General features: G+C 42.2%; 2 protein-coding genes across 10 annotated transcripts; both read right to left on the bottom strand.

Annotated features, from left to right (window-relative positions):
* Positions 1-5,008: 5,008 nt before the first annotated feature.
* Positions 5,009-19,182, bottom strand: NCF1 (neutrophil cytosolic factor 1). 2 transcript variants are annotated; one of them, XM_025274666.2, is made up of 12 exons: positions 19,026-19,170; positions 17,515-17,582; positions 14,440-14,520; positions 11,617-11,692; positions 11,300-11,465; positions 10,240-10,295; positions 9,063-9,185; positions 8,203-8,310; positions 7,225-7,342; positions 6,173-6,280; positions 5,491-5,633; positions 5,009-5,272 (listed from the first exon to the last, which is right to left on the bottom strand). In XM_025274666.2, the coding sequence occupies exons 3-12, from the start codon at positions 14,512-14,514 to the stop codon at positions 5,145-5,147; spliced, it is 1,101 nt and encodes a 366-aa protein (XP_025130451.2). In that variant the 5' UTR covers positions 14,515-14,520; positions 17,515-17,582; positions 19,026-19,170; the 3' UTR covers positions 5,009-5,144. The 2 variants fall into 2 exon arrangements, with proteins under 2 accessions (XP_025130451.2, XP_006057121.3); XM_006057059.3 differs by lacking the exon at positions 17,515-17,582 and having other exon boundaries at positions 19,026-19,182.
* An 8,556-nt stretch (positions 19,183-27,738) lies between these two features.
* On the bottom strand, positions 27,739-109,651 carry GTF2I (general transcription factor IIi). Of its 8 annotated transcripts, XM_025274665.2 has the most exons (36): positions 109,512-109,651; positions 105,170-105,241; positions 90,654-90,757; positions 87,384-87,522; positions 84,499-84,633; positions 82,381-82,564; positions 82,183-82,211; positions 79,138-79,192; positions 78,635-78,678; positions 76,096-76,173; positions 69,635-69,694; positions 67,426-67,482; positions 65,317-65,379; positions 57,572-57,682; positions 56,119-56,184; positions 54,672-54,855; positions 50,836-50,894; positions 49,997-50,068; positions 46,171-46,354; positions 45,110-45,168; positions 42,051-42,122; positions 40,744-40,927; positions 39,701-39,759; positions 39,294-39,368; positions 38,111-38,212; positions 37,287-37,352; positions 36,783-36,966; positions 35,731-35,789; positions 35,279-35,359; positions 34,772-34,855; positions 34,218-34,401; positions 32,715-32,743; positions 30,974-31,015; positions 30,160-30,201; positions 29,614-29,689; positions 27,739-28,891 (listed from the first exon to the last, which is right to left on the bottom strand). In XM_025274665.2, the coding sequence occupies exons 3-35, from the start codon at positions 90,750-90,752 to the stop codon at positions 29,631-29,633; spliced, it is 3,000 nt and encodes a 999-aa protein (XP_025130450.2). In that variant the 5' UTR covers positions 90,753-90,757; positions 105,170-105,241; positions 109,512-109,651; the 3' UTR covers positions 27,739-28,891; positions 29,614-29,630. The 8 variants fall into 8 exon arrangements, with proteins under 8 accessions (XP_025130450.2, XP_044791926.1, XP_044791927.1 ...); XM_044935991.1 differs by lacking the exon at positions 105,170-105,241 and having other exon boundaries at positions 109,512-109,643; XM_044935992.1 differs by lacking the exon at positions 105,170-105,241 and having other exon boundaries at positions 27,739-28,606; positions 109,512-109,643.
* Positions 109,652-109,930: the final 279 nt, after the last annotated feature.

Raw genomic sequence — 109,930 nt, 5'->3', positions numbered from 1 at the left:
ATTGAAGGCAGGAGGAGAAGGGAACGACAGAGGATGAGATGGTTGGATGGCATCACCAACTCAATGGATGTGAGTTTGAGTAAACTCCGGGAGTTGGTGATGGACAGGGAGGCCTGGCGTGCTGCAGTTCATGGGGTCGCCGAGTTGGACGCGACTGAACTGAACTGAACAGGTATAAAGGTATAAAGTTAGAGATATGTGTTCTTAGTATCTATTAGTTGCTGGAATTAGTGACCCGAAATGGTAAATACTTTCCAGATTTGGTGGAATTATCCTGATTAGGGTACAATAATGGAGGAAAAGGCTTTGATACAAATTAAAGGAAGCTGTTGAGAGGAGAGACCAGCCTCCAACTGGTCACCCTGTGTAGGGGACCCAGCCCCAGCTGGGGCCTGGATGGATGTCCTCAGACACAGGTATGACCCACGCTGAGCAGTTCCTGTCTTTATGAGGCTGACTGCAGGTCTGGCTGGGTCCAGCTGGGTCTGAGGCTCACTTCCTGGGAAATGAGTCCGGTCACTTTCGGACTAGTTCACGGCAGGAGTCTTGGGAGGCCGGCTGCTGGTGTACCAGAGCAGAAGTTGACTCAGTATAAGAGGCATGGTCCTGCAAACCCTGCCGGGAAACACCAGCCCCTAGGTTTTCAAACAGTCAGCTGGGGCTCAGAATGATTAAATGGCCTGCCTGAGGCCACATAGCCAGGAAAGGATTCAGTCCTGGGTCCGCATGACTCTGAAGTCCATGTTCTTCTTCCTTTTCTAAGCAGCCACCATGCTTCTGTGAAGACCTAGGAGGTGTCTGTCTTAGAGCCCCGCTCATCACTGTCACCTGTGGCTCCCTGGTAGTTAGCACATCAAGTATTAGGGAGGGGACCATAGAGTTCAGCCAGGGCTGCCTTCTGTTGGCTGGGCTATTCATGGGGCTGTTTTGCTTTGATTCAACTCCCAGGGTCCCCAGGTTCCTTCTTGACCTGTAGAGCGTCCTGGGACCAGGTGGCTTGACCAGCACAGTCACTTGTATGACTGAGCCAAGACTCGGAGAAACTGACTTCTCTCTTAAGCAACCAGCCTTGTCCAGCCTCACTCATATACTGCTTCCCACACAGGAACAGAGGCTCTCCATGCCTTCCACAGCCTTGGGGACAAGCTATGTCTTCTATCAGTCAGCTCAGTTCAGTTCAGTCGCTGATTTGTGTCTGACTCTTTGTGACCCCGTGGACTGCAGCACGCCAGGCTTCCCTGTCCATCACCAACTCCCAGAGCTTGCTCAAACTCCTGTCCATCGAGTCGGTGATGCCATCCAACCATCTCATCCTCTGTCGTCCCCTTCTCCTCCTGCCTTCAATCTTTCCCGGCATGAGGGTCTTTTCCAATGAGTCAGTTCTTTGCATCAGGTGGCCAAAGTATTGGAGCTTCAGCTTCAGCATCAGTCCTTCCAATGAATATTCAGGACTGATTTCCTTTAGGATGGACTGGTTGGATCTCCTTGCAGTCCAAGGGACTCTGAAGAGTCTTCTCCAACACCACAGTTCAAAAACATCAATTCTTCAGCAGTCAGGTTTCTTTATGGTCCAGCTCTGTTTTTTAATAAGATTTGCAATTCTGGTTTGCCCCATAGTGTCTTTGCATCTGGAGAAAGACCCATTAGCAAAGACATGAAGGCCCTGGGCCGACTGCAGTGTTGGAATTGCTTTCTGGTACAACTCCCTAACTAGGCAGGCTCTCTGAATAATCAGCGGCACCCTGTCTCTATAGCCAAATACAATTCTCTGTGTGTTTGATAAGCTATTATCCTTCACTGAATATTCACAACTCTTAAGTTAACCAAGACCCCCACTGTTTCTCAGGGAGGGAAAACTGGGTAAACTTTCAAATTTCTGTGCCCCTTCTGTGCCTTAGCAATGGCCCCAGGACGGCTATTGTCAGTTAAATCTGGAATGCAAGATCAATTATGTTCTTCTATTTATATTTTCCAGTTTAAAAAATGTTTATTCAATTTATTTAAACTAAAATAAATAACCAATTCACCCATTTCTTCCACCTTGCCACCTACCACCTCTTACAGCCATCAGCCTGTTTTCTATATGTTGTTTTTTGTCTTTTAGGTTCCACATATAAGAGAGATAATATAATATTTGTCTTTCTCTGCCTGACTTCACTTAGCATAGTAAATAGTAGTAAATGTCGCTCAGTTGTGTCCGACTCTTTGGGACCCCATGGACTGTAGCCTACCAGGTTCCTCCGTCCGTGGGATTTTCCAGGCAAGAATACTGGAGTGGGTTGCCATTTCCTTCTCCAGGAGATCTTCCCACCCAGGGATCGAACCCAGGTCTCCCGTTTTGTAAGCAGACACTTTTACCGTCTGAGCCACTGGGGAAGTCACTTAGCATAATGCCCTCAAATTCATTTTGTTGCAAGTGGTAAGATTTTATTATTTTTTATGGCTGAATAATATTCCATTTTATATTTATGCCACAATTTCTTTATCTGGTCATCCACTGATGGCCACATAGGTTGTTTCTATATCTTGGCTATTGTAAATGATGCTGCAGTGAACTTAGAGGTACAGTTATCTTTTTGAATTAGTGTTTTCATTTTCTTCATATAATACTCAGATTCTGATGGAATTCCTGGATCATATGGTAGTTCTATTTTTAATTTTTTTTTTTTTTTTGAGAAATGAACATGGTGAGAGCACACATCATTTCCTTGTTTCTGATCTTAGAGGAAAAGCTTTTAGCTTTTCACCATTGAATTTGATGTTAGCTATGTACTCCATATACGTGGCCTTTACTATGTTGAGGTATGTTCCCTCCATACCTGCTTTGTTGAGTATTTTTATCATAAATGGATGTTGAATCTTGTCAAATGCTTCTTATTCATCTATTAAGATGATCATATGATTTGTAGCCTTCATGTTTTTAACATGGTGTATCATTGACTGATTATTCAACCATCATTGCATCCCTGGAATAAATCCCACTTGATCACGCGGTGTGATCAAAGGTATTGTTGAATTCTGTTTGCTAATATTCTTTGAAGAATTTTGTATCTAGGGTAGTCAGAGATATTGGCCTGTAATTTTCTTGTTTTGTGGCATCCTTTGTCAGGGTAACAGTGGCCTTGTAAAATACGTTTGAAAGAGTTCCCCTCTCACTAATTTTTTGGAAGAGTTTGATAAAGATTGATCTTATAGTAACTGTTCTTTGAATGTTTGATAGAATTCACCAGTGAAGCCATCTGGTCCTAGACTTTTGTTTGTTGAGAGATTTTTTGTTTGTTTGTTTATTTTGCTGATTCAAACTCCTAATCTTCTTGCTAGCAATTGGTCTGTTTCATTTAAGATTTTCATTTCAGATTTTCTATTTCATCATGATTCAAGCTTTGTAGATTGTATGTTTCTAGCCATTTATCCATTTCTTCTTCCAGTTTATCCATTTCACCTAGTTTGGCATATAATTGTCCGTAGTAGCCCCTTCTGATCCTTTGTATTCTGTGGTATCAGCTGTAATATCTCCTCTTTTATTTCTGATTTGAGTCCTCTCTCTTTTTCTCTTGCTGAATCTAGCTAAAAGTTTGTCGATTGTGTTTATATTTTCTAAGAACCAGTTCTTAGTTTCATTGATCTTTTTTATTGTCTTTTCAGTTTTTATTTCATTTATTTGTGCTCTAATTTTTGTTTCTTCCTTCTTTCTACTAACTTTGGGCTTCATTTGTTCTTTTTATTTCTAGTTCCTTGGGGTGTACAGTTAGGTTGTTTGAGACTTTTCTTGTTTCTTGAGGTAAGCATTTATTGCTAAGAACTTCCCTCTCAGAACTGCTTTTACTGCATTTCATAAATTTTGGTATGTTTCACTTCCGTTTTCATTTATCGCAAGGTGTTTTTGTTTCTCTTTTGATTTTTTCTTTGACTCATTGGTCATTTGTAACTTGTTTAATCTCCACATTTGTGAGTCTTCCAGTTTTCTTCATGTAATTAATTTCTAGTTTCATACCACCATGACTGAAAAAGGTGTTTAATATGACTTCAGTCCTCTTATATTTGTTAAAATTTGTTTTACAATACATGATTTATCTTGGAAAACATTTACTGATTTTCTGGGCAGATGACCTGTCCATTAATGTAAACAGAGTACTAAAGTCCCTTCCTTTTATTGTATTGTTGTCTGTTTCTCCCTTTGAAAGTGAAAGTGAAAAATGAAGTCGCTCAGTCGTGTCCAACTCTTTGCGACCCCATGGCCTGTAGCCTACCAGGCTTCTTGGTCCATGGGATTTTCCAGGGAAGAATACTGGAGTGGGTTACCATTTCCTTCTCCAGGAGATCTTCCTGACCCAGGGATTGAACCTGGGTCTCCTGCATTGTAGGCAGACACTTTACCGTTTGAGCCGCCAGGGAACACCCTTTAGCTCTGTTAATATTTGCTTTGTATATGTTAGTGCTCCTATGTTGGGTGCATAAATATTTACAAATGTTCTAGCCTCTTATTGGATTGAGCCCTTTATTGTAATGGGATGCCTTTGTCTCTTAGTACAGTCTTTATCACAAAGTCTATTTTCTCTAAGTATAGCTACTCCAGCAGTCTTTTAAGTGTCTATTTGCATGAATGTCTTTCCATTTCTTCCCTTTCAGTTTATGGTGTATCTTTACATCTAATGTGTGTCTCCCTAAACCTAAATTACAATTTTGGGGGGGGCATTAAAAGTGTACACACAAGGTCAACTACAGCCCTGACCCCCACCCCCACCACCCCGCCCCTCCCCAGCTATGCACTGTGTCCATTCTTCTTCAGGACTCTTCTGCAGTGAGGCCAGAGTTCAAGCAGGCGGTCTGTCCAGGCTAGCGCTTCCTCTTGCACTTGGCCTTGTGCAAACTTGGTCTTGGCCAAGGCCAGAAAAGTATGCAGCTGGACTTCAGTTCTTGCAACTTCCCCAACAGAGCTCACAGCCTCCAGTCCTAAGTCTAGAAATATCAAGGGTGTTGCCCGCGGCGCAACTTTTCAAAGCATCAGTTCCCTCCAAGCAACGTTTATTACGGGTATCGAACAGCTGGGTGGGGCGGGGCCAGGGGGTGCTAACCTCAGGCTCTATACACGTATATACAGGTTTAGGGGCTGGGGGTGGGGAGAGCATCAAATGGGGGCGGCCTCAGACGGCGGAGGCCAGCTTCCGCTTGGTGCTCTCGCTGCAGCGGTGCAGGATGAGGTCTGCGCTGGGCCTGGGGGGCACGGCCGGCTGCGGCTTGGGGCGCTCGGTCTTGGGTTGCTGCTGCTCCTCTGCGGATGGACAGCACCAGGTGAGGCCCGCCCCGCCTGCTCGGCCCCGCCTCACTTCACTTTTCGGGCCCCACCTCATGGCCCCGCCTCCACCGCCCGGCCCCTCCCCAGACCCCGCCTCCACGACACAGCTCCGCCTCCATCGCCCGATCCCGCCCCAGGCCCCGCCTCCACCGCCCGGCCCGGCCCTCAGCCCCCTGCCCCCGGCCCGCACTCACTCAGGGCGCTCCTGGAGCTCTGTGGCCCCGGCCGCTGGTGGCGGCGCTGCTGCATAAAACGGACGCTGTTGCGCCGATAGGTGTCCTGGCTGAGGCGCTTCCGTGACCGCTGGTGGATGCTGTGAGCGTTGCGGATGGACGACCTGGATGCAGCAGGAGGGGGACTTTGGTTAGCGGCCCGCGTACGCACCCTTGCCGCAGCCCTACCCGAGGGGACTCTCATGGCCAACCCTGGGGTCCAACGACTAGGCCGAGGAAGAGCAGCCGGTGGAGGGAGTCCTGCCCAGCCCCGATAGGCATGAAGGCCACTGCCCTTCCCCGACACGGACCCCCTGCCCTGACTCAGCGCCCAGGCCCATTTCTCACCCGCCTTTCCCCGCCCGCCTTCAGCCTACTCCCTCCGCTGGAAGCCCTCCGGCCTGCCCCAATCCTCAGGAGCCATCCCAAGGACGGTGGGCATCGGTGCCCGCACTTCCATCTCACACCCCTGCTTCCCTGCTGCTCTTGTGCCGGCCCCACAGTGTGGGAGGGCACTCCAGCCTTCGCTCAGGGAGAGGGCTGGCGCCCCGTCTCCCCCGCCCTAGCACTGTCAACCTAGGGCCTGGACCCACAGAGGGAAGCCGCGGTACACCCTCCTCAGCCCCGCCCAGCCTACCCCCACTGCCCCGGGACCCTTGCTCACCTGCGGGGCGGCGCTCCCCGGCTCTTGATCTGGCTTTGGGCCTGGGCTACGTCCTGCCCTGCCTTCTGCAGGTACATGGATGGAAAGTAACCTGTGACGTCTTCTTTCCTGTAACAGAGGCAGCCCCTGAGGTCTGGGCAGTCGCGGCGGGGGGTGGAGCCTCAGACATGGGGTCAAGGGTCCCTTAGGGTCATCTGGGGTCAAGGCAGCTGGGCGGTTGCAAACACAGCAGCCAACACCAGTCCCTGCACCTGTGTGCCTCAGTTTCCTCATGGGTGTGACACAGGCCTTCCTAGTAGTGACGCTGAGAAGAGGAGCAAATTAGCAGAGCCAGCTCTCCCGGGACAGGTGTTTGCTAGGAAACCTCTGCAATCTTGTATTTGTCAGTTTTTTCTCTTAAGAGGACTTAAGAGGGAAAGGGATTACAGGGTCTGCTCCAGCAGCTGTCAAATATAATAATTCATTCAGGGACTTCTTCTGGTGATCTAGCGGTTAAGAATCTACTTGCCAATGCAAGGGACATGGGTTCTATCCCTGATCCGCCACTAAAGCACTACTAATGCCTGAGCACCTGGAACCCATGCTCTGCAATAAGAAGCCACCGCAAGGAGAAGCCCGCACACCGCAACCAAGAGTAGCCCTGGCTTACCGCAGCTAGAGAAAGCCTGCGTGCAGCAACAAAGACCCAGAGCAGCCAAAAGTAAATAATAAATAAATCTTTATAAAATGGTATTGTGTTTTTTTTTTAATGTTAATTAATACAATTAATTGTGTTGCTGGAGAATGAATAGATGGACTGGTCAGGGGACGTGACCCCAAGTCACAAAGGAAAGAAGTGCCCACTCAGACAAGGACGAACCCCACGATACAAGCAGGCTGGGGTGGAAGCAGTCTGCTTCCAAAATGGAAACAGCCCAGAGAGAGACAGTGGCGTGGCCTACCCAGAGTCACACAATCAGGTCAGCAATGAGCCCACACAGGTCCAGCCTTGGGCCAGGCTGACTCTCAGGACAGGTGCAGTGGGGGGGAGAGGGAGGGCACGACTCTCCTACCTGATGACCCACCAGCCATCCAGGAGCTTATGAATGACCTCAATGGCTTCACCCTCCTCCAAGGATATCTCGTCCTCCAGTACAGCAGTGTAGGCTTTGATGGTGACGTAGGGCTCACCTGGAGGGGGAGGGCCATAGTGAGAAGGTCCACCCAGCACATGGCTCCCCGCCCTTCCCCTCCTCTCTGGGCCTGGGGCTTCCTCCAGCTGGAGCTCAGGACACCATCTCCTCCAGTTCTCCCCACTCCTCCTGGGGGCACCTGGACTTCTGTCCTCTGCCTGCTGTATTCAGGGGAGCTCTCCCACTTCCACCCACCACCATCCACACCAGAGGCTAGGAGCTCCCATAACCCCAGAGACCTGGCCAGCCACCTGCATACAAGGAGTGGCCAGACAGGAAGTGGAGAGGAAGAATACCCGTCCAGTGGTACCTGAGCCATCACTCCAGCCCACTGTTCACATGTGGGGCTGCCAGCCCTGTATACACATCTTGCCCAGTTTTTAAAGAGAAGCCACAAATCCGCATAAAATTGTAAACTCTTTCTATTAATATTTGAAGATATGGGCAACCAGAACTTTTTAAATCAAACCCCACATGGGCCCCCTCCAACCCAGAGGCTGCCCATTTTCCCATTCTAGTCAGCCACGATACCCCCACCTCCAGGCAGCCCTCCTTCCTGAGACTCAGGTTAGCTCACAGTACCACTTCCCACTGGACCCGGCCCCAGGCCTGCAGCCACCACATGTCCCAGATTGACCTCATCACCCTCTCTCCTCTATTCTACCTCCTTGTTCCCCCGTCCTGACCAAAGGCACCACCTCCTACCCCAACCTAGACTCTGGGGTGTCAGCCCTGCCTCCATCTCTGCCCAAGCCCTCAGTCATGTCTGACCCCAAAGCAGTCACTTTGGCTCCTCAATATTCCTGAGCCCCTCCTGCCCCTCCTCTCACCCCTGCAGCTGGGGAGGGCAGCAGGTACCTTCATAGTTGGGTTCTGGGTCCTCGGCTTCATCAGGACTGTCCAGAGGCTCCAAATAGGACGCTGGGACCCAGCCACGCTTTGTCTTCATTTGGCAGAACCACCAGCCTGTGCCAGGGATATGGGGTTAGTAAGTCTGGGCGGGTCTGGGAGCCTCCCTCAGCCATCACCGGGTGGGGAGGGGTGAGGACAGTCAGACACAGACAGACATCCAACTCTCGCATTCAGACTGATTGTGTGTGTGTATGTGTTCAGTCGCTCAGTGGTGTCCGACTCTTTGCGACCCCCTGGACTGTAGCCTGCCAGGCTCCTCTGCCCATGGAATATTCCAGGCAAGGATACTGGAGCAGGTTGCCAATTCCTACTCCAGGGGATCTTCCCAACCCAGGGATTGAACCCACATCTCTTGCATCTCCTGCATTGGCAGGCAGATTCTTTACCACTGCGCCACCTGGGAAGCCTGTCACCTTCACCACATTCCATGCCAAAATTACACACACCGGTACACAGAGGACCACAGAACTACAGCTCAGAATCCACTTCATAGGTGTGATGAGAAGTTCGCCTGCCCACCCGGCTGTATCCCGCAGAGGTGCTCCGTCACGGCCCCGAATGTGTGCAGATCCCCAGAGCCGCACTCTCAGAGAGAGGGTGATGCCCCCCCTCCCCACCCCCTACCCCCGCTCCGCCCAGTGTGGGAAGGATAGTCAGGGCCCCTGAAGGAGCCGGAGCCCCACTGTGGGCCAGGCGGGGAGGAGGCCCAGGGCTGCTCTCCGCGGGGGGCAGAGCCTTGGTGGGGGCTTGTGGCCGGGGGCCTGGGCACCAGGGGAGGGAGGTCCAGGCAGGGTGAGGAGGCTGACCGCTCTCGTTCTTCTCCACGACGTCCACCACGTCGCCCGTGGCCAGCGCCATCTGGGAGCTCGAGCCCTTCTCGTAGTCAGCAATGGCGCGGTAGGTCTGCAGGATGATGGGGCCCGTGATGTCTGGGCAGAGGGAGGGCAGGGTGAGTGGACACGGTGGGCGCCTCCTCCCGGCTCTCCCCTGCGGGCCCTGCATGGATCACCAGGACAGGAACTAATGTCCTGTCCCCACCGGCTCCAGACAGGCCAGGGGTGGACACGCCCTGTGTACTGGCAAGCAGCAGAGACAAGCTAGGCTTCGCAGCCCTATTCAGCACCTTCTGTGTGCCGGACACCGGCCGCACGCTTTACACGCTCTCTCTCATTTGATGAGGTTTGCAAGCAGCCTTTCTCAACATTAATGTGCACAGGGGACTTCCCTCGTGGTCCAGTGGCTAAGACTCCATGCTCTCAACGCAGGGTCCCTGGGTTTGATCCCTGATCAGAGCACTAGATCCCATATGCTGCAGCTAAGGGTTTGCATGCCTCTACTGTGCTGCCAAATAAATACATATTTTTTAAAAACCTTTAACATGCAAACAAATCACCCAGGGATCTGGCTTAAACACAAGCATTGATTCCATAGGTCTCGGGTAGGACCTGAGGGTCTGTATTTCTAACCAGCCCCCAGGTGATGTTGCAGCTGCCTTTTAGGCACTGACTGGATCCACCCCTGCCACCAAATTCATATATTGAAGCACTAATCCCCAGTACCTTAGAATCTGAGTGTATTGGGGCCACTAAAGGCCACTTTTGCCCCCAAATCTGATCATTCATTCAGCCAGGACATTCCCTGGCTGTCAGAAGCCAGGGTCTGTGCTTGGCACTGCGGCCACAGAGGTGAGCTCCCAAAACTCCAACTTTTTTTTTTTTTAACTTTTTAGCTATGCCCCACAGCACGTGGCATCTTAGTGCCCCAACCAGGGTTCGAACCCACACTCCCTGCATTGGAAGTGCAGAGTCTTAGCCACCGGACGCCAGGGAAGTCCCAAGACCTCAACTCTTTAGTGCAACCACCAAGATCCTTCACAGCTGTTCTCTCCTCCTGCTCTTTTCCCTGCATACCCCAAGCTCAGGGTCCCTGACTGTGTCAACAGTCCCTGAGGGTGACCACGCTGGGCTGCCCCCAGCCTCTTACCCGCAGCGTTGTTCTTGCCATCTTTGGGCATCAGGTATGTCTCTGGCTTTTTCACCCTGCAGCAGAGAACAGTCTGGGTTAGACCACTGGGCTTCCCCCTGGGATGCGCAGGATAGACCTACAGAAGAACTTCCCAAGACAGTTCCCAAAAGGGACGTGGGAAATGGGGGCCACTGCAGAGAGAAGGTAGAGGCTGGACTGGGAGGAAGGGGCTTTGAAGAAAGAAGGAGCTGCTCAGAGCCTGAGGGGGTTGCCCAGCTTCCTGCAGACCCAAAGGAGAAGGCTTGTAGGCCAGCTCCCTTCTGCTGGAGCCTCGAGAGAGAAGCCAATGGGGGTGGGCGCCCTGTCCCACAGGGGCCGAGGGGAGCTGCCCTGCCTGGGACCAGGGTTGTGTTCAGGGGTCCATAAGCACTAGCTGGAGCGCTGCTGTCTGTCTATGGCAAACCCTGTCCTCCAGGCATCCCCTAGCACTCAGTACCAGTGAGGGACAGAGAGAGGGACATTCTGCAGCACATTCCCCTGAGATCTCACTCAGCTTCTCTGATGCCGTCCATGCAGGGCCCTGTGTCCAGGAGACCCCTAGGGCGAGGGCAGGCAGAGAATGAGGTGGCAAAGCAGAGGAGGGGCCTGAGACACACTCAGGAATGAACAGAGGCCACTGAGCCCCATATCCTCTCGGGGGCTCCTTACTTCCCAGTTTATAAGCACTCTCCCGGGCACCCACTACTGCATTTGGCCCTCACCACTGGGTCACAGTTGGAGAAGCTGCTTTCAGAAGGCTCCAGGTCCCATAGCCAGGCAGAGCCAGGACAAGGACTGAGGACCTAGGACCCCCAGCCTGGAGTGCCTCCTCCACCCCACCCCCAGAATCCTGAGGCTCAGAGGGGTGCAGGTAGAAACCTGGCAGGGATGCTGGGGACGTCCTCCTTCGCTTTCTCACTGTGTGACTTTGGGCAAGTTGCTTGCCCTCTCTGATCCTCAGGCTCTTCCTGTGTAACATGGGGAAAGCCCTGCCCTCTCCAGGTTGAGCCAACCACCCCTTCCCTCTCCCACCACTCACTGGCTGTCTGTGGGGAGCTTGAGGTCGTCGGGGCGCACCTTGAAGAAGTTGAGGAGGTGCGGGCAGCGGGAGATCTTGACAGGCAGGCTCATGAGCGCGCTGCAGTACTCGGTAAGAGTGCCCTGGCGGCTCTCGGCCACCCGCTGCCCATCAAACCACCGCGGGGCTGGCGGGAACAGGGAAGGACACCAGAGGACCAGTGAGCATACTTGCAAGGTCAAGTCCAGAGACGATGGGAGTGGAGGGGACAGTCAGAGGGCAGATGAGGGGATCCAGGGCAGGGGAGCCCACCCAGCTGACTCAGCCCCACTCCTCACCTGGCAGGTGCGGGATGATCCTATTCTCTGGGTTGATGTCCCCTGCCTCAATAGGAAACATCTCCTTTAAGATTTTCTAGACAGAAAAGCAGACATGGAGGAATCCATTTTATTAGAGCATTGTAAAGGCACAGAATTGGACATGACCTAAATACTTTCCAATCGCTGGGGCTAGAAGCTGCAGTCCAAAGAGTCGGACACAACTTAGCAAATGAACAAGAAAAAAGCTTCTGGTGGCATCCTGGGTTCTTCTTTCTCTCCTGACTCGCATCAACCCACCAGCCAATCCTTTTGGCTCTGCTTCCCAAATCTGTTCAGAATCTGATCCTTCTTACTATGCCCGCTTCCACCTGGTTTGATTATTACAACCTTCTTAGGTCACTGCCCCCTCTCTCCTGGTCTGTCTTCAATCCACCATCCAGAGGCATCCTCTTAAAACCCAGGTTGTATCCTGTCTCTCCTCTGCTCCCTCCCTCCCTCAGAGCCTCACTGCCTCTCAACTCACTCAGAATGGAAAGAAAGGCTGCATTATTCCCCGCGGTGCCCGTGACCTGCCTCTGCCTGCCTTGCTCAAACTTCTCCTGCCACCACTCTCCCCCGTTCCCTCTGCCCCAGCCACCCTTGGAAGCTCCAGGCCCACTCCTGCCCCGGGGCCTTTGCATGTGTTATCCCCATTCTTCCCGCCCCCCATGTGGATCAATAGCTCATTCTCTCACTCTCTCCCTCTTTCTCCTTCTTCAAGTCCTTGCTCAGCTTTCTCCCCCTCACAAGGCCTCCTTCCTGACAATCGCCCCTCCTCCCATCCTTCCCACCTCCCCTCCCTGCTCTGTTATGCTCCTTCTAAGGACCATCTAACACACTATAGAAATTACTTATTTTGTTTGTTTGTTTGTCTGTTATCCTGACTTCACTGGAACATAAGGTTTACAAGGATTTGCACCTGTTTCTTATAGCTTTCAGCAGCATTGCCTACTGATCAAGAAGAATGTGCCTGGCACTTAGTAGGTGCTCAATAAATAGTGGCTGGATGAATGAATGAGTCTGCCGGGTAATAAAAGGGGCTTATCCTGGGACTTCAATGGCAGTCCAGTGGCCAAGACTCCATGCTTCCACTACCGGAAACGTGGGTTGAATCCCCCAACAGGGAACTAAGATCCTGCATGCCACCTGCCGTGGCCAAAAAGTTTAAAAAAAAAAAGCAAGGGGGAGTTGCTAATCCTACAATAGAACAGTTTAAGTAGGTGAGATGAAGCCCCACGATATATCGTCATGGACTGGTCTCAAAATTGTAACCCAGTGACAGTGATAAGATGGAGAAACAGGCAAAAGGCACGCTGATGGCATTTACCCACACCTCAGAAAGTGCATGCTCCACGCTACTGTGTGTTGTTCCTGGGCTCTGTGTGTGTGTGTGTATGTGTGTCTCTGTGTGTGTGTTTGTGTGTGTGTGTGGCCACATAGGGTAGGAGCTAGTATGGGCTATGAGATGAAGGGAGACTTCCACTGCTTTTGTAATTTTAATTGAAGGATAATTCCTTTACAATATTGAGTAGGTTTCTGCTGCACAACAACACGAATCAGTCATAATTACATATGAACTGTGCTGTACTTAGTCGCTCAGTCAGGTCCGACTCTTTGCGACCCCATGAACTGCAGCCTTCCAGCCTCCTCTGTCCCTGGGGATTCTCCAGACAAGACTACAGGAGTGGGTTGCCATTTCCTTCACCAGGGGATCTTCCCAACCCAGGGATTGAACCCCAGTCTCCTGTATTGCAGGCAGATTCTTTACTGACTAAGCCACCAGGGAAGCCCAAGAATAGTGGAGTGAGTAGCCTATCCCTTCTCCGGGGGATCTTCCCAACCCAGGAATCGAACCGGGGTCTCCTGCATTGCAGGTGGATTCTTTACCAGCTGACCTGCCAGGAAAGCCCAGAATTGTGTGTATATATTTAAATATATATATATCTCCCCTCCCTCTCGAGCCGCCCCATCTCCTTTATCTAAAAGCCTTGTGCAAACAGCCCAGTGACATCAGCTGTGATTCCAGGTGCTGGTGTACAAGGCTGGATATAGTTTTTCTTCACATTTATCTGCATTTCACTTTAAATAATTCAAATAAGAGAAGTACTTTTGTGGCCCCTCCATTCATCTGACCTGTCTTAGACCAGGACCCAGCAGCCAAGCTCCACACACCGTGACCCCCCATAAGCTCCCCCCAGTTTTGTCCAAACAGCCTCTGGTGCTGGGAACCCTGGGGGATTCTCCCATGTAAACCCTGGTGATAACAGGCACCCACAAAGCAAGGAGACCAGGTTCCACGGGTGTCAGGATTATCCACCCTCCTTCCGGTCCACCAGGGTCTTCGTCAGGCCAGGGACCGTGGGTGAAAGAGCGAGCACCTGGGCTGCCCCCTGCGGGGACAGAGAGAGCAGGGGGCCCTTGAGACAGCCCCCTTGAGTTCGTGCGCAGTGGGTGCAGAGTCTTGGTTTGGGAAGATGAGGATGTTTAGAAATGGATGGTGGTGACGGTTGCGTGACAGCGAACACGCTTCAGGCCACTGGCTTGTACACTTAAAGTAGGTAAAATGGTAAGTGTATGTTACGTATATTTTCACAATAAAAACTACCTTAAATGTTTTCTTTAAATTAAAAAAATATAAGGCCAACAAAATTGTGAGTCAACTATACCTCAATTAAAAAAAAATGCCCCCTTAACTGTGGGCTGGGAGGGGAAGGGGTTTCCTAGTTTCCGTCCTCAAAGGCAGAGCTGGGGCTGGCGTGGTGTCTCCCCTTACCCCCCACCCCACACACACAGGGCACTCACGTGGAATTCATAGATCTCGGCGAAGCGCCGATAGACCACCTTCTCAGACAGGTCCTGCCATTTCACCAGGAACATGTAGACCTGGGGGGGGCGGCAAGAGCAGGGGACCTCGTTCAAGCATGCATCTGGGCAGTCCCCGCCCACAGTGGAAACCCACAGGACTGGGGGTGGGAGGGAGAGTGCTATTTGGGGTAACCTGGGCCATAGAAAGAGCATCAAGTTCACGGACCCCAGGGCAAATTAACTCTCAAATTAACTCAGACTCCTCTCCGTAAACTAGAGGCAGGCGAGTAGGACCTTGCCGCTAAGGCTGCTCTGAGAGTAACAGGAGGTAAGATACACAAAGGGCTGGGCTCAGATAGCAAAACTCAGCACAACACAGTAAGATGTTGTGTGGCTGGATTTATATGAAGTGTCCAGGGAGTTCCCTGGGGATCCAGAGGCTGGGACTCCACACTGTTACTGTTGACGGCCCGGGTTCAGTCCTAGGTCAGGGAACTGAGATCCCACAAGCCGAGGGTGCAGCCACAAAATAAAAAAGAAAAGGAAAGAAAGAGATGCCCAGAAGAGACAGATTTATTGAAACAGAAAGTAGATTTGTGGTTGCCAGTGGCTGGGCGGGGTTGGGGTAGAGGGGCTGAGGCTTGACTGGGAATAGGATTTCTATGGAGTGATGAAAAAAAAACAGATTGTAGTCATGATTGTGCAACTCTGTGAATGTGCTGAAAACCACTGAATTGTGCAATTCACATGAGTTTATCATATGGCATAAGAACTGTGGTGGTTTAGTCTCTAAGTCGTGTACAACTCTTGCGACCCCATGGATTGTAGCCCGCCAGGCTCCTGTGTCCATGGGATTTTTCAGGCAAGAATACTGGAGTGGGTTGCCATTTCGTTCTCCAATATCCAAAAAAGCCATTATATAAAACAAACAAACAAACAAAAACTCAATACAGAAAAATAAGCCTGTAAAAACAGTTTAGAGAACACCACTCAGCCACACAAAAGAGCAGATAACTGATATTTGCAACCACGTGGATGAATCTTAAAAGCACTGTGCTGAATGCAAGAAGTTGGGCATGAAAGGCTACATACCGTTCCATGTCTGTGAGATTCTAGAGTGACCTCAACTAATTCAAGGTGGAAAAAGACACCTCAAATAGTTGCTTCTAGGGGCTGGGAAGGAATGACTGGGACATGAGGTGGAGTGAAGGTCACGGTCAACATTTTGATGAGAGTTTGGGTTCTGTAGGGACTCCCAGGGTCAAAACTCAGTAAAGGTATCTCTAAGATTTGTGGGTTTCATTCTACACAAATTTTACACCAAAAGAGAAAAAACTATAAGCAAATGCTTAACTCTGGCTGTGATATGCATGCTGAAATATTCAGGGCAAAGTGCACTGATATTTGTGGTTTGCCTTAAAGTGCATCAAAAATAGGATAGATTGATGGGTAGATGGATGGTTTGTATCATAAAACAAGTGCTACAGGTAACGTTAATGGAAGAATCTAGAAAGTGAGCCTATGACTGGTTAGATTTTTTGGTTTTGTTCTGCTGTGAAATTTTTCCAATTTCTCTCCATATTTGAAGTTTCTCAGAATAAAATATTGGGGAATCAAAAGAATAGCTACCACTGGGGAAGATTAAAATACTCTAAAAAGTTAGATAGTTGTGAGAGTTGAACAACTTATAATATACCAAAAATCACAGTGCACTTTAAATAGGTGAACTTGCTAATATTTTACATATTTAGAAATAAAGTTAAACCAACAAGGATTTTTTTAACTTTAAAGTGGAAAACAAAACCAAATGAACTTAACAGTATATAAAATGGGTAATAATCTAAATTTTTTTTTAATGGAAAAGACTCCAAGTAGCTTTTAGTTACACCACTGGCCCTGTTCTCAGTCCAAAAGGACAAAAACAACTGCAGAGAAAACTTAACTTTGACCGATTAGGTTAGTAGGTTTATTGTTAATAGTGGTGTGGGTGTAGTGACTTAATACGTTAGTAGTAGGTTTATTGTTGACAGCCGTGTGGGTGTAGTTTCTCTGAAACAAATTTATGTTTATTTTAGAACTGAGCAGAGGAGTGATACACTAATCTCCTTGGAACCCACTGTTCCCACAGCGAGAGAAAGGAGCTACAGATATAAAACGCTGAGAGGCAAGCACGAGACGACATGGCCACTGAAAAGGCAGTCACGAGCCATGACACCTCAGTGGCAATGAGCACACCTAGCTTCCAGATTTTGTGTTCTAATATCACTCTCACTAAAGAACCAGGGTTCTTTACTGAAATAGTTGAGTCCAGGCCTAGGGCTGAAAGAGTCCAGGTTAAGCTGGACCACCTTGTGCCATAAGAATGAATTCTGGTGCCCTCTCCAAAAAAAAAAAAAAAAAAGGTGCTCAAAGAATGACATGATATATCCCAAAAGAGCACAGAAGCCAACCCAAAGGAGCTCCCAGTCACCAAGTCTGGAACATTCTGAGCATCAAAGTAAGTAATGATAGTAATGGACTCTGACCCACTGAATCCATGGATCCATTCGGACATAAACAAGGAAGAAGGGAAGACACTTACGGGAAAATGTTAACTAATGCATGCAGAAGGACCAGTAGAGTTTAAAAATCATTATTTGGCAATCATGATAGTCATTTGATGCAAGCAAGAGTCATCCAGTTTCTGTAAGGCACAGGATACTCACATAGCTTTCCATAACCTCCCCCACAGGTTCGTTATTAATTTTGTTACTTGTTGTAGTCACTAAGTCTTGTTCAACTCTCCTGCGACCCCAATAACTACAGCCCGCCGGGCTCCTCTGTCCATGGAATTCTCCAGGCAAGAATACTGGGGTGGGTTGCCATTTCCTTCTCCAGGGGATCTCTTCCAGATCCAGGGATGAAGCCCACATCTCCTGCATTGGCAGGTGGATTCTTTACCACTGAGCCACCAGGGAAGCCCAGTTATGAATTACAAAGGGGGAAACAGTAGCTTTACAGCAGAGAAACTTGGAAGACACACTTAGGATTTAGTGATCAAACATCACTAATATAGGAATAAATAAAAATCACCTGCCAGCTGATGGGATCAAAGAGAAGAACAGAGAGTCACTTCCGGGGTGTCCTTGAATTATTGGGATCTAAAGTGAAAAGTGAAAGTCACTCAGCCATGTCTGACTCTTCACAACCCCAGGGACTATACAGTCCATGGAATTCTCCAGGACAGAATCCTGGAGTAGGCAGCCTTTCCCTTCTCCAGGGGATCTTCCTAAGCCAGAGATCAAACCCAGGTCTCCTATATTGCTGGTGGATTCTTTACCAGCTGAGCCACACAGGAAACTCAAGAAGACTGGAGTGGGTAGCCTGTTCCTTCTCCAGCAGATCTTCCCAACCCAGGAATCGAACCAGGGTCTCTTGCATTGCAGGCGGATTCTTGACCATCTGAGCTATCAGGGAAGCCATTGGGATCTAAGGAAGTATCAAACCTGTGTCTCCTGCATTGCAGGAGGATTTTTTACTCGCTGAGCCATTCGAAAGTCCCTAAGAAGTATCAGAAACACGGAAATTGAGGGGCGTTCTACAAAATAACTGGTCCCATCTCTTCAAAAAGTCAAAATTGAAAAGGACAAAGACTGATTAAGACTGATCCGGGTTAGAGAACACCAAAGAGATGTGGCAACTCGGATACATAGGATAACCTGGATTGGATCCTGGGCCTGAAAAAAACGTCCCTGACGAGGGACAAGTAGGACGATTGCTGAAATCCTAATCCAGTCTGAGGGATGGATGACAGTGTTTTATCAAGGTTAATTTCCTCATTTCGACACCTTTGGTTATGTAAGAGAGACTTCTTGGTTTTAAGAAATACACACTTGTAATATTTAGGGGGTAAAGAAGCACAATGTCTCCAAATAACTGTCAAACAATTCAGAATATATGTATTCAGAGGGAAAGGGAGGGAGGGACAAAGGAACAGAGAGAGAGACACACAGAAAATGCGGATGAAGCAATATTGGAGTAATTGGCATTTTCCGGGGGCAACATTTCTGTAAATCTGAAATTATTTCAACATTAAAAGTTAAAAAAAGACGAAAGGTCTCTGCATATACTCTGAATGCAGCCCACGTGCCAGTTTATAAGGTGGATCCCTCTCTGGTCTTCTGCTGGGTTTGGAGACCGTATGATGGATGGGGTGGCCGGGTCTGAGCCAACACTTCCCCAGATCCCCGGGGGCAGGAAGGGGGATTCTTCCAGTCCCTGCAGTGGTGTTACCCTACAGGAGGGGCCCCAACTCTGATGTAACTGATCACCACCAGCGCGCCCTCCCGGGAACCCCTCCCGGAGGGGCCGGCAGAGACACGTGCCAGCGGGGAGAGCAGGGAGTGGGGCGGGGGCGGAAGGGCATCATCTGAAGGGCTCACAGGGACTGCGGCCCCGGATGCGCAGCCTGAGGCCCGGGGACCGGAGCCTCGGTCAGGACCCTGCACCCTCTCCCAGGGCTGTGTGGGGACCCGCACGTGCGCCCCCCCACCCACCCCCAGGCCTGTCTCCACGCAGGGCGCTCCCAGCCGGTAGGTACTCACGTAGTGCTGGCTGGGGACGAAGCGCTTCTCGAAGCCCAGGAGGGCAATGTGGCGGATGAAGTGGTCCCCCATGGCTTGGCTGCGCGCGGCACCCTCTCCTCCAGGGTACTCAGGGGTTGGGACTTAAATTGGCTGGAAAGAGGAAGTCGCCTCTGTCGCGGAGGGAGGGTGGTGGGGTGGAGGAGGTGGCAAGAGGGGGCAGGGAGCGTGCAGAGAGGGCTCCGCTTCTTCTTTCGTTTTTCTGGGATTCCTGGGGCTCCCGTGGTGGGACGTGGGCGGCCACACGCACACAGGTGTGCAGGAACACTCTGGCCCCTGTCCTCCCCGTGGCCTCTAGGGCCCCACAGGTGGGGAGCCCGACTCCTGGCTCTCTCTTCCTGGCTCCTCTGCGCCAGCCACGTTGGCTTATCTGCTCTGGGAACTCCCCCAGCACTCACACCTCAGGGCCTATGCACGCCGGTTCCACCTGGCCCATCTCCGCAGGCATGTAACTCCCACCCTCATTGTCTGCAGGTTTCTCCTCTGAGAAAGGGCACCTCCTCCGAGAGGCCTTCCTTGACAACCTCACATAAAATAGCAACACTTCATGGGCCCCTACTCCTCTTTCCTTTTTTTTTTTTTCCCCAGAGCACTGACCACTGTCTTATTTTATTTTTATAATGTCTTTCCCGAACAGATTGTGAGCCCGTGAGAGAAGGCTCTGGCCAGTTTTGACATGGGCTCTGGCCCCAGTGCCCCAGAGCTGGTGCCTGGCATGCAGTGGGCCTTCTGCAAGTATTCAAATAGTAACTGCATTGCTCATGGAGTGATGAGCACACTCCAGGGGAGTGTGTACAAGCCTCCCGTGCCCACCCTGGGTGAGTGTGATTGAGAACAGTGGTGGGCGGGCAGACTAAGACCCAAGTTCAAATCCTGGTCAAAGAACGGCCCCTCAGAGCCGGCTTGGTTTCCTCTTGAGTGAAAGAGACCCCATCTCTGCTGAGAATGGGGAGAAGGGGATACAGGATGCAGGGGTGAGGAAGGAGCAGCTTGCTGGGAGAGGATGGGCTGTTGCTGTTCAGTCGCTCAGTCGTGTCCGACTTTTTGGGACCCCATGGACGGCAGCACGCCAGGCTTCCTTGCCCTTCACTGCCTCTCAGGATTTGCTCAAACTCATGCCCATTGAGTCAATGATGCCAAAGCCTGCGGTGCTTGGCCAGGGAGACACGGGGTTCCGGGAGCTCAGAGGTTATAGGGCTGGTTCAAGGTCACAGAGCAAGTGGTCTTAGACCCAGGAAATTTGACTGCAGGTTCAGGTGGGCAGGTCACTTTGTGGCCCAGACTCTCAGATTCCAAGAGGGAGAGATGGTGGCCAAGGCCATCAGCACCAGGAGCACTCTGAGAGCCACGGGTCCCCTGGGACCACCAGGGGCAAGGCTTGACGTTTGGCAGGGGGTGTTATCTTGGAAGCTTGGGGTCCATTTCTTTCCTCTGCTCTGGAAGAGTTGCTTGGCAGGTCCCCTCTAGACACTGCTGCTCCCCAGTCACCCCGAGGTCACCAACCCTGGGTGTGACCAGCCTTGCCAGTCCTTGCTCTGGTCATTTCCATTTACACAGCTGGGATCTTCCTGCATAGAAGGGTGCACGGCTCAGCGATGGGAAAGAACTGTCCCACACAACACGGGTGAACCTTCCAGGCACAATGTGGGGATTGAGAAGCGGACAAAATGCCCCTCCTGCAGGATACCATTGACCCCAAGCTCCAAAACTGCCAAGGCCAGTCAGTGGGGTTGGAAGCCAGGGTGACCTCCAGGGGCAGGGGCGGGGGCCGGCAGTGAGCTGAGGGGAGCCAGAGGCGGCAAGTGATTCGCTCTGTTGATAAGGACGCCAGTTCCACAAGTGCGCTCACTTCCTAAAATTAGCCCGGCCCTAGGCATGTTGAGTTTCGTGCACAGCCCTTCTCTGTGGGTGCCTTTTACCGCAACAGAAAGTTGGAAGCAAGAATAGACTGAGTGGGGTCCCATGATGATGGCAGTCCTCCCTTAAACCCACAGCACATGGGACTTGGCTTACAGCTGAGTGATGGTCCTTTAATCATTCACTAAATGCCCCCTCCCTGAGGGATGCTCAGCTTGTCTCTGGTCTTCCCCATCTCATGTGGTGCTGCCTTGCGGTCCCCGCACTGAGGTCAGACTCTCAGTGCTGCTCACCTGGGAAGGGCAGAGGAAGTGGCAGGGGGGCTGGCTGCAAGCGGTACCCCCTCCCGGGCACCAGTCCAGGTCATGGCCTGCCACTGACTTCCTTTCTTCTCAGAAGTCTTTCCACTCTTGCATAACCGCCCGGCCAGACTGCCCTGTCCTGCAGACACCAGGCACGACCCAGCGGTCTGAGCCGTCAGCTGCCACCTCTCCACTTCCCTTCTGCGGTCTCCCCGAACCCCGAACCTCGCCTTGCGCCTCACCATACCCGGGGCAGAGAGGAGGGGACCAAAGTACGAAGTGCTAAGAACTCATGTTTACCTTGTAGGACTTCCCTAAGGAGGCTTTTTGTCAGGATAAGATAGGATTTATTTTAATGCATGGGTGAAACAAGTGACCAAATGATTAATTTTTTTTAAATGAGCAAAACTAGAAAGAAAAAAAAGATAAAACATACAAAATGAGCAAAATTAGACATCATTAATAAATAAAAGTTTGGTTTTTTGGGGGGGGATACAAACTTAAATATTTTAGAACTTTCAAATTGTGATATTATAGAACACTGCAGAAAAAAATGAAATTGAACTAAACAAGATTTTAGCTAGCATTATGCAGATTTATGGGGTTGCAGAGAGTCGGACACGACTGAGCAACTGAACTGAACTGATGCAGGATATCCCCCCAGGCATTAGAATACCAGAGCGCAAAGAATCCCCAGAAGGGATAGATAGTTAGGGAGTTTGGGATGGACACATACACATGGCTATATTTAGAATGGATAATCAAAAAGGACCTACTGGAGAGCACAGGAAACTCTCCTCAGCCTGGATGGGAGGGGAGTCTAGGGGAGAACAGATACTTGTGTATGTATGGCTGAATCCCTCTGCTGTCCACCTGAAACTATCACAACATTAATGTTAACCAGCTATACTCTGATATAAAAGTTTTTTTAAGTTAAAAAAATTAAGTGATTATTGATAGGTACGTAAAAAAAAATACCAGAGTCCCTAGAATCTCCCCCACCCACTTCCCATCAAGGGCGAACAAAGGACTTAGCCGGGGTTAGGAGTGCCTTACATTTATGATCTCCTCTCATCTCATCTGCACAGTGAGACTCTGGGGAAGACACTGTAATTCCCCCACTTGATAGATGGGAAGACAGGTGCAGAGAGGTTAAACAGGCTGTCACCTCTGCAGAGCAAAAGGCTGGGTCTTGAACCTAGGCAGTCTGGACCCACGCTCTTAACCATCGGCCCTGTGAATGAATGAATGATATTGGGTGGTTCACAAGGGAGGAGCCAGACTTCGACCTCCCTGAAGAGGGAGGTTCTCACGACAGGCCTGACGGGAGGGGAGGCAGGGCTTCCCGGTCTGGCCCAAAGACCTTGGCCTCGCTCCGGATGCTGCCTTTCCCGGATGGACGGGGCTGGGCAGTCCTCAACCAGGAAATCCCCAAGGCTGGGCCACGGGGACGGGTTTAGCCTGAGAGCCTGAGGCCCAGGCAGTGCCCTCTGGGGCCTCCTGTTGGGCTTCCCAAGATGCGGGCACAGCAGCCCTTACCACACGACAGTTTTCAGAGGCCAAGTTAAGCCTCCTGCCAGGCCTGTGACGAAGGCCTCCCGGGTCAGCCCACAGGCCCAGGTCTCACCTGGCGCCAGGAGGTGCAGGAGGGGTCCCGGAGCTGCTGGTTGAGGGCTTCCTTGGCCTTGAGGTTGGCTGCATGGGGTGGAGGCTTTGAAGGGCAAGCAGGTGCCTCAATGTGGATATGCACGCCAGTAACCACCCGTTCCCAAGGGACCTCGAGTCTTCTTTCTCAGCAGATCAGACCAGGGACGGGCTCTGGCTGGGTTGGGGTGGGCCTTGCGGCCTCATCAGAAGAGAACCAGGAGCCTGTACTCAGCAGTGGAGCTAGGACACAGCTGGTCCACACATCCTGCGAATTCCTTCTCCCCTGGGCCTGATGACACAGTCCTTGGCCTAGGGACACAGGAGTGAGCACCCTGGACACCACAAGAGTCAGCCTGAGCCTTTGGTCTGCAGGAGGCCATGCACACACCAACTGCTGGCTGTGGGCACAGTGGCCTGGAGCCCAACCCACACTGACCTATTCATACAGGGTTGGGTGCCCTTGGCAAGCTCCAAGCCTTTTTTTCATCTGTACCTACTCCAAGGACTGTAGAATATTTAGGGAGGTGCAAGGCAGTTTCTTGCTGTTTAAGCTGGGCCTGGAATGAGGGAAATGTCAGGTGAATGAGAGCCGGCACTGCAGGCTGCTGGGCAAACGGTGCAGGGCTCAGACCCAGGGCAGGTGGCCTGTGTTCTGCTGGAGCTGTGGCCGGTGAGCTGCGTGGCTGTGTGGGGCAGCCCCCGGTCTAGCCCTGGGAGAGCTCAGCCTTGGTTGTGCCCAGGGTCGTGGGGGCTTTCCCAGGTCAGGTAGGGGAGGATGGTAGACAGGAGCCTGAGTTCCAGGGGTGGGGCCGGGGCTCTCCCTTCTGTACTGTAGCGTCTGGTGGACGTCCTGATACCAAGTGGGTGCTTAGCCAAAATCAAAGGGACTCTACCATCTGGTCCCACTCCAAAGCCAGGTCTTCCCTGGTGGCTCGGATGGTAAAGAATCCCCCTGCAATGCAGGAGACGTGGGTTTAATCTCTGGGTTGGGAAGATCCCCCGGGGGAGGGAATGGGCCAGAATTCCAGGCTTGAGAATTCCATGGGCAGAGGAGCCTGGCGGGCTGCAGTCCACAGGGTCACAAGGAGTCAGACACGACGCAGCGACTTTCACTCGCTTCACTACCATTTGGTCCCACTCGAGCCGGGAGTCCTGGGGCCTGCCTGCGCCCTGCCTGCTCCCACCCCACTTCCTCACTGGGGCCAGATGCGTCATGTGGCCAGTCATTTGAAGCTCATCAACCATCAAGGCTAAATCCAGCTGCGTGCTACCGCCACAGGGGGTTTTGCGGTGAGCTCTTCTGAACTTGAAGCTAATTTCAGTAATGAGAAAAATCCCACCTCCTAAATCCAGTCATCAGGGCTGGGTTGCCATTGTCTCCCCCATTCCGCCCAGAGACTGTGCGAAGGCAGCTGGCAGCATGGCATCAGTCCAGGGCTTGGCCATGGACTCAGCACCTCTGCCCCGTCTGAGGGGCTACAGGGCAGTGCAGACACACAGGCCCGGGGTGAGGCGCTGGTCACCTGCAGACAGCGGGTCTGCTTACAAGGGTGTGTGGTGGCGGCCCGGCTTGCATCAAGCACCAGGGGCAGCGAAGCCACTCTCCTCGATCGAAAGCTCCTCTCTTGCAGGCCAGCGCTTGCTGTGGCTTTTTGACCTGCGCCACGGGGTGGGTGCCTGCTCTGACGTAGCCTTTATGCAAACCTGCACCTGCTCTTTCATTAAGGACTTTTCCTTGCGGTTCTAGACTGGTCGTTATAAAGGAGAAGACAGTTTGTCTAAATCACAGATGATGCAAATCTATAGATTCTTTTGGGATTTATTTGAAATCTTCCTAGAGCCTTGGAGGTAGCTGTCTCTCCTGCTGCCTCTGGTTGGGGTTGAGTGGGGACAGTTCTCACTCGGTCCCCCCAGGCACTGACCAGCACATGGTCTTCGGTAAGGATCACACTCGCTTTCCAGGTGAGGAACAATGGGCATCAGCAGGCAGCCTGAGATCTTGCGGGAAGTCAATGCTACAGAAGGCCCACCAGCCACCTACTCTGACTTGAGAAACCTGGCAGGAAACACTGTTACACATACGGGTGTTGTATCATAGCATGTTTTCAGTGCTACCTTTCCTGACAACTTCCTCAAAATAAAACCACAAGAGAAGCGGGGTTGAAGGGTGGGATGGGGCAGGAGGGAGCTGACACACAAAACCTTTGATCGGAGTTGGGAGCTGGGAAGACAAGCAGCTTTGCTGTTTTTCATTCAGTTCACAGGGATTTGAAGCCAGGGAGCTGCAGCAGCCAGGCTTACCCACTAATTTGTCAACTGGCCACCATAACCTGAGGGACTTGGGACTTCAACAACCTGCTTTCATTATCTGCCCTTTCAGCCAAAGCTGGCAGTCACGAGGTGAAGTTAACCACCCCTCAGTACACGTGGGAGTAAAACAGAACCCAAACTGCAGGGGCTGGAGAGCAACTCCATGGGGGTGTCTGGTTAGACCTGCACAGCCCCACCTGTGCTCATCCGACTGGACTCAGGGCTGGGCAGAACCGGGACCCGAGCAGAACGAGGGGCCAGAGGTCGCCTCAGTTCCCCATACTCTGTCCCCTTGTCTGTACCACAGGGAAACAGGCATCTGTGGAGAACACTTCTTTCAAAATACACACACTTGGCTTCTTCCACTTAGGAAGGAAGGTGTCCAGAGGTGCGCTGTGGTGTGTGGCAATTACGGTCCACTAATGGTTAAACCAACCAGCAGCTTGAGCTTATTCAGAATGGGGCTTGAGCTCTGGACACAGAAAGGTCTGGTCTCTCAATCTTCCTCTCCAATGGACCTTTTTGGTCCCTGGTGGGGAGGAAAAAAAAAAAAACAAAACGGTAGAAATGTTGCTGGAAGGACGCTCAGAGAGATGACCTACTTCCAAGTAGGACTGGCTGCCTGCTGTAGGAGACAGCTCTGTCCTGGGCACACTGGGCACTCTGCAGTCCACGCCGGGCACACCCGAGCCCAGTCCACACTGCAATCTCAAAGGTAAGATTGTGGCCATGGCTGGATTCTTGGTCTACCTCTTCTCTCAAGTCCCAAGGTGACCTGGGCACACGATACGAATGCACTTCAGGTATCACAGACAATTTAGACCAATGAAACGAGAAAACGTCTTAGGATGTGCTAACCGCTCAACAGGGAAAGCTTACGTGCACTGCACAGTCCGAGTGGTGGGTAAACGTGAAGATTTCTCTTGGAGGTGCCAGCGGCCCCACCTGCAGCAGCTCTGCTGCCCGCCCCAGGGCAGAAGCTGACCCAGAAACAGAGCTCGGCTCTCCCTGCACCCAAGGCCCAGAGCTGGGCAAGAGGCTGTAAGTAGTTGGCCCAATTTCACCATCAGGGTCTAACTGATAACGATCCTGCAATAGTACATGCTTCTTTGGTTTTACTGTTGGAAATTTACTCAAGATCACAGCTGTCCAGAAGCATGGCTTGGAGCTCGTCACAAAGCCTATGTCCCTGGTCATTCTGCTATATTTCCTGATAAAATAATGCTGAACCATCAGCCATCATAGGATCAGGATATTGTTTCAGAAACACAGGGTGCATTAGAATTACTGATGGGACCTATGTGAACTGTAGCTCGTGTTTCAGTCTGTTCTCCAGGAAAGACCTTGGTGGGAGAGTTTTACACCCCTCGCCCTCTGAAGAACCACGCTCTTTTGTCAACTGTCTCATTCATAAAGGCAAAATCTATTCGCTAACACACGCAGTGGAAAGCTTCCTCCTTAGACGGTTCCTGGGCTCCACATGAGCAAGGCAGGGTGACCCCAGACATTTTTAAACAAGCCTGTGGTGCTGAAACTAGGGCTCATCTGACCACTGCAGTTAAGAAGGCAATTTGCTAAGGCAGTCACCTTGCCAGGAGAGGCTGCTGAGACCCCTGACTGTGGGTAAGCAGAGTGAACAGAGGTGTGTGAAAACTTCTAGGAGACACAGTGAGTTAATCAAACGACTTCCTCCACCTCCATGCTCTTCTGCTCACAGACACAGCTTCAACTGAGATTCAACATTTCTTAAAGGAACCTGTAAGCTGTTCAGAGGCAGGATGGGACCAGACCGTATCTTTATACCTAAGTTAGCAGGAGGATGCCACACTGACTCTGAGCTGTGGTCTACAATGCAGACTCATGCGCTCATTTTTAGCTGTAAAAAACCTAAAAAATCCCCAAACATACGTGTATGCATAGATACAGAATTTTCATACTGGAGATATATATACTTATACTGAGTAGGAAAAAGTCCATCTCCTCCCAAGTCTGTGCTCCTGCAAAATTCCGGTTGAACGGTTATGTGTACAAGTGTAACTCCTTTTAAAAAGCAGCCTTTGTTTGACTATGAATTCCCAGTGACTGGGACGGGATGTGTGGGTGGTGGCAGCCAGACGGGGGTTCCTGAAAGGAACCCCGGGGGTCTACTGGAGCAGCTGACTCCCCTAGGTGGTCGGCTGCTAAGTTTGTCGACAAATCGGTGTGGCTTTCCCTGAGGTCACACGGGTAAGGGTCACGGAGAGGCAGAAGGTGATGTGGAGAGACAGAAAGGACCTGGAGCCAGAGTTTCATGTGGGAGGGGCTCACAAAAGGGCTCCATCCGGGGGGGATTGACCTCAAACATCGCATGCAGTTGGCAGGTCACGGACAAACAGGTGGGGGCTCCAGCCCCAGCTCAGACCAGAGGCACAGTGGTCTCCGACTCAGCCCCGCAGGGGTGTCCTGACGAGGCACGGAACCTCTGGACAGCGGTGACCTGACCTCACCTCACAATCCGCCTACCGCCGAGCCGCCCCAGGTTTCCCGACAATCATGAAAACACCTTAGAAAGAAATGAATTAGTGTGTGAAAGGCATGGATGGATTTTATTTATTACCCTATATCTACAATTTAATTTGAGGTAAAATATAAGCAACACATAAAAATGCCTATTTCTGCTACCATGTAATATAATTCTCCATTGTGAATATTGTGATAAAGCTAATGAAAACTCTATGCCATCACATACTCTAGCTCTTCGTATAGCTGGTATTTTACATCTCTTACTGTTGGTGAAATCTCAATACATGTAAGATTCTCCTACAGATGGCGCAGAATGTCAGAGGGTGCCTGGTCAGCTGACGGACCCCTCGCTGCCCACACTGGGCCTCAGGGTCACCGGTTCAACCGCAGAGTAAAGAAGGCAACGAAACCCCCCTCCCCAAGTTCTGAGCCGAGCTGGGGTGGTGTTCCACAGAATTCCACACCGCGACTGGGCTCACGGCAGTGAGGCTCTACGTCGCTCAGCTTGCCCCAACACTCAGACCTGACCTCAAACTTCTGGTTCGCCATGCATTTTATTTGGATGAAAAGTAAATGTGGATGGAAGAGGGTCTCTGTATTCCATCTATAAGCCACACGCTGAGATTACCGACCTCTTACTGGCTGTTAGCTGGTCCTGATGGTTGTGTTTTCATGATGATAAAAAACATATGAACCATGATAGAGAGCTTAGGAAAAGGTTTAGTCAAATATACAGATACTAACTGTTCACTCAGTCATTAAGGAGAGCCGTGAACAAAAGGGTCATTTAAATGATTTTCTCCAATAGAAAAACTAAAGAGCTGAACTATATCACAGGGGTTTTCTTCACTGCCGAAGCTGAGATGTTCCAGTAGGAGATATCTTCGCTTGATTGGAAAACAAACACCATCGCTGAAGGCTCTGCTGAACACGTAAAAAATCTGATGAGCTCCACCCCTGCCATTTCCCTGTCGTTTTCCAGCACTGCCGTAAAATCCTTATAATACATTCCCAAGGAAACCAGCCATTCCAAATCTACAGTCACTCTGCTCTTTAATTCAATTCACAGAACTGCTGAAAAAGTAGACATTTCTATCTAAAAGTAGAAAAAAAGGTTTGTATAGAAGGTATTTCTGTTATACAAGTATATTACACAGCCTGGGGCAGTAACAGGTCCGAAAAGCTCTTCTCACCCACTGATACTTTAAGCTAAAACAGGAGAGAAAACAGACAAGCGAGAAAACAGGTTAATCTGATTATAGGAATTTATGATTTTCACTAATATCACAACTTAATTACCACTTCAGTCTAGGGACTGGAGGTACATGGCCCATTCCATGACCAAAAAAGTCTCCGTATAAAAAAAACCAGAGGGTCAGCTACAGGTGAGAGATAACTGTACCCTCTAACTACCATGAAAACAGTCAATGCTGGGGCTGAGTGAGGTTCAGCCTGACATGAACACCAAGTCTCACTAACTCCTGGTCTAGGAACGCCCCTCCTGGAAAGGTTTAAGATGTTTGGAATGACTGGATCAGGCCAAATCATACCAAGATACACCATGGATTGTGTAGCTCGGCCAGACTGCAAATACTGTCACGGTGCTCAGGGGAGAGCCAGTCTGGCGACACTGACTCACAGCGCATCCAACGGCAAGGACAAGAGTTAACCTACAGACCAGAAACAAACACTTTCCACGGGAGGCAAAGTGCTTTAACATCTCTGCCTGACAGACATGCGTTGATCCAAGGAAACTCTCCGTGCTCGAGCCCGCTAGCTCAGACCACCCAGGATGCTTACACGTGGTCCTCACGTGCCCCGAAGGTGGGCCACCGTTTACGGCTGAAGCAGGGAAAGCACTTCAGCTTACGGATATGCAGGGAGGCTCTCCCAGACACTACATGGTGTCCTGGACACAGAAGCTGATTTACCCTGGGAGGGAAGAGTTCTACCACGTAGGGTCTGGTTCTTGCTTGATTTGGGAGTTTCCATCAGTCTCCTTTATTTCTATCAAGAAAAACAAAAGGGAACCGATTAACTATGCTACGAAGGCAGATCTGCTTGATTATACAGCTACTCATACCAAACTATTCATTACAACTCGATAGGATACTAAAAATGGTAGCAACTAGAGACTCTTCTCCAGCAGCCAACTTCTAAATTTTGTTACTTAGATTTTCAAAGTCACAAATGCCTTATTAATTATGCATGTAATGGCCCCACACCAGCTGGATCCAGGTTACACAGCCGTCATTCAACAATTTCAGAATTCATTAAGAGTCATTTGGGGAAGATGGAAGAAAAGAACCTGTAAGTCATCTCTAAATACAATGCTTCTGGGCATAAACGACAAACCCACTCGACCCAGAAACCAAGGAACAAAACCACCACGTGGTTCCAGGTAAAGAGCTTCTAAACCACAATTAATTCTTTGTCTTTGGCACTTCAATTTTTGACAACCAGGCTACCCTTTTTACCTTCGGTTGCAGGAACCTCCACTTGGGCTGGCTCAGCTGATTCTGAAGAGAAACACACGAAGATTTTATTAAAACACTGATCAAAAGTCGACTTCAGTTATGTAAAAAGCCTAGAGGGAGGAAGCTCTCTAGACATACACAAAGCCCCCATCTAGGATGAAACAATAGCTACAAATTTGGGGAATTAAAAACACGGTTACTCAACTGGACTGTCAAAAATCTGCTTTCCTGAAACCTGCTATCTTACACAATCAATAACAATCTTAACACAGGTCCAGCAGGAAAGCAGGAGGTTCTCTATGTCTTTTCCCCTCCCTTCTGCGGGATCCCTTTAATGACAGTCTTTCATTGCTTTCAGTGAATCACACAGCAGGCCTAAACAAACACTTGCTTCTAAGGAATCTTTAAAACTACAACACGTGCATTTTCAGCCAACAGTCTGGCTTACAGCAACCATTAGAAATGAATGGCATAAGGCACCAAGTTAAAAGACAACCTTCTCGTCACACAACCACACTCAACGCCACTGGTCTCAGTGCCTGAGCTTGGCTTGACATGGGAAGGCAGAGCCAACGGCATGCGGTCCAGTTCTCAGTGAGGACCTACGTGTGAGCCCACCTAGGCTTTCAGACAAAGGAGTAAAAGGAACCGAGTCTGCGTGTGCTCCAGTGTGTGCACACATGTGGACATGTGTGCTGTGGAATTAACTTTCCTTAGAGTTAGGTACACATTAGCACGTGAGGCCACACAATCGATGTGATCTGGTTTACTGCGTAAGCAGGAATATTTCCATGTTTCACCCTGCTTAATTTACCTTGGATCACTGGGCCTTCTGACTCATTCTGATCAACCAACTCTGAAAAGAAAGCAGATTCATTTAAGTAATAATGATACACTGCTGCATTTGAAAAGCATTTTTGCATACATTCTCTACTCTGATGCTCTGACTCTGCTATAGGAGACGCTGTTTTCCTTATGAGAAGGAGGGAACAAAGATGAAAAGTTGCGGTAGGTCCCATTCAAGTAACTAACTCATAGTAATTACCATAAAATTCTGTAAATTATTACCACACAAGGAAAAGAACAACACTGAACACTTTACACATACGGTAAAGGGGTAAGGAGCCATAAGATACAATGTCTTTTGAAATTAAAAGTTACATAGAAGAGAGATGAATTGCAATCAAAAAAGTTTTCCAAACAAGACAAAACAAAACCCCCACACCTTATCATGGGGTTGGTCATTTAAGGATCTCTGGTATTAATTAAAGCTGAATACCGAAGATGAATGAAAAATCTGCGAAGCAAGATTTCCTTTCATTCATTATTGACATCCCCAGATATTGACACACTTGGCCAAGATAGAGAGTATAATAAAACAGAATCTATTGAAAAAGAACTAGTGGCTTGGGGGAACAAGCAAATAAATACATTTTAGGATAAAATGAAACTCAAAACTGGGAGGCAGAAGAGACGAGACCAAATCCGTGACGCTACAGGCAAGGCAGCCAAAGAGCATCGATAGCGTGAAGCCCAGCGGGGCAGCGGGGACAGGCACAACAGCCGCGTGACTCAGCTCAGGCGGGGAGCCAACGACTCCCAGGGCTCAGCTGCGCAGCGGTCCCTGAAAACTCCCGGACACTTTCCCAACAAAGATAGAACAGAGCGCTCAACGTAGATGGATGTTAAAGAGCTGAGAGGATACCATCTGGAAAAATGACTGAAATGCTAATGGTGTATCAATTAAGGACAACTGTCACTTTGGAAAATTTTTAACAAGAAAGGTAATAGAAGAACATAAAACATATTAGCATAATTGTTTCACACAAAAAACCCCAACAACATCACACACACACACAAAACCTGTTTAAAATGACAGGAATATCAGGGAACTGGAAGAACACTTACACTTGTTTGTGCAAGATTATCTGAGAGCCCAGTGACTGCCAGACACAATGCCTCAATATTAACAGAAGCTGCTAAATCATGTTAGAAGACTTGCTTTTTCTAGCCCGGTAATCAGAAAATAATAGTAATAGTAATGGTAAAAACAGGAATAAATATAGATTGTGCTTACTGAACACATACTATAGATCAGGAGTCAACAAACCTCATCACAAAGAGGCGATGAGTAAATGTTTTAGGCTTTGCAGGTTGCTCTGTTGTAATTTCTGAAGTCTGACGTAAGCAAATGGGTCCAGCAGCGCTGTATTACAACTTTATATTCACACAGTGAGGAGCCTGCCAGTCAGTGCGTTAGAGGCTTGACACACAACGTGTCCTTTAAAATGCTCTAAAACTGCCCAAATGGATGCAAGTATCATTACTATTTGATTACACGAGTAAGTAAACAGATTTTCAAAAGCGAAGCAACTTGCCCAATACCACATCCTCAAGTGACCGGTGCTTTATACTGAGGGCTAAAACAACGCCTTTGAATGATTACTGCTGGATTACGTCTATAAGTGTACACGCAGACCTGCATAAACCCACCCATCCCCCTTTTCTCAAATCCTAGAAAAGGAAAAAAGAAAAAGACATCCAGAAATACTCACGGTTATTAATCACAAGTCCTGGAAATGGTCTAAAGAGAGAAACAGATGGTACAAGTGTTTTTTTTACTCTATGAGAATTTACATGTATATTTTTATTCAACTAACATTTAGCCCATGTTACTTATGTGCTAGAAACACAAAAGCTGTCCACTATCATTTAATCTTCTACTTTTAAACCTACAGACAGATAAGTAATGATTAGGGCACATTATTAGAAAATGCTACACCAAAGATAGTAGGGAAAAAATAGGAACAAAGTAAAGGGAAATAGAGTAATCTTAGTAAAATGCGAAAAGGCTTTGGGAGAGTAACATATGAGCTATTTCTGAGTGTCGGTCCTAAGCAGACAGTGGGAGTTGGACAATGAATGCGTATATTTAACCACAGCTAAGTTCTGGGGAGGTGGAAGAGTGAAGGGGAAGGAGAGGGAGGGACGAACAGGCAGAGTAGCATGGAGACATATACACGACCACGTGTGAGCTAGACAACCAGTGGGAATGTGCTGTATGACTCAGGGAACTCAGGGGCTCTGGGACAACCTAGAGCGGTGGGATGGGGGGCCCGTGGGAGGGGAAACAGGTGTACCTATGGCAGATTCATGTTGACGTATGGCAGAAACCAACACCATACTGTAAAGCAACTATCCTTCAATTAAAAACGAATACATTGAAAAAAAACCAACAACCACGACTGTTTTCCACACACACACACACACATAAATAATAGGAAATCAGAGTAATTTTAGTGAAATGAGAAGCAGCTTTGGGAGGATAAGACATTAACTATTTCTGAATGTTGGTCCTAAGCAGACAGTGGGACCTTGAAGTTTGGGGGAGGTGGAAGGGAAGCGTGAAGGGCCCTGGGAACTTCTACTTGGGTGACGGCAAAGGGGACGTGTGTAGCACTTACTGTGACAAGCACATATCAACGAACGGAATCCTCACAGTGCTGTGAGTGCGCAGGTGCGGCAACCATGCCTACTCTGTGGGTAAGCAGCTCACACTCTCAAAGGGAACAACTACCACCTCACTGCACAGACAAGGAGACAGAAGTGGCTTAGCACTGGATCCTTGTCTGACCTGAAGCCCGGGACGAGAGGCCGCAGGAGGGGCTGGCAACATTTTCCTGAACAGGGCCAGACATAAATATTTCCAGACCACGCTGTCTCTGTCCCAGCTACTTAATTTTATCACTGCAATATGAAGGCAGCCATAGACAATGTGTAAACAAGCAGGAGTGACTGGGTTTTAACAACACATAAAAATAAAAACGTGGCAGGCTGGAGCTGGTCCACAGGTCACGCTGTGCTAACAACACCTTGCCTTAAAAACCAGAGAATGAAGAGTCAGCATAGGACGGAAGAATCTCACAGTGACTAAAGGGCTGTATTAGTTTATCTCATCGCACAATAAACTTACTACAGAGGATCACATTTTGGAAGATGACTTGGCCTCAGTGATCTGCAGGTTCATTCTTATGACCAAGCAAGTCACTCTCACGTACCTAATGACTGTGAATTTAATGAACTCAGCAGAATCTAAGATCCTTCTCATGGAGCTGATTTCCAGATAGCTGGGGGCTTTGAATGACACTCCGGGGGGCATGCCATCAACCACCACACAGCCAGGGTTAATTGTGATTTTCCTGTAAGGAACCTTCACGGGGAAACCCATCCCAATGGCTTCACCTATAGTGAGACAAATGGCATAAAAGCAGAGAGTCCACCTTAGTGAGGGTTTACAGAAGCACAGATGACAACTACTTGAGCATAATTCAGTTTTAAGATCTAACTGAGTCAAAGTTTTCCTGGCTTATTGCAAGCTGTACTATGCGAATGCCTGCATCCATGCTCAGTCATGTCTGACTCTTTGCAACCCTATGGACTATAAGAGTCACCAGGCTCCTCTGTTCACGGAATTTCCCAGACAAGAATATTGAAGTGGGCGGCCATTTCCACCTCCAGGGGATTTTCCCAACCCAGAGATGGAGCCTGCGTTTCCTGATTGGCAGGCAGATGCTGAGACACCTGGAAAGCCATACACAAATGTAAAACTTACCAAATTTTCGACTGAAGAGGTCATTAACTTGCTCTCTTAGCTGTCGAGCTTTTTCAACTTTTGATAGTCTTTCATTATCATCGTCTAAAAAGGTTAAGAGAAAGCTGTAACTTAACAATGCTGTTTTAATACCAGATACATTTTTAGGTGCTTTATGTAATTTTATGTTTTGGGAATGTTTTTAAAAAAATCAATCAAGATTGAAATGATTTAACAAAACAATTTAATAATAGCACTAAACTGAAAATGCAACATCATTCCAGTTATAAAGAGTTTTGCTTGCCGTTTCATACAAATTTTTTAAACACACTAGGCATCTGGGTAGCGTACAGGTTTTAGCTCATGTTGAATCTAATAATTGCCAAGCACTGTTTATAGATATAAACAGACATGGTGATGTATTTGGTTAATAATTTCTGCAGGGGCTAGGGGAACAACAGACAATGTACAGTATATTCAATCTTCATGAAGCCCTAACAAGCTATAATTAAGGCAGAGAGATCATACCTGGAATTGTCACCTGAATGATGTTAAGGTCTTCAACACCTGATGCAGTAGTATTAACACTGGGTGATGAATTGATTTTTCCTGAAAACGGAAACCTCAGATTAAAACATATACAAAATGTAATTAAATCTTCCCTAATGCTTACAATACAGACTATAAAAGACCATATTTTAAGGCAACTTTGTTCCTCATGACGTGTTTTCTTGTTCTGTGACACTGGGCTTCCTGAAAGATGTTTTTCATTTTTTGTCTTCCTCATGCTGTTTTGTGGCGCATCAGACATGTAGAGATCCTTAAGTTATTAAAAAACTTAAAAATCGTAAACTAGACACAACCCCAACTTTGAATGCACTTTCCAGATTTTATTTCAATAGCTACTCTCGCAATAATTTTTAAAACTCCTCCTGCAAAGTAAGTGTCTGACAAAGTGTTTTCTGTAGCAAAATGCTTACTTGGAGGGCTCTTAGATGAGGAGGTGCTCTCCTTAATTGCAGTCTCAAACATTTCTGGCCTAAAAACAAGAGAAAAAGCATGTGTGTTAGTATTCCAATAGGAAAACGTTAAAAATTAAACAAGTAAGTTACTGAAAAAGCTAGTAACTTTCTATACATACACATTCTTAGCAGGAACAGAAATAACATGGATATCTAAAGAACACATACAAAAAGACGAACTATAATTGTGATTTTAACATCCACCAAGCCCTCTTTAAAACTAATGGTTTCAATATATCCTGGAAAGATGCAGTGCTAGGCTTGAGAAGGAAACACAAGAGTCCTGCATGCAGGTAGCATGGAAATATAAAGACAGGCTGTGAAAAGTCAAGCACCAAGACTCTGTCTCTCTTGGGTCTTCCCTGGAGATACTGGTTAAGACTTCAATAACAGGCTTCCAATAAAGGAACGTAGGTTTGACTCCTGGCTGAGGAACTAAGATCCCACATGCCTCATGGCAAGGCCAAAAAGTAAAAGTTAAACAGTCTGTCTCTCTGAGGAAGCAGAGGCAGGGTCTTAGCCTCGAGAGACCTGGCTCAAAGTACAGAGGGTGGCCATTAATAAATAAATAAACCCTAAAATTCCTTTCAACTAATTTTGAACAATTGCTGAACACTGACACATATTTTATTAACTCCAGTTACTTTCATGTGCTTCAGCTGTGCTGGCATAATTCACAGATCCCAAGCAAACAGAAGAGAGATTTAAACTATTCTGTAAACCGGAGAAATAAAAAGGCTTTAGAACACTGAACCTCCACTTAAGATTCCAGCCGTATCAACCAGTAAAAATATGACTATAAGGAGACTTTTGCAAAATCAAATTGTTATCCCTCTGGTAACTCACAGCCCTCCTTACCTCTTTTGACCACTTACAAAAATTTTTAAATATATATAGAAGTATAAAGAGCTTCTCTGACTCTAGGGCCCCAAAGCTGAATCCACATGCCATCTCCCAGAGTCAAACTGTACCAACTCAGGGGGCAAGCTCGTTTCATCTTATTTCCTTACTTTTTAATGATGAACTTAATTTTGGCTTTGTTTCTGAGTATCTTCTCCAGCCTTGGAATGCCAAAAGTAGACGGTCGTCGGAATGGCACGCCCTCGGGTAAGCCTTCCACATAAAAGTCTTCCGGGAAAGACTCAAATAACGCGAATGGCACTTTCACAGCTTGTTTAAGGCCAAGAGCTTCACCTAAAAAAGCAAAACACACTTATCGTTTCTCATATACATAATTTTTTGAAAAATTAAACCTTAAAAAAAAAGCATTCAAACTACATTTTGCAGCTATTCAAACTACTCTTTAATAAAATCACATGAATTTTAATTTTAGAAAAACATCCTCAATTTCTTGAAGAAATGTGGGAAAAACGATCAAATTCATGCCTGCAAAGCCCACACACATCTGATGATAATATTTAAATGTGGAACATTTTTACACTGATCACATTTTTCTGTTTTATAAAAAAGCTATCTCATATTTTAATAACAATAATACTTCAAAATAAACTTACCACATTTTTCATTGAAAAGATTTTCAACTTTCTGTTTTAGGTCTGTGATTTTGGCATTCCAGGCCTCTGCATGAAAAAAAAAAAAAATGCAGAAAAAAATGTTAGTAATAGTTACTAGTATACATCCAAGGTTAGGAATTTCTTCATCTTCTTTTATTGTGCATCTTTACTCAGTGCAAAATAAAAAATACATAGGTTTTCAACACAGTCATGTCTTGATAACTATTCTAATCCTAATGCATTATTTAACTGTTTTATTATATAACTGGGATTCCATGGTGACAATAAAGGAACTGGGGTTCCCTGGACAGACGATAAAGAGTCTGTCTGCAATGCTGGAGACCTGGGAAGGTCCATGGATGGAGGAGCCTGGTGGGCTACCGTCCATGGGGTTGCAAATAGTTGGACACAACTGAGCAACTAATTTAACTTATTATATTACTAATATGTCAGCTACAAATTAACAAAATAAACAAAGAACAAAATACACCCCCCCAAACAATTATAGTATCTACTCTATGCCAGATACAGCTCTACCCTATTTATCATCTTAAAAATCACCCTATGGAACCGGAAAAAATGTTATCCCCATCTACAGGCAAGTAAATGGAGGCACAGAGTGGGTAAGCAGCTTGCTCAAGGTCATGGAATCTTCAGTACTAGTGCCAGATTTGAACTCAATCTGGCTCTGTAGTCTTCGCCTTTAACTGTTAATATATACTAATTCACCAAATAAAAAGACAGTGCAACTAGTAAAATACAGTAGTTTACTAATTCCTTTTATTTGAAGTAATGAAATCAAGAAAAATGAAGTATATATTTACCAAAGGAAAACTCTCTCCCTCGAGGCTTGAAGGGAACATTAGAACCATTCGTCTGGGTAGGGGTTCGAACGGCTGAGGTTTGAGGATTGCTATTATTAGGGCCTAAAGAAGGATAAAAAACAAACAAACAAAAAATAGTCAGCACACACAATCAATCACCTGCTAGTGAATTCTGCACAACCTGCTCTTGAAGGCCAACCTGTGCTGGAAAAGTTGAGTCCAATGAGGACATAATCAGTCTGCAAAGGAAAAGGCCACTGCTGTGAGTTCTACAGACCTCTGTCTGTTTTTCTATGTCCGTGCCTACAACGAGGCATTTTCCCCCAGAACACATCTAGCTTTCTGGCTGATGTGAGGAACTTTCAGCTCACTTCATGATTCATTACACCATTTTGAAGCCACTGGTCACTTATGTTTGCCTTTAGGTTTTTCTTTCAGCCTCTGAACATAAACACAACTTTAGATACAAGTATATCCTCTACACTATGAAGCTCTCCTTTGGATTCTCTAGCTATTTTTGACATATCTTTTCTTTGAATTCTAAGAAATACACAGAAACAATGCTATGGGTTCTGAGTTGTTTTCCACTAAAAGCCTGACTATGGCCTCAGAATTCAATAAAATATGAAGACTCAACATTCTAATCTTTAATTACTTCAAGCTACTGAATAAAAACCAAAGCTTTCTTAAATGGCATAGTGATAAAAGCAAGGTATTTCTGAGAAGCTAGATCTCTCCACCCCATCACCCTGAAGGCAGGAGCCTTTCATTAACCCACCACTGCCCTTGTACATGAATACTTAGAGTGGCATTACTCATAAATAGCCAAAAAGTAGTACAACCCAGATGTCCATCAGGTGATGAATAAATAAACAAAATGCGGTCCACATCCACACAATGGAATATTACTCGGCAATAAAAAGGAATGGACACTCATTAGGATGGATATTATCTAAAAGCAGAAAGTAACAAGTAGTGGCGAGGCTGAGGAAAATTTCATCTACTTGAAACTGCTGATTAAAAACATTTAGAACTCTAGACTTACTACAGGTTAGCCTTCCACACTTAAAACAAGTTTTGTGAAGGCCCATTTTCCTAAACATGTCAACACTAGAGTGAAGAAGCAACAGCTGTAATCAGTGAACTGGAGAGTGGACAGAAACGGGCCACAGCGCAACCTCACCTTCCACAGTGACCTCAATTTCAGGAACTTTCGAATTACTCCCGGGGCTTCGTGGTCTTTTCGGGGACTGCAAAGCTGTAAAGTGAGCAGATACCATTTCTTTTGGATATTGTAAAAAATCCATAAGGAATACTCTATAAAAGCAGAGTACTGAAATTCAGTTTGGCTCTTGTCAAAGAAACCTGAAGAGTCAAACTGATGGTATAACACTCCACATGAGTCTCAACAAAGCTGTGGACACATGAGTGAAGGATGACTGCAATATGAAACTGCCAATGAAATGTTTACTTTTGGGGGAGGCAGGCATTAAATAAAAGATCTTAAAAAGCTCAAAAACAAATCAAAAGCCACCCCCTCCCCAATTTCTGCCACACCGAAGTATAATAAAGGTATACATACTCTCTTACCTTTAGTGTTAATTTTACTAGCCATTCCAGGAGGCAAGTAGGAAATAACTAGTTCAGGTCTAGAGAGAAAACCAAGAAACGTTACAGTGGCCAGTATAATACTGGTCTTCATAGCTAGTAAAATTTGTGATGACCAATTTTTTTTTTTTTTAATGAAGGTTACCACAAAATAACTCTGTAAGGCAAAAGTAATCTCTATCATTGTGGACAAAAAAAAAAAATCACTTTTCCATCCCACAACGAGCTGCTAAAAGATTTTAGGAAGAGTAAATGACTTCTTTCTTGATAGCTCAGTTGGTAAAGAATCCGCCTGCCATGCAGGAGACCCCAGTTTGATTCCTGGGTTGGGAAGATCCCCTGGAGAAGGGAAAGGTGACCCACTCCAGTATTCTTGGGCTTCCCTTGGGGAACAGCTGGTAAGGAATCCACCTGCAATGCAGGAGACCTGGGTTCAATCCCTGGGTTGGGAAGATCCCCTGGAGAAGGGAAAGGCTACCCACTCCAGTATTTCAGCCTGGAGAATTCCACAGACTGTACAGTCCATGGGGTGGCAAAGGGTCGGACACGACTGAGCAACTTTAACTTTCATGAAAATGAAAACTAACAGGAGTTTAGTTTCTTCAGCTCCTGAAATTCTGGAGACATATAAACGAGAAACTTAATTGTTGAAATTCAGTTGCCCATAAGTTTAACCAGGAATAAACAGAGCACATTAAAAATCAGCACTTTCTTTCTTTCTTCAAGTATGTATGGATAAGATACTTATAGCATCATAGCATCTCTCAGCAAATGTCAGCACCACCGCTGTGGGGCAAGTACAACTCTCCTTGTACTGATGAAGAAAATCAAGGGGAAAAAAAAAAATCAAATGCAGGTTAAAGAACAGCAGCAATGGAAAGGTGAGGTCCCAGGCTCATGCTACACTTTCTATCATGGACCTCAAAGGCTTAGCCATAACCCAAAGTTAGAGAAGATTTTCAACAGAAATACAACTTTATTGCCTAAATTCCAGAAAGGATTGCTTAATGGCAAAGAGAACTTACTTTTTAACAACAAACTTGATTTTATTACTTCCACGGACAATCCTTTCCAGTCTTGGAATTCCAAACCAGGTAGGGCTTCGAAAGGGAATTCCTTCTGGCAAGCCTTCTACATAGAGGAACTCGGGGTTTGATTCAAACACCGGGTACGGTACTTTTACTGCTTCTGTGAGTCCAAGAGCTTGAGCTGAAAGTGTAAGAGAAGAGAACTTACAAAAGGTGAAACTTTATAGACCATCTTTTACTTCTGTCTGACAGCAGTCTCTTTTTATGCTTTTATTATGTGTATTTTTAAACTGTGATACAATGAACATATAACAGTATGTTAGCTTCAAGTGTATGGCATAATGACTTGCTATTTGCATATATTCTCGAGTGATCAGCACAGGAAGTGTAGATGACATCTGTGCATGCTCAAATACATTGGGCCAAAGTTCCCAACAACCTAGCAATTTCCACTTAACACTGTAGGTATCTTACTTAGTACATTGGGGAAAACTGAAGAACAAGCCTAAAAAAAATAAAAGGAACATTTTAACACTTCAAAGGACAGGACAATTAACTATCTCCACAGGACAATCAAAATTGTCTCTGTGCTCTGGGAGGAAATGAACTACAGCCATATGGCAAGTACCTAGCCCTTGAACCCAGCATCTTGTTTAAAAGATAAGAGGGAATCCTTGGTGGTGCAGAGGCTGGGACTCTGCACTTTCACTGCTGAGGGCCTGGTTTGATCCCTGGTCAAGGAACTAGGATCCCACATGCCGAAGGTAAGAGGTGCGCAAGAAGATGCACCTGAGCAGACTGGTCAAGTGTACTCAAGGTTCCTGATCCAGGACACAAACGTTAATATCAGATATTAAAACAATGATGGCAATGTCCCGGGAATACTGGGATCACTCTACGCCTTCCTTCCTTCTCCATGAGACATACCCAATCAACTGAAACACTTGCTGAGCCTTGTCAGAATCCTCAAGACAGCATTCCAGGAAACCATTGTCAACAAATCTACGTTGAAACAGATGATCAAACCCATGTGTCACATGGTGTCAGCCAGGTTACAGGTACAGACAGTGGGACTGAGGTCCCTCCCGAGACCTCCCACACTCTCCCGCTCTGATACACAAGAAATCGGGAGTCCAGGGGACAGAAGTTAACTTGCTCAGTTTAAGCAGCCAATGTCAGAGCAGAAAGAAAGTCAAACCCAGTTTCTGAGATCGTCCCTCTTTAGGTCCTGAACTGCTTTAAAATGTTCATTCAGAACACTGCCTTTCCTTAACATTGTAAAACTAAGACTATGTTTTACTTACCAAATTTCAAATTAAAAATCTCTTCCACTTGCTTCCGTAGCTTGGTAATTCTGACATTCCAATCTTCTTTGACTAGAAAGCAAAAACCAATCTGATTAACCATGTCCCTTATGGGTGCGGACACAATCAGATTGGATGCTATTCTCTCCAGTGATGCCATTTTTTAAAACCTGAGATATAATCAGCATGTCACACTGTAACCGTGTCAGGTGTATATCCAGGGACACTCTTCATATAACTTTGCTTAAGAGCAAAAACTTCTGTTCCTAAGGAAAAGAGTGATTTCCTGCACTTGTCAAGAAGTTCAGGAAGATAGAATTCCAATTTAAGTGTACAATGTAGATAAAGAAGAACTTGTTCAGAAGCATTTAGAATGAATAGTTTTTAAACACTGCTCCTTGGAGGTACATCGAAGAACCCTCTCAGGAGTAGGAGGACCACCTGTGTAAGGACCCAGGCCTCCAGTACCAGGTTCAACTAGAGGAGCTTCAATTGTATTCGCTTTTCTAAACAGGCATTCCTTGTTTTATTGAACACATACATGCCTACAGATTTACACAAAGAAAAACTTCACTCATCACAGCAAGAAATGAATGATAGTGTGATTAGGGAGGTGTCACTGAGCACTATTCACATCTGTAATCTGGTTTATTTCCTTACCCTTTATTTGTAAGACAACCATATCCCTTTAAAAACAACATACAAATAAAGAAAAAATAAGCTATTAGAAAAGATAGGCAGGGTTATTATCACTTGGACAGATTATCGGAGCTTGTTTGGTGGAGGTGAGGATGCAGAGGACAGAGGTGATCTTGGGGACCGTGGAGGATGCTTGGAGGTGTTGGATGAGGAAGGAGGGTGAGAGAGAGTAATTTAGAGAAAAGGGCAGAGAGTGCATGAATCGTCCCACGAGCAAAAGTCAGCCACGTCTGTGGGTGAGGTGGCAGGAAACGTTCTGAGGCTCAAGGTTGGGACCCTCAGAAACTCCTTCTTTTCCTTTATTTTTAACAAGAAAGTACTTTAAAACCTTTTCTTTAAAAGAAAACCTAGCATCTCAAGGGTTTAATATGGTAACTCAGCCATTCAACTAGACAAAGTCAGTCTGATATAAAGCAAATCGGAATACTACTATCCCAATCGGCAGTCTCCCTTCTCCAAGGTCAAGGGCGTCTGTCAACTTGGCGCTCCCCTTCTGCCTCACCCTGCACTTTCTTCTCTGGTGTTTCTATGCCAATACAAACAGATCTCTGCACCATTCCACACAAGCACCAACTACCTTCTCTTTCTTCCCCTGCAAAGCTCAATTACCTGGCTAGTGCACAACTTTCGCACACGAGACCTCTCCGTTTCCCCAGACTGAGAACCAAGTGCCCTTACCTGTGTTTCAGCATACAGCTGTCACGTACGAGTCAGGCAGGCATCTCTGATGGCAACGACTAACACAACACTTTTGTCAGTTCCTCAAGGACCTGAATTAGCCTGGCAAGACTAACACCCAGGGCCCTGGCAGATCAAATACCGTTTTGTAGGCATGAAGGAGGACAAGCTTTGATTCTTTCCAAGGTCTACGAGTGGCCGAAGGCCAAGTTCTGTTAATGACTGAGAGAATGGAGTGTCTTCAGATACAAGGCCTGTAACTGTCTATGCCAGAAAACAGCAGATCAAGTACTGCTGAAACTATCACTTAATCCTCAGAGTAACTTCTACAGTGCCTCAGACTGTTCCACTGATACAAGCTTAACATCCTCGGTTCAGTCACCATGAGAAATGCTCCTAATAAAATCAGTCATCACAATAATCGCAAGCTTCAACTTGAGGTCTGTCTTGAGAAATGAAGTCTCACACATAGACTTCCTTCACATTCAGACTAATGCATACCACAGCTCTACCTTTGGGAATGTTTTTGTTTGAACTACGTTGCTTAGTAAAGTCTCTGTCACATCCAGTCTCCAATCTGCCACGAATATCTTGTTTCTTTGCCTAAGCCAAATGCATTCTGAAGAACTTGCTGGACTGATGAAGCTGCATTCAACCTGAGAAATTAAGCATTACCTCTTCTCCCCGGCAGAATTCTGGGCACAGGATGGTCTGCTTCCCTAGTCTAGTTTTTTTTTTCAAATACTTCTCATGCCGTGATGAACACAAAAAGATTATACCATCTGTTGAGCATACTGATGACTTTCACCAGTTGCACCCAGGAACCTAAAACTCAAGAATCAGTACTCTAGTACAGACAAATAACCACTTTGGACAGCAGTTCACCTTAGCATTAGGAGAATGATTAACTGCAAAGACAAAAGAAAGAAAAAAAAGGAATGGGAAAAGATTTAACAACAAAAATTCAGAAGAACCCATTATTGGTTCCTAGCAACAGAAGTTCCTAAGGTTGCAGAACCTACAGAACCTAATATGCAGACCTACACGTTATGGTCATTTTATCTGACATTATGGAATGGAAAATAAAAACATCAGAAAGAAAGAAAAGCACAGTTATATACCTCAGATAAAGAAAACAAAACCCTTCTGCTGACTGAGACCGAGACTTTTAAAGCTCTTTTCTGGGCAGGATGTCAGCACAGCTGCTGCGATCACAGTATCTGTCAGTTTAAAACCAAGGTCCTCGTGAAAAGACAAAGGTCTAAATCTCGTGGTGTGGCCCATCAGCCACGTGTGGGCAGCTGCGCACTTGAAATGTGGCCACCTGAACTGGGAGGTGCTGGAAGTATACAATATACACCGGAGATTCAAACAAAGGATGTAAATCCATGAAATGAAAAAGGTCAACTAACACACCATGTACAAACTTTACAGGACATACATGGCTTGCGTTTGTGACACGTATTTCTACTGAACACCATGGATCTAAATTCAAAGCTCAAGTTTGTTCCAAACTGGTATGTTCATCTTGATAAAACAAGGAGTGCCTGTGTTGATCTTCCAAGCAACATTTTTTTGAGTGGAAGGGAGAAAAGAGCAATTCTATGGCATTAAAAGTTTAATGAAAGCTTAGAAACTATCTGATTTACCAGCTTTTAAAAAGGATCTCACAACTTTCTTACCTGGTGTATTCGTTCTGGGCTGAGTAACTTCAGTAGTGCTGTGTGTCAGAAGCTCCGGTCTATAAAAATACAATTGGTATCAGGATGAGAGCATTTAAGACCGCCTTTACTTCCCATATGGTTCATTCTACCTTCAACTGCAGTGAATAAAAAATCATCTTGGTGACCAGATTATTCTGAAAATAGCAATTTACAAAGATTCAGGTGGGACCACCTATTCGTCCTCAAAGGCATTTTAGGCTAACTTGTGGCAGAACAGCTGTGTCTGGCCCCATCCCAGTTCAACCTCGAGTTTCTATCCTTCAGGTGAACTAGAGTACAATACAGGTAGATGTATCTGGCTTTGTCACCCTGAAGCTTGTCCCAACAAATAGATACACAAATGCACAAATAGATACACAAATTAGCAAGCAAATTCTACCTCAAGGACAATTCTTTTGTATTAAATGGGCCTTCTGCTCCCATACTCTGCCCTCAAATTATCCATTCTGCTATCTTCCAAACTCAAGCCAGATTGACCCTTTTAAGATCCAGTTCAAATTGTTTTAAGAGGAATCAGCTTTAAAACCTCTTCAACCCTTCACTGACTGTACAGGACATAAAGCTAGGCTTCCTCCCCAGGGCCATCTCAGTGTATCATGCCCTCAAGGGCATCACTCCCTTCCACACAGACTGTGTGGTTATCTGAATATTCAAGGCCATCTGACACCTCCCTGCCCTGACCTACTTATGCTATGTCCTTCATTTGAACCCCCTTTCTTGCATCCTCTGTGCACAAGTGAACCATCTGCATGCTACCCTGGCCCTCTTTCCCAAAGCTGGCGCTTTTCTGTATTGATCAATGCAATAAGCCTCCCAAGGACGGAGTTTCTGTTGGATCCAATTTTGTATATCTGGTACCTGGTACTACAGAGACATCTGCTTGAAAACCGAATCTAAATGTAATACCTCAGTTTTAAATATGGGGAGTAAAGTCCAATTGGGAGGGGGGAAAGCCCATTTTTATGAAATTAACTTTTCTTAAAGACAACATTAAATGTTTCTGCAAATTATAATCCTACCTTTTAATAACAAATTTAATTCGATTGCCCACTTGAATAATCTTTTCCAGCCTTGGGATCCCATACCACGAGGGACTTCTGAAAGGAATGTTTTCTGGCAGTCCTTCCACATAGAGGTCATTAGGGTGTGCTTCAAATTTCTGGTAAGGTACAGCCTTAGCTTCGGTGCTCCCTAAGGCTTCAGCTTTATGAAAGAAAAGCAATTCAGAAGACTGGAGACTAAATTTTCGTTGAAATTATATTAAAAAAAAAATCCATAATAACGGACATGTCAATTTTTAAATAAGCATCTTTAAAATGACCTTAACAATCACTGAATACAAAAACAGGAATATAGGAATGCATCTTACTATTCTGTTTCTGAATAGGCACAGCACTGAAACTTTAAAATGTAAAAATGTAATTACTAATTCAACTTTAAACCACATCCAAACAGAGGTGTAACAAGAAAGAATCAATTTACAAAATATCGGCATTTGTAGGTGTCCCTTGTATTCTGTGTGTTACATTTAAATATTTTATAATCTGACAGTTGAAAAAGAGAGTGCCTTCTTGAAGAATCTGTATTTCTTTGACTCTCACTTTGACTTTCCTCTCAAATTCAAGCGCCTTCTGCCTTAATTCCTTCCTTCGTTTCATCAGTACCAAATCTGAACGGTTCTACTATATTATAGGATCCCAACAACATAAGTAAGGAATGTGTATTTGAAAAACCAAATACAATGTAATTTAGATCAGAGCTGTTTAAATACCTCTGAAAACATGGTAAAGGCTTTCACACTCACACTGGGAGTAATATTTATTACAGTTACTCTGCTAAATATAACAATAAAGGACATAAACTTAATTCTAACAAAACTTCCTATAAAATAAAAAAGAACCAAATTGTTGGAGCTAAGAAACAGCACAAGTTACAGAAAGGGGGAAGGTCAAGTGCATTAGCATTCATCTCATCATGAACAAGGTCTCCTCTATATTAAGTAACCGTTCCTGTCTCCAGAGTCATTCTGCTTAACTTTGCTTAATTTTTTCCTGAACACTTAACACTTTCTAATATACTACATATTTACTTGTTGCGTCGCTACGCGTATCACCCTAATCTATAAACGAATCCTTGGGGAGGGGGGGAAGCATTCACTATCTTCTGTGGGGCTGAGTTCTCAGCACCAGATACACAGGGGTTCATAGGTGCTGATCCGCAGTATAACTTTCAAGACTTGGGTTTGATATGAATAATAATCTTAAGTTTTCCTCTTTCCTTGTCAGGAGGCTTGAAGAAAGCAACAATTCTGCTGGTCTCTCTCTCTCTGAAGTTTAAGTAAAGGCCAGGAGCAGAATTTTGTTGTTTGTAATGTAATAATGTATAAACTCTTATTTATTTTTTAAATTTTTAATTGGAGGATAACTGCTTTACAATGCTGCGTTGGTTTCTGCCCTACAGCAACTCAACTCAGCCTTAAGTATAAATATATCTACTCCCTCTGAAGCCTCCTTCATCCCCCGCCGTCTCACACAAACTCTTATCTATTTTCTTAGCTCTGCTACGATGCCAAAGTATTTCCTACTGGCCAATTTTTCTTTCTGTGACTATACTATCACAGCCACAGCTTTCTTCTTCCATGAGGGAAAAGTCAGCTTACTAGCAAGCACCAATGATCTACTAGGATTGGCTGTTTCTTACAGACCAGGTTCGATTTCTAGAACTAAACGTCCTAGAGGCTAAAGTTTAAGCCTGTTCATGTAGATGCCCGTTATCTATGCCAACTAGTTATGAATTAGGACAATACCATGGTGGCATCTCTAATGATAACGTTCGCAATCTTCTTTCACTAAATGACTTGGAAATATAGTGATTTTTAAAGCATAGATTCTTCATTGTTCCTTAGCTGATTTCTGACCAGATGCACACAGAGGTAAATTTTCATTAAGCTACCCAAGTAGCTTAAGGGCAATCAAGGATAATGAGGGGGGAAAACTTAAATCCTGACTTTTCCTCAAGGCATTAAGAGTCTCAGGGAGCTAAACCATGTAAGTAAAACTGAAGTACACGGATTCTGAAAACAGCAAACAATTAAACGGACTAAGTTTGTAGTTGCCACTTGAAGTGCACCTAAAAGCTGGTTTCCTGGGTCTGTAGAAGCCAGAGCCATACGCCACTCTTGGAAACCAGGGGAGGAGCAAGAATCTGCACCCAGGAGACTTCAACTTTTTGTGGTAAAACTCACATGGTTTCTTTCACAAAACTGAGAAAAGCCCTGTGTCCTCGTGATTCTCTGTGGCACTTCTGGGCTTCCTTTGATCTTTGCAGTGTTATAATTCAGTGAGGCCCCAAGTACACTGTATGACTGAAAGGTTCAGTAATTTCTCATTAGTTTTTAATGACATTGGTCCACTCAGTATTTGTTGATCATCTATCTGCTCAGGCACCAAGCACTGTTCTACAAACAGTCAAGACACACGAGATGTGGGCTGTTGTACAAATTGTATTACAGGGGAAGGAAAAAGGCAGCCATCAGTCCTTTAAGAAAAATTAAAGCGTGATGACATAGGGTGTGCTTCGTGGTTTACGTCAGATGAGCACCTGGTGAAGACCTCTCCAAAGACACTGAGATGAAGGGCAGGCACCACACATCTGCGGGAAGAGCACTCCAGAAACAAGAGCGCTGACAGGGCAGCGGCCCAAGGAGGGCGTGCCCTGACAAAGTAAAGGGCAGCAGGAGGCCCTTACAGCTACCACCCAAGTGAGCGAGCAGGAGGGCGGGCTGGCCGGGATCGGGCACTGCGGGACTCACTCACAGCAGAGGGAAGTCACAGAGCACAAGCAGCGACAAGCTCCACTGTAAGTGGAGCTCAGTGAGAGTGAAAGCCGGCTGCTTTGGGGCACGGCTTTGACTACAGGGAGACAGCAGTGAGGAAGAGAAAGACACCGATCTGCACTGTGTTGTCCGTGTCGAGTCAGCAGGGGGCCTGGTGGAAATGAAGAAATCACGCGTGACTGCAGGGGGTTGGCCTGGACGCCCGGGGGAGGCTGCTGGCGCTGGGAGGATGGGGAAAGGGACGGGCTGCAGGGGGCGTCAAGGACTCGACTTGGGATGCATGGAGTCGGAGGAGCTGCCAGCCAGCTGGGTGAATACACAGGTCCAGTGTTAAGAGTTTTCAGGGCTAGAAACTTGAATGTGAAAGTCACTATTCAATACAGACGATACACCATTTTTAAGGTAGACAGAGTGAGACTAACTGTGGAGAAAGCACAGCCAGAGGGCTCAGGACTGAGCTGTGGAGTAGCGTCCAAAATGTAAAGACTGAACTTAAGGCAAGAGCTGAGGAGGGAATGAAGAGGACAGCCAGTGAAGTAGAAAGAAATGCAGTGTCAGTAACATCTGAAACTCTCCACAAGAATAGTTGAAAATGCTTAAGAAAGAAAGAAACAAAAGCCGCCGCAACGATAAACCAAAGCTAAGGGCTGTAACTGTTTGGGGATACGAAGCACAGCAAGCACCGCAGACACTGCCTGCCTCCAGGACAGGGCGCCTCTGGCGGCCTCCACACTCCCCGGGCACACTGCTACAGGGGCGCCCTGTCTGCGAGCCGCTCCGTGCCGAAAAGCCTGTCCGTAGTATCAATAATTTAGTCCAGAGGACATGGGGGTTCAACACAATGTTCTCTCCCCTTCCACACAGGTTTAAAACTTTTCACAATGTATGTTCAAAAAGCAAACAATAAAAGAGAGCTGGAGATGAGCCATCCATGGTATCTACTTTCTTAAAAAGCAAAATTTGGAAAAATTATTCTGTTAATACTTTAGCTAGGGAGGAAATTAACTTACCAAATTTTTTACAGAAAAGCTGATCTACCATCTTTCGTAACTTAGTGATTCTGGCATACCACTCTTCCTTAACTGTAAGAGTAACATACACAAATTCTTTAGTTTGATGACATTAATAAAACTACTAAATATCATGAAATAAATTATTAAGTAGGCAGTATTGTTTTCCTGTTCTAAAATTATTTCCAAGATTTCATAATGTGTTTATTAAAACAGTGCTGACACTGAATGAAAAGTATAAAAACTCACAAAACAATGACAAAATGAAAATTTATAATTTAATAGTAATATTACATGGTACTATAACATGTCATCATTAAAGCTAAAAAGAGAATCCATTTTACTAAAGAACAGCTAGCAGGCAGTCTTGTTACATTTGGGGCTATGATAATGCTGGCAATCCTTTTATTATACCAACTGTAAGTGATAAAATTGTCATTTTATGTCCCTATCCAAAGTCCTCCACTACAGAGCAAAAGCAATAAGGGAGCAAATCATGACTATATTTCCTTCAAAACACATTTACCCAACAAGTGATGATGCTCATGGCTTTCTGTGCTAAGTCTTTACGTTGTGGGTATCAGGATCAATGATCATTCAACTGATTATCTAGACCAGCATAATAAACTGTTGAACACATTATGCCAGATAAATTTTTCATTTCAATGGAGAACAGACATTGTCCTTTTATAGTCTACCCAAAAATGTGATGTTTACATTTATTTATAATGAGTTATTGAGAAGAAAAGCAGATTATTATTCTCGAGAATCTAGAACAATATTCCTTGTATATCATGTTCTGATTTAACATACAATTTGACATAAGACTGAAGACCTACCTCCTGAAGCTGGTTTATCAAGCTGTAAGTCTTCACGTGTTGAATTCAAAAGTTCATGCCTGAAAGGTGAGAAAAATTACTAAATATTTACCCCATCAATATTCAGCACAAGTAGTAACTGCTAGCACTTATATAGTAATTCAGTTTTCAAGGCCAGTTTTCAAAAGATAGCCTGGACTCCTGAGCATAATTAAATCCTAAGATATTTAAGACAACTTGGTAACTGCACGTTGTTTCATAATGGTCTTCATGGAACATATGTCCTCAAACACACACACAAAAAACAGTTAACTTGGTAAATCAAAGGTATTTTACAAAAGCAGAACACCAAAAGAATCAAACTACAAAATTTTAAATGAGATTCTTCAATTTCACTTTACATTCAGGATAACCTTACTTTAACTTACCTATAATCTAGTTATAAAAATCCTAAACAAATTTCAAAACTAACTGAACTAAATATATTTCAGAATACACATGCTTTAAAAATTTTCCCAAATACATAAACACTCCAACGAATTTGCACAATCTGACTTATGTATCACTATTTTATTGTAATATCCTCAAGTAACAGAGCAGGGGCAGGAGAGTGGGATCACAGAGAAGCATGACAATGTATTAACTGTAATCTCAGAAATGCTGAAAACTAATACAGGATTAAGGTAATGGAGGAGCTGTGAAATAAAACATTTGCTGAAGTATAGAATCACCCCTTTCAATAAACAAATAGTATATGTGTATCAAGACTAATCACATTTAACATTTGGGGAAAGGGTTACTAAGTATTTTCCAAACGTGGAAGATGGCTTCCAATAAATGAGGATATCAAAAGGACTTGAACAGAATGTGCAAGGCATGAGTACCTTATGATGAACTTGTACAAAGATTTAAACACCAAATATATAGTTTTATCTGCTTTAATATTAGCAACAAGCAAAATCTACAAACTAATCTGCATATTTTCCTTAGTTATTAAAAAAAATTGAAACTTCTAACAAATTAAAAATGAAGCACTGTAAGAAAATGACAGTATGAGAGTTTTGAAAACTATATGCTTCTTAGTATCTCAGAGTGTGTGTGTGTGTGTGTGTGTGTGTGTGTGTGTGTGTGTGTGTGTGTGGCGGGGGGGAAGGCTGTTTACGATTCCTGCCCAGGACTAGTGTCAGGGTTTTACAATAAGCCCTTTTTGTTTACCACTCAGTTTCATGAGAGACTATGAAATATTTACTTCCTCCTTCTCATTGCCATAGTCCCTCATCTGTTTAACAAAAGGAAAAAAAAGGCGTGGACAATCAGGTAAACTGCTGGGCTCTACTGGACACATGGTGCTGGACTGCCGGTATCACCATTCGTCCTTCAGAGCATGTTCCCCACACCCAGGAGCCTCCAATTTTAATAAGCACTGGAATCACCGGGGGCCCGCAGCACAGACAGGCTGGATCCAGAAGGTCTAGGTAGGATCTGAGATTCGGTGTCTTCAAAGCTCTCAAGTGATGCCAATGCTGCTGTTCTGCGTGGCTGCCTACCACATGGTCCCGTGTGAGCAGAGTTACACTTGACAGCACTTGATTGATCATGGAAAAATGGAGGCCAAAATCTTTAAACTATCATTTGTTTGAAAGTAGAGTATCTGTTAATAACAAGCTTCTCTGTAGAGGATGGCTCACCTATTAACTGAGGGGTCTCCAGTGTTTTTCATCCTTCGTTAAATTCTGTTGTTCCCTTATTTAATACCAATGCAGAAGAACGTCTGCTTGGTTGTACTCTTTGGTCAAGGTGTTTGTTAATGTCTCCATTTTCCCAGCCAGAATAAAGAATATCAACATTTCTGCAAATGACTATCCTGCTGCTGTTCTGACCTTACTATTTATAGCCCAAAGTCAGGAAAAAATTAAATCAGTTATAATATGCGCATAACTCAAAAAGACATCCATATTAGAACTTAAAAATCAAAGTCACGTATATACGTGAACCTCTCCCCACCCCCGCTGAAAAGTGAGGACTACAGAATAAATCCATCACGGTGTTCTTGTTCCCAGGCCTGCGCCTGACTGAGGAATAAGCATTTGACACAAACTGAACCAAAGAGAAGTTGGGTTTTCCTGCTCTCACAGGCAGCTAGCACCTCTCCTCAGGAGATGCATCTGGCTGCAATTCCTGGAACTGCTGCATCCAGACTCAGAACTAGTCTAAGGAAGCTATCAGCGTAAGGAGGAAGAATCTAGAGAGAAGCAGAAGCAGAGCCTCACTGTTCTAATCCTCCAATCTCCCAGCTAGGTGAGATAAGAAGCTTACTGACAATATCAGTCCAACCTGAAGGAGGGTTTCTGTTATTTACTGCTGGAGACATCCCAACTGCTACCCAACCTCTTTTATGCTGGAATCTCTGTTTGTCTGGCTACAGAACTGAAGGTTCAACTCATTTTCACATAGAACTTGGAAAGAATGACTTAACAGTGTTATATCTGTTACCTCTCAAACCAAGGATATGACATCAGTGTAATTTTCATTCCTTATTGTGACATGGTTTTGTTCTCTGGAACCTAGTACCTTCTGCCTTTATCCTTAGGGCACTGAAACTTTATGAAATGTGACTAGGCATATATCTTTGTTTTCTTCTCATTTATCCTGCCCCACATGTTTTTTTAGGCTTGGAAAATAAATGCTATGCGTTTTTGACACTTTCCTTCTCTTTTCACATTAAGTCAGATGTCACATGCATTTGAGCAAACTCCAGATCAATAGTGGACAGGGAAACGTGGTGAGCTGTAGCCCACGGGGTCACAAAAAGTCGGACATGACTTAGCGATGCAACAACAAACAGATGTCACTAGATAAGGACTCACTAGTCTTTCTCATGTCTCATGTACATAATCATCTTTATAATTTATAATACTAACAAATCTTCTAGACTTTTCATTGAAAATTCTAGTTCAGCAATTATATTTAATAATTTCCAGAGACAATTAGTCTCCAGTTGTTCCCATTTACAAATGCATCTAATACTTGCTTCATGTAGCTAAGAGAAAGTTTCCATACATCTACATTTGCTGAATATATTGATAAATGTCCTGATAGCTATTTAAAACTTTTATTGTAATATTAATAAAATTTTAGTTGGTAGAAAATATGGAAATGTGTTATGTGGTTGCCATTTTTAAATGGAAGCAGATACACTTCCAAATGATACACGTACTTAAAAAAAAAAAAAAAACCTTCTTGCTACAACCCTTATGTCAGTACTGAAGAACTTATAGCATTCAGCTATTTTCTTTCTTTTCATTCTTCTATTGTTTATTTTTACAACCTACTTTATTTCCACATACGTTTTTTAAAATTCAGACCTAAAAAGTAAGACAGTCATACTTCAGTGTTTTCTTTAGTATACTTAGCAAAAAACTGGAAAAGAAAGTACTGGTTGTGTATGAGTCAGGTTTGGACAGGTGTTCATATTCCAAAAGCCAACTCTGTCAAAACTCACACAGACACACTGAAAAGCAGAAAATAAAACAACAACTTACTTTAAATATAGCCCCTAGTGGCTAGTAGACTTCCCTGGTGGCTCAGACGGTAAAAGTGTCTGCCTACAATGCGGGAGACCTGGGTTTGATCCCTGGGTTGGGAAGATCCGCTGGAGAAGGAAATGGCAACCCACTCCAGTATTCTTGCCTGGAAAATCCCATGGACAGAGGAGCCTGGCAGGCTACAGTCCATGGAGTCGCAAAGAGTCGGACACGACTGAGCAACTTCACTTCACTTCAGTGGCTAGTGAATATTTGTCAACAATATAAAAAGATGCAATAATCAAGGTCAAAGAAAAAGTTTAAGAGTCTTACTTCTTAATCACAAAACGAATCCTTTCCTTTGCAAGTAATATCCTCTCAAGGCGAGGGATTCCGTAAGTTGATGGCCTTCTAAAGGGGATTCCTTCTGGAAGTCCTTCTACATAAAGATCTTCCACGTGGGACTGGAAAAGAGGGTACGGGATCGTCACAGGACCTTTGGCTTTTATAGCTTGAGCTTTAAGGGTAAAAAGAGAAAGGAAAAAATTATGAAGTGACAAAGATTCAGCACAGATGGCAGAAAAGACTAATAATCGAATACACAGATATTACTCTGTAATTTTTATAACTATTTTAAAATTCCATTTATTATCTTGGCATCAAAAGAAAAATAGCACAAAAGAACTGAAAGGAAAAGAACACCAAAGATGTCAGTACTTTACTTAACCCAAACTGCAAGGATATATTAACAATATATTATTTTGAAATAATATAGAGGCAGACCTTCCTTTGAAATTTTAACTACAAATGAATCCAGAAAAATATACCAGTTAATATCAGCCAGTACAAACAGCATATAATGAAGAAGCAATATTTTAAAAATATGCTTTTGTAAAAAGGATTTTTCAGTAAAATAACTGAAGCAGAACATTTCTCTGAAATGTAGAAATTATAAGATCTATGTATCCAAGAGGGCTTCCCTGGTGGCTCAGATGGTAAAGCGTCTGTCTGCAATGCAGGAGACCTGGGTTCAATCCCTGGGTCAGGAAGATCCCCTGGAGAAGGAAATGGCAACCCACTCCAGTACTCTTGTCTGGAAAATCCCATGGATGAAGGAGCCTGGTAGGCTACAGTCCATGGGATGGCAGAGTTGGACATGACTGAGCAACTTCACTGGTTCACTTTCAACTTCACTATGTATCCAGGAGCAAAATAATACAACAGGTGCAAAAAGCCAAAAGGATGGGAAGTGTTACACATCAAATATAATGAACAGACACTGATACTTTTATTAAACTACAAAGAGTCAGTTTGTCTAAATAATAATGGACATGTAAATGCAGTTGGGTGTTACAAAGTACATAGAATGTTCTTAGGTGTGACAATAGAACAGATTAAGAGAACACCTTCCTCTCACTGAACTCAGCGAGAAGTTTTGAGAGGTGACATGACACGATGGCTTGGACACCAGAGTTTTAAAATGCTTTGCATCAAAGTCTACAACAAATATATATAAATAAACTCTCAAATATGCAAGCTGAAAGTTAAAAGGAAATATGAGTTGACAATTAAATAAAGGAAACTTTTGTAAAACTTTGCTATAATCTAGAAACAAAATTTCTAAGATTTGGATAGCCACCATCCAGGGCCTTCTCAGGGACAAATTAAAAAAGGCAGGCACCACACTGGTAGAATGGGACTTGCTCATGTTAGATGAACAGTCCAATGTTAAAAAGCTCGAGAACAAATTGTCACAAGAATTATTGAGTTGAAGACTTACCATACTTTCTTTCAAACAACTCTTCAACTTGTTTACGCAGATCAGTAATTCGAGCATTCCACTTCTCTGAAAATTTAGAGAAAAAGTTAAAACTCAATAATAAATCCCTGTTTGGGGCACTAATATGCTCTTTAACATGACCCAACATCTCAAGACTTATTTTCTACATAATATATCCTAATTTGAAACAGTCTATATAATTTTACTGCTTTCCTAAGAATTTTTTTTTTTTTATGGTACTTATAACTGGTTCAATAAGAGATTGGAGTTAGGGTGTTTAAAGTTTATTTTCAAAACCCTTCTTATTGAGTACTTCTTTTTAAAATCATAAATTCTGTAAAGCAGGCGGGCAGAAAAGACCCATACAATTAAACACTACAAAGTGAGGCAAAAATGAGAGAGAGAGTCACCAAGACTGTGCAGGAAACCTTCCAACACGTGTCGGAGTTGTATGGAAATACGAGTTTATGCATAGTTGTAACTCCTAATAGCATGCGAAAAAACACATGTACACTTAGTATGGGTGTGGTGCACCGCATGCACGCTCAGCCGTGTCTGACTCTTTGTGACCCCATGGACTACAGTCCACCAGGCTCCTCTGTCCGTAGAATTTTCCACAAAAGAACACTGGAGTGGATAGCCATTTCCTTCGCCAGGAGATCTTCCCCACCAGGGGCTGAATCCGTATCACTGGCGTCTCCTGCATTGGCAGGTGGATTCTTTACCACTAGGGCCACCTAGGAAGCCCAGTAATTATGACTATAAGACAAGTTAAAATATATTAAAGTGCTATTTTTTTAAATGTATACGCTAACTGTTCTGTCTATTCAAAATAAGGATCACAAACCCAATTTTCCACTAATATTTCACTTAGTCCCTTCAAATGAATACACTGTCTCCATTGGGATTTGATTAGATCAGAGGCTAGTAGTTACACAAAGCAAGGAAAATTAATATCAAAATTGTATCTGGGGCTTATTCGTTGAGAATCCACCTGCCAATGCAGGGGATGTGGCCCTGATCCCTGATCCAGAAACTAAGATCCCATATGCTGCAGGGCAAATGACCCCGTGAGCCACACCTACTGAAGCCCAGACCCCTAGAGTTTGTGCAAGGCAACGAGAGAAGCCCGTGCACTGCAACCAAGCCCCACCACAGCCAGAAAATAAAATCAATCTTAAAAAAATTATATCTGAAATTAAAAAGTGGTCTAAATCTCAGACAGATAACTGAATTACTAAGTCAGTAACAATGATTTTTAAGCCTGCCCATTCTTTTTCTTTTTTTTGGTGGCTGTACCATGGTTTGTGGGCTCTTAGTTCCCCTGACCAAGGACTATAAACCTGGGCCCAGGCAGTAAAAGTGGTCCTACCTACTGGATCACCAGTGAATTTCCTTAAGCTTACCAGTTCTAATTAACAACGGAAGATACCACACTTAACCGGGATCTTACCGAAGTTGAACTCCCTCACTTTCCGTTTGCCGGCATTCGCAGGTTCTGTGACGGGTGGCTGGGGAGGTTCACTGCTCTTTGGTCTCTTGGCAGGTGGAGGATAGTCATCATCTTGAAAAAGAAAACCATCATCACTGGAGGGACAGGCAAAACGAACGACAGCCACTGCCTGTAAAGATCTCAACACTTGAAAGACGTGGGGGGTTTAAGTATGACTGGAACGTCAGTTGTTAATTTCTGTATTGCCATTTCAGCATCATTTTCTTCCAGTTACATTTCCAGCTTTCCTACTCTTCTGGGAGCTGATCAAGTGAATCATCCTCAATTTCCTTTGTCTTCTTTTTTCAATTTGCTTGAAATTAGTTTGAATTAAGTCATTAGAAATTTCCTTTTCTCCTAACTCCTCTCAGAGGGCTGTCAAGAATTATAGTGTATTTTAAGTCTTTCATGAAAAAGGTTTCAATGGAGACAGCTAAGGAAACCATACAAATATGTAAGAAAGGGGGAAGAATATGTAGCTTGAATGGAAAAATATTTAAACTTATACAATATTCAAGCACATAAAGGAGGTTAGATAACTAACTGTACAGATAACTTTCAATATACAAAACTAGAAGAAATAAGATTACATTATTTGTGAAACAAGCATTGTTGATTCATCCGATACAATACCTATGTATGGAGATCATATACTTAAGCACAGAACATAGACCACCCAAGAAATCTGTAGTAAGCTTTCTTTGCAGCTATGACTACAACTCAACTCTGCTATGATGCTTCAGTATATCTGGTGCTAGAATTAAGGACATTGGGTCAAATAAGAAAAGCTGTCACTGTCTTATTCTTCTGATCCCTGGAAAACACCAGTTGGCACACAACTAAGATTTCTATTCAAACACCATCTGTAAATTATTGAAAATATCATTTTAAGAAATCTACACTTAAACGTGGAATGAAGAAGAAAATAATTATTGAGTTAAAGGAAACAGCAGTAACAAAGAGATACCATAAGATACAATAAATCACCCTTTTCAGGGTAATTTTCATTCTCATTTTATAGCTAACAAACAGGATCAGAGAATGTTACAGACTTAACTATGTTATGAGATCATGAATATAATTCTTTAAGCTATTAACTAATAGATAAGCTCTCAAAGAATAACATGAAATCTAAATTTAGTATCATACGCCATGTTGCCTGGCACAGCAATGGGTGACTTTTATATACTCTGTATATTAATCAAGGGAATCTACGCGTAAGCCTAAAATACTTAAATGTCATTCCTCTCATAGCATCAGAGGACAGGGCACACTGATTCTCCTGTTCACTGACTGTGGGTTCTTCCTTTACAGGCTAATAGGGACTGGTGCCACAAACCCTGTGGATACCAAAATCCACGGATGCTGACGTCACTATAAAATTAGCATATTATTCACATATAACCTATGCACATCCTCCCTTATACTTCATATCATCTCTACATTACTTATAATACCTAAGACAATGTCAGTGCTGGACAGATAGCTCCCTGGCACATGGCTAATTCAAATTTTGCTTTTGAGAACTTGCTAAAAAGATTGTTCCCCAATACTCTTCATCCATAGTTGGTTAAAGCTTGGAGATATGGAGGGCCAAAGAAAATGTCAACAGATTTCTAAAAACCTGAAATCATTTACTGACCATTCAAACCAACAGGAGAAAAAGGTGTTGAGTCACTGGGGCCAGATAAAGTCATATTAGGACTTATTTACATGCTAGTAAATCTGGAAAAGGAAATGGCAACCCACTCCAGTATTCTTTCCTGAAAAATCTCAAGGATGGAGGAGCCTGTAGGCTACAGTCCATGGGGTCACAGAGAGTTGGACACAACTGAGCAACTAAGCACAGCACACGCTGGTAAATATAAAAGTACTACTCTAACGGATACTACTTCAGACAAAAGTTTTCATATAAACAACGTACGACACTATAAAACCTTTCAGTATTCAATTCCACTGTAGGAAAGCACGTTCAAAACCAGAAAAAAAAAAATCTGTAGTAAAGAACAATTTTAAAATGACGAACTACCAGTAAAATAAAAACTTGACTATGAAGAATTCTGGGCTCATAAGTTAGTACAAGGATTAAAAATAGTCAAAACATTCCCTAATAGGTTTGAACCTAATTATTTAATGCCCTATGTAGATGTATTTTGGAAAACATATTAGGTATCTCTAATGTTTGGTTTCTGAAGACAGACAGACAAAATCCTTCTTTTCCAATTTTCAAAGAGATTTTTAGAAGCCAAAGAATATTTTTAGGCTAGTTTGCAAAGGATAAAGTGAAATATACTTATCTGACCTATGAATATTGTCCAAGCATTTTAACTGTTCAGTGTATTTCTTTATGAACATTAAGCAATGATATTTAAAACAAAAACTATTTTCCTTACAGGCTAATATAGCCTAAATATTTCTATAAATTGAAATTTTAAATGATTATTAATTAAATTAGATAAAATGAAAACTGAAAGAATATAAAATAAAAAAGAAAATATAGCTTATGATGGTAACAAAATTCATCCCAACTGTAATCTGAAAAATTTGACACTGAGGTGAAGGGGAAAGGGCAAGAGAGCTTTGCTTTTCTTTAGTGTCCAAAAACCACATTTCTTCAATCAGATTAACTTACTTTAATACAAAAGGATTTAATAGTCTAAATATATTTTATAAAAATAACCTCCTTGACCATAACTAGAAAAAAGATAAATCTAGTATTTTTTAACAAGTTAACAAATGATTTAACAAAGACTATAAAACATTAAAAAGCATTTATCATATTTCTCTCGAGACAATAATGAAGTCAATCTATTAAATGTGAACAGATGAAGTTATTTGTGATAATAAAACACCACAACATAAATTCTATTAAAAGACTAACCCATTTCATATACTTACTACATAAACATAAAGAGTGCTTTAATTTATATGAAATATGGAATTATGTCAAGAAAAGCTATGAACTCAAACACACCTATTTTTTTTCTCCACTACTACAGCAAAAAACTGATTCTGGGAAAGTATGAGGAAACGTTACTCTTGACCTCACAGTCCATTTCACAAAGGATTAAAATTATTTCTTTGTCGCAGAAATCAGTCTGCCTCTAACAATCAGTTCAGCAGGGAGCACTGTTTTCTAATTATCATGGCGCTTCCACATTATAAACAATCACTTCTGTGTAAAAAAAAAACAACCACGCATCTCTGGATGCTTCAAATTTAAGCCCAAACTAAAAATGTTTATACCTTCAAAACTAGAAGCTTATAAAATGTATTTCAAGGTATTTTAGCATGCAAAAGCTGCAAATGAGTGAGGAATATGGCCTAGCTATGCTGCAATGCTAAAAACAAGCCTCCCACCCCATGAAAGAAGGGCAGAGATAGTCCCCAATTCAAAATTTCTATCGAGAAAAACCTGGTTTTCCTTTTTGCAACATACTACTTACAGATATGCCCATAGAGAACACAGAAATCAGAGCTCAAATGTGTTACTGAATTTATCTAATTCTTGATGAATGCATTAATATATAAAAACTCTTTTTTCTGATACTTATTTTCAACATGATCAAATTGGTAATTTTATCAAATAATCTGACACCTATTCAAACTAAAAGAAATGAAATAAAAATAAATCAGGTACTCTTTCTCTTGAAATTATTTGGAGCTATTAATTACCCTCCACATTTCAAATTAATTAAATGGCATTTTTCACCCATGGATCCAGGTCCTAACGCCTCCAAAAGTCTAATTTTTATATAATAATTGGATGTCAACTAAGTGATTTGTTAGCAACTATAAAATTAAAAACAAAATATTCAAATGATAACATACCCAATTATATAGATTCTACAAACTCTCAAGTAACATTTATAAGAATAACTAAACAACGACCAACCAAGACAATTGCTCTATCTTCAAAATACCCTCAATTCAATCACTCCTTGTTCCTACTGTCACCACGCAATTCTAAAGTATCTCCCTCTGAGTAACTATAATCGCTTTGCTTCCATTATGATCTGCTCTCTCAGTCTTTACAGTAGCCCTGTTTCTTCAAAAAGAAAGAATTTATTACTTCCCTGTTCAAAACCCTCCAATGGACTTGCCTATCTTGTTCATTCCAAAATCTTTAACACTTATTCCAGCCGTCAGTACATACAAGGTGTCTGATATTTGTGGACTGATAAATGAACGTCTGAATAGCACAATCCTGAAAATTATGTGCGACAGTCAAAAATTTCTAAATTTCACACACAAAAAAGGATACCATGAGAGGATGAAATCCAACTACCGAAACCCTAAAGCAGTGTTATCCAAAGAGGGGTCCATGTATATAATATGCGGTGTTATGAACTGCATTCCTATGTGTAAATATTTATGTAATTTATTTACCGAAGAAAACTTTAAATTTCAAAGAGTTTTACTTAAGAAGACATGAAATTTAAAAAAATTGTAAAACAGGAAGACATGAAACCCTTTTAATCTATTTAAAAGCAATCTGAAGACAAATAATAATAATCAGGGGGCTTTGCCTCAGCCAAATAAACACGGGTGAATGGCTCAAGTTGCGGAAAATGTTTGAAAGTGAACTGCATATAAGGAAACCTCTTTTAAAGAACAATACTTCCCATCTTAAGCTCATTCATGACAGCCAGACTTCAAATAATTCTGAGGCAAGATTTTCTCTGCCCTTATCAAACACACGCCTAAGCCAAAGACCTGACAACAGTCTGATTTTACCCAAAAATGAAGTCATGGTGTTCATGAAATCAAGGCATGCACAGCCATATAACTCTAACTCTCTTCCACACGTGCACCACTGACTTCAGTAACAAACGGATCAGCACAAATGGAAGGGAAGCCTAGCATGCTGTGGTTCATGGGGCTGCGAAAAGTCCGACACGACTGAGAGACTGAACAACAGCAAATGGAAGAGCAGATTTCAGCTCAGGGGACTGTTTCTTGCAGGATAATGTGTCTGCATCGGTCTCAATTAGACCCTTAATAACAGTCACATAGTGGCAAATAAAGATATCAAGGCTAATGTGGAAAATCTTACAAAACTCACTTGAAGACTAAGTTTCTTTTTTCTTTTCTATAAACTTTTTGGGAAATGCAGGAATATACAATAGGAGAAAACGAAAGTCACCACCACGCAAGCAGGATTATCTTATTTCAAGTACAGGGATTTTCCTAAAGAAAACTAACATAGTCCTCTAGGTACACTTCTCCTTTTAAAGGTGCCTTGTTCGGGAAAGGAGGCTCCTCCCCGCCACCCTGCTTCTAAGCGTATTACATTAGAGGTCTTTCTTCAGGTCTCAAAGTTACCATTTTAATGCATGATATATTTTTCTAATATTAGAATGTATCAAAATTTAATTTTCTAACCATGGATATTTTTCTAGTTTCTACCATATGTACTTGTCTTTCTAGAAAAAAAAAAAAAAATACAATATACTTATCAAAAAGATGTGGATGTGAGTTCTCATTTGACCTTCCTTGTTAATATCACAGACTTAAAATTTACCTTCCATAATGTATGGATAACAATTAATTAGCAATTTAATTAGAGTTGGTATATAGTTTGTGAGCACACATTCCATGGAAAATGTTACTAGGAAAAGTAATTACTTTACACAGACCTGGTATTTCTCTGGTCTTCTGAACATAAAGCAGCAGCCTCAACAGCAAAATTCTACTAGTTGGAAAATATGGATGATAAATCAACACTTTGGAACTATGTCTTAGTTTAAAAGAAATGGGATTTATCATTCCCTTTAAAGAATGAAAACTGAAAAGACTGACACACGTTTCAGGTTTGTAAGCTATTGATTTCTTAATTATTTTGACATCCCTTTAAAGGTTTACACTATGAAAACCAAGTGTTTATTTTCTAAGCAATTCTAATATAGCCTTTATGGGTTTTAAGGTTTAAGATAAATCAATGTGGTTACTAGTCCTATTTTAAAGGTTTATGCTAATACTTTTATAAAATATTTATTTGGCTGTGCCAGATCTTAGTTGCAGCATGTGGGATCTAGTTCCCTGATCTGGGATTCAACTCAGGTCTACTGCATTGGGAGTGCTCAGTCTTAGCCACTGGACCAACAGGAGAGTTCCTATGCTCATCATTTTAATCATCATCTACTTTTCTTATCTCTATAGGAAGGAAAAGGTTCTGAGTATTTATAATATCTAGACTTTAACTTATAATTTTAATTTGTAATATCTAGATATTATATAATCTAGATTTTCTTCTCATAATTGAGCTTCTAATTTAAAGTCAATTATTATTTCCTGACATTCCAGGGGTTAAGACTTCACACTTCCTCTGCAGGGGGTGGGGGGGCACTGATTCAATCCCTGGTTGGGGAACTAAGATCCCACAAGCTGCCTGGTGTGGCCAATGAATAAATGAATGAATGACTAAATGAATAAATTAAATTATTAAATGCTAGACTAGAAACAATTCAAAGCAATTTTAGGTTAGTAAAATTATGCTAATGATAAAATATGTATATTAAATTAACTGAGATGTTAACATGCAAAACAGGAGAAAATTTCTGATACTGGGCGAAAGCTACCGATCAGCTTATAATTTAGAAGCAATGAAGACAAACGTTTTCACTAGTCTGAAATAGCCAAACACCATAGATAACCAGTGGACACCAGGAGAGGACAGGCTATTATAAACAAAGAAGAAAAGGAGAGACAGAGATGGCAAAGCAAGACAGGTTATGCAGCAGTTAAACAAAATAGTGAAGTACCAAGATGTAAAGTTACGAGAAAAACACTATGGGAAATGTGATATATGTGTATTTCACTTGCTCATTATAAAGCTGTACACTGAAAGCACCTGTGAATTTTTGCCAAACTAAATGTATGTGTACACATCTAGCTTATTTTTAGGTCTCACAATAAAGTGACATCTACCGCTGAGTACAGGGACACTGGAGCAGGGCGGGGGTTAACAACATTTTTGCTTTAGAAAAGAATCACTTTGAGGAGAAAAAAACTTACAGGAGTCATGTGAGATAAAAAAGAAAAAAAATCAGTACACTTAATAATTATGAAATATAAGGCATGCTCCTGTTAATAATTAGCTGAATCTTTAAATAATGCAGGATACACTGGCTCATCTGAATTCATGCGCTATCTCCGAAGAAGAAACTAGGTCTGAAGCAACTTCATATACATTAGTTTAGAATATTTTTACAGCTGCTGCTTCAAAAGTTTTGAAGGACACGTTATATGTTAGCATTTTAAGGGGAAAACCCGCTTTAGAAATTGAACTATTGATACTTTCTCCTCCACTTCACTAAGGTTGACAACCGGGGTCCCAGTACTAAGTAAGTCTCCTATGTCACAGCTCAGTAATAGGTTATAAATCTATTTCTGTGTGCACCCGGTCTGGTCATAGTTTTCTCTTTTTAAAAATTCTGTTTCCCAATGGTAGAAAGTACCAGTATATAGCCTGGTCCACCACTCATCTTCACAGCTTACTTTTGCTGTCTAAAACTCCCAGAGCATTGGGTGTACTGTGGGATGTGGTTACTTTAGTCACACATACACATATATGCTTCCATTTTTTTTTTTCCCACAAGTTTCCTTTAAAAATGAATGAAATGCATACTTGGCAATGTGAATGTGACAAATAATTTTTATGACCAGAAGTACACTTTTGGAATCAAGGCTTTTAGATAACTAACCTTCAATAGTCACCTCAACTTCGGGGTCCTCACTTGTTTCTGAAGGGACATGTTGAGTAGAATCTTGAAAAAAATAAAATTCTAAAATGACATTCATTATAAAGCACTTTCTATTATGTTCCAACATTTTACGGATTTGATATTCCAAAAGCAGCCTACCATAAAATTTTACTGTCATTTGAATTCACCTCACACGTGTTAAATCAAAGTCTCTGACCCTTTTACACAGGGAGAAGAGAAAACAAAAAGTAGGAAAACTCTGGAAAACTATTAGACAATACCAAGTTACCTGCATTAAAGGACTCAAACTTTCTAGAGGAGTAAGATGATAATGAACTTAAAATTGTTTTCCTGCTGTAACTAGAAGGTGCTAGGATATATACAAAGGCTTTATTATGTTAAAAAAAAAAAAACAACTATTTCTCCTCTTCTTTCAGAAATACCAGGAGTGGCTTATATTGTTCAATAAAACCACAAAGTTTTGCGGCGGGAAGCTTCATATCAAACAGTGACTGCCGTGACCAATAGAGACGGGGCCGCAGCGTCGAAGGAACTGTGCTGTGACGCACTTTATAAGATTGAACATTGTGTTACTACAGAAAACAAACGTGCATCAGAATGCCAGTGCTGGAAGCTCAGCTAGAGAGTATCTTTATCAACTCTCCTTTCATTTTGCAAAGGTTGAGAGATTAATTGATTTGCCAAAGATTATGTTCACTTGTTAGTCAAGGAATAAAGACTAGAACCTAACTTCAACTCGATGAACACTGCAATGACAATAAAAATTTCCTCAAAAATAAAGTGATTCAAAGCCTAACATCTAAATCACATTGCCCAATGAACACCAGTATGATTCATCTTGTAAACAGGTTTTATTTCCTTGTTGTAAATACTGCCTATCTAAAACAAGATTTTGTTACAGAGGAAATATCTAATTACCTCCACACAGTAAAAGAAAACAAACCAAAAAAAAATTCACCAACACTATCATCTATTAAAAAAATTCAACAAGAAATTTAAAATATTATTTTAAATGAGCATCTCAGTATTTCTGCAAGAAATGTATTCCATTGAAGTGAAGTGAAGTCGCTCAGTCGTGTCCGACTCTTTGCGACCCCATGGACTGTAGCCTACCAGGCTTCTCCGTCCATGGGATTTTCCAGGCAAGAGTATCGGAGTGGGGTGCCTTTTCCTTCTCCAGGGGATCTTCCCGACCCAGGGATCAAACCCAGGTCTCCCGCATTGCGGGCAGATGCTTTACCCTCTGAGCCACCCGGGAAGCCCATTAGAACACTCCAATTCTAAATCTGAATTTAGAAAGATCAGTCAACTTTTCAGGGACCTTCGGAACTCCCGCCACTCAAAGAGGGTAAAATATCAAATTATGGATTAAAAAAAAAAAAGCAAATATAAAGAATAAAAAGGTACAGAATAGACTCCTTTTTTAGTCTTAAAAAAATAAGGCTTGACATGACCAGCTTATATGAGAAATAATAATTCTAAAATAAGATCTAGTTGCCTTACCACTTGTTTTCCTTGGGAGAAACCTACAAAAATTCTTTTGGAACTATCTAAACAGTTTACAAATTAGGAAGCCATTCTGCATGATAACGGTTTAACTCAAGATTCCAATAACTTAAAAAGCTGTGGCTGAATATTCATTCAATCCTGCAATCAAAGGAGGATGGCGGGTTGACACAGCGGTCCACGGGTTGGCTGTAGGTATAAAAATGAGCAGCCAGATCATTGCTCTTTTAGTAATCTTATGTAGATGACATTACCCTGATATGAACAGAGCCAGTAATAATTTAAATTTTAAATATTAAAACCATTCTTTCCAAATATGGCATAAGATGACCATGAAAAAATGGGCAACATTTTGCATCATGAAGAATTTTACTTACCACTTAAATTTTAGTCCCCACATGTTTTATTATTCAATACAGTAAAAGAGTAACATCTTTAGGGCTAAAAAAAAAAACACCTGTTGGCTAAGAAGGCATACCATAACAATCATTTTATTTCCAAATAAGGTTTTAAGGATAGTATTCCCTGTAGTACAGAACAACATAATATAAACACAGCAAAGTAAAAATTCCCAAATCTAACCTTCTGCTGGTACTTCCATTTCTGTTCCTTCATTGCCCTCTGAAGAATGATGGCTTCCTAAAAAGAAGATAAACCCATATAATAAACCAATAAAGACTGATGCTGGGAGAAGAGAAACTAGGTAACAATGCAAATAAAAGCACAAATACAAGCTGATTCTTTTAACTTCTTAGCAGTTAATTCAAACAATATTATCTAATTCAGAAAAACTTGTTAACACTTCTGTATGAAAACTCAAAAGAATTATTTTAAAATGCAAACATATAGAGTAAACCTAAGTAGATTTGGGTATTTAATATTAGATACTAAAACTACACAATATAACTACTGATAGATATTCGAATTTGAGAACTAGAATAATTTGTTTCAGAGTGCCAAGCTCATCTGCCATTGATGCACACACAAAAACACACATCAGAGTCAGTTCTGTCTTTGCTCGTAAGACTCTATCAAGTCTAGAAACACAAGTTCAGGTTTGGCTGCGAAACGTTTCTTGCTTTCCATTTGTACTATGGTGGAAGCTATGGAACCTAAATCCCCATTATTTAATCAAAGTTGCACTTAAAGGAAATGCAGAAGTTAAAACTTAAGATACTACCTTTAGTCTCAAAAGCATTTTAATTCAGGTAATATAATCTGCCTGCTTCTACACACTGGAACATAAAGCAATGTATCAGGTTAGGCATTCAACAGTGAACAGGCTCATCCTACTGGAGAAACTTTACTCATAAACAGGAAAGAAGTCATCCAAAACCCAAGAGAGCCAATTAGGTTAAGTGCCCAAACTGCCCCAGACTATTGATCCTCTGTTCTTAAATGTCTGAGGTACTAACATCGAGAAGACTGAAAATCACTGCCTTCGTGTAGAAATAAAAATGTATTACCTATAGGGAAGAATAAAGCAAGGGGGCAGGAGGAAACATCAGGTCTATTTTGCCATCCACTGATAACTAATTTAAGAAACTATACTAAAGGTAACCCCCACCCCCAGACACAGGTTTTATACACTTTTATCTTGATCTTTAAAGAGCACTGACTACAGTTTAAAAAAAAAAAAAGGCTGTCATTCAGCACCTTCAAATTTAAAGTACCATGTTAAGACCAAACATTTGGGGTTTTCCATGTCTAATCTTATGGAGCTCTAATTATCTTGGGATTCTTTTCCATTTATTTTATGTTCTGAAAACTCACCTGAGCTCAAAACAATGGGTAAATCTATAAATCTGTAGCCAAGAATTATTCTTTACTTAACTCCTTAAATTATGCTTTCTCAACACATGGCTCCCCTCTCCCCATTAAACATTAACATTTGAATTTATGGAGCACTGGATTCTTTGACTGTAATGCCAAAGAAAACAAAAATGTGAGGTCAAAACAAGGAGAGATAATGGAGAAAGGACCAGTACTTAAAAAGGGAAGGCTGGCTAAGAATAACTAAGGTGATATTCTTCAGGTCATAACACAGTAAGTAAAGGATGATTCTGTGTGTACTTTTTGTTCTCTCAAAATGTAAATCAAGCAATTACATTTATATTAAATGTAGAGCTAAAGAAAAGACATATTGGGACTTTCCTGGCGGTCCAGTGGTTAACACTCTGTGCTCCCAATGCAGGGGGTGTGGGTTCAATCCCTGGTGGGGGAACTAGGACCCCACATGCTGCATAGAGCAGCCAAAGAAGGAAAAAGAATGAAATCTAATGCACTCAAGCCGGAATAAGCAGAGGTAAAGTAAAGCCATCACAAATAGCCTACGGTCATCAAGGGAGGGAACACTACACAGAAATTCCCCAAAAGACATTCAATCAATAAAATTAGGGATTTACAAATGATATCTTACAATCTTTCTAAACATTAAGTATCAACATGACCTTACTGATATTTACATTACTAACTATACAATATAAGCCTTATTTCTGACTATTCTGATATAAGGTATAAATGTGTACTTTACCTTAAATATGAAAGTGTGTCATGTACCCATTTCGAGATTCATTACTAGATTCACAAAAGGGAAAATTGGTTTTCAAAAATTGTTGCTTGTGAAGTTCATTTATGTTTCAAAAAAAAAAAAAAAAAAAAGGCCAATACATTTCCTTTTCCATTTAGAAAAGTAATAATACAGATATAAATACAAAAACACAGTCTGTCCAGTATAAAGAAACATTACATAAGAACATCATGTGGGAAAACGGAAGTGAAAAAGTTATACCTTGCAAAGACTTCGAAAGGGGGAGTTTGTCATCAACATCATCAGTTTCAGAAGGGCCTGCTTTGGGACACAAAGATAACACTTCAAAACGAATCCCAAAAGTAGATTTTGGGTCACTTCAGCAAACAAATTTGGGTGAGAGATATGGAATACTACAGCCTTTTCATGGGTAAAAAAAAAGCAAAAAAAAAAAAAAAAAAAAAAAAGACTGACAAATGAATGGTGTCAAATTATGGTCTTAGTGAATGGAAAAAGTGTATTCAGATAAAGCCATATACAGATAGTCAAAAGAAATTTTGAAAATGACTAGCCACGAACTGAATGGGAATGCTACGTCTAAATGGTGGGTATGCGCCATGTTCGTGGCAGCAAACTGGCACTTTCACTTCATAGAGGCAACAAGCACAGATACATCTCACAAGCTGCACTTGATTCTTCCTTGACAAACATTTGTCTTAATGCTTTGCCATACTAAAGAAAAATGCAGAGTCAAACTGTTATACCTTCCTTAGAATCTCTAAAATCATGCAATTAACCTATCAATAAGCTTGAAACTCCACTGAAATAGAAATATGACAATTATTCATTCAAAAATCCTCCTTTCTCTACAGATCCATAAAAATTTTTAATAACATGGTTTTCCCCAATAATATACAATATATCTCATCTTAATTAAACCTTCACAGAAAGCTATAGATATTAACAACACACTTGCATGTATTATGCTTTCAGTGACAGTAATAGACTTAAAAGAGAACAAAACATTGTGTTCTCAACGGCTACTTAACATAAACACATTCTTATCTGAAACGAACACAAACCGCTTCACTTTCTCTGAATATTTTTTGGAAAACATCCTAAGACTTTTAAAAGGCTTTGGAAATGCATGAGGAATTTCATGAAGAGGCACAAAAGTATACATTATAAGTAAAGGACATAGCATAGAAAGTAATTTCACAGAACACAGAAAAATTATTTATATTTGGAGTCGCAACGAAGAGCAAAATGTTCGATGAGAGACCTGACTTCGAATGCCAGATTCACTGCTTCCTAGTCATGTAACCCAGGCTTAAAATATACAGAAAAAATGTATTGTATGATAGCAAAATTTATTGACTTCATAATACTGCTTTAGCTGCTCTTCCACAAGTCTAGCTAAATATCATTATCAATATTGTTCTGCTCTAAACTATTTTAATAAGGTCCTCTTTAAGACAAAGTATATTTCTTAGGATTCCCATGGTATAGGATTTCTATTTTAAATAACATGCTTATTATTGATTTCTAATTCATTACAATATTTTCTGGCAATTTCTTAAGGCTATCCATAAACAATTGTAAAGTTTATTTTTGTAAAAGTTCCATATTTTGTAAATAAACATTTATTCGCTGGTTTTGGAATTCTGGATATACTTGAATTGGCTTATGTTCATCAACTGCAGAGTTCAAATACTCTACTTTATAAGCATTCGTCATTTGTTAAAATCTCCCATATGACTGCATTCACAAATTTATCAACCACATCAAATTGAATCAATTTTTTACTTTGACTTTTGAGGCTACATTTTTAGGTAATAAAAGTTAATGATTATCCTGTGAACTTAGTAATTTATTAGTATATTGACTATATAGTCTTACTCTTTATACTTGTTAATTTTTTCTTTTTTGGCCTCAAATTATTATTACTAAACTTGGTTTCTTTTGGTTAATATTTTCCCAGCTACCTTCATCTATACTATCAAATTATGTTGATATACTATCAAATTATGTTGTTTAATTTTAGACATGTTTTAATAGCACATGACTTGGACTTTCTTTGTCATTAAATGAGTCGCACATGCGCCCTCACCACTTGAGGAGTGTCTACCCGTTTTTGCAGACAAATCACGCTTTCCCAGTGCTCACATCTGAGCCATCTTAGAGGAAGACTGACAGGTACACAGAGATGTGTTCAAGTCTATTTTGGAATTTGAAAAGTTTCGCAGAAAACATGAATGGTTTTAAAGTACAAGAAAGAACAAATGAACTGTAGTATAATCACATATGTAACTACTGCAATGCCAGTATTACATCAGTACTCGGGACTTCCCTGGTAGTCCACTGGGAATCTGCCCACCAGTGCAGGGGACCTGGGTTCGATCCCTGGTCCGGGAAGATCCCACACGGCACGGGGCAACTAAGCCTGTGTGCCACAACTACTGAGCCCTTGTGCCTAGAGCCGGTGGTCCGCAAGAAGAGAAACCACAGCAGTGAGAAGCCCGCACCCTGCAAACTGAGCAGCGTGTGCTCGCTGTAGCTAGAGAAAGCCTGCGTGCAGCAGTCAAGACCTGCTGCTGCCAAAAATAAATAAAGGAAATAAGCCAGTCATAAAAAAAGGACAAATACTAAAAAAAAAAAAAAAACCAAAAACCTGTACCTGACAAAAATAGGTAAATCTCAAAAACCTGTACTGATACAGGAGAACATACATAAAACACATATAGAGTATGATACCGTTTGTGCCAAAGTTAAAAACTGAGAAAATACATAAAATATTATGTGCCTGGATACACATACAAAGACATTCTGTGGAGCTGTATACTCATTTAAAGTATAAAATCATTATCAGGAGGGGCAAACCTCAATTTCAGTGAGTGGTTAACTCAGAGGAAAAAACGGGACTAGGAAGGGCCTGAAGAGGGGGTCAGTAACACAGTCCGCATGTCACCTCATGTGCGAGTCTGTAAACCTGGGAACGTGTACATCATGTTTGTGGGTTTTAAACATTTTTAAAAAGCATTTTAGAATACAGTAGGCCATCTGAATCTGTGCATTCAGCATCTGCAGATTCAACCAACCACGGATCAAAAATATTTGGAACAGAGAAACCCCAGAAAGTTCCAGAATGCAAAATGTGAACTTCAAGCATGCTGGCAGTTACTAAGATAGCATTTACATTGTGTTAGGTATTTCAGTAATATAGAGATGATTTAAATAAAGAATACGGGAGGATGTTCGTAGGTGACATGCAAATACTACACCATTTTATATAAGGGACTTGATCATCTGTGGATTTTGATACTGGAGGGGGTTGGGGGGTGACTCTGGAACCCATTCTCGTGGGTACTGACTGTACAACACAGCAGTGCAAATAAAGCATCTGTAAGTACAATCAACAGCATGTCTCACAAATTACATGTTTTACAGATGAGGCCTGATACATGCTGATGGATTCTATTTACAAAAACTACAAAAACAGACAGAACTAACTTAGCTTGTTACCATTCAGGACACTGGTAACAGGGCTGGAAAGGGGGCTGCCAGGAAAGGAGCCAAGGGAAAAGGCGCCTCCAGCATACTGACCCCTAACAGGCCTTGAGAACACATGAGGCTGGAGACAGACAGAGGCAGGTGAAGGTTTCAGTACTTTTGTGGTGGACAGAACAAGGAGGGAGAAATGCCAGCAAGAATACAGCAGACCTGAACGATCATTTGTTAAGCAACCTTAACAAATCTAAAATAACTGAAATTATACAAAGAATGTTCTCCAATTGTAATGGAAATATAACTAAAAATCAGTAACAGAAAGCTATCTGACAACTGCACAAGTATCTGAAGAGACTACACTTTCCATGCAAACCGAAGGACAATGAGGAAATGACAAGGAAAATTAGAAAATGTTTTGAACTGAATGAAAAGAACTATTAATACTAATATGTCTAAGTTTATAGGGTGCAGTTAAACTAATGCTTAAGAGGTAACTTTATAGCATTAAGTACTTACATTGGAAATTATCTGAATGATTTACGTTCCCATGTTAAGAAACATAAAACTAAATTAAAATTAAAGCAACAAAAGACACATAAGAGCAAAAAAGAGAAAAAAAATTACGGAAATGTTGCAAAAGCTAGATGTTTGAGTAAAAAAGAAACAAAAAACAGAAACAGTTCCAGAGCCAGAACCAATTATAGTAAATAGTAACAATGAAAAACATTAAACACTTAGATATAAATCTTATAAAATATGTATAAGATACGTATGCTGAAAGCTAAGCACTGATGAATCACAGAAGAGCTAAACAGATAACATCCACATATCATGCTCATGCATCGGAAGACTCAATATTAAGATATTCAACCAAATTTAGTCGATAGATTCAGCATAATCTCCACCAAAATGCCCAAGGGCTTCTATAAACTGTAGTCCTCAAGACAATGCAATTTTGGGAAAGGGTAGAAACAGAAATATTTATGTAACAGAATACGCTTGAGAAAACGGACAATGTAACAGAATATTCTGAGATGTAAAAGTATTACAACAAAAAAACAATAGTCTTTTCAATAAAAAGGTGCTGGAAAAACTGGATATCCATATGTGTAAGTTTGAACTTGGAATTCTGCACACTATATAAAAATTAGGTCTAAACCAATCATAGACTTAAATGTAGAACTATAAAAGTGCTTATAAAACACAGAAGAAAATCTCTGTAAACTAAAGATTTTTTTTTAGGTATGGTACTAAAGTACAATTCATACAAGGGAAAAATTCCCCACTAAGTTGGACATCATCAAATTAACCTATTTGCAAATCCCATCACAAAGGACTTTTATTCAGAATATACAAAGAACTGCAAAAAATACCAAAACTGCATGGACTGTATCTCTCAGGCTAGATGAAAATCAATAGTCTGGCTCCCACCTTCTTCAACTGCACTTGATCTTTTCAGCAATCTTTTCTTCTACAAATATCAGATTTCCACTCCCATTACTCAAGCATTACCTTAAATCACTCACGCTCCCTATTTTCAAGGGGGAAAAAAATCTTATATAATCCTGTCTAGTAACAGCAAAGCTAAAAAGACAATGCCACAGATAAAGACAGAATTTTATTTTTAAAAATTAAATATAATGTGCTTAAAAAGACTTTATTAAAGTGTTTATTAAGTATGTTAGCAAGGTATCAACAACTGCTAAACAGCTAAATATTTTCCAAAATTTTAACTTTTCAATTAAAAACCTTTAGATTTATCTAAACCTTTTAGCCATGTGATTACTACCATCATGGCAATAAAACAATCAAAACTGACATAAAAATTATGAAATTCACTAGGAGACAACTGAATATATGTACATAGATTTAATATAAATGTAAACATGATTACAAAGCAGAATAAATTTATCCCTAGCTTTTACAATACTCCAGAACTGATAAAAACTTATTATTTTAAATGAACTAAACCTATTAGAGAAATGCAAATTAAAACCGAAAAGAGGTATCACAAGACACCCAATAAAGTGGCTAAAAATAATGCGGACCATACCAGCGTTAACGAGGACAAGGAGCCACAAGAACTACCGCCCCCCTGATGGAAATGCCCAACAGTAAAAGCACAGTGGGACACAGCTTAAATACCCACCACAGGTCTCAGCTATTCCAGTGCCAGGAAAGCTACTCCAGAGAAAGGAACGCTATTTCCAAACAAATGTTCATAGCAACTGTATTTTTAATAGCCCCGAACTAGAAACAACCAAAATGTCCATCAATAGACGGAGGGATAAATTGTGGTACAGAGGAACAATGGAGTAACATTCAGCAACAAGATGGAATTAGCTATCGACATATGCAACAATGTGGATGAATTTCAAAACAATTACATGGAATTTGAAAGTCACAGCTCCCCACCCCAAGAAAACAGTACATACTTTATGATGATTCCATTTATATAAATTTCTTAAAGCTGCAAACTAAAATAAAATGATAGAAAACATCAGCCATTGGCTGGGGAGAGCTGTGAATTACAAAGAGGCTCAAGGAAATTTGAGGGTTATGGACACTTCATTATCTTGAGTGCAGTGAAGACTAACGTTTTTGGGTTTATGGGTATACATAAAACTAATCAGATCTTATACTTTAAATGTTTAATGTACTTTATGCATCTATGACAATCAAACTTACCATAAACTAGAGATGTTCTTCTAAACTAAAATCCATCAATGCAGAAAAGCAAACTGCATTGTAAAATTATGACCTTTAATTCCTTCTTGATTATCACTCAAGAAAAGATACAGAATAAAAGGGTAAATACCTAAAACTTAGTAATATCTGATCTTTTACAGATTTTTAAAATAATAAAAATAATGTGAAGTTATTTTTGTTCCACAACCAGATATTCAAGGTTTAGAAGACCTTTTACGCCTTGCAAATAACTCTGAAAAGTGAAACTGAATTCTATCTTAAGCCACAACTTTTACTTGTCCTTTTTAAGAATATTAATGATTATTCAACATTTCCCGTGTAGATGGACTTTGAGTGCCCCATTTTGAAATCAATTTTATTCCAGTGAGAAATTACAAGTACACCTGCCAGTCAAGAACCAAAGGACCAATCAATAAAATAGTATCTAAGAAATTCAGGCAATTAACAAATTTTAATTATAACCACCAATATCTTCTGGAAAGAAAAACTTTATTAAATAGTACTACCTTGAATGTTATACTGATAGTAATCAGGATCTTCAGATTCTTCTTTCACTGTCACAGCGGCCATTTCCAGAGAAATGCCTATAAAAGCAAGTTAAATTATATAATTATACTTTGAGGCATTCAGATTGTATAGGGAAGTTTCCTGTGTTCTGCTATTAACGCAAAATAATGCATTCAGTTCATATTTTAAAGGTTTGCAAAAGACAAAAGCTTGCAAGGTATCACGGGGACAAAAATAATCTAAAACCCAACTAAGACAAAGTTTTAACCACCCTACTAACATTCTGGGATTATTATTTAATGCTAAATCTAAGTTCCAACAAGTTATCTTTGCAATTAAAGAAAATTAGTCACAGTGCTTTCACTCATAGTTAAAAATGTTTTTATAAATCAATGAAAATCACCTGTAAACATCAATTTTAATGACCCAATATTCCAGAGTAAAGATGGCATACTTTTTAATGATTTTAATAATGAGATACACTGAATTTTTTTTCCCTCCTAACATGTCCCTTTATTAATAAGGGTAACAAATCATACCTTTTAGCCTAACACTTTGCCCACAATGAGGATACATAATTTGAAGTAGACCTTTGTGGCCAGATATAAATGAGTGTATACTGTACAATTCCATGTAGAGGAAAGCCAAAAGTAGAGAAAAAAAGTCTAGGTTGTTAAAACTCAAGTAATGCCAATTATACCTCAAGAAAGCTGAAGAAAATTAAAATGCATAAGCCTTAGGTTAAAAAAACACACTCAAGCAAACAGCTGACTTTCAGAGAAGAGTAATGAGAGGGGAGGAGGAGAGACCCTTCTTGGGGTGTCATTAATATTCTGTATCCCAGTGAATGTTAGGTCACAGGCATTTTTTATTCACTGGCCATATATACACTTAGATTTGGCATATATTATACTTCAATTTTATTAAAAGTTTTAAAAAAGATTCTTAACAAATTCTTTAGTGAGTTCTTAATAAAAGGTATTTTCCCCACATGTTCAAAAACAAAGTGTAAGGCAGAAAAAAATAAACCTATTAAAAAAAAACCCTTTATAAACAAACCACTATGTGTATTATTAATCTACAATTAAGATGGTTGAAAAATTCAAAAAATATCATTTTTCTCAAGTCATCAAGTCTATTTTTGGATCCAAACTATTCAGGAGACAAATACATAAATAAAGGGGAGAAGATTTACAAAATGGTGATTTCAGTACAACAAACTAAAAACTAAACCGAGATTTCCTGTGACGTGAGAGAAAAGAGGGAAAGAAAAAAGCTTCTGTGAAACAAACTGTGTAACAAACTCACATACTTATTCCCAATAAGGAGAATTCAACACTGCCTTTCTTGCAGACCCCTCTAAAAATAACATACATAAAAACTCTCATTCATTCAGTCTCTCCTCTCTCTCTCTCTCTGTCACACACACACACACACACACACACACTTCTTCTAACCTCAACAATTCATTTCAAACACCATTAGATTGCTCTGACCGAGATATGCAGCTGCATCAGGAGTTTCAATGGCCCAAAGCAGGGTGGCAGAAGGAGACTATTTCTTTGAGGGGGCAGTCTCTCAGGCCAGGGAGACTGAGGAAAATGGGGGACAGGCAGTAGTGGTGATAGCCCAGCCAAAGTGTCAAAGGGTCAGCAAGACAAAGAGGTTAGCAATGAAACTGCGTGAAATGAGATATGCAAACATACTAAACAAGGTTTCCACAGCTCTCAGAAAATTCTCCAGGAAAGGAAGGAAACAAAAAAAAACCCTTGGGGTGTCCAAGAGAGGAACTGAAGATATGGGCATGAAAAATCATAGATGGGAATGGATAAACATACATATGTAAATAAAAATACACATAAACAGATACTCCAGCTCTGCCTACTTAGGAGCAATGATATCCCACCTGCGGCAACAACATCTAACACCAACAGATGATTTCTTAGCAAAAGAAAAGAAGTGAGTGAGGGGAGAAGAAGACAGACAAGAAAACACTAGCATTGCAATAAAACAAAAAAGAGAGGCAATAACAAGCGTTGGTCCAGCGATGGAAACCAAACCCTCACACACTGCTGCTAAGAACATAAAATAACAGTCACTAAGGAAAACAATTCATCGGTAGCTTAAAAAGTGAAGCAAAGAACCACAATTCACTCCTGTGAATCTACTAAAAAAAGGTAATGAAGACACATCTCCGCACAGACACACATACAGATTTTCATTCAAACAGCCAAAACTGGCCAAGAACTCAAATGTCCAATGAACGGTGAATGGATAAAGAAGTAGTATATCCCGTAGAAGGGAACAATGTCCAAGTATGAACTATTTATATACGCGACAAGGTTTTAGAAGATGTGCCTCAAATCATCAACAAGCAGCAGCAGCAGTAATATTAACAAATAATGTCACCTTTTGGAATAAATTTGTTCTACTTCACATCAAAGCAGTAAGTAATGACTCCAAATACAAGCTTCTAAATTAAGGCAAAGTCTTCTTTACTTACATTTCACAACTGATTCTAAAAGCACTGGTACATACCAGAATCTTCTGAGGGTTCTGTTTTTACTTTGACGGGGCCACAGCTGAAAGGAAAAGAAACCCTGATGAAGCTCTGCACGGTGAGGGCCACCTACACACGGCGCTCAAATGCCTGGATGTCACAGGATAAACTCGCTCGCCTGACCCAGCCACTGCAAAAGTGACTCACTTTAAAATTCACATATTTATTTCCTGCATCGATGACTTGTTCACTGAATTTAGAAATCTAATTCCAGTGAACATTTTGGGAGGGAAAAGTAAAATAAAACAACATGGTCTTACTAGAAGGCCTTCCTATTCACAATGTGGTCACCAGACTAATTGCACCAGCTTCATTCAGGTTAACTACTGCCATTCATAACTACTAAGTCAAAAAGTGCATTTTCACAGGCTTCCGAAGGATTCAAATGCAGGCCTTTTTAATATTCTAATACATCAATAACCTAAACACTAAAACTTGCTGAAGTGTGGAGGTTCATTAGTACTAAGGAAATACGCTTTACCTTCCACTTGGAGATAACATTGACCTTTCAGCATCTGTAACCATCACACGACCACCTAGGTACAAAAAAAATATTAAGATTTAGATTTTTCCAACACTAATATGAAATATGACTATGCTTCCCAAGGTCCTAACTACAGAATGAACAGGGGAAAGGGAGTTCACAGCTCAGGGTCATTGGAATGAGAATTGCTGTTAGTTTGAAAGAGTGTCCTTCATTCTCCCCTCTAAGGAAGATATTTAGGGATGATAATCATCTAACAGCTTTTAGCCCCTCAACCCTCCACAAACCTCCCATTAATGAGAAAGCTCCTATTTTTATCAGTGAAACAAGTACACCAGTATACTATTACTGAATAAGACAATACCGATGTATACAGGAAGTCAGATTTCTATTAGGAGTAGATCTGGGGACGTCCCTGGTGGTCCATAGAGTAAGACTCTGCACTTCGACTACAATGGGCACAGGTTCAGTCCCTGGTTGGGGAACCAAGATCCAGCATGAGTACATCTGACTCTGAAGAACTGGACAACAATGACGCTAACAGGACAAGGTCCTTCTGAGGGTGATGAGACAGGGTGACAGCTGTGCACCCTGTAGACACACTGCAACCCACTGACGTGTACACCGCAAAACGCGGAATTCTATGTTTGCAAAAATTAAAGGAAACACTGCAACCCACTGACTTATACACTGCAAAACGCGGAATTCTATGTTTGCAAAAATTAAAGGAAAAAAGAACAAGACTGACTCCATCAAAGGCTGACGAAGATGCAGAACTACCACAGTTCACACGCTGCTGGTGGGAACATAAACCAAAACCACCACACTGAAAGCCACTTTGGCAGTGTCTTAAAAAGGCAAATATATAACTAGCTACTGTTACAATCTCGCCATTCCCTTTGTCTACCCAGGAGACATGAAAACCATGTCCACATAAAAACTTGCACTCAAATATCATAGTGGCTTTCTTTATAAAATCCAAGAAATGGAAACCCACATGTGCATGGGCAAGTGAATCAGTAAACGAATTGGGAGTATCTGTACCGTGGATACTAGTCAGTAATAAAAAAATAGTATCTGTTGATACATGAAACGCGGAAAAATCGCAAAGCAAGAAGCCAGACAAACAAAAAAGAGCACGTACTCTAAGATTCCATTTCCATAAAAAAACATAAGAAATCTCCGCTGACAACAACATGAGTGACAGTCTGGGGACAAGGCAGAGAGGAGGAGAGGAATGACGACGGGGTGCGAGGAAGCAGGGGTGAGAGAGGTTTCATTATCCTGGTTGCAATGGCAGTTTTCACAGCGTATACATGTGTCGAAGCTTAGCAAACCGCACACTTGAAATATGTGTGGTTTACTGTATGTCAATCACATCTCAATAAGCCTGTTAAAAGTTTTTACACTGGAAAATGCAATCCCATTATAATTGCAACTTTTCAATTACTTTGAAAGTCGGTATGGCAAAAGAGCCGAGCCATACAAAGCCACCCACCTGGACAACTCATTATTATAAATAAATACTCCATAGAAATATTGTTTAACTAACCACTAGGCCTCAATGTTTCAGAACATGTTTCTAGAATCACAGACTTCATAAAATACAAATGGCAAACTACAGCTAATCTGCAATACATCAGGGCAAAAAAATACTGATCAAGAAAAAATGCATTTTAACTTAAACATGAAAACCAAGTCTATACTTTCTCAATCTCAAAAAGGACACATACAAAAACCTACAGCTAACTCAATGGTGAAAGCTCGAATGGCTTCCACCTAGTATGGAGAACAAGGTGATGTTTGCTACAGCCACGTCCTACTCAATACTGCACTGAACATCCTTGCCAGAGCAACAAGACTAAGAAATACAAAACATTCAGACTGCGAAGTCAACTGTCTTGATTTATATACAACATGATTCGCTCTGTAGAAAGTCCAGAAATAAACAGGGTCAACTAACCAAACTGCCAAAAAGTCATTCCATATACCATATGGACTGTATACTTGAGATGGGTGAACTTTATTTATGGCACGTCAATGATACCCCAATAAAGCTTCTAAAAAATTAATCTTTTCATCGTAGTGAGAATAACAGAGGCTATAAGAGTTGATTCATTGGAAAAGACTCTGATGCTGGGAGGGATTGGGGGCAAGAGGAGAAGGGGACGACAGAGGATGAGACGGCTGGATGGTATCACTGACTCGATGGACATGAGTCTGAGTGAACTCCGGGAGTTGGTGATGGACAGGGAGGCCTGGCGTGCTGCGATTCATGGGGTCGCAGGGAGTCGGACACAAATGAGCGACTGATCTGATCTGATCTGATCGACCAGAAAACAATATATGCTTGGGTATCCATATGTTATCTTGTCCTTTCACGTTTACATCGCTTAGAAGTTGTCAATGACAGTGATTATTTTCTTTGACAAGTCTCAAAGGGGTGCTAGTCTTTTAAATACCCCTTTTCCCTTCAAAAGGAATGTCTGGACTTCCCAGAAGGAAGTCCTGTTGAAAATCTGTTCATTTTTCAACGGCCCATCTTCCCTCTTCCTCGTAAACCCCTTCCTGGGCTTCTTCCCTAGAACCTCCACTGACTGTTCCTCCAGGGTGCACACCGTGCTCCTCCTGCGCTGACTCTACCCTTAGACCACCAGCACTGGAAACCTTGAATGTTCACACATGGCTGTGCATCCCCTCCCTTCCCAATCCTGTGTTCCATCTCTCTGTGCCCGCTCAGTGGACTATGTAAATTAAATCCCTCATAATTCTGGGATATGAGGACAGATCCTTACATCCTGCAAACACAAAGCCTTGAATACATCATAAAGCAAGCGGCTGAGCTGAAAACAGTAAGTCTCTGGTTTTTCAGCTCAATAGACTTTTCACTGGTTTATATAAACATTGTACCACTCCACTCTAAAATGTCTTACATCATATTCTCAAAGAAAATAAAGGAGATGTTGTTACAATGTATTAAATTTTTGACACAACAGGTTTAGTAATTGGTCTTGTTATAATGTAAGCAAAGCAATCACTTACCTAGGTGCTTCTTTGGCTCTAGGAAAGGTCTGCAGTAAAACAGAACGAAATATTACATGTAAACACAAAAAGTTATCAAAAAGCATAAATTCAAATGGTTTCTATAGTAAACAATAATAAAAACATATTAACTTAAGGTGAAGAATTGTTCAACTTTATTTGAAAAAGCTATTGAGGACAAGGGAGAAAGTACTTCACCTTTTAATGATAAATGAAATCCCTGCTTTGTTCTCCAAAATCCACTTCAGGGTTGCGAGATCATAGTTTTCAGGGTGTTTGAAGGCTACTCCTTCTGGAAGCCCCTGCACCACCACGGCCGACTGATCTCGGAGCATCTTTTCATATGGAACAGGCACCACTGTTGACTTGCCTAAAGCTTTCCCTGAGGTTAAGAGATAGGGAAAAGGCAGAGAGACAGTAATCATTAAATAGTAAAATTTGAAAAACTTAACCATGATCAGTTATCATGGTTCAATAAATGGCATTAGTAGGTTTTTTGGGGTTTTTTTCGCCATGTTGCTTGCAGAATATCAGTTTCCCAATCAGGGATTGAATCCGGGCCACGTCAGTGAAAAACCCGAAACCCTAACCACTAGGCCACCATTCATGCTTTTCAGTTCAGTTCAGTTCAGTCGCTCAGTCATGTCCAATTCTTTGCGACCCCATGAATCACAGCACGCCAGGCCTCCCTATCCATCACCAACTCCCGGAGTTCACTTAAACTCACGTCCATCTAGTCGGTGATGCCATCCAGCCATCTCATCCTCTGTCGTCCCCTTCTCCTCCTGCCCTCAATCCCTCCCAGCATCAGAGTCTTTTCCAGTGAGTCAACTCTTCGCATGAGGTGGCCAAAGGACTGGAGTTTCAGCTTTAGCATCATTCCTTCCAAAGAACACCCAGGGCTGATCTCCTTCAGAATGGTCTGGTTGGATCTCCTTGCAGTCCAAGGGACTCTCAAGTCTTCTCCAACACCACAGTTCAAAAGCATCAATTCTTCAGCGCTCAGCTTTCTTCACAGTCCAACTCTCATATCCATACATGACTACTGGAAAAACCATAGCCTTGACTAGACGGACCTTTGTAGGCAAAGTAATGTCTCTGGCTTTTGAATATGCTATCTAGGTTGGTCATTTCCAAGGAGTAAGTGTCTTTTAATTTCATGGCTGCAATCACCAATATTTGATTTCAAAACTATTTTCAAATACTAGAGGGCCCTATTCCTATGTAAGCAGTGGTCTAAACTTGAAACGAATTCAAAAAGCCAATATGGAAAACATATATTGATAAAATACACACATAAAATTCACACAAAAGGAAAGGAGCAATGGCCCACTGTGGTATAATACAATCTTTTCATATACAATTCAGCCTTAGAACGTGGAACCCTGACAAATCCTACTGTTACCATAAAACACCAGGCAATTTGGGGCTAATATTCTCAATGGCACCCACTCCAGTACTCTTGCCTGGAAAATCCCATGGACAGAGGAGTCTGGTAGGCTGCAGACCATGGGGTCGTGAAGAGTCGGGCACGACAGAGCGACTTCACTTTCACTTTTCCCTTTCATGCATTGGAGAAGGAAATGGCAACCCACTCCAGTGTTCTTGCCTGGAGAATCCCAGGGATGGGGGAGCCTGGTGGGCTGCCATCTATGGGGTCGCACAGAGTCGGACACAACTGAAGTGACTTAGCAGCAGCAGCAGCAGCATTCTCATTAAAAACTTATTAGATAAACCCTACATTCACAAAGGAACGTATCCTCTCAGCTGTCTGTGGGTATCAGACAGGGGACCCAAACATGCTGGAAACTCCAGTCCCCAGAGTTGAGTCTTACCTACAACTTCACAGCATAACCTTTATCCTCTCCCCCTTTCCTCTTTCCCTAAAAAGAGCTGTTTATTGCATAACTAGACTAACGAAAAGTGCTTTTTTCCCAGGGACTTGTTGAGATCAGCACACTTGTCAAAAATACACAGGACTCTTCAGGTCATTATGCTGTGTCACTGCAGGTTCTCTGGTGGGGGGTGCGGACAGTGGTGAAGTTAAGCATCTGTAGAAGAGGCAAGGGGTAGACAGGGAATCTCTGCACCCTCCTCTTTAATTTTGCTGTGAACCTAAAACTACATTAAAAAACAAAAAAAACAGCTCTAACAGCTAAAGAAAGGTCATTCATAATGTTAACCCAATATCTGGGAATCAACTCATTCAATTGTGAAAGTGTGTTTCATGATTGTTGAGTCAATTGCTTAATCTGCCCTTTAGAAAAGTCAACTATATAACATATTTTTTTAGACAATTCAAGTGTATAACCCTACCATAGCAAAAGCAGAAATAGTCCTCAACTGTTTTTCTGAGTGTTTCTATTTCCACAGCATCGACACTCATCCGATTTGTCTGGGCTGTAGATTTTATTTTATGCATCTCTGCAGCCTTTTCTTCTTCTTCAACACCTGTAAAATATTAATGCTATAAAAGGTCCATATCCATTATCTTAATATTTGATTTTTGCTAAGAATATTTTTTCCAAATGCTAACACTTATGATTTGACAGAAAGGAAAGAGAAGAGGAGGAACTTTAAAAATAAGAACCTAAAAGACAAATGACTTGAATGGAAATTATAAGAAACAGAGATCATCTCTGAAACAAGAGCAGCTATAGGTGACAATTCTACCAAGTAAAAATTAGGTACTAGTAATTTTAAAATGAAAAGATACTTTAGAGTAACTACAAATTTAATACAGGAAGATTATCACCACAAAATCTTTCTTGTTGCCAAGTCTAACACAAAAGGCTCTATAGACACTTGACGTGTGGCTACTTAGCACTTGAAATGTACACAGTCCAAATTAAGATGTGTTGTAAATTTATAATATAGCCTGGATTTCGAAGATTTAGTACCAAAAATTGTATGCAAAATACCCCATTAATAATTTTTTTGAAGAAGGAAATGGCAACCCACTCCAGTATTCTTGTCTGGGAAATCCCATGGAGAGAGAAGCCTGGCAAGCTACGGTCCATGGGATTGCAAAGAGTCAGACTCAACTTAGCAACTAAATCACCACCCATCCTTCAAGGTACTAGACATTTTTACATTCACCTATTCATTTTAAAATCCTCTAGGAGATAACAAAGTTCATCTTCCTAATGACTTATAGGGTTTCTACAGTGAATAACAAGATTTGGATTAAACAAATTAGTGGTGGGGGAGAAAATCGAATAAAACAGAATTGCTTAGTATGCTTTCTGAAGGACTGAGTGTCTGTTATACAAGAAAATATCATATGATAATGATAATGACCTTTAATTGAGACTTTTTTTAGAGATTTCATTTGTAAGGGGTCTAATTCTCAGAATGCCACCATCAAAATTGAAGCTCACAGAGAAGTAAAAACAGAAAGCAAATAGGTCTAAGAATATTCTGGCATAAATTATTTTTATTTAATGAAAAATGTAAACCTTTAGTGTATCTCTCGGATGACCTAGTGCTGCTCATAGAAGGTGCTGGCACTGAAGTTTGATGTGCTGTGCCCCTGGTTCTGGATGTCCCTTGTTAAAACCAGGAAATAAGATGGAAAAATATATCTGGGTGGAAATGTCACTCTGTTGATTTGTGAGCTATAAATATTCACCTTTTAAAAATAATTTAAAAGTATAAACAAACGATTAATATGTAAGTTGATACAGAGGCAAAAAATAAAAAAAAACAAACCCATGAGCCATCCTGTATTTTGGTTGTTGCTTTAATAAAGGATTTGGACAGGTGAACAAAAAAATAATTTTTATACCGATTATATATGTTGAATGATAATGTTTCAGATGTCAGGTTAAAATATATCCACTAAAACAAATGATGCGTTCTCCTTACTTTTTATTAGAAAAATTTTAATTACCTAAGTGATTCACATTATTTTATTTCCATAGGATACTGCCTTTTAAAACCCTGGAAAAGAGCTTAGAACTCTCTTCTAAGAATTTCTAAACTGACTCATAAACCCATTGATTTGGTTTCGGAAGACAATTGATCTTATCTGTAGAACAGTTTATAGGAAACGAGTATTAGGTACTTAAGCATTATATACCAAAAGATTATTCTCTGTGGCATCAACGTTTTGGTAATAAAATAAGTATGAATACTAACAGGCAGGGACTATAATTTGCAACTGAGGACAATTCCCCTAATGCTTAGTTCTAACCACTGAAGAAGCCCATTAGCAAAGCATATAGGGAACAGGGATGTACACACAGCTGCCAGTGGGATTACAGTATTCATGGGACAGATGGCAACTGACACACACATAATCAAAGCAACATTATTAGTACAAATTCAAATACACAAACATAATCAAAGTCTTAAAAACTCTCAAAATGGTAAGAAATAATGAGGGAAAAAATTTAAACAGATTACTACCATGAAGCTTAAAAGATAATGGTGCGGGGGAGGCAGGTACAGTGGAGGGGAGAGATGTTTTTTAAAAAACGTAATTAAGAATTGAAATTAATGACTTAAGAATGAACTTTTATTCAACCATTATCTGCCTTAATGTATCACGAATTGGATCTGACTTGATAATGGAAATCTAAGTTTGGATCTTAAAGATAAAAGCTATGGACAGTGTTAGGTTAAACACAGATATGAACACTGTCATACTATGGGAGGGTCTAGGTTTTAACACCCTACAGTAAATTTCTCTAATGCGTTTGTTCCAATATCAAATAAACACATTACCTGGATGAGCTTCTGACTGGAGGATCACAAACCTCACTGAGAACGGGGGATAACATGACTCCATTGAGGGGTCAGGAAGACCTGTGGAACTTTCTTCATGCTTACTCAAACTTAATGCAGAGGAAAACTTTTTTTCCCCCAATACATCAAACATCTATCAGAGACAAGACTTTCTTATCTGAATTAAGAAATTTTAATCACTGATATTTCTCTACCTTCTAAGGTGTTTCACTAAGCCAGAGTCAAGCAAGGAGCACAGTACAATAAACAGTGACTATTTTTCTTAAGCTCTTCGGTATTTCCCCTTATGTTACCATGTCAGTGATTTCCTTTGAGCATTATGAAATGTCACCACGGACTTCAGAAAAGTCTTTTTTGGGTATAAATCTCAATCAGCTTTAGAAGCGAAAACAACGAGTTCTCCATAAATATAAACATTTATGGAATATAGAAGATAAAAATATAATACTTACAGTATTTTACAAAATCTTTCTGAAAGTCCTTTCTAGTGTTGACAAAAGCACGTCCTCTCTCGGTTCCAACAACAAACACATCTGTTTCATACACTGCGATGCACGCCACTTCCGCCTTGGACTTGGCCAGTTCTTTACACTAAAATACACAAATAGTAAATCTTATGTTATACACAGACGTTTAAAAGCACTCTTTCAGCTGGATGAATAAAAAAATCTTATCACATGACCAGTCTTAATGCCTCATATGGAATAAGGTAAAGTTCCTAGTTTCTGGCCTTAAGTTATCATACCTAGAAGAGAGTTCCCGTTTTTTTTAAAGAGACCGCTATTTCTAAATTGTTTACAACCCTGATTTTTAAGGATTCACAGAATTTTTATGAAAAAAGGGCAGAAATCCTTTGTAACCTGTTATAGGTCAAAAACCCAAGAGACAGACTCAGATGTGCACACAGGCTTGCTGGCAAGCACTCCCAGTGACAACCACCTTGTGAGGTGAGGGGCAGCCGGGTTCTGCAGAGCAAGAACGGACAGCTGCTGCAAGGCGCTGCAGGCACTCGGGAGCTGGGTCCGGCCTCCCTCAAGAAGGGGAGACCCTGGGCAAGGGAGGCTCTGACACAGAGAAGCCAGCAGTCCTGCAGGGGAGAGGGGCCCAGGAGCCACACTACACTTCCATCACAAATGCCCCCCTCCACAAGTATCGCCACTGGAAACCCATTCAGAAAGGTACACATCTACTGAGTACATTCCTAAGACACTAAATATTCTTTAAAATCTTTACGAAAGAGTATACAGCCTTCCATTTGGTGGATAAACAATAATTCATTTAGTGCAACCTTTATAGAAAATGCTGCTGATTCCAATTATCATTCTGAAACACAACACTGAAAAAATCATCTGGGAACAAAATAGTTATGTGTATCTTGACTGACTTTCTTAAAAGACAGTCAGAGACATGAAACCACAGTCCAAAAACTCTCAAAGTAAAAACTTTTAAGGTCCTCAAAACCTACTGAAAATTGCTTTCTAAGAAGGGTCATCAGCTGACACTCCCATCTGTACTTCTAGAAGGGCTAACTCTCAGTATCCTAGCAAACATTACTGTGCAACTTTCCCAGAACCATTTTTAAAAGTAAAAACCATTATTATACTTTAGTATAATCAATAATCCAGGGAATTCCCTGGCAGGCCATTGGTTAGGGCTCAGTGCTCTCACTGCTGGGGCCCAGGTTCAATTCCTGGCTGGGGACTTATCCCACAAGCCACAAGGTGTGGCCAAAAAAAAACAAACACAAAACAAAAACCCCCCACTAATCCAATGATTAGCATAAAAATCAAAGGGTATTGAAGAATATGGAACTTGAGACAGTTTTCTGTGAATCAGCTTACCTTCCATGCTATGTTAGTGTTTCTCTATTGATGCATAAGGTGCCTCACAAATATTAGGCACAGAAAAGCTTATGGACTTAAATACATATTTACATACATTTTCTCCTGGTTTTTTCATCTTAATATGACTATCTTTAAATTTTTACTCATCTAGAATTTAACTTAACACACGATAAAGACTTTCTTCCCCCAAATAGCCTATGTTCTCAGTATCACTTGTTGAAAACTAAAGCTTCCTCTGGTTGTTTTTGATTTGTACCATTACCACCCTCTAATTTCTTAAATGGGAATTACTTGCATAATATCGCTTTAAAATGGTATCTGGAATAAATCATTTTATACCTACTTTCATGATCAGAAAGCTTCTGAGCCATGATAAAGCCACAGCAGAGAAACTGTGACCTGGAGGTGAGCCAACAATCTTCTCAGCATGACGAACACTGCTGTACTGAGGTTGTATTATATTACATTTCTGTGAGATGGACCCTGGCTGCTCACCTGTAAGGAACTATTATTTACGTACGTTGTGATAAATGAGGGTGCATTCTTGCTTCACTATCCATTCTTAGTTGGGACAACCCTGTCACCAAACGCAGCGTTTATGAAACAGCAAAGCAAGATTCACGTACTGTCTAAGGATTTAGATCAAAGAAACCTATGGGCCAAAGGAAGAGGGATGAAGCCAACCTATAACCTACCATACTTCACAGTACACAACTGGGAACAGGAGAGACTTTTACTCCTGCTGGTGAGGAGGAAACAAACATTGCCAAAGGTGAGGAAACTGTGGAGACAGCCTGAGGAAGAGAATGGGTCCTACACAACATTATGTCATCCTACGTAAAGATCAGTATTAAAGAAAATGACTTAATATCAACAGAGTAGATTTAATCTCTAAATTATTTAACATGACAGCCACAAATGTTGACTGATTTTAAGACCAAAAGCGAGAAATAAGTGACATTCAGAGAGAAATAGTATATATGGTCACTAACCACTCTAAAATTGCTTTCTTGAAGGAGATAATTTTCTTAATTCCTATGTAGTAGAAATAAGGGGGGAAAATGCCCTAATGGAAAAATAAGAGATTCCACTAGTATTCTGCTATGTATACATATATATATGTATATATTATATTATATATATATAATACTTAAAGTCAGTAAATACACTGCCTCCTCCTGCTTAGAATATATAATTTCACTGTGTCAGGAAATACCTAAGTCTGATAGTTTTTAAATCTATGAACTCATACATATTCATAAAAACATGATAAGCAAACTATAGTACTATGATAGTAATATAGAAAAGCAACAAAATAATTATTTTGCAATTATGTATAAGTAAGTTGTTTTTTTTTTTAATAAAGTTACACTACATATTTGGTAAAGGGCACCGAATTCAGAAAATTGTGAATGCAAAGCACAATATAATAAAGAATAGATGTAAAATAGTGAAGATGCTCTTAAGGCCCCAAATTGTGATAATGTTCTTTACACCGATACATAAGACATCAGCAACACACTACAATATATATACAAACTCACTCAGACTAACTTCAAATATCACACTCAAATTCAAAGTTAAGGTTTGCAAAACAAGGGATTGCCTAAGATATTAGGAGGTAGAAAATTGAAATTAAATGTAAAAAATTACACATTCAGGTAAGTTAGCAACATTCTGAAACATGGTATGCAGTAATATTTGATTTGAAAAGCTTAAATCCCATTAACTATTATTCAAGCAAAAAATCTGTATATACTAAAAAAAAAAAAAGAAGACGACGACAAAGTGTATGTTTTCCAAAAACCAATCAATCGAATTTTCACAAGCCCAATGTTGCCCAACTGGAAACTTTACACAAGTGCAGAGCCATCTCACCATGGACTCAAGAGCAGACATGAGGAACGTCACCACCATCCTGCTCTCTGAGGACTCCTCGTCTTCGACAGGCAGGGCAGACACTGCTACTTGGGCCATGATCCCTGGGAAAGAGAAGCATCAAGGAAGTGAGTGCTAGAAACTCAGCGTCCTGCTCAATGTATGTTTAGAGCTGGAAGGGTCCTCCATGAGTTGCCTAAGAACGAACAAGAACGAGAAGTCGTGTTCGACTCTTTGGGACCCCATGGACTGTAGCCTACCAGGCTCCTCTGTCCATGGGATTTTCCAGGCAAGATCCAGAGGATCTTCCTGATTCCAGGATTGAACCTGGGTCTCTTGCATTGTACGCAGATGCTTTACCATCTGAGCCACAGTTTTCTTGCAATAGAGAAAAAGTAGGAGACTCAAAAACCAAGTATTCTAAAGACTGCCTGGTGGTCTAGCAGCTAAGACCCCATCTTCCAATGCAGGGGGTGTGGGTTTCACCCCTGCTTGGGGAATTAAGATTCTGCATGCCACAAAATGCAGCCAAAAACTATAATAAAATATACTTTTAAAAAAAAGTATTCTATTTGCCCCAAACTCCCATTATCCTATAAGATACAGAACCTATCCCCTAATTTTTCATCTAGTTTTATTTCCATAAAATTAGGTCAGCATCATCTTCCAAAATAAATTTAGATGTCACCCAGAACTAGTTTCCCAATGACAGAAAGAGGTAGTGCACTTCACAATCCAGGCAGTTTATCACAGTTCAACACACATCACCTCCCTTTCTCCTGAGGGCCCTGATTACAGAAAAGTGGATGAAGCAGACAGGGTGGGGCACAGGATTTCTTTCTTTTGGGCTTCCCTGGTGGCTCAGAGGTTAAAGCGTCTGCCTGCAATGCGGGAGACCTGGGTTTGATTCCTGGGTCAGGAAAATCCCCTGGAGAAGGAAATGGCAACACACTCCCGTATTCTTTCCTGGAGATCCCATGGGCGGAGGAGCCTGGTGGGCTACAGTCCAAGGGGTCGCAAAGAGTCGGACGTGACTTCACTTCCACTTTTCACTAAGAAGGAAACAGGCTGCAGGACAAATAACGTCTACGATTCCTTTATAACACTTTATCTCTAGAAAACTTTAGTATCAGCAAAGAGGCTCAGCTGAATTTCAAGCACTATAAAAATCCAACACATAAACCATTCAATAGGAAGTGTTAGCAAGGATGTGGAGAAACAGGAACCCCTGTGCTATCAGGAGTGTAAAATGGTGCATCCATTGTGGAAAACAGTTTGGTATTCCTCTAAAAAATTACCCGGAATTACCATGATGCAGCAATTCCACTTCTGGGTATATACTCAAGAGAACTGAAAGCAGGGATGTGAACAGGTATTTGCACACTCATGTTCACAGCAGCATTATTCACAAGAGCCAAAAGGTGAAACCCCAAGGGTCCACCGTCAGATGAATGAACAAACAAAATATTATACATCCATATAATGGAATGTAATTCAGCCTTAAAAAGGTATGAAGTTCTGATACATGCTGTAATCGAGATGAACCTTAAAAATATTATTATTCTAAGTGAAAAAATCCAGACACAAAAGGACAAATGTGTGATCCACTCAAAAGAGATTACCTATCAGACTAAGAGACAGGAAGTAGAATGCTAGTTCCCAGGGACTAGAAAAAGAGAGCACTGAGAAGTTATTATTCAATACATACAGAGTTTAAGTTTGGGACAACAAAAAAGTTCTGGAGACAGACAGTAATGGTGGTCCCACAACACTGAGAATGTAACTAATGCCAGGGGAATTTTAAACCATTAAAATGGTAAATTTTATACATTAATATATATAATAAAAATTTTAAAAGGCAAACATACACCATATAAAGACATTCTAAGAAGCCAAAATCTAAAGCAAATTTTTAAAAATTCTAATAGCCAGTCCAGATTTGATGCAGGATACAGGATGCTTGGGGCTGGTGCACTGGGATGACCCAGAGGGATGGTATGGGGAGGGAGGTGGGAGGGGGGTTCAGGATTGGGAACACATGTACACCCATGGCAGATTCATGTTGATGTATGGCAAAACCAATACAATATTGTAAAGTAATTAGCCTCTAATTAAAATAAATAAATTTTTAAAATAAGTAAATAAAAATAAATAACAAAAAAATTCTAATACTAAAAGAATTGTTTTCCTATAAATAGTATGCAAATTAGATGCCTATTAAAAAACTATCCCTTTTCAATTCAGTTAATTCTAGGTTTTAGCAAGAGACCAAATAATGAAATGAAATTAATATGAGAGGATAACTGAAAAATTAAGGACCAACAGTAATTCTATAAAACAAATCAGATCAGATCAGATCAGTCGCTCAGTCGTGTCCAATTCTTTGCGACCCCATGAAGCGCAGCACGCCAGGCCTCCCTGTCCATCACCAACTCCCGGAGTTCACTCAGACTCAAGTCCATCAAGTCAGTGATGCCATCCAGCCATCTCATCCTCTGTCGTCCCCTTCTCCTCCTGCCCCCAATCCCTCCCAGCATCAGAGTCTTTTCCAATGAGTCAACTCTTCACATGAGGTGGCCAAAGTACTGGAGTTTCAGCTTTAGCATCATTCCTTCCAAAGAAATCCCTAATACATATATATAAATTAATTTACTAAAGACACCTGGGTATTTCTTAACTATTGTTGTTATTCAGTTGCTAAGTTGTGTCTGACTCTGTGTGACCCCATGGACTGTAGCCCACCCAGCTCCTCTTTCCGTGGAAGTTTCCAGGCAAGAATACTGGAGTTGGTTGCCATCCTTCTCCAGAGGATCTTCCTGACCCAGGGATCAAACACGAGTCTCTCGTGTCTCCTGTACTGGCAGGTGGATTCTTTACCACTGTGCCACCTGGGAAGCCCAAAGTTATATTTAAATTTACTTAAATCAAAATGGACAAGGCATACTGTTTTTCTATAATAACTTTCATTTAGAATATATTAATACTATCATTTCTGAAAGTTCATAGCATTTCTGAATAATCTCACTTTTCCTTTAATTCTCTAGCAAGAGAAAAAAGATGTGTTCTCAGGTTGCAATAAATTCTCAAGGTCATATAGTCACCCTCAGAGCCAGAATATAACATTAGAACAATTTCCTGCCTATTGCTGCTTCCACCTCTCATCTTCAATTGCCACAGATATGCTATGATATCCATCACATTCAAAGTGTGTTAAGAACTTGGAGGATCGCCATCCTAAGAGCCTGTGGGGAAGCCACAGGAGACGAGAGCTCCCGCTTCATTAACAGAACTTCTCGGGACCATCTCAGTACTCTTTGATGGGAAGAACCCTGGAGGCGGCGGAGTCCAGTTGGGCTCCATGGGGAAGGCCGATTCTGTCTGGGGCTTTCTGCTCTCTAGAAATGGCTGCATCTGGATCACTTCCCTGAGAGCCCTTAGTCAACACGGCGCGTGGAACTGCGTCCACTCCTCCGCCCTTTGCGAGAAAGAAACTGTCATCGCACCGCCGCGTTAACAGCGACCGCGCGAGGATACACCAGGCCGGGTGGCGACACGAGCTTCCAGAGCACGAGGCCTGATGGGCGGGCCCTTCCAGAGCCAGGAGCAGGAAAGCCAGGCTGGGGCACCCCCACCACCAACCAGCTCCGAGACCCCCGTGGGCTGCCCTCGGCCGCCTCCTCTCTGATCAGAGACACCCAATCACTCACCTCCCAGGAAGGGTCTTGTCACCTCTCACCCTATATAGTCAGTTTAAAATAAGAGCAAGATAGACAAAAAAGAAATAAACATTTATTAAATATAGCTATCATGTTTTATTAGTCATCTTTTAAATATTCACAACCGCCCTGGGAGAAAGGAAGAGTAAGAGCAAACCGGAAGTATCCAGGGAGCCTAGGAAAAAAAGAACGTCGAAAGGTAGAGCACCTCACAAAAAGGAAATAGGCACTCTTTTTCTGGTTTAAACAGGGGTGGGGGGTGGGGGGGTGTGTGTGTGTTAAACAGGGAGGCTGTGTTTGCATGTCTCTCTTGTGTGTCTGTGTCTGTGTGTCTAGAAATGAGCAACAACAAAAAATCCCCAGGATATGATCTGTCATATCAAAACTCAGAAGTCTCCCAAATAAAGAGACTATGAAACAAAAAAATTTCAAGTAACTAAAATGGGACAGTGAGTTCTCTGGAACAAAAAGGGAAATGACCAAAACGACTGTGTCCTCCTATAAGAGTAAATACAAAAATGGCAGATGGCTTTTAATCTTTTTAAACACTAAGAAAGAAAAAATGCACTGAAACAATTCAGAATGTGAGCAGTGTGCAGAGTTCAGATTTCCTTTTATTCAGTATGTTTATCATTCACTGGGCATCTGGACTAAGGACTGTCATCCTTTGGTTGTGGCAAATTCTCTGCTATTATTTCCTCGGGGCTTCCCTGGTGGCTCAGATGGTAAAGATCTCCTGCAATGCAGGAGACCCAGGTTCAATCCCAGGGTTGGGAAGATCTCCTGGAGAAGGAAATGGCAACCCACTCCAGGATTCTTGCCTGGAGAATCCCATGGACAGAGGAGCCTGGCAGACTACAGTCCATGGGGTTGGAGTCGGCTATAACTGAGTGACTAACACACACACACACATTATTTCCTCAGGTACTGGTTCTGTCCCATTTTCTATCTCCTGTCCCACACTGAAGCTCAGATTAAATGAATCTTAATCCTAAATCTCTTACTCTCTTCTGTGTGTTTCTCATTTATCCTCCCTGAACTAAACTCTGGTCTTCTGACTTATCTTCCATTTCACTCATCTTTTTCTTCATTTGTACTTATTCTGTTAAAACTACCCACCAGGTTTTTTGTTTGTAATTTTCATTTATATAATTTCTATTTGCTGCTATGTCACATTTAACATTTTCTTCACCCCAAAGATTTTCAAGCTTGACATATTTCTTTAAACATAGTAGTGGGAGTTGTTTCATAGTCTAGGATAATTCAAAATCTCAAGCCTTTGCAGTTGTATTTCTGATGTTTCTCACAGTTATACCTTCAAATGTATTGTTCTTGTTCCCATGTATACCTGACTGTCTTTTACTGTATGCTGGTCATTTTACATCAAAACCTTGTTTTAAACATGAAACCTGGTGTCTGGGAACAGTTCCTGCCTGGGAGATCACCATGAGCCAAGAATTCACCTTCCTCGGATCCCCTAGATGTTAACCCAGACCACAAACAGGGATACAAGCTGCCTTATTTCTTAATCAGTCTTATTCAATCAGGGGTCACCAGTTATTGAGGGAATGGTGACTCTGACCCCTGAATTTTCTGCCGATTCTGTGCTTTGGTTTCAGCCTCTTCATCCCACAAGGTTTTCAAAACTCAAGTACATATGGTGAAACTGGCAGATGCCCTCAGAGCAAAACAGATTTCCATTTCTACTATTAGTTCCCTTAAAAAAGAATTTTGGGGGCCACTGTGCAGCTATGGGACCTTAAGTTTCCCGACCAGGGATCACACCCTTGCCACCTGAAGTGGAAGTGAGGCATCCTAACCACTGGGTCCCCAGGGAAGTCCCCCATCTTCCCGTTAATATTAGCTTTCTCATAACAGCTCTTCAAGATTCCTACCAACTTTTTGGTAGTTTTACAAAAGTTTTGCTTTATAATTCTAGAGCATTCTTAGTAGTCCCATCAACTCTGGGAACCACACCTAATTTACAATAGTCTTTATCTTCAAGAACAATTTATGAATTAGCCAGAACTATTATTAAACTGCAAGGTTACCCAATTCAAAGCACCACAAGTAAACAAAGGAAATTTTCTTGTTTTATTCAGCCTAAAGGTGGCACTGACTCCATACAAAGCCAGTCAAGGAACACAAGGGACATCATTAGACTTCTATTCCCTCCCCGCAAACCTTACTTCTCCTTAAGAAGATGGGTTTTTTCCTAAGACGAAGATGACAGCCATGCGAATATCTTTAAAGTTTGACCACACACCTATTCTGTGATCCCTGTACCTTCTTGCTACCCTCTGCACAGAAGGTCTGGGGATTTGCATCCCAAGCCCACTTAAGTGGCTAGTCAGAACAAGATTACCTGGGATACACTGTGATTGGCAGTCCAGCCAGAACTGCGTGGAATGGGAAGGGAAGGGAAGCAGTTATCTAAAAGACAAAGCAGGACACTGTCATCAAGAAAGGGGTTGATAAAAGTGCTCACAGACACAAAAATCATGGCTACCAGGGTCCGTTCCACCTCCTTTCCCGTTTTTTCAGTTTCTTTACTTCTTCAACTCCAAATGTTTTTAACTTCATCTTTTGTTTCCCTGATTTAATTCTCCTTTATGAGTTTCAAAACTGAACTTAACCGGCCCATTGCTGTTTCGTCTTTTTATCTTTTAACCTGTCAGCTATTGTTTAAAAGAAGCAACGCCTTCTTTTAGGTCTCTGAAAACAGACTCCAGCCATTCTGTAAAGTCTTCTTGGGTTTCTTGTTGGATCCCTTTCAGGGATTAGGTTTGTCTGTGTCCTTACTGCACTGATCTCTTCTACCTCAAAATAAGCCGATAATTAATTCCATGTAAGTGCTTGGGTTTTTTATGGTTTATTTTTGCTGTAACCAGTGTGCCTGCTACTTATTTATTTATGGCCACTTGCTCCGCACAGCCTGCAGTATCTCAGTTCCCCAACCAGGCAGGGATGGAACCCACAGCCCTTGCAATGGAAGCATGGGGTCTTAACCACTGGGCCACTAGCGAAGGCCACTGGGCCACTTCCCCCATGGAAGTGTTTTCATTGGACCACACTTCCAATTTTAATTTATTGATCCGTGCCATTAATGCTGAGCAGCACAATAATAAAGAGATTTTATAGTGAGTCAAACAGAGCTCTATAACATTTTGACATAGGTCATTATCACTCTAATGAAAAAATCGAGACTCTAAGATTTCTGATTGTGTTGATTTCTAAATATTACTAAAATTTCAAATTAAGCAATAACTGCTTCAAATTAAGGTTCAGGTCAGATTGTTAAGTCAGTGGGGGGAGAGGGGTCATAACTCTGATCTTGGTTTTTTTTTTTAATTACATTTATGTCTTATTTCTTTTTTGTGATGTTATAGTTATTTTCAACAAGCATTTTTCCATTTCAATCTTAAAGCTTACAATCTTAGATCAAGAAGAAAATTCAAGATATTTTAGTGCAACCTCTTTGTTCCATTATATTAGAAATGAGAAACCCAACCCAACAAGATTAGCTGTCTGGATAAAGTCATAGAGACAGCTAATTTTATAACCAGGGACTAGAATTGTATCTCCAAATTCTAACTTTCATGCACAAAAATAACCCAAGAAAGGCAGGTTAAAAGGTGATTAGAACTGTACTACTAGGCAATCTTCCTAACGCAGCAAATTAACTGGCACTTAGAAGCAAACTGAAGCAAAAGTGTAATATCCTTTTTGTCCAAAAGGCAAATACTAGAGGAGGAGGCGATGGCACCCCACTCCAGTACTCTTGCTTGGAAAATCCCATGGACGGAGGAGCCTGGTGGGCTGCAGTCCGTGGGGTCGCTAAGAGTCGGACACGACTGAGCGACTTCACTTTCACTTTTCACTTTCATGCATTGGAGAAGGCAATGGCAACCCACTCCAGTGTTCTTGCCTGGAGAATCCCAGGGATGGGGGAGCCTGGTGGGCTGCCGTCTATGGGGTCACACAGGGTCGGACACGACTGAGGTGACTTAGCAGCAGCAGCAGAGGGACACTGAAGGGTACATGTGAACATACAACAGCACTTTCTGAAAAAAACAAAGAATATTGTTCAAAGAAATAAATACGAATGATTTGCAGACCAACTGTCTAGATGAACGCGTAACTTTACGTCACAAAACTCTGCTGACAGGCACTGTCAGGCACACACATCACATTAACAATGACAAACAGCCATGAGTCGTTTAAGCAACGCTGTATTTTAGTAAAATCCAAAAACCAAGATCCATGGTCAACTAGGAAGAAATGGATTTGAACTCAGCCAGGCACCAGGCTCAATATTTTCTTCTCAAAAATTTCATTTTCAGTTTTCTATAGTCAGTTTAAGTTCTCTATTATTTTTACTTATCATAAGCAACTAAGAGCCACACTGTACATTTAGTTAAGTATGATGAAATAAACTTTACGACTACAAAAATCAATACGTTTCCCAACTCAGTGTTTTATTTCTAGAGCCATAATTACTAAACCGCAGATACCTGGATCAATTAAGACTGAGAAAACATTAAAAATCAATTAACATACTTACCCCTAGGATATTGGCCATGGAAGGCTACAGACAGTATTTAGGACAGATAATATGGTATTCAATTCTGCAATTAAACAGGTTTAAGAGTTTAAAAAAGGGGGGGGAATACTTTAATTAACCAGGAAAATCTTCCACTGAAACTTAATTTTTCGACCTGCACTCCAACAAAATGCAGCATGGCTTTCCTGTGCTGTGGTTGCTTCCACTGGACCAGTATTTAAGATAAGCTATCTCTTCCGTGGTTTTTTCTGGTTGTTGTTTGGTAGCTTCAGCTGGTAAAGAATCTGCCTGCAATGCAGACACCCCAGTTTGTTCCTGGGTCAGGAAGATTCCCCTGGAGAAGGGATAAGCTACCCACTCCAGTATTCTTGGGCTTCCCTGGTGGCTCAGAATCTACCTGCAGTGTGTTCGACCCCTGGCTCGGGAAGATCCCCTGGAGGAGGCACGGCAACCCGCTCCAGTATTCTTGCCTGGAGAATTCCACGGACAGAGGAGCCTGGCGGGCTACAATCCATGGGGTCACAAAGTGTCAGACACAACTAAGTGACTGACACACATCTTTTTAGTTGTCTCCATTATTCGAGATCTAGTTTCAGGGTTTTTTTTGTTTATAAGGTTAGCTAAAACTCTAATTTACCAATTCATTTAATTTTACTAAGAGCCACAAAAGCCAAATTTCAACAAAATTGTGACTGAAGGCATCATTACAAACTTGACTACACTCATCTTCAGCAAGAAGTGTAAAATAACTTTCAGTATCACTTAATTCTAAGAACAGTAAAATGGAATTTCAAACTTTTATAAAGTTCTGATTTTATAAAAGTATTTTTTTAATGAAGAGAACTAAGAAAAGGCTAAAATTCATCGTCTAAGATACTATATATTTTGTCTTAAGATGGTGCCTAAAATAAAAGGCAAGGACCTAATAGCTGAATCAGCTGATTTTATCCTAAACAAGATTCAGTTCCATTAAAATTAGTATAGGTTATCATGAAATTTTACATATTGGCAATCTATTAGGCTGCCTAAAAATTTCTACCTCTGAAACTTGTATTTAACAGCTCTATGTTCTAGCTACAATATCCTAAAAGCTAAAGTTTTTTTTAGGAGAGAAAACTTACTCATCCCTAAAACGTCAGTATACATTTAGTGAAATCACTTTGGGTTATGAACAAAGATTTTATAAATATCTTAAATTTTTTTCAGCATAGTACCATTTGTTCTGGTCTTCCCAGGTGGCTCAGCAGTAAAGAATCAACCTGGCAATGCAGGAGATGCAGGTTCGATCCCTGGGTCCAGAAGATCCCTGGAGGAGGAAATGGCAACCCACTCCAATATTCTTGCCTGAGAAACCCCATGGACAGAGGAGCTTGGCGGGCTACAGTCCATGGGGTAGCCAAGAGTCAGACGCGACTGAGCACCCACGAACCATTTGTTCTAATTATGTCCACCCAGCAGTTTCTAAAGAAAATGTATTTATAGTAATTCATTGACTCCATTAGTTTAACTTCTGAAAGATCTCAAGAAGGTAACTTAGTATCTTGACATGTTTATTGTGACAGCTGCCAGACACATTTTACAAAGCAGACCTTTTCTAACATAACACTAGTTGATACTTAGAAAATAAATTGCCCACAATCACAGAATGATTATATTACTAGAGTCTCATCCATATCTGACTGTTCTTAATTCCCAAGTTCTTTTCAACTACACTATACACTGTAACCCAATTTTTAACATTTTTCAAATTCCACTACCCACAATATTTAAATTTCATTGTTTTCAAGGACTTAGGTTAACTCCTCTACATGAGGTTTTTAGGTTCAAGCACTAAATGTCATCCCTAAAAAAGTTTAAAATTCTCAGCCTAAATTTTTAAAATTCCAGCATTCCTCTATGCTAAAAAGACAAGAGATATTTTCATTATCCCTAAGTACTGCCTCACAAAACACTTACTAGGCAAAGGAAAATATAGCATATATCATCCACCATCTTAACCAAGTGTTCAAAGTAACTCCAGTCACGGGACAAATAAACATCATGCCCAGCCAACAAAACCCAAGAACACTGTGATGTTCCTGTCCAAAACGCACTGGACAAACCAGAGCTGAGAGTCATTTTATGAAATGACTGCTCTGTAACCTTCAAAAAGGTCAAGGGCATGAACATCAAAGACAGAGGAACCGCTCTACAGTGAAGTATATTATAGAGATGGAACAACTGGATGCAAAGTGTGATACTGGGGATTCCCTAGTGGTTCAGTGGTTAGGACTCTGAGCTTTTACTGCGGAGGCCACAGTTCAATCCCTGGACAGAGAACTCAGTGTGCTGCTGGACTAGGCCCTTTGCTACATACGGTGGTGTTTGGCAAAACATGAATGGGCTTGCAGGATGAAGGGTATGTGGGAAATTTTTGTTTGTTTGCTCTTCTTATAATTATTTTGTTTAAAGTGTTTCAAAATAATTTTTAAAATATTTCATGCATATTAATTAAAACACAGCCACTAAAAAAAATCCTACTTTTGCCTGACTTCAAAGGGGTTCTAACTTTTGCTTTTGCATTCACAAGTGAAGTATTAAAACTGGGAGAGTGAAGGATGTTACACTGTGATTACTGATTAGAATTTGTCCCCATCAGCTAAATAAAATTGCTTTTTTTTTTTGGCTTCTTGCATTTTAAGGAAGGAACGATTAGAATTTCATGTCAAAAGTATAAACACGCACACAACTTTATCTAAAGACTGTCAGAAGAAACTTCTCCTATAGACTATGTATTAATCAAATGGTGTATCAGGGTCTTTCAGTTTCAACAGTACTGTGTTTGGGTTTGAGGCCAGGTCCTCCATCCAGTTCTGCACAGTCAGCACTCATGACACACTGGGTAATTCAAGATGGATCAAGGCTGATTTTTACGTCAAGGCTTTTAAGTTTTTATAGTAGGCTACGCTTACATTTTAAGATGTGTTAAGTTGCTTTGGTTGTGTCCGACTCTGCGACCCTATGGACTGTAGCCTGCCAGGCTCCTCTATCCATGGGATTTTCCAGGTAAGAATACTGGAGTGGGTTGCCATTTCCTCCTCCAGGGGATCTTCCCGACCCACGGATGGAATTCAAATCTCTTGTCTCCTTCATCGGCAGGCAGGTTCTTTACCACTAGTGTAAATTATTAATTTCTGCGGAAATAAAGTTGGTAATTTTATCAGTAAACATCAAGTGATCTCTCAAGACAAAACAAAATACATTGCAAAGGTTAGGATTTGAAATGATCTCCAAGTGTTTACTTTCATACTTAAAATATTATACCCTCTCCACCCTATTGCCAAAAAACTGTTGAGACAGCTAACAAAAATAGTCAAATTTTTTTCTTTTTTAAAAAGCCAGGGGGGACTTCTCAGATGGTCCAGTGGTTAAGAACCCACCTTTCTATGCAGGGGACAGGGGTTCAAGCCCTGGTCAGAGAACTAAGATCCCACATACCTTGGGGCAACTAAGCCCACACACTGCAACTAAGACCCTTTGCAGCCAAATGAATATATAAAATATTTAAAAACGGAAAAGCCAGGGGACTTCCCTGGTGGTCCAGTTGTTCGTGACTCCAAGCAGGAGATCTGAGTTTGATCCCTGCTCAGGGAACTAAGATCCTACTAGGGAAAAACAAACAAACAAACAGGTGAAGGAAAGAATGATAAAATAATTAAATGAAGTCAGGGAAAGTGGATCTTTCCCAATAGTGGATCACAAGTTCAATACTGAGTTTCACAGTATCCAGAACAGTGTCTTTGCAAAACAAACACACACCTTATCAACTATTCAGGAAAATCCACAACTTTTCTCAGCACTAGTTTGAAATTTTTCACACATGTATAAAGTATACTTTTATACTGATAGTCCAGAGTTTTTTAAAAGCAGCAGCTTTCTCTACCAATATACAAAGAATGTACTCCTTTTACTTTATGTCAAGTTTAAAAAACATTTGGTTTACTTGTTAAACTGGCTCACTTGTTTTTTTCTAACTTTGTATGAATTGGAGGAGGAAATGAAAATCAAGTAACTGGAGTAAAAGCTCCATCTTTTCTCTTTTTAATGTATTGTCCACAGAAAGCAGGCAACAGAGCCAAGCAATTATGAACGGCAGCTTTGGAATGAGGCCAAAATTCTGAATTAAAGGCCTAGCTCCAATATTAGATATGGCTGGCTGTGGGATTCTTTAATCCCAAATCTCCTAAGTCTAGAAACGACAATAAATATGTGAACTTAACTCACAAGGTTCCTATCAGAATCTGTCAAGTACCTGACAGAGTGCTAAACATAAGCAGTCAATAAACTGAATAAGCACTTAATTTTAAATATAATTAAATCACTTATTCCTAAAATACACATATATGGGGACTTGTCCAGACTCTGCGCTTCCACTGCAGTGGCGGGCCTGGGTTTGATTCCTAGTGGGGAAACTAAGATTCCACACAGCAAACTAAGATCTGTGCAGCAAAGCCAAATAAAACAAATCAAACAGTCAAATCCCTAGAGACAAAAAGTAGAACGGTGAGTGCAGGGGCTGCAAGGAAGAGGGAATGGGTTAATGGGCAACTTCAGTTTAGGAAGATGAAAACGTCCTGGAGCTGGACCTTATGACGGCTGCTCAACCCTGCGACTGTACAAACCGCACTTAACACCGCTTTGCCGTGCGTCTATTTTACCTCCATTTACAAATCACTATCAGCAACTATCTGAAAGAACGAGCTTTTCATGGTGGAAATGGCCGACACAAATTCCTCACAAAGGGACAAACTCATTTCTCAGCAGTTTTCTCTGCTATTGAAAGATCTGTTCAGATCCATCTAAATTCTGCCCCAAGGAAATCGATAAAAAGAAAAAGCAACGATCCAGCAATCCCACTAAGCATACACACAAAAAGCGTGAAAACAGGCAAGACTCAAAATACTTGTACAGCAATGTTCATGTTACAACACTGTAAGGCCCAAAAGGTAGAAACAATCTGAATGTCCATCAACAGATGAACAGAAAACAAAATGTGGTGTATCATGCAATGCAGCACTGTTCAGCCATTTTAAAAAAAGGAATGACATTCTGATACACACAACACAGATGAACCTCGAAAATATTACGCCAAGTAAAACAGCCAGACACAAAAGGACAGGATCGCATGATTCCACTTACATGACTATCTACAAGAAGCAAATTCACAGAGACTAAAAGTAAATGAAGAGATTTCCAGGAACTCCGGGGAAGAAGGCCTTCTATCTGGGGCAATGAGAAAGATTTTAGAAATAGTGGTGATGGTTATAGAATGCTGTGACTGTAATCAAAGGCACTGAATTTAAAAGGCTTAAAAATGCTTTAAATGGAAAAAAAGAAAAAGAACAGGAGAAAAGTGGGAAGCTAACAATTTCCCTGAACCCCTTGAGGCACTTTTCACACTAATCCCAGCACTAGGGTCAATCTCTTTGCACTTTCCTTCCTTATAAAGTGGGCGTTTTACATGCTGTCACCCTCCCCTTTGTCAAATTATCATTTCAATAAAGTAATCTAAGTGGTTTAAAGACTGAGGCTAAGAATACTACTGTTCACATTTACGTTATAGTCAATACTAAGAGCTTTTTCTAAATATATTAAATTCTTAATAATGAACAAGATATAAGCAGTTTTCTCAGATATCATTTAACTGTCAGTTTCTAGTGAAAACACGAAGATGAGAGAGACCTGACCACAATTAAGACAGGTAAACTTTTCTTACCTTCTTTAATTGCCCAATAACAACAAAGAAATTCCAATTGCCCTTCAACACATTTATGAGTTTGTCTCAAATATAACAGCCCAGGGCAGGGGTGGGGTGGGGGGAAGGTACTGCTTTGAAAACTTGTATGATAGCTGAAGAAAATTGGTGGAGGGATTCTGTGTTGGGTAACCAGTTCTAAAGGCTATTTTCCAATTTTAAGTTTACTAATTACAAGGCAGACATTAATCTCCATTATAGAAATTCACATTATAGATAGCTGTCTACTAACCAGGGCTCATTTTAACCAGATACCCCAAATAGGACCAAACACTTGACTACGCTCTGATTCTACAATTATACCAGAATACAATCACATACAGGTTTCCCTGGTGCCTCAGATGAGAAAAAATCTGCCTGCAATGCAGGAGACCAGGGTTCAATCCCTGGGTCAGGAAGAGGCCCTGGAGATGGAAATGGCAACCCACTCCACAATTCTCACCTACGAACTCCCATGCACAATCACAGACAGTACTTTAAGCTGGGGAACAGGTGATGTATTTCCTTTGCCATCCTACAAAGACAAAAACACTTTGTCAGAGGGGGAAAATCCCTGAAGAACAATTCTTGCCCTCACAGAATTTACATTCTCCAGAGTCTATGGAGATTAACCTTGTAATCAGTATAACAAGGACTGTTATCACATGCAGTTTTTATTTCCTTAGGAAATTCAATTTCTATAAAGGATTAAACATAGTATTTAATTTTAATTCATTCAATCTTCAGAACAACCCTAAAAGAGAAACAGTTTCTATTATCATCATCCTTTTGATACATAGGGAACATAGGGAAACTGGGATACAAAGATGTGAAAGGGAATTAATTGTTCAAGGTAACACAGATGGAGTAATTTCAGAACCTATGTTGATAGGCACCCACTAAGCCATACTGTCTCACTCGGCCGTAAATTCATTTTACCTCTGAAGTTACACTTTTTAAATAAGCGAATTCTTTTAAAGTCCTCCATAATTTTTCAACTTACAACCAAGGAACATGAGTCAATCTGCCATCAACTCTGACAATCCCTATGCAACTTTTTCTTACTTTCCCACTAGGTCAAAGTGGGAAAAAGCAGAGGAGTAGTGACAGAAACAGGCATGGAGTATGAAGGCGAGGACTGCAGAAACAAAGAGGAAAAAAAAGAAAAAACAAAAATGGGAAAACTGCATCTGGGAGCATTCCTGTAAAGGAAAGCCAAGAAAGAAGAAAATGCTAAAGGAAGAAAAAGAAAGAACAGAAAAAGAAGAATATTAAGATGCATTCAGTACTTCTGATTTATACACCTAATTTTTTCCAGTATTATATACACACATTCTCTCAAATACTAATTCTTAGTTTTACTACCCCCACACAAGTAGCCTCAGCTACACATTGGTTAATCGAGTATTGTTCTTCATATTGGGGTTTCCCTTGTGGCTCAGCTGGTAAAGAATCCGCCTGCAATGCGGGAGACCTAGGTTTGATCCCTGGGTTGGGGAAGGCTACCCACTCCAGTATTCTGGCCTGGAGAATTCCATGGACTGTAGAGTCCATGGGGTCACAAAGTGACCGACACAACTGAACGACTTTCACTTCACATTCTTCACACTGCCATACTGCCACTTAAGCTCACTGATTACAAGGAAACCCAACTCTACAATTATAATGAACAACTGATTAATTACATTTCCTACCTTCTTTTAGTAACAATGAATAAGCTTAACTCAAATAAAGGGAGACAACTTTTGAAGAAAAAAGGTACCAATGTAAGGACCTTTAGTAAACTGCTATTAAAAATTTCTTGGTAATTATCTTTCAGGTGTGTGCGTGTGTATTCAGCTCTGTCTGCCTCTTTGCGACCCCATGACTGTAGCCCACCAGGCTCCTCTGTCCATGGGCTTTTCTTGGCAAGAATACTGGAGTAGGTTGCCATTTCCTTCTCCAGAGGATCTTCCCGACCTAGGGGCTGAATCAAGTTTTTGTCTCCTGCATTAGCAGGTGAATTCTTTACCTCCGGGCCACCTGGGAAGCCCTTATCTTTCAGGTAGATAACCTCTAATACATTTCAGCAAAAGTGAAATATTAATACTATTCTCAAAGAGAATTAAATCACCAAGAATTCTTCAAAAAAATGCTTTCCCTTAGACATACATAAAAATCACTTAATGAGCATCTGTTTAAGCCACTAAGACAATTTCATGTTAGTTACACCACAGCAGTCATGTGAAGAGACTGCAATATTCGAAAAATTCATATTTTCAAAGAAGAATGAAACATGATAGAATTTAATTAGGTGGAATGCAAGGTAAATAGCTGGTCACCAGTAATAACAAAAAAGGTGAAGTGTTTGGAGCTTTTTCAGTGTTTTGATTTACTTGAGCAGAGACTTTGTCTTTTATATTTTATGTTTTGGAACACACCATCGATCTAAGGATCATCCAAATAAAATGATAGAACATTACCAGAAACTAATCCCATTCCCCTTATCTAACTTAAGATTACTTTCCCAAAACAGAAATCCATTATACTAAAATTTAAAATCATTGTCACAAAGACTTGTGCCCCCAGACAATGAAAGCCAAAGCCTATGCTTCAATGACAAAGTCTTTTAGTCACTTTCTTAAAAGTTAGTCAAATCATTGGTACATGGAACTGGGGGTGGGGGGAAGAGTTGGGGAGTTCCAGCTGCTCTGCCTGCCAAGTTAAACAAAAATTCTTAACTCCCTGTTTGCCAAGTAATCTATAGTAAGCAGCCTGAATTACTTTGATTCTTTAAGACCTCGTTTTAAAGTAAGGAAAAGCATGCACCTAGAATAAACTCCCCTCACAACTTAATTTCATACCAGAGTGAATAGTTCTCACAGTGTTCCTCCTCAGAGCAGCAGCCTTAGCATTAACAGCGAACTAGACAGAAATGCAAATTCTCCGGCCCATCCCAGACTCGCAGCATCAGAAAGTCTGGGGTGGGGCCCAGCAATTGTGTTTTAACAAGCCCCGCAGGGGATGCTTGGATTCTGAGAACCAATGGCCTAAGGGCTAAGAGTCACACAGGTTCAAGGTTTACTGGCTTGGTGACCAACAGGTAATCACCCAGCTTCTCTAGACTTGTTCCTCTTTTAAACAGTAGAATTAGGGGGGTGTTATGAATATTAAATAAGAAAACCACGTTAAGTTTCTAAGAGCGATGCCTGACATATAAAAACATTACTCAAGCACTAACTGTCGCTACCAATATGAGCTTTGACGGTTGTAGACTGTAAGGGGAATAAAGACAAAGACAGAAGAGGCTTAATCCCTAACTCTCCAGGAGTTTAAACCTAGTGACCAGGCCAAGGCACGCGTACACAAAGCAGAACCAACCAAACTCCAAGAGGAAATAAAGAGGGGCTGACCGTAAGAAGAAACAACAAATTCTGACCCAACATTATAAGAGAAGGCTTTAAAGAAGTGACTGCATATGAGCAATAAGAGTTCCACCGCCTCAAAGGAACAAAAAGTCATTCCAGCCTACAGGTGTGAGCCAAGATCACAAGAAGCAAGCGAAACGAAAAGTGCACGGTAGCAGACTGCAGTGGCTGGAAAACGACCAGGAAAAAATATGCTGTAGGACATAAAATCGGTCACCCCAAATCCCGGGGCTTAGCTGGGGGTGGGGGTAGGGATTGGAGGCGTGGGTAAGACCCGGCCTCCGCCCGGCACTCTAATGCACACGCTCGTCTGCAAACTAAGTTCCCCTTTTGTTTTCTGAGCACCCAGAGACCACTTTTACGCACAGCGGCCCATCAAGCCATTGTCTGCAGCAAAGTTGAACGCAAGAAGCTGAGAAGCGTGCCCGGAGCCCCGCATTCCAAGTGGGCGCCACTCCAACTAGACCCGATGTCTGAACATTCTCAGACACCAACAAGCACAAAACCATGAACACTTTTAAAAAAAAAAAACAAAAAACCGTTTTATTAAAAGGCAAAATTTGGATAAGCACAAAGTCGGGAGTAACGAGGGCAGGGGGTTTGTTTTGGGGGGTTGTGGTGTGTTTTTTTTTTTTTTGTCTTCTTCTCTGAATCCCCTCTGGATACTGGCCGAATCCCGATGGCTTATTTTCCCAAGCTTGCAGGCTGAGGTTTTCCTTCCGGTCATTGTGCTTATTTCCCCCAAAGAGCAAGGCCCCGCTGGGGTAGGCGCGCCGGCCCGGCCCCGGGACAAAGCCCACTCCCGGGCTCCACCTGGGCGCGGGCAGGGGCGGGGAGGGGCGGCGCTCCGCGGCCCGCCCGCCGGCCGCAGTTACCAGGCAGCGCGGCACCGCCCACCCCCGCCGCCCGCCGGCCAATCCGGCGCGTCTGCTGCCCGGGCGCACGAGCCCCGGAGACACCAGTCCGAGCGCGACCCCACGGCTGGGGCCTGGCACCGAGCGCGCACCCGCACCTCCCGAGCCGGCCAATCAGCGGGCCGGGCATGCGCAGCCCGCAGGCTCGCTCGCGCGCGGGGCCCTCACGCGTGAGGCGCCCCCCCCTCCCGGCCGCCACACGCCGCGCCGGTGCGCGCGCCCCTCCCCCATGCACCCAGGCGCGCGCGTCAACTGTCGTCCCCCGCGACCGCGTCTGCTCCTGCCCCACCCCCAACGCCGGCGGCCCGGGGCTGGTGGGGGGGCGGGGTGGGCCCCCCCAACACGGCCGCCGACGGTCCCCACCCCATCCCCGCTGTCCGTGCAGTCCCCCCCACGGAGGGACGGGGCGAGTCTCAAAAGCCCAGCTCGAGATGGCAACCGGGGCGGGGTGGGGGGGAGCGGGGATGAGGCGACGGGGACTCACCCGAGTGCAGCCGCCTCCAGGCAGCGCCGGGGCCGGGGGGCGCCGAAGGGAAGCGAATGTGGGCCGCGCGCGCACGAGCTGTGGCCGCGGCGGAGCAGCCTGGGGTTGAGACGGACCGATGAGCGGGCAGGAGGTGAGAGGGCGAGGGGGCCCGAGCGTCTCGGCCGAGCTCCTGTCACCGCCGCATGGCCGCCCTTGGCAGGGCCTCGCTCAGCGCCTAGATCCTCTCACAGGGGAACCGAGGATAGGCCGGGGTAACCGCTGCAGGCGGGCGGCCACGGCTAGAGAGCGCGTGCGGGGAAGCGGGGGGGCGATCGGTGGCCCCTTTTCTCTGCTCTCCGAGCTTCTCTCTCTCACCCTCCTCCTCCTCTTTTTTTTTTTTTTTTTTTTTTTTTGTTCCTAGAAGGCGCGCTGCGCGT

The sequence above is a fragment of the Bubalus bubalis genome, chromosome 24 (genome assembly GCF_019923935.1).
Source record: "Bubalus bubalis isolate 160015118507 breed Murrah chromosome 24, NDDB_SH_1, whole genome shotgun sequence".
In the NCBI taxonomy this organism is placed as follows: domain Eukaryota; kingdom Metazoa; phylum Chordata; class Mammalia; order Artiodactyla; family Bovidae; genus Bubalus; species Bubalus bubalis.
The sequence above is the reverse complement of the archived record's forward strand: the minus strand, read 5'-3'. Positions and strand labels throughout refer to the sequence as shown.

Coding starts and splice junctions, on each gene's coding strand:
- NCF1 (XM_006057059.3), bottom strand. CDS start 19,097: ATGGGGGACCACTTCATCCGCCACATTGCCCTCCTGGGCTTCGAGAAG. Junction 11,466..11,616: donor GATCATCCCGCACCTGCCAG/GTGAGGAGTGGG, acceptor TGTTCCCGCCAG/CCCCGCGGTGGTTTGATGGG. Junction 10,296..11,299: donor AAGCTCCCCACAGACAGCCA/GTGAGTGGTGGG, acceptor TCTCTGCTGCAG/GGTGAAAAAGCCAGAGACAT.
- GTF2I (XM_025274665.2), bottom strand. CDS start 90,752: ATGGCCCAAGTAGCAGTGTCTGCCCTGCCTGTCGAAGACGAGGAGTCC. Junction 39,369..39,700: donor TAGTAAAATTAACACTAAAG/GTAAGAGAGTAT, acceptor CTCACTTTACAG/CTTTGCAGTCCCCGAAAAGA. Junction 38,213..39,293: donor AATTGAGGTCACTGTGGAAG/GTGAGGTTGCGC, acceptor ATCCTTCTTTAG/GCCCTAATAATAGCAATCCT.